Consider the following 141547-nt stretch of genomic DNA (forward strand, 5'->3'; position numbering starts at 1 on the left):
GGATAATGTCCCGTCCTTTGAGCTGACATCCCTAAATTCGGTGTTTTCATGTCTCTGAGCCCTTCTGGCTCTCTGAAGAAGCTACACCCCTGCACATCTGCTGAGCCCCTCAGTCAGCGTCATGCACTGTGTTACAAGTACCACCTACACCAGTTGCTGCAGGTGGTTCTTAAATTTCAAAGCCTGCCTGACAGGAGTTCTTAACAACTGCCCTTCAGTTTCCAGCTCAAACTCATTTTCATCTCCTAGTTCATTCGGAGGCTCAGCCCACTGGAGGTTTTTTCTGGGGGCGATGTGCATTCAAAAGCCTGAAAAAATGTGAATTCTTTTGAAAGCAGCAACACCCCTCATCCCCCTTAGAAGTAAGTACATATAGATTCAAAGCCGTACGCTTTTAAAACCCTCTTTAGTCCCATTCTTCCCTTCCAAGTTGCCCTTGATTTTGCCTCTTTGTTGCTGATTCCTCCCGTCCCTGATTTATATGTCAGCGCCGAGTGCATCTGATCAAAACACGGCGAAGTTGCTGGTTCAGCACTCGCAGCAGGGGATGGAGAAATGGGCTGTGTCTAATCCCACTTTGTGCTCCTGCCACGGCCCCATGACGCTGCCACTTGGCGAACGGGAGCTGCAGCGGAATTTGGGCGACAATGGCAGGTGCTCAGGGCACGTCCAGGACAGCACCGATGCGAAACGAGCTCCTCACCCAGCCCGCTCAGACGTTAAAATGAAAAGCACATCGGTTTCAAGCAGCATCCTGCATTAAAGGGTGTGCAAGGTACTGCAGGCGGCAGGAAAAGCGAGCAGGCTCCAGAGCAACGTCTGGGGGTGTGACTGTGCTAAATTATATCTACATTCACTTCTGCTTAGAATGGAGTAGCTCTAAGAAGCTGAACTAGGTAGGGTGGTGTTTTTTTTTTTTTTTTAAACTTCAGCCCAAGAAAATTTTGTGGGAGGAGTCACTTTGGAAAGGTGGGAAAGCCTTTACCCTCAGGTTGCCTCAGTAAGAAGCTCCCGCTGTGATACTTGAAAGCCCAATAGACATGTCTGAATTTATAATACACTCTTGAAGTATTCATTCATAATCCTGTAGGGATTTTCAAAGCCACAAAGAGGATGTATTTCTTTTAACTGGCTACAGGGAAAATATTAGTTCCTGCTGTAATAAACAAACAGTCTATTTTGGTGCAAGAGGAGAAATTTGAAGAGTCAGAGCAATGAAAGGGGAACAGTTCTGGCATTCTTGGAAGTTCCTGTTTTTCTAAAATAGATGATACACCGTGAACTATTTCCCCCTCTTTCTTTACTCCTTGAAACTTCCTGATGCTCCACCAGTGTGAATCAACCGGCATTCCTACCAGGTAAATAGCCACATGACTGCGCAATTAAAGGCAATACCAAGATATAAACAAGAGAAATGGAATGGAAGGACTACTTTTCCTTTGTATGATTTGTTTCCCGGTGTCCAGGCACATCGCGAAGGACGATTTGCGGCATTGCACCTGCAGCCACTTCTGTTTGCCTCCAGAGCTTTGTGCTTGTGCAGAGCAGTGAGTGTGGGCAGCGGACACAGAGCAGGGCCAGAACGGTGAGCAGAGGCCGGGAGCAGCAGAGCCCCTGCACAGTGGGATTCTGCCGCCATCAGCTTAAAACCGAGCTTATCTTACTGGGAAAAAAGGGAATAAAAAAGTACCCATTTCTAACCAGTCTTTCAATCCCTCACCCCTGTCAGCACAGAACTCCTGCAGACTTTTCCCCCTCCTGCAGCATGCTGGGACAAGCCCTTAATGTACACGGCGGCTGTTGGAATTCCAGCAGTATCCACGCTTTGTGCCTCCCGTGCACACGAAGCGAATCCCACAAACAAGCACAGAGCCTTGCTGGCAGCTGAGCTGGCTGCACACACCTTTACCCCAGCTCACACTGAAACAAGGGGTTTATCCCGCTCCGCCGTTGTTGTTGTGAATGATGAGATTTGCTTTTGGAAATAGGGAAGGAGACAAATTTCAATTTGTTCCTCAACTTCTCATCTGCGTCTTTTCTGCACCATTTCATAGACTTCTTGCTCTGTGCTTCAGATGAGGCACAATGGCTGCTTAAACTCAGCAGCCAGGGGAGGGACTGAGAAAGAACAGTTCACCTGAGGGCGGCCAAAGGGAGCCTAAAGCAGGCACAGAGTGAACTCTCCCGTTTTGGTGAGGAGAGCCCAAAAAGCTCCACTCAGACAGCAGCCTGTTCCTGCTGAGAGCACCGGTGAATCCTCTGGTGAGTGATGTGATCAGGACCAAGCTGAACCTGTTACGTCCCCACATTTCCTGTAGCACAAGTTGGTTTTGCTGGAAGTCTGTTAATCCGTTGTGGAGTCGATCCAGTTTTGTTCAGCTTGTGAAATCAGAGCCTGAGGTGGAACAGATGCAGATCTTCCTATGTGCCCACATCAGAGATCCTTCCCAAGATACCCATCGAGGAGAAGACACTGGAGAGAGAATTACCCCGCCTGAATAACTGCTGGGTTTAACTACTCTGAATTACAAAAGGTTTCCCTGCTAGAGGGAACTCAAGTTTCCCTGGATGACCGTTCTTTAATTATCCACCAGTACAGGGCCAGCATTCTCATTGTGGTGTTGTAATTTTACATTCTGTCAGGGCCTGATGAATTAGCGTGCACTGCTGCCAGTGTGAGGGCACACAAAGATGTTGTAGTCACCAAAATAAATGTGACATTAGAAAAGCTTGGGGCGGCACAGGGGAAATTGGTGGATTGAGCTGAGCCGAGCACTGAAACTCCTTATCAACAGAGGGCAAGGTTTGTTAAATTGCCAGTAAATAACAAAGCACCCAGAGAGCAGGTGGAGGCTGCAGTGCAGACTGCAAGGTAAGCACTTCAAATCCACCACGGCAAATTCCCTCTGCCATCCCAACTCCCACCGCCCCGGCTGACTCACCGCGTTTAGGAGCTGAGCACCAGCAGGGTCTTATCTGGGGAAGTCACTCTCGGCTCAGCTGGGAGCAGCACAGTGGCAGCGGCACTCTCCTCTGTAAACACGTTAATTGGAGTCCCTTTCCCTGCTCTGCATGTGCAGAGCTGCCACTGCTAATGGGAGCTGTGCAGGACTGTCAGAACATCCCTTCCCGGGGTCACTGCAGGCTCAGCCGCCTCTCATTAGTCGCACACTCACCAGCAGCTTTTTCTCCTGGAAAAGAATGTTTTCACTCCTACAGTAATGCAGGGATTGAGATGAAGCCTGGTCCGGCAGGTCCAGGTTCAGAATGTTCAAAATGTCGTTGCTGGCTGTTACAAAAGACAGCAAGGACCAGGCACTGGGCTCTTGAGAGATTCCCACATTTGCAGCATTGGACTTTATGAATTAGGATGGTCAAGGAGGAAAATAGGACTTTGGTTAGAAGACAGCAGAGGTCAGTACGTATTTTTTATATCGCAGAAATCAGTGCTTTTGCAATGATGTTATAAACAGATGTACTTAGACTTCATTCTGATTTGACAGGATTTTGGATGAATAGCAGGTTGAAAGGGGTCGTGAAAACACAGATACAGGAAATCTACAGCAGATACACTGGTATTTTTTCTGCTGCAGGTTTTGCTTCCAAGCCCCACTGAAAGAGAAGCTGGTGATTATTTAGAGTCCCAGACAAATCTGCATATGCCAACCTGGCTTTATTTTGGGAAATACAAAGACATTCACAGCTGTGAATTTCACCTTGGCCTGTTTTTCTAGTCTGTACAAACTGGCACTTTTCCTGAAGACCCAAACACTGAAACTGTTTCTTGTCTGCTGAAAGTCAGAAAGTTGGCAGTGAGCTGTCCTTGTTGGTGAGCAACTTCAATTGTCAGGCATATTTTATGTAATCATTTTCCATCTTAGTGAACTTAAGTCCACATTGCAATCCTCTAATATGAATCCTGTTATTTAATCTTCATTAGGGAGTCCTTTTTTCTCTCTCCTTTAAACCACCGTGGATTAAAATAATGACTTTTGTTTAATACGTGATCAGAGGCTCGCCTGGCCTGTCTCTGCAAGCGATCTGACAACGCCCAGGTCAGTGTTTTCCCCAGCGAGAAAGCTCCTGGTGCAGCTCCCCTGGGAAGCTGAGCAGAGCCTGTGCCTCAGCACTAATCTCAGAACGAGATTAGTTGTGCCATTTGTCACTTACAACTTCCGTGGTGCTGGAATGGTGCAGGAAATTACTGCCGGCGGAAAATGAGCACAGCAGAAAGGATGGACACTTCAAAAGACGAAGATTTTCTCTGTCGCAGCTGCCATGAGCTGATCAGACCTCGCTGAGAAAGGGGGCAAATATCACTTGGGGAAGTTGGGGCCAGACTACAAAGTTAAGGGAAGCAAACTGCAATTTGAAAGGGGAAAAAAGAAGTCTATAGATGCACAGATGTGGCAGGCACAGGTGTGGATGGAAGCTGCAGATCTGCTTCCAGGAATGCAACGCAGCCTGTGGATCCAAGGGCTGGCACCATGGGCAGGGCTGGCGCTGCAACCCATTATTAAAGGTGATCAGCATCAGCCCTGATGTGATCCGTGCCGAGAAATCTGACCGTGTTTACTTTGAAACGCTCCAGAGACTTTGTTCTTTGGAGCGAGGACTTGAAATGTGGCAAGAGGGTGTTCTGCATCTCCCTGAGGGGCAGCAGGGCTGGCCCCTGCTCCTGCTCCTTCCCTGCAGTGGTGCTGTGCATGCCCAAGTGAGCAAACGGGATGTGGGGAGTCACCTCAAGTGATAAATCCAGCCAAAGGGGGAATGCTGGGGGTGGCTGACACTTCATGCCGACACTGGTTTAAATTCCTTGTGCTGGAATCCCTCCTGAATGCGGGGACGAATCGAGGGTGACTGGGAGGGAGGGATGGTGCCGAGTCTGATGTGATTGAGATGAATCTGTGCTATGGGAGGCTTTTAGCTATTTCTGTACACCGGAGTAAACGACAATCTCCCAGGGAAATTGCAGTTTGGACTCACTGCTCCTGTCCCTTCCTGATTTCCAGGTGTTCACTGGCAGATTAGTGTTGGAGGTGGGCTGCAGGCTGGCTCTTGTCTCCGTGTGATGTTGTATCACAGCGTGGCAGTCTGAGGCTATTCGGAAGCAGTTTTGCACGTTAGGGTGTCCAGAGCACATCCCTGGCTGCTGTGAGCTCAGTGATAAGTGTGAGGAGCCCTGAGATAAGTGTGCTGTGCTAAGCAGGAAGAGCCCCCAAGCTCCGAGATAAAGTCACTGCCAGCAGATCTGAGCCAGGACTTTCCGTGGGCTTCGCTCACCCGCGCACAACGAGATTCCACAGGACGGCAATGTTCGGTGGGATAAAAACAGGAGCACAAGTGCTGACTGCTGCTGAGTTTTGGCTCCTGGTCTCCTCTCTGTCCTGCCCCTAATGAACGTTTAATTGGCTAAAGCTCTGATTATCCCCACAGTGAGCTGGCAAGCCCAGATAACTGTCTCGATTCCTAGATGATATAAATAGGCACAGTTCCAGTGAGGTGAAGGGAGAAACGCTGATTTACCCAGCTGAAAGCTTGGCCTCTTGCTTTCAGTGTTTTTATTTTTATTCTTTTTCCATGTGGAGCTCTATTCCCAACTGCATGCAGATGCTTCCTAACCCTCGGCTTTAGGATGGCAGCCTGCATCCACCTGATGTGTCTGCTTCCATCCTGCAGCATTTGAGAAGACAAAAGGAAAGAGGATTTCCCCTAGTTAGATATTTTCTAATAATCTTGTGACAGCGGGAAATCCCCATAGCTACAAGTTTGATCTCTATGTCTCCGTGTATAAACTTCCAGGGAATAGATGAGAGAGCAGCAAATGCTATTCAAAAATAAATACTGTAATTCCTGGGGATTGACTTCCAGCAGAACCAGTTGTGTGTTGGAAGCAGCTTTTTCGGAAAGCACTTACACACCCAGGGAATCTCAGGCTTCCTGCCAAACACACAATCTTCTGCAAAAGATCTTCTCAGGGATACCAATTTATATCCAAAAGTCTCTGCTTGCATTGACTAATATTGGAAATTGCTGCCGTGGCTGCAAATACATGCGGGTGCCTGTGAGCAGAATTGGATTCTCTTTTGATTTTTTGGCTCCAGATTTTTTCAGTTGAAAAAAAAAAAATAAACCAAACCAGAAAAACCCCACCATATCAAAAGAACAGAAAGCAATGTTTGTTACTGCTCCGTCCCCTTGCACAGGTGTGTGTGAGAACATCCCTGCCCGAGCAGTGACCTCACACACATCCAGGGATGCACTGAGTTGTTCTCAGCCCTTATCAGCTTTAGGAATGCCGCTTTCTCCGAACTGCACCCTGTCACTTCCTGGGCTAATCCTCTGCTGAGCTGCCTTAAGTTAACACCTCTTTATTCCAGAAATTGGCTTTTTTAGATTTATACTGCACTAATTGGCTTTTTCACCCTCCGAACCTTTTCTGCTTCCTCCTGCACTCCCCCAGCCCCTTTCACCACCTAATCCCCTCTTTCCACACTTCCACCCATTCTCTTTTCCCTTCTTTTTATTTCCTCCCCAAATGAGCTCCAACTTTTTTGCTACAACCCCTGAGGCTCTGGTGCTAAAAATCTCTGACTTATGTTTCGGTGTTAAAAATTTCTGACTTTCCCTGACTTTCGTTACCTGACACTTGTAAAGTGGGCTCTGATCCTACAAACGTGTATGGACGCACCAGGCTTAGATTGGAGGCAGTGGGACTGGTGCCTGCTTTGCCAGTTTTTATGGTTTTAGCAAGAGTTGCACGATGTTTATATTTCTGTTTCTGAAAAATCCCAGTTTAAGGAGCCCATGGTAGAAAGGTTCTGCTTCAGACAGGGGAAAAAAAAAAAGAAATTAGGAGAAGAAATAATTTCTAGTCCTCCTTGCTGGAGAAGCAGCTAGGAAGTGTAAACCATATAAATCTGAGAGTCAGAGGGAAAAATAAAAATAACTCAATTGTCTATGTGTTTCAAATCTCTTCCCTGTAATCTCATAATCTTATTGAAGCGGATCCAAATTTGGAATACCTGCAGTTGGCAATGCTGAGCATGCAGCTAAACACGTTTGCAAGTATTTGCACTGACTTATTGAGTTATCACTGGCGTTTTCTAAACAGAAGCCAAACACATCAGCAAGATGGATTGCCTATACAGTAAGAGAACAATGCTGCACCCAGCGCAGACAAAAGACCCAGGGAAAGGAAAACAGAGCACCAAAGCTGTGCTGTTCCAAAGGGATATTTTAGGAACATCTGGTCTCTACTGCAAGAAGCACTTCTCCAAAAACGGGGAAAAAAATCAAACAAAAAAAGTAAAATCTTTACATGTATTCAAAAGCAAAACTTTAACGAACAGGCTTTGATCTGCAAATGTAATTAGCATTAGAATTAGAGATGGAATGGAGATTTGTCTAAAAGCATTAATTCAAATCCCACGCCTGATATTTTCTTATCACTGCTGTAATTCTACCAGTGCCTGTGGCAGATTCAGAAATCAGAAGAAAGGGACAAGGGCAGTAGGTCTCCCACTAGCAGAAAAAAAAAAGGGGGGGGGGGCGGTGGGAGTGAGGAAAAGGGGTGCGAGATGGAATTAATCTGTAATATCCCCAACCCAAGTCTATTTCCAAAGTATGAATTATTTATCTCCCAATCTCCAAACGCCAATAGATCTGTGTGCACCAGTGCTTTGATCTCCCGCTGCTCCCCAGCACTGCAGCGCCTAAAACCAGGGGCGCGGGGCACCAGGGCTGTGGGGCACCAGGGGTGTGGGGCACCAGGAGTGTGGGACACCAGGGCTGTGGGGCACCAGGGCTGCGGGGCACCAGGGGAGTGGGGCACCAGGGGTGTGGGGCACCAGGGGAGTGGGGCACCAGGGCTGTGGGGCACCAGGGCTGTGGGGCACCAGGGCTGTGGGGCACCAGGGGTGTGGGGCACCAGGGGAGTGGGGCACCAGGGGTGTGGGGCACCAGGGCTGTGGGGCACCAGGGCTGTGGGGCACCAGGGCTGTGGGACACCAGGGGAGTGGGGCACCAGGGCTGTGGGGCACCAGGGGTGTGGGGCACCAGGGCTGTGGGGCACCAGGGGTGTGGGCACCAGGGCTGTGAGACACCAGGGGTGTGGGGCACCAGGGCTGTGGGGCACCAGGGCTGTGGGGCACCAGGGGTGTGGGACACCAGGGGTGTGGGGCACCAGGGCTGTGGGGCACCAGGGCTGTGGGGCACCAGGGCTGTGGGGCACCAGGGGTGTGGGGCACCAGGGGTGTGGGCACCAGGGCTGTGGGGCACCAGGGCTGTGGGGCACCAGGGGTGTGGGCACCAGGGGTGTGGGCACCAGGGCTGTGGGGCACCAGGGCTGTGGGGCACCAGGGGTGTGGGCACCAGGGCTGTGGGGCACCAGGGCTGCGGGGCACCAGGGCTGTGAGACACCAGGGGTGTGGGGCACCAGGGGTGTGGGGCACCAGGGGTGTGGGCACCAGGGCTGTGGGGCACCAGGGCTGTGGGGCACCAGGGCTGTGGGACACCAGGGGTGTGGGCACCAGGGCTGTGGGACACCAGGGCTGTGGGGCACCAGGGGTGTGGGCACCAGGGCTGTGGGGCACCAGGGCTGTGGGGCACCAGGGCTGTGGGACACCAGGGGTGTGGGCACCAGGGCTGTGGGGCACCAGGGGTGTGGGGCACCAGGGCTGTGGGGCACCAGGGGTGTGGGGCACCAGGGGTGTGGGACACCAGGGCTGTGGGGCACCAGGGGAGTGGGGCACCAGGGCTGTGGGGCACCAGGGGTGTGGGCACCAGGGGTGTGGGACACCAGGGGTGTGGGCACCAGGGGTGTGGGGCACCAGGGGAGTGGGGCACCAGGGGTGTGGGGCACCAGGGCTGTGGGACACCAGGGGTGTGGGACACCAGGGGAGTGGGGCACCAGGGGTGTGGGACACCAGGGCTGTGGGGCACCAGGGGTGTGGGACACCAGGGGAGTGGGGCACCAGGGCTGTGGGGCACCAGGGGTGTGGGACACCAGGGGTGTGGGACACCAGGGGAGTGGGGCACCAGGGGAGTGGGGCACCAGGGCTGTGGGACACCAGGGGTGTGGGACACCAGGGCTGTGGGGCACCAGGGGTGTGGGGCACCAGGGGTGTGGGCACCAGGGGTGTGGGACACCAGGGCTGTGGGGCACCAGGGCTGTGGGGCACCAGGGGTGTGGGGCACCAGGGGAGTGGGGCACCAGGGGTGTGGGGCACCAGGGCTGTGGGGCACCAGGGCTGTGGGGCACCAGGGGTGTGGGCACCAGGGCTGTGGGGCACCAGGGGTGTGGGACACCAGGGCTGTGGGACACCAGGGCTGTGGGGCACCAGGGCTGTGGGGCACCAGGGCTGTGGGGCACCAGGGGTGTGGGACACCAGGAGTGTGGGACACCAGGGCTGTGGGGCACCAGGGGCTGCAGGTGGGCTCCGTCCCAGCAGCACCCCAAACACCCGAGCGGCTGCTCGGGCAACCTGTGGCGTGGCCTTTCCTTGGGGCCGCCCTGCTGTCCCCGTGCTGCTGCTGCTGCGGGGTGTCCCTGCCAGCCCAGGTCCCACCTGACGGGCCCTGCTGGCCCCCAGGTGACAGCTCAGGGACGCAGCTCTGGCCTGGCTGCTGGGGGGCCGGAGGGTGCAAGGCTCCCTGCCCTCCGTGGGGTGCGGTGCTCTGTGCGCGGAGGGCTCCTCGGCCTTGGGAGGGATCTCTGGGGTGGGGATTTACCGTGCAGGGATCTCCTCCGCCTTGGGAGGGAGCCGGGGGTGGCTTTGGTGGCTCTGGGCTCCCTGTCACCCACAGGAGCCGGGGGTGGCTTTGGTGGCCCTGGGCTCCCCGTCACCCACAGGAGCGGGGGGTGGCTTTGGTGGCCCTGGGCTCCATGTCACCCCCAGGAGCCGGGGGTGGCTTTGGTGGCCCTGGGCTCCATGTCACCCCCAGGAGCCGGGGGTGGCTTTGGTGGCCCTGGGCTCCATGTCACCCCCAGGAGCCGGGGGTGGCTTTGGTGGCCCTGGGCTCCCTGTCACCCCCAGGAGCCGGGGGTGGCTTTGGTGGCCCTGGGCTCCCTGTCACCCCCAGGAGCCGGGGGTGGCTTTGGTGGCCCTGGGCTCCCTGTCACCCACAGGAGCCGGGGGTGGCTTTGGTGGCCCTGGGCTCCCTGTCACCCACAGGAGCCGGGGGTGGCTTTGGTGGCTCTGGGCTCCCTGTCACCCACAGGAGCCGGGGGTGGCTTTGGTGGCCCTGGGCTCCCTGTCACCCCCAGGAGCGGGGGGTGGCTTTGGTGGCCCTGGGCTCCATGTCACCCCCAGGAGCCGGGGGTGGCTTTGGTGGCCCTGGGCTCCATGTCACCCACAGGAGCCGGGGGTGGCTTTGGTGGCCCTGGGCTCCCTGTCACCCCCAGGAGCCGGGGGTGGCTTTGGTGGCCCTGGGCTCCCTGTCACCCACAGGAGCCGGGGGTGGCTTTGGTGGCCCTGGGCTCCCTGTCACCCCCAGGAGCCGGGGGTGGCTTTGGTGGCTCTGGGCTCCCTGTCACCCCCAGGAGCCGGGGGTGGCTTTGGTGGCTCTGGGCTCCCTGTCACCCACAGGAGCCGGGGGTGGCTTTGGTGGCTCTGGGCTCCCTGTCACCCCCAGGAGCCGGGGGTGGCTTTGGTGGCTCTGGGCTCCCTGTCACCCACAGGAGCCGGGGGTGGCTTTGGTGGCCCTGGGCTCCATGTCACCCCCAGGAGCCGGGGGTGGCTTTGGTGGCCCTGGGCTCCCTGTCACCCCCAGGAGCCGGGGGTGGCTTTGGTGGCCCTGGGCTCCCTGTCACCCCCAGGAGCCGGGGGTGGCTTTGGTGGCCCTGGGCTCCATGTCACCCCCAGGAGCCGGGGGTGGCTTTGGTGGCCCTGGGCTCCCTGTCACCCACAGGAGCCGGGGGTGGCTTTGGTGGCCCTGGGCTCCATGTCACCCCCAGGAGCCGGGGGTGGCTTTGGTGGCCCTGGGCTCCCTGTCACCCCCAGGAGCCGGGGGTGGCTTTGGTGGCCCTGGGCTCCATGTCACCCCCAGGAGCCGGGGGTGGCTTTGGTGGCCCTGGGCTCCCTGTCACCCACAGCCATCTCTCAATAAGCTGCTCTCCCAGTGCTCACCTCGAGGCTGCAGAACCTTTCCCACCCGTGCCATCCATGAAGTATCAGAGGTTGTATTCACTCTGAAGGAGGTGGCCAGGCTGCTGCTCCCAGACGGGCAGGGCGCACAGTCAGACACCTCTCACAGCCCTTTCCGGCCAGTTCTTTCTGTAAACTGTGCTCTCTTTGAAACTGGAAGAGGACACGTGGTGATTATGCACTTACCAGAGCGATTTGACCAAGCATTTATAGTTTTCAAGTCAATATTTTAATTGCTATTACCGTTATTAACATTGCAGTGTTGCGTGATCTTGTTACAGGTTTTACCTTCTTTCTTTCATTCCCTAAGAGGGAAAATAACTTTAGCAGGAACAAAGGCTGAGAGGCTGAGGAGAAGGCAGCCATAAGAGCCTTATCAAAGCCCCAACAGAGTGGGAATAATTATTCACACTCTGTTGGGGGTTCTGGAAAGACCATCTGAGGAAAGGGATCACTCAGTCTTTTCAACATGTGAAATTAAAGAAAACCACTAGAAATTCAGTGCAGGCTCGGGAGGGGGAGGTGAAGCAGGGGCAGCTGAGAGGGAGATGTGGCGGCTCCTTGCACTCGGTTCTCACCGTCACTGAGCGCTGGCCGAGCCGGGCAGTGCCAGCACGGCAGCTCTGCCACAAAGCTCTGGCAGGAGCCTCAGTGAGAGGAAAACAGCAGAGCTGGGCACCCGACTGTGCTGAGATCCACTTTTACCTGTTCGCTGCCTCCCACTGCTGCGCCAGTTGTTTACTCTGCATGTGCAAAAGACCTCTAAACTTCACCTGATCAACCTATTTGTTTCATTTCAAACACCTTGCTGTTGTCTCCCACGCTGGCTTTCATTCTGGCAAGAGGCACGTCTTAAATATTCACAGTACGGCCTCACATCGCTGCTGAAAACTTTCATTTTTTACCATTTGGCTGCTGCTTTTTGAAGATTATAACCTGCCATAATGGTTGATATTGTTTCATTATTTAGCTGGGCTCTCCCATCTGTCTGTACCCATTTCTTATTTCAAGTGGACGCTCCCTGAGACCAAGTCCCTCATTTTCTTACGTTTTGCATAAACCCCTCCCTCTGTGGAATCCTGACAACAAATCTTCACGGGTTTGTCACCCACAGACTGTCACAGACACAGATCGCCGTGTTCCCTGTGTCCCCAGGAATCAGGGGACTGATTTTATCTCCGAGGCAGAGTGGTGTGAAACCACTTACCAGGGTCACACACGAGGTTTGAGCAGAGAAGGAATTTGCATACAGCTCTTACGAACCCAGAGCTAATAAACTGACCACAATGTCAACTTTTATTAAAAGAATAATTATATACACATACGTATTATTAAAACTATTCCATATCTGTATTAAAACTATTCCACATCTGTAATTAGGGTTGACATTTAAAATGATGCCAAGAATTGAATCAGCTGCAGTCGCTCATAAAGCAGGGTTGCCTAACTGACTGCAGACAGCCTTTGGCACCCCACAGCCCTGCTCAAACGACTGGGCAGCGTTTCTGCTCCTGAGTGACCTCTCTGAAGTTCACCTCAGGGTACAGGAACAAAATGCCCCACTGGGCCGGGCCTGTGGAGTGTGTGAGCGCTCCCACAGCTGCCACGCTCGGAGCCCTGTGCCTGTGCCAGCCTCCCCTCTGCCAGGGCCCTGACAGGAGACAGGGGGTGGCAGTGCCAGAGGGGGCTTGGAGAGGGGATGGCTGTGTCAGGGTGGGCATGGAGAGGCTGGGTTTGTGTTCTGAGTGGGCTTGGAGAGGGGATGGCTGTGTCAGGGTGGGCATGGAGAGGCTGGGTTTGTGTTCTGAGTGGGCTTGGAGAGGGGATGGCAGTGCTGGAGTGGGCATGGAGAGGCTGTGTTTGTGTTCTGAGTGGGCTTGGAGAGGGGATGGCAGTGCCAGAGGGGGCATGGAGAGACTGGGTTTGTGATCTGAGCAGGCACAGAGAGGCTGGGTTTGTGATCTGGGTGGGCATGGAAGGGTGATGGCAATGCCAGAATGGGCACGGAGAGGCTGGGTTTGTGATCTGGGTGGGCATGGAAAGGTGATGGCAATGCCAGAATGGGCACGGAGAGGCTGGGTTTGTGATCTGAGCAGGCACAGAGAGGCTGGGTTTGTGATCTGGGTGGGCATGGAAGGGTGATGGCAATGCCAGAATGGGCACGGAGAGGCTGGGTTTGTGATCTGGGTGGGCAAAGGCCGGGTTTGTGACCTGAACGGACGTAGACAGGCTGTGTTTGTGATCTGAGCAGGCACAGAGAGGCTGGGCCTGTCATCTGCTGAAGGACAGTGCCTGTACCAGCTGGGCTGAGCACCCCACAGCAGCCGTGCCAGCAGCTCACACTCTGCTGGCTCAGCACATTGCCTCCCTCACTGCTATGTTTAGGAATTATTAATGAGGGGCTTGTAAGGCTTGCTTTATTCTAATGCACAAGTCACCACTGGCACGATTCAATTCTCCTTTTGGAGTGAAAACCTGTAATTGGTTCCTGTTTGCTTGGCAGGAGGTTTTACAGGAGCTTTGCAGCGGGATTTGGGTTAGAGATGAGGCTGGTTCCTGCCCAGGTGGCACCTCACCTGCAGCTGCAGCCACACCAAAGGCTGCTCCTGCTCAAACACCTTCTGGCTGGAGTGGCCTTTGAATAGGTAAAATAAAAGGTGAAGTCTCTGTCCTTTGGGTCTCCAGTATGAGCTTCTTGAATGTGTTCAGCCAAAGACACTGCACAGTGCTCTGGCCTGGAGTTTAGAGACAGTTCTTGAGAAGCAAGTTTAAAAAGCGCAGACTGAGCCCAGGGATAAAGCACTGACCAGGTCTGTGAGTCACTGCTTCACCTCTGGCCAGCTCCTGGGGATAAGGGGGCCTTGTTACTCCTCAGGAACAGCAGGCCTTCACCTCCCCAGCCTGCCCTGGGAGCCTGCACAGAGCTGAACCTCTTTTTCCAAATGCTTGGCACCTTTATTTACAAGCTAAAACCCTTTTCCATCTCCTTGTGGGAAGGAGTATGGTTTGCATCCAGCAGACCCCTTCCTGCAGCACTGAGGCGCTGCCTGCTGCCCTTTGATCAGAGCGGGGATTTGGTGCCACGCTGGGCACCCCTGGGCAGGAGCAAGGCAGGGCTGCAGCCTGGGAGGGTGACGGGCACAGCCCTGGGAGGGTGACAGGGGCACAGCCCTGGGAGGGTGACAGGGGCACACACCTGGGAGGGTGACAGGGGCACAGCCCTGGGAGGGTGACGGGCACAGCCCTGGGAGGGTGACAGGGGCACAGCCCTGGGAGGGTGACAGGGGCACACACCTGGGAGGGGTGACAGGGGCACAGCCCTGGGAGGGTGACAGGGGCACACACCTGGGAGGGTGACAGGGGCACAGCCCTGGGAGGGTGACGGGCACAGCCCTGGGAGGGGTGACAGGGGCACACACCTGGGAGGGGTGACAGGGGCACACACCTGGGAGGGTGACAGGGGCACACACCTGGGAGGGGTGACAGGGGCACAGCCCTGGGAGGGTGACAGGGGCACACACCTGGGAGGGGTGACAGGGGCACAGCCCTGGGAGGGGTGACAGGAGCACACACCTGGGAGGGTGACAGGGGCACACACCTGGGAGGGGTGACAGGGGCACAGCCCTGGGAGGGGTGACAGGAGCACACACCTGGGAGGGGTGACAGGGGCACAGCCCTGGGAGGGTGACAGGGGCACACACCTGGGAGGGGTGACAGGGGCACAGCCCTGGGAGGGGTGACAGGAGCACACACCTGGGAGGGGTGACAGGGGCACAGCCCTGGGAGGGGTGACAGGAGCACACACCTGGGAGGGGTGACAGGGGCACACACCTGGGAGGGGTGACAGGGGCACAGCCCTGGGAGGGTGACAGGGGCACAGCCCTGGGAGGGTGACAGGGGCACACACCTGGGAGGGGTGACAGGGGCACACACCTGGGAGGGTGACAGGGGCACACACCTGGGAGGGGTGACAGGGGCACAGCCCTGGGAGGGTGACGGGCACAGCCCTGGGAGGGTGACAGGGGCACAGCCCTGGGAGGGGTGACACACCCCGCTGATCTCAGGGGGTTCTGCAGGAGGCTTTAGCAGCCGAGGCAGGTTCTTATGTCGAGATTCCTTTCATATGCTGTGGGGAGGGAAGTTTCCAGTCTGAATTCATAAAAAAGAAGCCAGAGCAGAGGCTAAAACCAGTCCTGCACTGGCCAAAACCCGGTGAAAGAGGCGATGCAATGACGCTCCCCACCTGCCCACGTTTTGCAACCCTAGGAACAAACAGAATCTGACCTCCCCACTGCTCTGTGCCTCACGTTCCATAACATTTCTCTGTCTCCCTCCGTGCATTTTGCCGGTGGCTGTGCTGTGCTGTGCTTGCCAAGGCAGTGACAAATGGCAGGAGACAAAAGCAGAGGTTTGGGAGGCGTTTGTGGAGGTGGAGGCTGCAGGCAGAGGAGAGCCCAGCGTGCCTCGCTGGCTGAATGTCAGCTGCCTCTGCCATTGGGTGGACTAAATCTTGTTGGGTTTGTCTTGGGAAAATTGCACATCCCCAGCACAAAATTTTACCCGCAGGGCTAGCTGAGCTGTGTTAGAAATGTGCTGTATACCAAGGGAAAAGTATTCTCTGGTGTCAAAAAAATTGTTGGTGTTGCTTTGATTATTTTCTTTAAAAAACACTTTCAAAGTCAAAAAGAGGATTTTTTTTTTTTATCTTAAAGGGATAAAAAGCAGCAGGGAGTTGCTTTCCTTAGTCTATATGCCCTTTAAAATCCAGCACAGAATACCCCATTAATTTATTTTCTCCTTTCCCAGCATCCCGTTTAGAGAGATGCCCGTCACGCTGCGGATGCGCAGCCGCCTCGTTATTGAGCCCCAAGCCCTGCCGGAGGAACTAGGGGCATTTTCCGCCCCCAGCAGCAGCTCGGGGTGGGGCTGGAGGAGCAGGCGCGGAGAGGCGGGCTGTGTGTGTGTGTGTGTGTCGGTGCCGCGCCCCGCGCGGGGATGCTCCGCCGCCCCGTGGCACGGCCGTCGGCGGCGGCTCACGGCGCTGAGTGTCGCCGCGCCAGCGCCGGCCCGCGGCCCGAGCCCGGGCTGCAGCGCTCCCTTCTGCGCTCGGCCCCGCCGCCCTCGCTTCAAAGGCTCCTTCCTGCTCGGGGGGAAGACGCCTGATCGAGGGAACGGCCGGAGCCGCGCAATTATTTCGCAGAAACTCCGCGTTGTGCTCCGGCTGGGGACGGGAGAACTGGCCAAAGTCTGAGTCGCTTTCAAGGTTCAGATCTAAATCCCCAGGTTTAGAAATATGAAAGTCAAAGCCACAATGGTCCAAACACACAGAGCCTATTCTTTGCGCCTTGAAACGGGGAAAATTAAAGACCTGCTCTCAGTTTGACTACTCACCTTTCCATTTTCTGAGGCACCCAACAAAGTTCCCTCCGCTAATGAATACGGGTTTTGATTGTTGGATTACACAGATTATTTTCTGTCATCTTCGAGTCCTTTAAACAATTGCTGCCTTTGAAATCCCTTATGCAAGAAGCATCTGACCTTACAACACTCCTATTCCTCTTTTGTGTTTAACATCACAGCCCTCTCTGTGGTTAGACACAATGCGGGGAGAGCTGCAGGTCAGGGCTGTGAGGTGAGAGCTGAAAACGCAGGGCGCCCAGCTATTGAAGCTGACACAAAATACACAGAAGAAAAGAGGCTGCATGGAAAAGGCTTTAAAAGTAAACATTATTTTTTTTTATATCACATTTTGTTACAGTCCCCAAAACCGAGGAGCAGATGGTTGTACACAGGAGAGGATTCAAATCAAGGGACGACAGAAAATTAAATGGAATGTAAACCTGAGTGCGGAAACAGTCTCAAATTAAAACTTGCTTGAAGTGTGGTCAAGGATATCCATATGGGGTGGAATTTATTTTGGAGCACCATTCCTGCCCCCCACTCCCCCCAGTCTCTCCCTCTCTCTTTTCTCTGTTCCCTGCCATGTTCTCCTGCTTGTGCACCGACACCAGTCTCCCATGAATTTTCCAGAAGCGTTTCAGATTTCCACAATAATCTTCCCTTTTAACACAATACTGGAGCTCACAAATAGGGTTACCTGGCTTGGGGGGTCTGTAGGCAGAGATGGGCAACAATCAGGGAAACTGAGGCACTGCTGGTGAACACCAAGAGGTGTCGAGTCCCTGTTAGGAGCTGAGCAGAGTTTTCAGTTCCCTGGAAAGCCACGGACAGGGTTTAAACACAAGGAAACTCTCACATATAATGGTGGATCTCTTTGTGAAGGTTTATTGCGAGATTTGTTGTGCAGCACAGTTCCTAGCCTGGGATTTGAATGCAGAAAATGCTGTGGGCACAACAGGCTTGAAACAATAAACTCGACCTAACTTTGTCTAACTCAGCATTTCGAGATTTTATTGGCAGAGAGTCGCAGAAAGGAACGAGAAATCATAATTCAGCAAATTCCTTCCATCACGGCTCGACTTTCCGTCCTCGCAGTCAATTATTCACCTCGGCTGGGTGAGGAGATTGAAGGCCAGATCCCAGCACCCTCGCTGCTCCTGGGGAGCAGTGTGGAGCACCCTGTGCAACGCCGCAAACACGTTATTGAGGGTGGTACAGCTCTGTGTGAGAGGGGGATTGGTGTCTGTGCCCAGTGCCGGCACAGAACATCCTCAGAGCCCTTTGGTCACAGAGCTGCCCGTGGGAGCGGGGAAACCTGACCTCAGTTTCCCAGCCAGGCCCTGGGCAGGGAACGGTTCCTGCAGTCTGTGCCCGTGTCCGGGCTCTGCGCAGGCACACGCAGATCCGGCATCGCACAGGGATGTCCCTGTGCCCCACAGCTCTGTCCGCAGGCTCTGCTGGTGCAGTGTGCCCTGTCCTGGCAGCAGTCTGGGGGACCTCTCCCGAGCTTTACTGATGAGCACACCCCCCTTAAACCACAAAAGGGGTTTGCATCGAGAGTCCCCAGATCAAAGCTGTCTGCGAAATGCAAAAATGGGACCCTCCCCTGTCAATACAAAGGCTGAAATGAAATTTCAGTATCATCAGCCAGGTGCAAGTCTCCTAGTAAGTAAATAAATAAACCTCATGCAACTACAATTGTTAACCTAAAAGGGTTTGACTCCACAAGCCTTTCATGGCCTGGATACCAGTTTGAACTGATAATTCTCTGCATGGAAAATTTCAGGGATGATATGTTTTTTCCCTGCTAACAAGGCCTGAAAAAATAGCATGGAGCTGATATCGTGTCACTGTACCTGGATCTGCAGAATTCAACAGGTGACACCTAAGGTGATAAAATTCCCTCCGAATATTTTGGAATTCAGAAGTGTCAGGCAACTCACAGAAAACAGCCCATATGCTGTGTAGGCACCGATGTTTCATCTCTCACTTCTCTCAGCCATCCTGAGCTGAGAGTTATCATTTCAGCTTACTGGAAAGCACTTGATGCAGCCAGTTCCTTTTAAAACACATCTCGTTGGAAGTTGTTAGAAAATTCAATAAAGAGACTTTGATCACGATCCATTCATTGACTTTCTTGGACTAACTTTTATATGGGATTTAAAGTGGATTTGAAGCTTCTGTTTCAAAAGCAAAGCATATTTTCCAAATTCCTGCAGTGCCTCATGGCATCAGCTTTGCTTTTGAAATAGAGAATGAGGATGCAGAGATATTAAAGCTAAGCTCAGGGAAACATGATTTTCACCCCCTCTAGAAAAACAGGAACATCCTCACTCTGCCTTTGAATACATAATTAGTGCTAATTGCAGACACATGTCAGAAACGAATGCAGCAGGACAGAGGGCAGAATGCAGAGTGTAGAGTTCTCCTGTCAGTGCCAGGGACAGGCAGATGGAGAGCTGCAATTCTTGCCCTTCCTGGACCCTCCTGCCGCGGGCAAGGCCTCCACACACAGCCCTCATCAACAGCTCCCAGTAAAGCTCTGTTGGCTCAAATCTTCTCTCCCCCAGTTCTGTGGCCCGGAACATGAGCTCTGTACAGATCCTCAATCCGCTGTATATGCACAGGCAGGCTTTTTGGACAGGTAGCAGAATTTCCACTGGATTGTCCAATTCGTATTCTTAATAAAAAAGGGTGTCCTTCCTCGAAAAACACGATCGCTCCTTCAAACATTTATCATAAAACCTGAAGCCCTGTGAGCGTCGCAAAAAATAAAACCAACTATTTTTTGAGCAGGAGAGGCCAGCACAGAGATCTCGAGGTGTTCTCTGGGGTCACCCCCCCCGTCCTGTGTCTGACTCCCCCACTCAGGAGGAGAGGAAAATTACATAACGCAGAATTCCCATCCCTCTTTTCACATTTGCTGCTAAGCAATTCCCTGGATCCAAATCAAAGTCTGCAGATGCTCTGGGGGTAGAATCTCTGCTGAGGGAGCAGCAGAGCCTGGAAGGAATTGCATTATGGAGAGCACTGCTGGTGGCTCCGTGGGCTTGCCTGAACGCGGATCAGCTGCTGCTAATTCAGTCAAACGCTGCAGACTTCTGCGCTCGCATCCTTCGAGTCACTGCTTCTTCCGGTCTGTTGTGCTCCTATCGCTTATTGAAAAATTCCTGAGTCTCACTCAGTCTCCCTCGGTGTGACAGGAGGGAGAAGAAGTGGAAGGAGACCAAACTCCAGGGCGGGGCTGTGGCCTGAAGGGCAGGGGGCAGCAGGGGTGGCCCCCCCTTGCACCCCAGGCTGATTCCTGAGCTGCATTAAAGCTGTGCCCAGGCTCTCCTCCGCTGAATCTGGGGAATCAGCTGCACCCCACTGTGCCAACTGCAGGGCTGAAACTCATTTCAAGCTTGGGAAATTTTCTGTAGGTCTTCCTCACTATTGTGATTGCATTTTTACGTTCGGGTTCTACCCAGTTCATGGTTGAAAACGGAACGCAGCCCTAAATTCTGGCTGGCGTGGAGCAAGCCTCGTGCCAGTGCTTGCACTCGTGGCCTGGATGCCTCTCAGGGTTCCTTCCAAAGCCCAACAAGAACGTGTGCAACAGAAATCCAAATATTTCTTCCCGTTACTGTGTGCCTTGCCCCAGCTCTGCCTTCAGTGTTTGGTCTGATGAATTCAGTTCTTCTCTCTGGCCATTTAAAACATCTCCCACCATACTAACCGTTATGCCACGCTGCCAGAAGAAAAGGTGGGGACGAGCTGTGGGTGGAAATGCCTGTCCCCTTGCAGGGCTGGGGTTTGCTGTCAGGAGCGGCCCTGGGCAGGGCTCAGGGGTCAGGGCTGCTCCGGGGGCTCTGCCCACCCTGCAGCTCCAGGGGTGCCGGGCTCTGCCGGCACGGAGGGGACTGCGGCCCATATTGCAATGCCCCAGAGCCTGCAGAGCTTTCCTCTCTGTTTTATAACTGTTTGTGCTACCCTGCTGAAAAAATTAACGAAACAAAACAAAAAGCTGGTAAAAGAGACAATTACATGGCTTAGGTTGAGATGCTTCATAATTTATTGCAGATCTATGAGAGAACACTTGTAGAACCCATTTAATTCATTTAATGGTAATGCAAACATTGATATAAATTAAAACTCCAGAACACTTTCTCACATCTTTTCTCTCCCCATGAGAGGTGAATGAAAATGATTTATTACCCATAGATTATAATTGCTTAAAATAGGTTATGATGTAAGAAAAAAAATCTAATCCCTTCTACCAGGCAGGAGCAAAATTCTACAGACACAGAAATTACATCTAACACCAGTGTGTTAAGGAAGAAACATTCTTCTTCTCCCTTTGGGGAAACTCTAAGAACATCTTTTTAGAACTGTCAAAATTCACAAGCTGTAATAAATTATTCTTTTTCATTACCCATTTATTAAGCAGGCTGTTTGGTATAATAGCAGGAAAATTCTGTCTAATTTTTACAGCATTACACTACTGTGATTTCTCATTTGAAACAGACGAGTTATCAAGAGCAGTGATGTGTTTTATCCCGTACACTGGGACCATCTTCCCTCTGAATTCTGATGAAGACAACTTGTGAAGTGTGTCAGGCTCTGCCTGTCAGGGCTCCCTGCCAGGGAGGGGCTGCCACTGCCACCTGCCACAGCTCGGGGGACGTCAGGGGCAAAATCCAGTGTGAGCTCAAACTGAAAGTCTGGACAAAAGCAGATCGCCAAAAGTGTAGGGGTGCTGTAAGTGTTGGCTGCAAGATGCTGCAGGGATCTCATTAACTGCACTGCCAATGTGAAACTCTGAAACTTGATGCTGGATAAATGGATAAAATGCTGGTTATGGGGATGAGAAATCTGGAACAGGGTTCTGGCTCTCTCAATGATTTTGAGGGAGTGATTTATTGAATACGGTCATTTAATATATCATGAGCATATATATAAATATATATATATCATTATATGACTATGATTTGTATTTTATAGATGTCTACATATATGTGTGTTTGTATATGTATGTATATGTGTGTGTGTGTATGTGTATATATATATATATATATAAAATGGTAAAGGTGTACTCAGGGTAAATCCGCCTCAGCCCTGGTGGTGAAACACCAATGGCTTTGCCTTCCTAAAATGAAAGTTGAAACACATCTTCTTTTTCTTCTCCTGGTTTGCTGAAGCTGCGGTGGAAATGCAGGCTCTGCCCCAGGTTTATTGTGTGTGGAGGGATCTGAGGTTATAAACCACGCTGGAGGTGGTGGTTATAATGGCTTCATTTAGAGCTTTATGATGATGAGGAGGAGGATGATGCTCAGTTGTCATGAGCACAGGGAACACATGGCTGCAAGCACATTCTTAGGAGCAATTTGTGAGCCCTACTGTCCCCCTCCAGCCCCCCAAGGGATCCTGCGATGAGAAAAAGAGAAAATAAAAGCTCCCTGTCCCCTACACCCTGAATGGCAAGGCAGGGATGCTGCCCTGTTGGCTCTGGTTGGAAACAACGGTGGAAAATAAATATATAAAAAAGCAGTGGTTCTAAACCCCACATTGTATCTTCACAGCCAGCAGCGACAGAAAGCTGCTTTCTTCAGCTAGGAAGTGGATTACATTTTTATAACTAATCCTCAGCTCTTAGAATGAAAAGATTTGCTAAGCCCCCCCTCGCTACTTTTTCTTTTAGGGCTGTGCACTCCAAAAGCTTCCTTCCACCTTCTTCCTCCTGCTTCCCAAAAGTCAGGGCATGGCTATTTTTTTTTTTTTTTTTTTAATTTACAGTAGGTAACTTTGTTTGTGCCTTGCATTGTTAAACAGGATTCACAGACAGGGGGAAAAAAAAACCCAACACCCAAACAACTCAGTGCTGCACTGATCCATAAAATCATTACAGGCAACATTGCAGCTTCAACAAGTGCCAGAAATCCCCCCCCCCCCCCGAATATAAAAATAAAGCAGAAACAAAAATAACAAGGCTATTAATCTTTCATTAAGTTAAAGGGATGAAAAGGAATCGCTTAAAGTATCATTCTTTACTTGCACCACAAGATTGGATGCCCCCTGCTAACTTCAAAGGATCTAAAAGAAGCTGGTTAATATTGTTGGCACAGAACCAGATTGTGGTTTATTTTAGTTTTTCTGATTTTCTTTTTCAACAAAAGAAAACATTAAGGGTTGGACACTGATTGCTGAGGAGCAGCTATTGAGAGAGGGGGCCTTTTGTGCTGCTACCAGTAATATGTCACTTTTCAGACACGTAAAAGCTGCTCAAACCTCGTGTGAGCCTCTGCACAAGGGCTGGAGTCTGTAACTGTGCTCCTGTTTGCTCTGTGCTTGCAGCCCAGCCACGGATCACCTTTCCCCGTGTGCCACAGCGCCCGGAGCAGCCGCAGCTCTGGTGAAACACGGACCTGACGCATCCCCAGAGAGGTAACAGATCCCCCGTAAACCACAAATCCCTCACCGGCCCTGCTGCCCCTCGGTTCCCGGTCCTGCCCAGCCCGAGGCTTGTGTGCAGGGCAGACCAAGCTCAGTTCTGCCCGGTGGCACCGTCCTGGGGTTCCCTCTCCGTGCGCGGGTTTGTGCTCAGCCGGGCCGGGCTGTGAGCCGCGGGCACCGCGACGGTAACCAGCGACAGTAACCAGGGACAGGGCAGGGAAGTGTCTGGGATGGGCTGGCGGTGGTGGTGGTGATGATGGTGATGATGGTGATGGTGATGATGGTGATGGTGATGATGGTGATGATGGTGATGATGGTGATGGTGATGATGGTGATGGTGATGATGATGTGCAAGATCTTGGTGCGCCCGGCCCGGCTCTGCCCAGCCCCGCTCGGGGTGTGAGTGCGGCACAGGCACAACCCACGGGGGGATCTCCTCCGTGCCCGGGAAAGGGCTCCGGGTCCCTCACACGGACAGCTCCAGCCCCGGCCCTCCAGCCCAGCGGGAGGAGATGCAGGCGGGACCACACAAAGCGGGCAGGGACTCCTGCGGGTCTGAGCTCCGTGGTTCCTCGGGCTGGAGCACCTCAATTCCCCGCATTTCAGCTCCGAAATTCCTGGGGCTGGAGCACCTCAGTCCCTCAGGCCTCAGCGTGACCGGTTTTAGGCAGAGTAGCTGAAGGTCCGAGGAACCTCCCCTGATGCACAGGACTGCCCGGGGCAGCGCAGCCTGCCCGAACCTGCCCGGGCTGGGACAGCAGCCCTGCAGACAGAACTGCACATGGTCCCTGCTGCAGGGGCTGCAGGGGCTGCAGGGGCTGCAGGGGATTCATGGATCCCCTTGCTGCAGGGGCTGCAGGGTTCCCTTGCTGCAGGGGCTGCAGGGTTCCCTTGCTGCAGGAGCTGCAGTGTGCTGATCCTGCACAGGCCGAGCCCTCCCAGCCCTGGCCCTTGCCAGCAGTGCCCCTGGTGCTGCCTGCAGCCTCCAGCCCTGCAGGGCCCGCCCGCTGCTGTCCCTGGCCTGCCCATGAGAAAGGACCAGCTGGGAATTTTACTGGGGAGATATTCAGCATCTGAAAGGAGCAGGTATTTAAAAAATGCAGACTGTACAAACACGGGGCAATTGGAAGGATCTGTTTCATTTGATCCGCTGTCGTTTTGTCCCCTAAGGCAGCACTTCTGCATCTGCCCTTTCCAATCCATATTACCAAATAAAACATTCGTCCCTGGGAAGGTTTTTTTATTCTTACATCAGGCATAACGGCTGCAAATAAATTTGGCTGCATTCCCCAGAGTGCATTTCGCCCAACATCTCCCTGTCATGCTTCTATCCATTATCTCTCCCAACTGTTCCCTCTGGGCCAGACTCCACATTCATCACACAATTTCCATGTAATCCACCAGTGTTTGCGTAAGGTGTAGATACATTCTTGCAGACGCCAAACATGACAGATGTCTTCAATTCCTCCCTTAAAACCCTTCTCAGCAGAAGTCTCTTCTAGCATTGCTGCGATGGAGAACGTCCCCCTGACTTGGAATAAGCCATGTATTTTATTTGTCTCAGCTAGTCCACGCATTTCTGGGGCAGAAAGGGCATGAGCAGTCTCATTTGGGGTGCATTTCAAGAGGAAGCACACGTTTCCTGACAAAACAGCACATGGGACCAGTGCACTGTGGCAAGGCAGTGAATGCCCAAAGCCTCCTCTTAGAGCCACCTTTGAGCGCTGGTAGCTCTGCCAAAGTGTGTGTGTTTGTCCCGGAATGTGTGACCTCAGCTGACTGCCTCGGTCATCTCTGCGACCCAGAGGAAGGATCAAAACAATCCTGGCACAGCAAGCGGCAATAATTGTGTTACTGGTCCTCCAGAGGCTGAGAGAGGGAGCTCTGTGCTTGGAGTAAGTGCTGCAGGAAGGTCCACGAGGGGAGGAACAATCCTGGCTCAAAGGCACCCAGTGGTGTCCGTGGAGTGGGAGGAGCACAGGGAGGCCCTGAACCCCTGAGGGAGGCCTGGTTTCCCTGGAAAAACCTGCAATCACGGAATTAACAGCTCTGCCATGATGTACGAACAGCAGGAAGACAATGCTGCTTCTCCAGCATCCCAACTCCTGGCATCTTCTTGTTTTTAAGTGCCTGAGTTCAACCTGAATCATTTTCTTCTAATGTGTTCCTCTGCGTGGGTAATAAATAATGGCAACAAATGCAAACAATCCAAAATGCAATTATTTCGTTTGAGCAGCTGTGTGAGCTGCATCTGTCTCCTACAGAACAAAAGGAATTCCTCCCCTGAAAAATGAACTTGCTCCATCTCTCAAACTTCCCAGTGGAGTTCCCAGTGGAACAGGGCAGGGAGCAAATTCTCCGGCAGTGTCTGTGCCAGACCCTGAGCAGGGCTGCAGGAACAGGGACGTCCCCTGGGTTCCTTCCTGGGCGCGGGGTTTGTCCAATGCCATCAGCAGGGAATTCATCGTGATTTTTGTCAGCAAACCTGCCTGGCAGAGGGGCAGCTGGAGCACCCAGCCCCGGGATCCGCCCTTGGCCAGGAGGGTTTCAGCATCCTCTGGCTCTGGCTGCATCTCCGTGACTCTCACTCAATTCATGCTTCACTTTGGGGAGTGTTTATCTTGAAAGGAAAGGCTTTCGGCTGGGCAAAGCAAAAAGACTTTTCAGGAGGGGAATGGCTGGTTCAGCTTGAGACAGCTGCCCATTAAATGTCCTATTAATGATAAGATCCCAAAAGGGCTGCTCAGGGCTGAGCAATCTCGCTTTCCTTTCTTCCACTATCTCTGCTGAAGTTTCTTTTCCGCTTACAGAGAAGGGGAACAGTTTTCTTTTACTTTCTTTTTTCTTTTTTCCATTTTTTTTATCACCAACTTCAACCGCAGGGTCAGCTTTGATTTGGGTGAGTCAGAAACATATTTATCTCTGAAATTCTCCTTCTGCGCCTGGGAACGAAGTGTTTCTCCTCATCTCAGGAGAAAGAGATGTGTTTTAAACAACAGCAGCGCCAAGAAAAGAAAACAAAAGGTAATAGCATTTGTTTGGCCTGCTACAGAGCAGGTCTGATTTATATGTTGCTGGTACGTATATGATTTTAAGAGATTCCTTCAGTTTCTCCTTGGCAATGTTTATGGTTTGTTTACAGAAAGAGATCTGTGCTGCAGACTTTGTTCTGCGCTCTGCTCCGCTCAGTTGTGACCCAGCCCTCACCCCGTTTCAGACGGGTTTTATTTTCGCAGGCATTCCACGGCCGCAGGAAGCACTCAGGCCCTAATCCGCACCGCTTGTCGGGCAGCGGAAGGAAAAGGCCGGCTTGGGGAGCAAGCCTCCCGGCGAGCCGTGGCTTCAGGGGGAGCTCAGCAGGCCGGGAGCGCTGCGGGCAGCCCCGGAACGCCGCCCGGGGCGGCTCTGCCGTCCGCGCCGCGGGGAAGAGCCCGAGCAGCGGCGCTCCCCATCGCCAGCGGCGGAGCCGCGCGTCGGCCCCGGCTCCTGCCGCGGCCCTGCGGGAACGGAGCCCGGGGAGCCCCGGGGAGCCCGGAGCCGGGGGGGCCCGGAGCCCGGGGAGCCCGGAGAGCCCGGAGCCCGGGGAGCCCAGAGCCCGGGGAGCCCGGAGCCCGGAGAGCCCAGAGCCAGGGGAGCCCGGGGAGCCCAGAGCCCGGGGAGCCCAGAGCCCGGGGAGCCCGGAGCCAGGGGAGCCCAGAGCCCGGGGAGCCCGGAGCCCGGGGAGCCCGGAGCCCGGGGAGCCCGGGGAGCCCAGAGCCCGGGGAGCCCAGAGCCCGGGGAGCCCGGAGCCCGGGGAGCCCGGGGAGCCCAGAGCCCGGGGAGCCCAGAGCCCGGGGAGCCCGGAGCCAGGGGAGCCCAGAGCCCGGGGAGCCCGGAGCCCGGGGAGCCCGGAGCCAGGGGAGCCCGGGGAGCCCGGAGCCAGGGGAGCCCGGGGAGCCCGGAGCCCGGGGGAGCCCGGAGCCAGGGGAGCCTGGAGCCCGGGGAGCCCGGGGAGCCCCGGGGAGCCCGGAGCCGGGGGGGCCCGGAGCCAGGGGAGCCTGGAGCCCGGGGGAGCCCGGAGCCAGGGGAGCCCGGAGCCAGGGGAGCCCGGAGCCAGGGGAGCCCGGAGCCCGGGGGAGCCCGGAGCCCGGGGAGCCCGGAGCCCGGGGAGCCCGGAGCCCGGGGAGCCCGGAGCCGGGGGAGCCCCGGGGAGCCCGGAGCCAGGGGAGCCCGGAGCCAGGGGAGCCCGGAGCCGGGGGAGCCCCGGGGAGCCCGGAGCCCGGGGAGCCCGGAGCCGGGGGAGCCCAGAGCCCGGGGAGCCCCGGGGAGCCCGGAGCCGGGGGAGCCCGGAGCCAGGGGAGCCCGGAGCCCGGGGAGCCCGGAGCCGGGGGAGCCCGGAGCCAGGGGAGCCCCGGGGAGCCCAGAGCCCGGGGGAGCCCGGAGCCCGGGGACGGCTGCCCTGAGAGCCCGGCACCGAGCCCGCGGCGTCCGGGCCGGTCAGCGCCTGCCGCTGGCCCCTGGCACCGGTGCGGCTGGCCCCTGTGACCATTGCCGGTGTCCCCTGTCACCAGCGCCGGTGTCCCCTGTCACCGGTGCCACTGCCCCCTGTGACCAGTGCCGCTGTCCCCTGGCACCGGTGCCGGTGTCCCCTGTGACCAGTGCCGCTGTCCCCGGGGAGCAGCGGGGCCATGGGCAGGGCAGGGGCAGGTCCTGGCAGGGGTTGAGTGATGCCACAGGTCCTGGCAGAGTTGTGTCAGTTCCACAGGTCCTGGCAGTGCTTTGGAGCGTCCTTGTCTCCCGTGCCCGTGGAAACTGGGCGCTGCCAGGACAGGCAACCCCGTGTGGGATCTCCTGTGGCAGCCTGGGGAGAGACTCACAACACTCCGGATCTCAGAGCCAGCAGCATCGGCCTCATCTTCCCTTAGCGGCCACAGCACCAGCTCTGTTGTACCCGCTGTAACTGTGTTTGCAGGAATCACTGTAATGACTTTCTTTTTCTGTAATAGGTTTGCTCTTCTTTCTTTGTCCGTTTGGGGGCTGCCCAGTCCTCACTGAACGTCCCTCCGGAGCAGGAATATCCCACTGCTGGAGGGTCTGTCCCTCAGCCCAGCTCTGTTTCCAGTTAGAGGCATAGTCAGAATTCCACACTCCACCAGGAGCAGCCCGGATCTGTCTGCGGAGGGCAGGGAAAGGAATTCTGCAGTTCCCAACCCAGGGTTCCCTGCCCGGGGCAGAGATCTCTGCCCAGAACACGGCACTTGGAGCCTGAGTTATGCCCTGGAGTAGAAAGCTTTATCACAGACAGGAACACACCAGCACTGCTCTGACAAAGTTTACCATGGACAAGAACACACCAGCACTGCTCTGACAGAGTTTATCACACACGGGAACGCACCAGCACTGCTCTGACAGAGTTTATCACACACGGGAACGCACCAACACTGCTCTGACAAAGTTTACCATGGACAAGAACACACCAGCACTGCTCTGACAGAGTTTATCACACACGGGAACACACCAGCACTGCTCTGACAGAGTTTATCACACACGGGAACACACCAGCACTGCTCTGACAGAGTTTATCACACACGGGAACACACCAGCACTGCTCTGACAGAGTTTATCACACACGGGAACACACCAGCACTGCACTCACTGGCACAGGATCAGCACCCTCTGCCCAGGAAATCTGTGCAAGGAAATCTGACATAGGCCTGAGCTTTGTGAAATGTTTGAAGAGGTAAAATTCATCAGAGTTTCCACCCTGGTGTATCCAGACTCTCTAGACTAGACCAGCACTGCTCTGGTCTGCTCTAGACTCTCAGTATTTCCTTCCCACCAGTCCATTTTCCAGGTGCACGCCCTTTTCAGATGCCCTTGCACGTCCTATTCCCAGCACTGACCTCTGCTGTCGGTGCTGGACTTGGGCATTATTTTTACTAAAATGAGATCTCTTTAATCAGCTTTCACAACATTGTGAACTGAAACTGCTCTTATTTAAAAGTTTAACTTTACTTTCATCAATTTATAATCAGAGTTCCTCTGGTATGTTTGATTCCTGACAAACAAGGATAAAAGTCTTGTGCCCCCATTGCTAATGAGATGATAAAACAGCAGGGATCAAGTTTTTAATTACTACAGGCTATGCACTGGAGAGGTACCAGTGATATTTTCTATTGCATGTCTAAGTTGTAACTTCAGGCTTATGACAGTCATGCTGTGTTCCTCTGCCTTTGATGATCACTCATCTTTGTCTCCTGAGAACACACAAAAATTTCTGAGCCGGGCTCCTGGGGGTTTGCAATAATTGCTGTAACCTGGCACAGGTTCCGGGGCAGCACCAGCCAGGGTCCCGTGTCTGAGCCAAGGAGAGCTCACGCTAAACACCGGCAACTTCTCTCACAATCTGGATGCTCCATCTAGTTGTTCCTTTAATAATTATGCTTTTAATTAAGTGGGAGAGTAATTTAATATTGTTCCCTTTTTTTTTTCCCCTTTAGAAGCACAATCCGTTACCTTCTCATCCATAAAGCGTCAGGGCCACAGGCACACAGCACTGCACGTTTCCAGCACTAGGGGACCGGGGCTTGGACAGTCGGCAATACAAGCACGTGTTTGGGAATCATCATCATTGCCACCCGTGTTTAGAAGGTGGTTGAGTCAGTTTTGTTTCCTTGAATAAAATTAATACTGATGCAGGAGATTCAAATGCATTTCTAGGTGACAAAGAGCTTCATTATTAGACAGAGAGAGCCGAGGCTGATAATGCTGCAGACCTGTCCCTGCCCTGCCCAGCCTGCGCTGACCATCAGCCTGGGGCCGTGGTTTGGTCATTCCAGGCTCCTCCTGCCCACAGAGTAAAGCACCCCCCACCCCAGCCGGGGTTTCCATTTAGGGGGAGGGTTAACGCTCACCCCAAAACCTTTCAAGGGAAGAACACCAGAAGTGTCTTTGCTGTCCTGGCAGTAATTGTGTCAAAGCCGAGACAAAACCACCGGTGGGTCTCCTGGGCTGTCCCTCAGAAATGGAGCTGTTCTCCGTTGGGCTGTTTGCCAAAAGCCCACCCAAATCGTTCAGTACTGAAGGGAGAGCTCGAGGCTTCTCAGGCCATTTTCGGGGTGTTGTGGCAGCTCATGAAGGAGTTTGTGAAATCTGAACTTGAGCCCACCAGGTTTTTCAAATCAAGCAAAGGCTGTTTCCACTCAGGCCACGTGTCCCCAAAACTTCCCCTGAACCCACCACTGCTTTTCTTCTGCCACGGCTGCACAGCTCTGCCGCTGCTCCCTGGCATCCTACAGACATAATTTCCTTTAAACCCCTTTATGCTGAGAGAGCACTCTGTGAAAACTTATTTCATCCCTGTTTGGTGTTGCCTTTTCTGTTTAATCTCTGCTTGATGTGAGAGACAGGTATGTCTCAGCCTTTCATCCAACTAAAACGGAGCTGCCATTCCTTTCCTCGGTTCCTCCAGTTCGTACTTCCTCTCTGCAGCTACATCCTAACCCAGGAGAGAGTTCTCCCTCTGGGAAGGAGTGAGGACCACAGAAGCTGTGACATCTCCAGTGGAGTCAGCAAGGGGGAAAGGATGAGCCTGGACTCAAGAGCAGGAGGTCCTGAAATACAAAAAATAACAAACTACTTTTTCTCTGCCTAAACGAAGGTTTTGCAGTGGCATCACTTGTGTAAGGGTGAAACACCAAAGGACGTGCAGAGGCATGGTAAAATACCCAGTGTAAGCAACCCTTAACGAAAGCATTCATTTGTGTGAGAACTGGGAGCTGTGATGTGCCCGGGACTCCCCAGGGGCCGCGTGTCAGACAAAGGCTGCAGGAATCAAGAGCCCAGTGACCCACTTCTCTCTGGCCCCAGCATAAAACCCCACTGCTGTGGTCGCCCCATCCAGCCTGGCTGGAAATAATCATTCCTAAGGAAAGCACGGGGGTGGCACTCACTTCGAGAAGTGCTTCACAAACCTGAAACTCCTATCAACTAACCCACCATGATTAATGCACTTGGCTGTAGAAATCAATTATGTTTTAAAAGCAAATCATGACGGAGACTTCATCCTTGTTTTCTTTTACAACTGATGCGACAGATCAAAAATGCCAGTGCCACAAACCCTGCACTGACTGGAGCCCAAACAGAGCTGGACTGCACTGAATTATTTTACCAATGATTTATTTTACAAATCTGGGACATCCAAGTACCAGACTATTGCTGTGTGGAGGCAATCAATGGCCCTTCAGAACTCACCGCTCGTATCAACTCCAACCACTGCAGAAACAGAGTCGAGAGACATTTAATCTGCTGCATAATAGGACTGGAAATGAAGCTGACCATGAAATGTGTATAATCTAAACTGCAGAAATCCCTCCACTCTAATGATCTCTTCCCTAAAAAGGAAAAATGTAAAGAGTTTAAAAAGATTTAGCAAAATCTGTGCATAGATTGAATAAATCATCATGGGTGTCAATGAAAAATGGTGTACAGCTCCTATAACATCAAGGACTGGTTTTAATTATGGCTCCAGTGTAACCACTGTTTTCTTAATTTTAATAAACGTTGTCCCATTTCAGGGTTAACTTGTGAGGAAGCTGAAGGAGCCGAAAGAATTCTCAGTTCAAAGAATTGCAAAGACATCTGCCGGGTACAGCAAGAACAGCAGATTGTTTTGAAGTCCTCGGGATTTTGGCCCAGATGCTGCTGCACTTTGTGACTCAGTGACTCCTGCCATGGGAGTTACGGCAGGTGAGACTTGGCCTTTTTTCCAGAAGTGTAAAAAGGAAATGTTGCAACGGGCTGCAAGGGCAAAGCTGGAGCGAATTCCTGTCTGTAGGTGAGAAATTTGCATAACCAAAATGATCAGTGTAATTCTTAATAGGGAGGCCCATCAGTGACTCCAGCCCTTGCAGGTTCCTGTGCTCAGCTGTGGCTCGTGTTGTTGTATTTACATTCAGTGTGTGCCACTGTGAGAGCACTGCCGGAGCAGCAGCAAGGCAAGGTGTGCACTGAAATGTGCTGGAAAGCTCCAAGAACCACATGGAAGGCTCCTGAATCAAAAAGAAAACCAAAAAAAACCCCATTGACTTTGCACTTATCATCACAATTTCAAAGCATTTTATTGTTTTATTATTATTGAGGAGGGCTAGAACCTAGGGAAGCAAGGACAGGGCAGAGAACCGGGGTGGAGAAGTGCCAGGAGCCCGTGTTGGGCACTCGCCCAGTGTCCCCTTTGCCTGGCTTACCCGAAGGTCGTCTACCTGCTCTTCATGTTGAGGATTTTTTATCTGGGCCCATTCTCAGGCTGCTGGTGATCAATGAGCTCTCAGGTGGGACATCAGAAGCCAGAGTTTGTGACCCACACACGATCTGTGGGCAGCAGCTGGGTTTGTGTACACACATGAAGTGTTGGAGCAGAGATCAGGAGTCATCACCCAGCCTGGAGAATGGGCCTTGAATGCAGCAGCAGGAAGTTCCCTTTGCTTTTGTACTAAGACTCTGCTCCTATTAAATTCTAGTAAGAATTCCAAAGCGAAATATTCATGTTCACAGGGAAATGAATGCAGTTCTGGAGGCTACGCTCACCTCAAGCCTCACGGTTCCTGCGTGCTACAGACAGAAACATTTGCATTTGGCATCTCATTTTCCTTCAGCAAATTTCTTTCCTGTGACGCTTTCATTAGGGGAGCTGTAGTGTGCATCAAGAACATTATTTTGCTTATACAGAAGGAAAACTGGATAATAGGTGCTTTTCATGTCTCCTGCTGCTGGGGAGCCACAATATTTAAGGCATAAATGGGCAAATGTCAAAGCAGGTCTCCCGCTGCGCCTGACTCCCGCTCATAATTAGGTGCTGTTTTATTGTTCTGTGGCTGAGTCGTGAGCCCAGCTGTCAGCTGACATAACTGCTGATGGAAGGACCACATTCCTCACAACCAGCCAACTCCCCTCACAGAGCCCCGGGCGCGTTTCCGGCCCTCAGGTCTGCAGCATCAGCTCCCAGGCCGTAGCTGTGCACGGCCAAAGGACATCCCAGCCTGTGTGGCTGCACTCTGCAATGCAGGATTTGACTGCAAAAACTGGTATTTGTAGGAAATAAGGAGGATCAGAGCTTCCAGCCAGCCATGAGTGGGCCTTGCCTTCTCCTCCCCCATCCATGGAAGCACAAAGAAGCCCCATGGAAAGGGGCCCTCTGTGCTTCCCAGCCACCACAGGAGACATTTGCAGCAGAAACCCGCTAAAACAAAACAAAACAAAACAAAACAGAAAAAAAAAAAAAAAAAAAAAAAAAAAAAAAAAAAAAAAAAAAAAAAAAGAAGTAGCAGCTTGCCAAAAAGCAAGAAAAAAAAAAGGGGAAAGTCATCTGCAAAGGTTGGTGGGAGCATGTGCAGGCTTTGGTTTGCGTTTGCCAAAGGAAAAACACAACAGCCATTTATTTATTTACACCTGTGGTGGGAAGGTTCCACCATCCTGGTTCCACCATTGTCAGAAAAAAGGGTGAGAAACCAGAGTTTCTGACAGGAAATCTGTCCGCCACGGCATTCCGTTGGGCATAGAAACTATATCAAAAATTGTAACTGAAGAGAAAGGCAATCACTAAATCAGTAAATCCTAGGGCTTTACCAACAGCCATCTATTCACCCTGGCGAAGATGCTAATTCATTTCGGTGGCTATAGGAATAAGAAAAAATCACACTGGAAAAAAAAAAAAAGGGAAAAAAGAGGAAACAACATGAGACATTTTTCTGCTTCCTAAACACCAACCAATCAATCAGCCGAGTTTTTGCCAGATGAGAAAGTTCCAGTGGCGGCTATTTGTGAGACACTTAATGCACAGAGACTTTTTGTAAAAATTATTTTTGCCCAGGAGACAAATGTGTAACCACATGATTTTTCCCCCTGCTATGTTAAAAATGCATTTATATTTTTTCAAGCACACCCCGATTAAAGAGGGCACATCTGTTTTAAGTCCTTCTTTATGAAAATTACTGAGCTTCCTCTGAAAGCTTATCTTTTAATTTCAAAATTCTTTGTAGCAATAACTTAGATAATAACCAACCATATTTCTGTCTTCTTTAGAGGAGAAAAAAAAAAGAGAGAGAGAGAGAGAGAGAAAGAAAGCAGCATTTTGAGCTTTGAACTCCCCCTCCCTCCCCTGGCTGGGTCTCCTTTGAAAAGGCCCCCCTCATTTGCGTTTAAAATGGATGTTCCGTACCGCTTGATTAGTGTTCGTGTGGGTACCAGCCGCTCGGAGCGCCGGGCGCAGCTTGAGCCCTGCGGATTATTCATCAACTTCCCCGGCAGGGGGGACCGGCCCCTGCCCGCCCGGGCCCGGAGTGCGGGGCTCGGCTCTTCGGCTGCGCCTTTTGCTCCTTTCGCTGTTCCTCCTCTCTTTTTTTAATTTAATTTTTTTGAATTTATTTTTTATTTTATTTTCCGCACGGCTCCTCCCCCACGGAGGGGTCACTGCAGTGTCGGCTGCTCCAGCCCCGTGCCCCGGGGGCAGGGACCGCAGGACAGGGTTTGCCCCGTGTCCGCCGCTGCCGGCCGCAGTCCGGGGCAAGGACCATTGAATCTTCATTGATCACCGCAGCCGGGGCCGGGGAGGCGCTCGGCTCTGCCGCCGGGGCCGAACATCTCCGTGCCCCCCTCCCCTCGGTCCGGCCGGTCACTTGTTCGTCCTTTATTCACACCTGGGGGCGTCAGGCCGGGGCTGTAGTACCGGGATTTCTCCGGCATCCGGTAACGCTCAGCGACATTTCAACAGCCAGGATTTCAGTGGCATTTAACAACATTTCCATAACCGGGGTTTCAGTAACGTTTCTATAACGTTTCTCACGGTTGCCGTCGGCACTGGGAACGCCAGGGCTAAGCCAGGCTTTCGCAGAGCTGTTAGGCGGCGTCAGCCGCCTGTGCCTGTGCGCGATGTCCCGCTGTTGTCGCCCGTGGTCCCCACCGCGCTGAGGCCCCAGGAGCCGTGCCCGGGGGTTGTCTTCGCGCAGAGCAGAAACGAGCAGCAGCAATGGCGAGTGCCCCGAGTGCAGCCCAGCCCTGTGTCCTCTGAGCTCACAGAGGACGAGCTCCCTGCACACCTGGGGGGGCTGTCCCTGCACACCTGGGCTGTCCCTGCACACCTGGGGGGGCTGTCCCTGCACACCTGAGCTGTCCCTGCACACCTGGGGGGTCTGTCCCTGCACACCTGGGGGGTCTGTCCCTGCACACCTGAGCTGTCCCTGCACACCTGGGGGGTCTGTCCCTGCACACCTGGGCGGTCCCTGCACACCTGGGGGGGTCTGTCCCTGCACACCTGGGCGGTCCCTGCACACCTGGGGGGGTCTGTCCCTGCACACCTGGGCTGTCCCTGCACACCTGGGCGGTCCCTGCACACCTGCAATAGTCAATGTATCTGTGTCAGCCCCACCTCAGCCCGTGTCAGGGCAGCCACGCACACCCATTTCTCCAGCTTCAGGGAGAAATACGCTGCAATGTCCAGTGTACCTGTCTGCACACCCACAGCGGGGACGTGCCGGGGGAGCAGCACGGCTCGGAATCCAGGCCAGAACAGATTTTAAAGGAAATGCAGTTTCGCACGGTGAGATTACTGTTACCGACACCGGGATCCTCTCCACCACAACCGCTGCCCTTTCCCACAGCAGCCCACGTGAAAACCCACTCAGCGGGCTCGTTTGCAACATGGGCCACCAGAAGTTAAACAAAACAGGATTTGTTAAGCCAGTGTCCACAATTATTCCAAGGGAAGCGAGTGAAAAGGCGACAGACGTTCTGCATGTAGGCAAATACGAACTTAAACACAACGTAAAACGTGTGAGAATGATTTAAAATTAATCGTTGGAGGTTTAAAATTGCAAAGCGCCATTTGGGCTTTAAAGAACGTTCAAAATAAGGAAAATAACTCAGGTATTTATTGTTTTGCTTCCATTTCCATTGATGCTATAAATAGCTGACAAGAAATGATGACAAATAAGCCGTTGTAACCCTTTGGGAGTTTATGAGGTCATTTGTGAGAGGTCTGAATCGAGTCATTTGTTGCCCTCAGGTGTTTGAGAGTCTCTTTACCCTTGGGAAAGGAATTTAACAAAGGAGTGTATTTCAAAGCGGCGCTCTGTGTTTTCCACCCTTTTTCTGAAGTGTTTTCAAACACACTCCAAGCTAAAAACGCTCAGAAGTGAGAAAAGGAGGTGTACCTCAGCTGACCCCTGCGGCAGCTGACAATCCGGGGGGGCGGCAGATAGGGTCACACTTTACATGCCTCGATCCCAGATACATTTTCGCTACGGGAGGCCCCGATTTATTTCCACCCCACCCACTGGGTGCGAACTTTGAAATGCACAATACAGAAGTGTGGGACTAATGCCCTACTTGCATTTTTTTTATTTGGCTGAAATGTGACATGTCTTATTTCTTGGCTGCTTCCAAAACCACTGGGCAGGTCCTTTGTTACAAAGAGACATTGCATCTGCATTAATTTATAAAACTCCTCAGTCAGATAGAGCACGGGCATTTGTTCAGGCTAAAATGAGGCAGGCAACAGCAACACGGCCAGCAAAACGAACCTGCCAAAACAGAGGAAAAAACCAGCTGCAGGTCTGATTGCCCAGGGAGCAGCCAGGTAACCTCTGCTCCAAAAGCAACGGCCCAGCCAGTGCCCTCGTGGCATGAAGGGTGGAAAGGAAGGGCAGGAGGAAGGAAAAATGGAATTCCATCTGTGTCTGTATTTTTTTTTCAGTGAAGTTCTGTTCATGGGTCCCTCAGAGCAAAGAGTTTCACATCACCCACCTTGTGATGTCCAACACAACCTGATGTTAAACATCTCCTGCAGTTCAGGAGGTGCAGCCAGACAGGAGTCCGAGGGCAGTGGGCATTTCTGACCCGCATTTTGGGAGCTGAGCCTGTCTGTGCGTACATAACTCACAGCAAATCTGTGTTCTCCCTGCGGGGGGGAGGGACCTGTGCACTCCCAGAGCTGGTTACTGGGGTTCCCAGATCGTCCCAGAGATGGTCCTGCAGACCCGGCTGCTCTGCAACTCCTCTGTCACAGAAAACCCCAGTTCCGGCAGGTCAGAGCTGCAATAGGAGCTAACCCAGCATCACACACTTGGGCTCTCAGTGGAACACAGCTGTGGGCTCCCTGCACGGTGAATGAGACCCGGGAGGGCTCCCAGACTGGCCAGGCTGACATCCCGCAGGACTGGAGCCCCTCTGCCCCCATCCCACTCCAGGATGGACCCAGGCTGGCACTGCCAGGGAGGCTCTGCAGGGCAGCAGCAGCTCCTGAGCCTGCACAGCTCAGCCCAGGGGCTGCACCAGGCTCCAGCCCTGTTCCCACCACTCCCAAAAATGGTTTCCTGCCCGTTTTCAGGCCTTCAAGAGCCCACTGTCATCCACTTGGACTCCACTTGAACCCTCTCTCAAGTGAAAGCCCTGCAGCTCTTGTCTTCAAACAGTGGTGCCCATCCTTTTTGATCATCCCAGTCATGCAGATTTTCAAAGGCAGAGCTGATGCTCACGGCCCCTCTCCTCTCCTGCTTTCTGATTTCTTGGCTGGGCTCACTGTGCATTCAGTTCACAAGTCACTCATGCAAATAAGGCACTGCACACTCCAAAGATGTCCAGGATGAGGAACAGCTGAGATCAGACTCCCCGTTGGAATAATTCCTGTAGCCCACGGATCTTTTGCTTAGGCTAAATCTGAGAGCACACTAAAACTTGCCTGTCAGTAGGCAAATATTTTAACTGTGACTACAGCTGATTGTGGCTGCCACTGATTCCTGGCTCCTCTGCTCCTCATGGCTCTTTCCATACCCTGTCCATGTTGTCCTGGATGTGCCCCAGACCACGTGCATCCAGCCTGGAGAGACTTACTGACCCCTCAGCAGCCTCTGCTGCAAAGAGCCCGAGGAGTTTTGTCAAGACAGTTTTTGTGCTGGAAGAGTACAGAAGAGTAACTTGGAGTGCCTGAGGAAATCTGTAATCAAAAAGTTCAGTGCATTTGAAATTAAGCACCTGCAAGAACGGAGAGCATCTGAGCAGGAGATTCCAGCAGCAGCCCGGTACTCAGGTCAGGGCAATACAGGACGACAAATGTGACTTCAGGTCTTGGCGGACAAATAGAGGAGGAAGAAATGAGAGACTTTTAAATGTCTTTGACACACTGCAGAGAAGTCTCAGAAAGCTACGAACCCTCGAAGGAAGTCTACAGCTGCTGGTCAGGGAGCTTCCATCAGCCTGGAATCCCACAGGACTGAGGGGGTCGGCAGGGAATCCAGCGTTCACCCTGTTTTGGTATCACTGCAGCAGGGAATTCACCAGGACCTGAACTAAAAGCTGCTGCCTTTGCAGGGGCAGACTGCACAGTGACAGCACACACAGCTCCGCTTGTGCAGGGGGCCGGAGCAGCAGCCCTGCCCTGCTCCCCCCAGGCTCTGCTCTGGGCAGCACAAGGTCGCAGCTGCTGCAGGGGCCACCCCAAATTCCAGGTTCTCTGGGGGACAGCCCTCTGTCTGCCTCGGGCACTGAACTGTCTCTGGATCACTCAGGTGAAAGGAGCAGCAGGACATGAGTTGTGCCACGGTGGAAGGACAGGTTCAAATGCAGATTCCTTTGGAAAAGGCCAGGGAGCACCAAGTGCTGGGATTTTATTTTCCTCCTAAATACAAAGGCAGTTGCCTTGGTGCAATAAACTCTGGAAAGAGAGCAGAGGGTGTGTGGTTTGGTGGGTGCAGGTAACCAGGTGCTCAGAGCGTGCAGAAACGTGTCCGACTCTGAGCTGAGCTCTTCCCCTGCTCAGCCCTGCACCCCGCAGTGGGGAGCCAGGAGAAGAGGCTTCAGACAGCTCGGTGCTGCCCTGAGGAGCTCACTGTGCCCCTGTAACTCAGGGCACCCCTCCCGGAGCCCTGCTCTGGGTTGTCAGGGTGTGTGCTGGGCAGACACCCCAGCGCTCGGCCCCTGGTTCAGCTGCAGTTCTGGGAATACGGGAGCTGTGAATTCCCCCGCTCAGGCAGGCCGTGCGTGTGGGCGCAGGCTGTGCCTGCCCCTGCTGCCCGTGTGTGACACCGGCCCGGGCACAGCCCCAGTGCCACCGGGCCACTCATTGCCATGCGCGGCGCTGACTGAGGCTCCCGTGAAAACATTTCAAAAATGATTTTGCAGCTTAAGAAAACATACTTCAGCAATTACCATTTCCTTTACCATGAAACCGAATTCACTGTACATTACAGCTTTAAAGCTGAGATCTAAGGTTCAGATCAACTCTTTAATCCTGACTGTGGCTTCGGGTACTTCCTGATATTTATGAGAAATGCTCCAGGCCTGCAGCTGGGCTTTGAACAAAAAAATAATGAACTTCGTTGACTGTGAACAAAGTTCTACACTATTTTAAAGAAAGTTAAGCTGTGACATTTTTTTAATCCAACACTAAATCACATAACCCAAATTCTCTGCATAATTCAGGAATGTTCGCAGCAATAAAAAGACAATTAGATCAAACTGGGTCGCTAAATGAACTGAAATCAATCTATCTGAACTTGAGAATTCTTGTTAGCCTCTCTCCTGAAATACTGCCATTTTACTGTCCAATATCTAAACCAAAACACTGTTCTGCTCTAAAATACTCCATACACTAACTCTCCAGCTCCTCTTGCTAGGTAAAAATACAGGTAATAAAGGATATCTTACAGAACACACACCTTACAGGATTTAATATTATTTATTGAATGTGGTTCACAAATCTAATTACAGCATTAACTTCTGGAGCCCTTGTTCCTGTCTGTAAAATGTGATCTCTCCATTTAATACAGCTGTTATTGAGAACTTATCCCAAATCATTTCTCGCTCACTTCACACAGGATCTGCACACAAACTAAATGTCAGCTGGGCCTGATCTGAATTTTGAATGGGCAGGAATTAACAGAAGATATCAATTTGATGGAGAATGGGCAATTTCAGCAGGGGGATGATGGGGTGTAAATGAGAGGCTGTTTTCAGCAGTAGAGGGCACAGTGTGAGAGAACAGGGCTGGCAGTGAGGACGGCCGGGAGCAAGGGGCACACAACCCCAGACCAGGCTGCCTCTGGCTGCACAGAACGTTTCAGTGTCTGGGGAACGGGAAACTCCTACAGCTGCTCCAGGAGCACACCAGGGCACTCTAAGAGAAGAGACAACAAAGAATAAGGGCTCAGACAAAAGGAGTAAGAACCAGAAGGAAAAATCAGAAATTAGGGATGAAAACTGTGGACTAGGGAACAGCGGGGAAGTACAAAGTTGGCACATTTATTTTCCCTCTTCTTGAGAGAAAGTACTTCCATGACATTCGTTATGCAGTTGTATATGAACTCCTTAGTGACAATTTTATCTTCTCTTCTGTCACATGCCCTTTGCTTTCTGTTTTGGGGCGTGGACACTGCCCTGCCTGTCCCCTCCTCCAGGCAGGGCAGGAATCAGGCTGCCCCGTGCAGGCACAGCAGTTGCTCTGTCCCAAGCTCCATTACCAAATGTGACCCTCAAAACTTGCACTGGGAAAAGGCAGAGCTGTCAGCTCAGGAGACAGTGCTTCAGACACCACACAGTCTTCAAAACTTTGCCTCTCTCACTTTACCAAAAAACTAATTAAGGATGTAAAAACACTGTGGTCCAGACTCGCAACTAGTTAATACCTACCACAGAAACATGAATTCCAGTGCTTAATTTTGAGAATCTCCCGTCTGAAATTCTCTAACAAATATTTCATGAGATTCAGGAACAACATGTTGGGCTTCTGAGAACCCAGCCACGCATGCAAGTTACTGAGTTCTGTTCTGGAGGATTCCTTGTTTCCTCTTGCCTCAGCACAGCAAATAATGGGTTTCATCCTTCTGTCTCGAGACAATGCTTTTCTGGGGTTAGAACGAAAGGAGCTGGAGATACCTGGCCACGGTGTTACAAGAAGTAGATGAAGGAAAGAGCTCAACCCTCATTGTGAGGCCTTGTAATAGAGTTGAACGCTGCACTGAGGGTAGGGCAGTGTTTTCCTCACTGTGTGCAGCGGAGTCCCTTATTTATTTACCGTGCAGGATCCCCAAGTGCTGCTCCCCACACAAGTTAACAGCTGTCTGCTGGTACAGTTCCTGCCTCCTACCTCCTCAGGCATCTTTTTCCTGTTTATACTTGTACATCAAATGGGCCTTTGGAAAAATCCCTGGTCTGCTTTTGTTCTGTTTTCTTTGTTCTGTTTCCATGCGGTCTTTTCCCCTTTGGAGATGACATGGATGGGAAATGGCTCATTGTAGCAACAGGAGACAGAAGGCAAAAACAATTGCATCACGGGTAAAGCAAACATCAAAGTGGAGTCCACGCCAAAGAGCTGGGGAAAAAAAAAATCTCACGTGATATTTGGATGTGTTGAAGTCCAGTTTGGGAGGGTTTGTGGGAACACAAAAAATAAAGAGTTACCAGTTTCCAGACCCTCTGTGAGGCAGCCTGGGCTCAGGACACGATGGACCTGCTGCCTTTTCCACATCCCCTCTGACTATGAAAATCCTGGATTGAATTGTTTAAAAAGAGCAGGTCTGAGAGACTGTGAACCAAACTGGAACCCATCTTTCACTAAGTACTAATTAACTGTCTGACAGCCCACGTATAAAAATGAGAGTGCTTATTGTTGATGTTTATTTTCACTTTAATAAGGAATTGCTGTAGGTAGCCAGCCTGATTAAATACTTTTAACAACTCCCTTCTACAGATAATTAAGTTCTGCAGTGAAATGTAAGGAATTTGGCATTAAGAAACCCATTAAGCAGGCAGATATTTTAAATGAATAAACAAACATAACTCTTTCCAACACACACACTCTGCTTTCTCATGATTTACATAACGCAAATGACTTTGACAACATCTTTATATTCTGTTTATCTTAAAACACTGCTGAGCCAAAAAAAATCTGCATATTGTGTTTCTGCAGCCTTAAACCTCTGACCTACTGGAGAGTTCTGCAGGCTACAGAGCAATAAAAGTTACCACTGTGGGTGAAGAGCCCATGGCAAGGAGTAATCACTGCTCTTAAAAGCACTGAACATGCCAGATCTAAGTGTGTGCATTGAGTTTGTTAAATATTTATCCAGATTTATATGGGAATAATGGAAATCACATGCCAGAAGTACTTCAGCTGTCTTTAAGCAGCAACATCCACACTTTTGTAGTTTGAAAGTTCTTTTTTTTTTAACTTCTGGAAGAGAATCTGGCTTCCCAGGTGGGTTGGTGTGCTGACATAGAAGCACAAGACAACTGCCTCTGAGGACAATATAAATGAAACAAAAAGAGATAATCCTATTATTTAAATATTAACAGTGTCACCCACTTCTACCTGGAATAGCAGAGCACAAGGAACCTTGGTCACTGCAGGAACCTCAAAACTTGTCAATGACCTCAAGGTCAGAGAAGCCTTTCCCAAAGGTAAGTATTTATTAGGTAATGTTCTCTCTCATCCCTTGAAGTCAGTGTCTCCGAACACATTTAACCTTTAGGCAAAGGCACGCTTGTAACAGGAACGGTGCAGTGAGCCCAGGTGCCACCTGCACATCCTGTTTTTCATGGAAAAGCTTGCTGGACAGTTAATTCCCTCTTCAGAGCACTTCCTCCGAGCCATAAGGTTTGCTGCTTCTGTTGTGGAGTCCAAAATACAAGTTACAATTCTCTGTAAGAGCCATGGCAATCGGGCCAGCCTCAGTACTCAGGAAAAGGAGCTTTTCCCTCTGTTCAGTTGCTGGTCTGCCGGAGAACGTCCCTCTGTGAAGGACAGTCACTCCTGGGGTCTGTTGATGCTCCACCCGGTTGTGTCACATCACTCCTGGTGGCACTGCCAGCAGTGTCTGCACTTCCAGGCCAGAGAGGGAGAAGTCATGCTTTTTTTTATTTATCATTTGATAAAGCCGTTTAACAAAGTCAAAGTAAAAACGCGTTTTAATAGATCTTTTTATGGTAAGGGCTGTGTTTCATTGTTTTACAGTTCTGTGTCAGTTTGATTGGTCAGTAAAGAAGCCACAATTTCTAAAGACTGGTATGTATTTTATTGCTGGGACACACAGAGCATTAAACACGTGTGTGTTATGTGCATCAATTGGAAGCCCTTTAAATGTATCAGTGGGTTTTCATGTACTGTATCTGGTCGATTTGAAATTCCCCAAAACATATTAACTTGGTAAATGTAGATCGTGTCGACAGACAGAACCTCAGGGCTGACAACAAGGTCAGGGGGAGCTGCTGGGGTGTCTGAATTGCAGGGTCAGTCTTTGCTCAAAGATGTGCCCAAGTTCAGCCCTGGTGCGAGCGGCCCTCCGCTGCAGCAGCGCCAAGTTCTATTTCTGGTTTGACTGCTCCACCTCCCGGCGAACCGGAATTCACTTTTCAGGCAACACGTTGGAAGAGGAGGAATCACTTTTAGCGGGAACAGTCCCATGTTCCCCCGTGTGACACCCGGCGCCCAGCCCGCGGCGGGGCACCCCCGGGCCTCACCCGGGGCAACGCCGGAGAGCAGGGGGGAAACCCGGCCACCACGGCCGGAGACCCGGGGACAGACCCGGCCACCACGGCCGGAGACCCGGGGACAGACCCGGCCACCACGGCCGGAGACCCGGGGACAGACCCGGCCACCACGGCCGGAGACCCGGGGACAGAGCCGGCCACCACGGCCGGAGACCCGGGGAGAGAGCCGGCCACCACGGCCGGAGACCCGGGGACAGAGCCGGCCACCACGGCCGGAGACCCGGGGAGAGAGCCGGCCACCACGGCCGGAGACCCGGGGACAGAGCCGGCCACCACGGCCGGAGACCCGGGGACAGACCCGGCCACCACGGCCGGAGACCCGGGGACAGAGCCGGCCACCACGGCCGGAGACCCGGGGGGAAACCCCCGCCATCCCCGAAGGGTCCCCAGGTGATGCTCCCGCCGTCCCCGGGGTATCCCGGTACAGCCCCTCAGGGCCCCGGTACAGCCCCTCAGGGCCCCGGTACAGCCCCCTCATGGTCCGGTACAGCCCCCTCAGGGCCCCGGTACAGCCCCTCAGGGCCCCGGTACAGCCCCTCAGGGCCCCGGTACAGCCCCCTCATGGTCCGGTACAGCCCCCTCAGGGCCCCGGTACAGCCCCTCAGGGCCCCGGTACAGCCCCTCAGGGCCCCGGTACAGCCCCCTCATGGTCCGGTACAGCCCCCTCAGGGCCCCGGTACAGCCCCTCATGGTCCGTTTCAGCCCCTCAGGGCCCCGGTACAGCCCCTCATGGTCCGTTTCAGCCCCTCAGGGCCCCGGTACAGCCCCTCAGGGTCCGGTACAGCCCCCTCAGGGTCCCGGTACAGCCCCTCAGGGTCCGGTACAGCCCCTCACGGTCCGGTACAGCCCCTCACGGTCCGTTTCAGCCCCTCACGGTCCCGGTACAGCCCCTCAGGGTCCCGGTACAGCCCCTCAGGGTCCGGTACAGCCCCTCACGGTCCCGGTACAGCCCCTCAGGGTCCGGTACAGCCCCTCAGGGTCCGGTACAGCCCCTCACGGTCCCGGTACAGCCCCTCAGGGTCCGGTACAGCCCCTCAGGGTCCCGATACAGCCCCTCAGGGTCCCGATACAGCCCCTCACGGTCCGTTTCAGCCCCTCACGGTCCCGGTACAGCCCCCATTCCAGCCCCTCACGGTCCGCTACAGCTCCCGCCGCCGCCGCGGGCGCGGCCGCACGAGGCGGGGCCGTGAGGGCGGGGCAGGCACCGCCCCTCGGCTCCCTTCGGCCCCCTCCGGCAGCGCTCGGCCGCGCTCGGCCGCGCTCGGCAGCCAATGGGCGCAGCGCACGCCTTCCCGCCTGGGCCCGCGGTCGCGTGCGGTGCGGTGGGCGCTGAGGGTGCGGCGGCGCCGGGGAGGGCGGCGTGCGGTCTGCGGGCGGGTAGGACCGGTGTCTCTGTGCGGCCCCAGGGCAGGCTGAGGTAGGGCCGAGGGCCGGTGCGGGTGCGCAGGAAACGGGCGGCTCTGGTTGGGATTTCGGCCCCACAGACTGCTCGGGGCGGGCAGGGGAGCTGGGCCCGGGCCCGCGGGGCCGGCTGTGCGTGGTGAGGACGGGCAGCGCTGGGCCGGACGGGGCAGGCCGCAGCGCCGGCAGGTGCTCTGGAGGAGTGTGCCCTGCTCCTGGTGTAAGGTAACAAATGGGGCTGAACCCAGTCTCCAGTGAAACTTGAAAGTAGCGTCAGAAGGCCCTGGGTGACGCTTGGCTGAGGCCGCAGATCCTGCCGTGCTCCCCGATCTGATTGACTCAACAGCTTCACAGTTATGGCGGACAGTGCCAGTCCCTGCAAACCTGGCCGGAAGGGCTGCCCTTTGCCGGGCTGCCCTTTGCCGGGCTGCCCTTTGCCGGGATCCCCTTTGCCGGGATCCCCTTTGCCGGGATCCCCTTTGCCGGGCTGCCCTTTGCCGGGCTGCCCTTTGCCGGGATCCCCTTTGCCGGGCTGCCCTTTGCCGGGCTGCCCTTTGCCGGGCTGCCCTTTGCCGGGCTGCCCTTTGCCGGGCTCCCCTTTGCCGGGCTGCCCTTTGCCGGGCTCCCCTTTGCCGGGCTCCCCTTTGCCGGGCTCCCCTTTGCCGGGCTCCCCTTTGCCGGGCTCCCCTTTGCCGGGCTCCCCTTTGCCGGGCTCCCCTTTGCCGGGCTCCCCTTCGCCGGGATCCCCTTTGCCGGGATCCCCTTCCCCGGTCCCCTGGTGGCTCTGCCGGTGTGGGGATCCCCGAGTGGGGAACTCCGCAGGGATGGGTGTGCTTTACTGAGCCAGCTGAAATTAAAGCAGGGCAAGTGCAATAGTGTTGCTCATAATATTTATTGGGAAGGAGAAAATAGAACCCTAATGCTGTAGGTTGCTCGTTTTAGAAGATGACGGGAAGAGCTAGAGCCAGAGGAAGACTTCCCAGGCAGGCACCTGCTCTTCCTGCTGTAGGAGATGCACCTGTAAGTTGGTTTTCTTCTTAATGAGTGCAACCGGGATTTGAGATGTCACACCTAACCTGTTTTGATATCGGGCAGATATGTTATGTGTGTATACATATATTCTGTTGGGTGTACAGTTAATATAGCTCTGCTTTGTTGAGGACATTTTATTAAGTTTATGAAACTCTGTAATGTGTAATTGTGAAATCTGAAACTCTGAATTGCGGGATTGCTTGTGGCTTAAGATTGCCATTCTTCCAGCCATAACACTTTTTAATATTATTTCTTCACTAGAATTGCACTGAACTAAGTTTTAGACACTGAAATTATAAAAGATGTTTTTATAGAATAACTAGTCAATTACTTGAGGTATCAGAGGGACTGTAGAAAATGAGAAGTCCATAAATTTTAGTTAGAGCCTGGAAAGAGAAGATTTGCATTAGCTATTAGTTAAATGAATAATAACTTTAAAAATGTCCTCAGTGCAATAATTTTGAGTTTCAAGTGTAGAATAATAACTCTACTACTTAGTATGGGAAAAAAAGGATTTAAGTGCAGGTAACTCTTGCAGTGGAGTGTTTGAATGTCCTCTGCCTGGTGACTGCTCTGTTGAACTGGCTGTTTGTTCCCACCCATGGCAGGTTCCTCAGGGTGTGCCTGGGCAGCTGCGTGGCTGGCTGCAGCCCCAGCAGCTGCAGCATCCTCAGCATCCCCAGCAGCTGCAGCATCCTCATCCTCAGCAGCCCCAGCAGCTGCAGCATCCTCATCCTCAGCATCCCCAGCCGCTGCAGCATCCTCATCCTCAGCAGCCCCAGCAGCTGCAGCATCCTCATCCTCAGCATCCCCAGCCGCTGCAGCATCCTCATCCTCAGCAGCCCCAGCAGCTGCAGCATCCTCATCCTCAGCAGCCCCAGCAGCTGCAGCATCCTCATCCTCAGCAGCCCCAGCAGCTGCAGCATCCTCATCCTCAGCATCCCCAGCAGCTGCAGCATCCTCATCCTCAGCAGCCCCAGCAGCTGCAGCAGCTCCACGTGCCCCCAGCACAGGCAGAAGAGCTCGGGGCCCACGGGCGCATGCAGGGCTGTGAGGGCGTCCTGCAGGAGAGGAGGCCAGAAGGTCAGCAAGGCTGGGAGCTTCGGTGCCCACTACAGCACCTGTTTGCAAAAGAATACAATTCGTGTAGTTCTCTTTTTCCTTTCCAAAATGAGATTTATTGCTAAGACTTGAAAGATGTTTGCTACATGGCAAAAGCTGAAACGTAACCTTTTGTCTCTTAAATTTGTTTTAACGCCTTTCAAGATTTAATTGCATTATGTATTTTTATTTGTTAATGTATGGTAGTATATACATTATTCATTACTTGATTGTGATTCTCCCTTGAATTTTAAACCCTAGGATTGCAGGTTTCCTCTGGGCTCCAGGATCTGACTTTAAGAGACAGGGGTGGACATCGCAGAGATTTCCATGACCTCGGGGTGAATACTCGGCAAGCCATGTTGCATGTTCAAAAATCCAAAACTGGTATGGCATATAAGCAATTTGAAATGAAAGATAGCTTCCTTTATCCTAAAGAGCCAAGTAGAATGTATTTAGGAAAAGATACTCTTTCTCTTTTCCTGTTTTTTTTTTTTCCTGTTTTTTTTTCCTGTTTTTTTTTTTTTTCCTGATTTTCTTTTTTCCTGTTTTTTTTTTCCTGTTTTTTTTTCTTGGTTTTTTTTCCTGTTTTTTTTTTCTTGGTTTTTTTTCCTGTTTTTTTTCTTTTATTCCCCCCTCTTTTTTTCCCCCCTCTTTTTCTTTCCCCCTCTTTTTGTTTTTTTGAAAAGATACTAATACTTCAGAGTGTATTACAAAAAGATGAGAAGTTGTTGGTGGTACCTGCAGAGGAGAAGGAGAGTTGTCCTGGCAGCTGAGGCTTTACAGAAAGCTCCAGAGGGCGGCTGGGGTCTGGTTCCAGTGAGCCGTAGCTCACAGGGCACAGCACGGCTGCCCGACCTCTGCTCGCTGTCTGACCGCCTGGTTTTGAGCAGGCTCAGGCCGCTGAGTGAGCGGGGCGGTAGCAGTCGGTCAGCGCTGCCCTCCCTGCAGGGTTCTCGGGGAAGATGATCAAGCTGACCACGAACCATTTCCGGCTGACGTCGCGGCCGCACTGGGTGCTGTACCAGTACCACGTGGGCTACAGCCCCGACGTGGAGGCGCGGCGCCTGCGCTCCGCCCTGCTCTTCCAGCACGAGGACACCATCGGCAAGACGCACGCCTTCGACGGCGCCGTGCTCTTCCTGCCCAAGAAACTCGACAGCAAGGTACGCTGGGCCACGGACCCTTTATCTGTTATCCTCGCTTGTGTTTGGGTCTTGGTTTTCACCAGCTAGGGTGGAGTTAGGGAGTTGATACGGAGAATAAGGTAGGATGGGAGAGGGCCGTTTTATCTGTTATCGTCACTTGTGTTTGGGTCTTAGTTTTCACTAGTTAGGGAATTGATACGGAGAATAAGGTAGGATGGGAGAACACCATTTTATCTGTTATTGTCACTCGTATTTTAGTCTTGTTTTTCATCAGCTAGGGTGGAGTTAGGGAATTGATACGGAGAATAAGGTATGATCTGAGAATGCCATTTTATTTGTTATCATCACTTGTGTTTTAGTCTTGTTTGTTACTAGCTAGGGTGGAGTTAGGGAATTGATGTCCTCATTTCTCTTTCTCAGGTCACTGAGCTGTTCAGCAGGACTCGAAATGGGGAGGATGTGATGATAACAATCACGCTCACTAATGAGTTGCCACCTACTTCACCTACTTGTCTGCAGTTTTACAACATCATCTTTAGAAGGTTTGCTGTACAAGTTATGTCTTCATAAGAAGTCATTCTAAAAATATCTGACTTCAGTTTTTCCATTCCGAGGAATAGGCTACAACAAATAAGTGTTATAATTGTAAATTTTTGAGCCTTTCTGGCTACTGTGTGGGGCCCCTACTGCTGTGGGGCCAAGCACATCTGGGGATGCTGTAATGTGCAGCTGTGTGTGTTTCTGGGCCACGTTAGTGTGGAAGGAGTTGATGCTGTTGTAGGCAGTTGCAGCACTCTACCCTCCTCTGTGTGCGTGGGTTTGCCTCTTGAAGCCAGTAACAGAGCAGGACACGGAACTGGCCATTTCCTTCTTTGTGGCCGTAGCCTTTCCTCTTAACCCTGGTGCCTGGACTGTGTGGTTCCCCTGAGGCACAGCCTGTTTGGGCTGCTGCCTTCAGCAGGTTGTGAGGGGTGGGGATGGATGTGAGCTGCTCACCTGATTGTTGTTAATAAGAGTCCACGACCTTTATAAATTGGGTTTAACAAGAAGTTCATTTTTTACGTAGTCAGGTGAACAATGAGTTTGCACATAGGGATTGAACCATGCGTGGTGTGATGATGATAATAATAGTAATAACACTGAACTACATCTATTCTTCAATTTTTAGGCTTTTGAAGATGCTGAATTTGCAGCAGATTGGACGTAATTATTACAACCCCAGTGATCCAGTCAGCATCCCTAATCACAGGTCAGGCTTTTGGGGGGGGCTGGGGCAGGGGTTTTTGGCTGGGTTTTTTGGGGCAGGGGTGTCCCTGTTCCCTGCAGGATCCCTGCAGGGTCCCTGGAGCTCCTGGCTGTCCCTGGACTAGGTGGTGGCTGTTACCTGGGGCCCATCATGTGTCTGTGGTGCACTCCCTGCCATTGACGTAACCTGTACAGCCTGGCTGATGGAGGGAAGTGGGCAGTGTCCTGCTGGATAAACTGCTGGTCTTTTTATTTTAGAGGTGTCCTGAATACCTACACACTTTGTCTGTGAGATGCTTAACAGCATGAAATAGATTCCTGACTAAAGATAGCTGCCTGTAAAATATTTTTGATTTTGTTGACCTTCAAGAGCTCATTTATATTTGGATAACGGTTTCTTTGGGCCATCACTGCTCTCTGGTGTCTGTGGAAGTGGGCAGGAATGAGGGGTGAGATAAAGATGCTGTAAAGCACCTTTGTTTAAGGTTTTGTGTGTTGTGTCTTGGCAGGCTGATGGTGTGGCTGGGCTTCACCAGCTCCATCCTGCAATACGAGGAGAGCATCATGCTGTGTGCAGACGTGAGCCACAAGGTTCTCCGTGGGGAGACAGTGCTGGACACTATGCACAGCCTCTACTCCCAAGTTGGACAGGAAAGGTTTAGAGACACCTGTGCTAAAGAGCTGATCGGTTTAATTGTTCTCACAAAGTAAGTCTTTCTGGACTCTTGTTGTCTTGGAGAGCTCTCGATGCTCTGTGTCCTGAAGTGTGCAATAAAGCATCACAAAGCCTGAAAGTGCTGTCACTGTCACGCTAGCAAACTGATCAAGGTGACAGCATTTGCAAAAGCAGGAGGTACACCCTGGTTTTCTTTTGGTTTTGTTACGGTTCAACTTTTGGTAAAATTGAGGGCCTATTATAATTGAAAACTTGAAGCTATTACTTTTGAAAGGAGCAAAATTCCAACTTGCATGAGTACTGAGATTAACATTGTCATCGCACAGTTGTATTTCTTTCCTGTTTGGGTTAAGATTTAAACAAAAAGTGATGAAATGTTTATGTAGGTACAATAACAGAACATACAGAATTGATGACATCGACTGGGATAACAGCCCAAAGGGCACCTTTAGAAAATCAGATGGTTCTGAGATGAGCTTTGTGGAATACTACAAGAAGGTATGAAAACTTCACTGTGTGTTTTGTGCTTTAACTTGGAACGTTCAGTCATTGTTACAGGTTTACTTAGGATGCATGGATTTGTAATTCAGAGTATTTTAACAGAATTTTGTTTGAAGGACACTGTATAGTCTGAGATCTGCAGGGTTTGGTGGCAGTAATCCACCCCAGGGAGTGGTTGGTCCGGCAGAAACCCTGGAGGGCTGCGGGGATGAGACTTGTTTTAAGAACAGTTCTTGTTTTTTCAAGTGAGCACTATTATTTAGAAATAATAGCAATTGTTATGAGTGAATTAATATGCAGTCTATATTTCTGATACAGCAATACAGCATAGAAATTAGTGATTGGATGCAGCCTGTCCTGATCAGTCAGATGAAGAGGAGGAGAGGGAACATCCAAGGACCTGTGGCTCTGATTCCAGAGCTGTGCTCCCTAACAGGTACTGTAGTATTTTTCCATATCAAAGCATCTGTCAAACCACAATGCCTGCTGAAAGAGGTATTCTGACAGCAGCTTTCTGCAAGGCTCAGAACTGTTTTGTTTGTATAAATGTGAGTTCGGGAACACATTTTGTAGCTAAAAGATTGGATGTTTAAATGAGACTGGAAAGTGTAAGGGGGTTTGTTGTAGCACAGTGTTTAGCTATGGTGTTCAACATCAGCACTCTGATAACTTGTAGAGAGTTCTGGTGGTAGAACTTCTGTTGAAAAAGAACAATTTAACAGAAATTGATGATAATTTTGTAAGATACATGAATACATGTTTTGCTCCGAGATCCTCACTTTGCACTAGCAGTACCTGTCCATCTCAGCACTGTTTTGTTCTGATTTGAAAATGGAACTGAAGAGCTGCAGTGCCTTGTGTGGTTCCCTCTCAAGTGCAAAAATCCAGGAATTTTTTTCTGTGCCAGTGGAGATGTATGTACAGGAGGCAGCTGAAAACTTTGGCTACCACTGCTCCCAGTGTCTGCAGGGCACGCATCAGTAATGTGCACGAGCTGCAGGTTTTTTTTCCCAGCCCTTGGTGTTCAGTGTGACTCAGGAGGGGCTTTGCTCTTGGCAGGACTGACGGACAAGATGCGCAGTGACTTCAATATGATGAAGGACTTGGCCATCCACACCCGGCTGCCGCCCGAGCAGAGGCAGAGAGAGCTGGGGAGGCTGCTCACCTACATCCAAAAGTAGGCCACCTTCCTGTCCTCCTCCCTTTGTCTCATCAAAGATCTGTATTCTGGCAGCAAAACTTCTGAAATCTTACTAGTTTTTGTAAAAAAGTCAGCAGGAACAAATTTCTTACGTTTTTAATTCAAATCTTGTTTTTAAACAGAGATGACAATGTTCAGAAGGAACTCCGAAACTGGGGCTTAAGCTTTGATTATAAATCAGTGTCCTTTACAGGAAGAGTTGTTCAAGGAGAAAAGATCCTTCAATCAGGAAGCGTGGTAAATAATAAATCAACTTCTCAAATCTTCTGGGTGTCCCACTGATGAAACAAGTTCTTAAGGAAGGAAATGCTGCATTTTGGTTTGTAGGTAAAAGATAAAGAGTGAAAACATACACAAATCTTTGTCCAAGCAGGAGACTTGGCAATTTCTTAAACTGTTCCCAAGTTGTATTTTAGAAACCCTTGAAGGCACTCCACTACCATAGTGTCGTCCTTGCAGAGCAGTGCTTCTGGTAAGATACACAGACTAGGAGACTAGAGATGTTTCTAATCAGTTTCCATCTGTTATGAAGGTGTGGGAACTGGCAGTGGTCACAACAGGGAGTTTTAGGTTCCAGGCAGTGCCTTGAGGCCTGTGGGAAAGCCAAGGACAGAACTCTCTCAGTCAGGGAAATCTCGAGGAGGAACAACCCAAACCCAAAACAATCCCTACAAACGATCCCTGTAGATCTCCTCCTCCTGACACCTGGTGCTTTCCCACCTTGTTCACTGGTAGAGATGTTTACAGAAAGGTGCTGCCCTAAAGGACCAGCCCTACTCATTGTACCCAAACACTGCATGAAACAATCTGTCTCTCAATAAACTTTGCTCTGAGCCCTCTGAAGAAATCAGAGTTCCATGTGTCGTTACGTGAATTGTAAGGATAGGAAGGTACCGATGCGTTCAGGTGAAAAGGCAGGAGTTATTTCAGTGGCTGGAACATGGCAGCGTGTGTTCAGCCCCAGGTGGGATGGGCAGTGTGGGTGCTGCAGGTTGGTGAGGTCAGGGCTCACTGTAACACCTGGGCTGTTTCCCCGCAGTTCAATTACAACCCGCAGTTTGCCGATTGGACCAAGGAGACGCGGGGCGTGCCGCTGATCCGCGCCGTGCCCATGGACAGCTGGCTGCTCATCTTCACCCGCCGCAACCACAACGTGGCCAACGCGCTGCTGCAGGGCCTCTTCAAGGTCACCCCCTCCATGGGCATCCGCATGAACAAGCCAAACATGTGAGCGTCTGCACGGGGCTCACGGGGCAGGCCTGGCCGCCTGCGGCTGCTCCGTGAGGACGGGGTGTGGTGTGGCGCACAGCCCCCCTCTGGGAGGCTTTTGGTACAGCAAAGGTGCTTTCAATATGCAGGTTGTTCCATTTTCTCTTGCACGCTGTTCAGTTTTCTCTTGCGCATTGTTCCGTTTTCTCTTGACTTTTCTGACTCCCACTTTTATTTCTCAGAGCTTTTCGCACACCAAAATTTGTCGTTATAGGACACTAAAGAAAGATGAGAGACTCCAAATATTTCAGAAGGCAAAGAGCATAGAGAAAAAAGCTTTCTTGTCTAATTTTTACTGCCTTTTGTAAGGTGTTCCCATCCAGACTTACCATGGTTGGTGAACAGGAACGACACCTCTCTGGTCCCGTGGGTTAAACCAGAGAAGAAACAGCAAAACACCACCTGGAGAAAGATTGTTCTGAGAAAGGAGAGTTGTTTGCCAGGATTGTTTTGAGAAGAAGCTTTCTTGAGAAATTTTTCCTTGGGAAAAAGTCAGCAGCTGCCAGCAGGCTGAAATCTCTCAGACCCAGAGATATCAGGCTCACAAAAACTAAGGGGTATTAGACAGTGACTGAGCAAACCCTTCTCTAAGGAGTATTTTCTGCTGACCTAGGGGGTATTCTGGTTCTGATATGTTCTCCTCACAAATATCCTCCCTTGAGTACGTGTACTTGCCTTTAGTTTTGAATTTCATTGTGTTTGGAAGCCTGAGTTTGGAGGTGATTCCTTTTAATCTTCAGATGTGTGAAAGTTGTATGTTTGTTAATAGCTGTAACTGTGACATTTCCTTCACTGTTGAGGCGTAGTGAGCTTTTATGCTTTTGCTGAAATTTCAATAGCTGTTAGTTGTTTTGGGTTTTTTTTCTGTAAGCATTTTCTCTCTCTCTTTTCAGGATTGAAGTAGATGATAGAACAGAAGCTTATTTAAGGGTTCTACAACAAAGGATTACCCCTGAGACAAACATAGTATGTATTTGAATCCATAATTTCAAACTCTGATTACCTCTGTAATTGCTGTTTAGTGGGATTTGCTCTCAGAAATACAACTCTGGGCCCCTGAGAATCCCCTGCGTAGCTGCTCATCCTCCTGTGCAAACCCAACAGTGACCATGGGTATCCTGGGCAAGACCTTTGGTTCTCAAGTACAGACACTGACACTTCGCAGTTCTTTCTTTCACTGTGAACATTTGACTATTTCTTTGAGCATAACAAGTTTTTCCTGAAGAGCTCTTTAAGCGCTGTGTCACGCTGAGAATGCAGCTTCTTACAAAGGTTCTTTTTCCTTCGAAGGTAGTCTGTATTTTGTCTAGTTCCCGAAAGGATAAATATGATGCCATCAAGAAGTACTTGTGTACAGACTGTCCCATCCCCAGCCAGTGTGTGCTGGCTCGCACTCTGAGCAAGCCGCAGAGTATCATGACAGTAGCAACCAAAATTGCCTTGCAAATGAACTGTAAAATGGGAGGAGAACTCTGGAGTGTTGAGATCCCCGTGAGTATTTCCTTATGAATGGTAACTCCTCTTTACTGGGCTCTGTTTTAAAAGCAAGGCCCAAACGGCTCCGTGCTGTGTGTGATTGCTTTGCAGCTGAAGCAGGTGATGATTGTGGGCATTGATTGTTACCATGACACTGTGGCAGGGAAGCAGTCCATTGCAGGCTTTGTCGCCAGCCTGAACCAAGGAATGACTCGGTAAGGTCAGACTGCTGAAGGTAAAAAACCCCAAAACAGTTAAAAAACAGCCTTTGCTTTGACTGAAGAGCAGCTGCACTGTGTTGGTCTCTCAGGAAAATTCCAAATTGGTTTGCTGTAATGGCTAGTAAGAAATATATTGTGAATTTTTTCCACTGCATCCCTTGAGGGAGTGGCCTTGTCCTTTTCCCACATTGCTTGAGAGAGGGGTCAAGTGGTGGAGACAGGGCTGGGATGAGTAGAGGGCATCAGGGTGGTGGCAAGTTCTTTTCCCTTTTCACTTGTGTGAAAGGCTTTTCTTGGTTGAGAGGAATGTTAAGTCATGCTACAGCGCTTTTACCACGGGGAATATTCTCATGGAACCCCAACTCCTCCTTGGCTGCCTGGACACACAACACCCATAAAGACTAAGTGGTCATGGGCATTTAAAAAGTAACTGCACTGCAGTGAGCCTGGGAAATGCTTTGGAAGTCTCTTTCATTTTGTTCTTCACAGGTGGTTCTCCCGCTGCATTGTTCAAAGTCGTGGGCAAGAGCTTGTGGATGGAATCAAAGTCTGCCTGCAAAGTAAGGGAGGGAAAGGGAAGGAGTTCTGCTCTTGTGGAGCCAGATCTAAGAACTGACAATTCAGCTTCCTCAAAACCCTCCATCCCTGCTGCCCTGAGGGGAGGTGTCACCAACCTGCACTTGGATAAGAGCAGATTAAACATCCCATTATGAATATTGCTGAAAACGAATAGCATTCTGTGTGAATCCCTCACTGATCCCACATTCCCTCGCAATAATTGAAGACTACTTAGCAGTGCACTTCCAGGAACGCTTTAAGGGAGTCTGATTTCAGGGAGGGCAGCTCCAGCAGAGCAGGTGTGTCCCTGGGTCCTTTCTGTTTGTGCACAGGCAAACCAGAGCTCTTCCTGCAGGTATATTTGTGTAGCATGATGCTGACCCATTTCATGTGACTGAAGGGCTGAGGACCTTAGTTTTCCAGCTTCCTGCTGTTTTTTAGGAATAAAAATCCATTTTTGTTTTGGAATGAATTGTCATTACAGCTAATGGCTTTTACTCTTTTTTTGAAGCTGCTCTAAGGAACTGGTCCAAGTGGAATAAGTGTTTGCCCTCTCGTATTTTCGTGTATCGTGATGGTGTTGGAGATGGACAACTCAACGCTCTGGTTAATTATGAAGTGCCTCAATTTCTGGATTGCTTGAAGAGTATTGGTACTGGCTACAGGTAAATCCGTTTCTACCAACCCTCTTCTTTACACTGCCAGGGAAATAAACACTGGGGTACAAAACGAGGCTATGGATGAAGACTGTGCTGTCTTTCCATCCTTACTGATTTTCACCTGAGCTCACATGCCTGCTTTTCTGATGATTATTTACACGATTTCAGATATTTCACTTGTAACATAATAGGAAAGTTATGACTGCTATACACGTGTGCACGTCCGCTCTTTGGACACACTTGGTGGATGTGATCATTTACTTTTGTCCCACTGGTTGATCACAGCCTGACTGTTACGTGTCTGGTAAAGCTGTTTTTTTTCCCCACTTCTTAAAGGAAGTTGTCCAGTCACTTATATTTTCAGCATTCTGCTTTGAAACTTATCAACTGCAGTGACTTAATCTGCTCTGAAAAATAAAAATATTTCCTTACACCGCAGGCAGGCAGAGCAATTGAAGTGCTCAGTTCTTCTGTTCAGCTTTTGTTAATGGCTTTACCAAAAATACTGTTAAGATACAGTATAGGAAACAATGGGGTAGAGAGTAGAAATCCAATCCTTATTTAGAAGATCCCTTTTTGGTTCATTTTCTATTTCTCCATGAAGTTAAAGGAAAGTTGGATTGGTGAAAACTAATGAGGGTTGTACCTCAACTAAAAATTCAAATGAATTTAAGTGAACAATGTCGTATTTAATCTGAATCAATAAAGACTTAGATGTAAAATTAATGCTGTGGAACTCCAGCAGACCTGCTCCTGAGATAGTCTTAGTGCAGTTTTCCAGGAGAGTTTTGTTTTTTGCCTTTTCCTGCCTTTCAGCCCCAAGCTGACTGTGATAGTGGTGAAGAAACGAGTGGGTGCCAGGTTCTTCGCCGAGATCGGAGGAGGGCTCAGAAACCCGCCCCCGGGGACGGTTGTGGATACTGTGGTGACCAGGCCTGAGTGGTGAGTTCCTGCAGGGGTGAAACACCTCCCGCTCTGCCCAGCAGCTGCTCACAGAGGAATTACACCCAGTATTACATGCACTGTAAGAGCAAGTGTGAACACACCTCCCACGCTTGTGTGGCTCAGGGGCTGGAGGGAATGAGCAGTGTAAGCTGTGTGGTTATCAAGAGGAAAATACATGTGCAGGGTCGTTGTCTGGAGGAAAACGGGATAGAACAGATAGTTAAGGTTGTTATCTCAAGACTTGGTTCATATAAGAAGATTATTCATGTTCCTCCAGGTCTGCTGGCCTTTCGGACACAGGACACTTCTGTGGCCAAAGCCTGGGCATCCTTCTGGGGTTTACTCAATAAGCATAAAAAAATCAAAGAAAACAAGGCAAACACACGGGGCTCTGCATTTTCCTGAGACAAAGAGCCCTTTCTGTGGCACACCCGTGGACTTTGCTTTCCCCTGCAGGTATGATTTCTTCGTGGTGAGCCAGACAGTGAGGAATGGCTGTGTTGCACCCACCCACTACAACGTGGTGTATGACACCAGCCAGCTGAAACCCGACCACGTGCAGCGCCTGACCTACAAACTGTGCCACATGTACTACAACTGGTCGGTGAGTGCTCCTGGGGACAGCAGGCCTCCTCCAACCCCCCTGCAGCTCCAAAAAGCCTGCAGGGGTGCCCTGGCACCTACAGCAGTCTGGGGACTGCATGCTTTGTAGTTACCTGGCCTCTCTGGAGCTTACAGCAGTCTTTGTGCTCCCTAGCAGATGCTCGTTGTGAGTGTTGTTCCCAGTTTGTCAGAAGCAAAACAAGTAATTTCTTACCTGCAGAAGTAGCCGCTCCTTTCTGTGGAGGTGGAGCTGTGTTGCTGCATTTCCCCTGAGGCCCCTGTGGCACACCCAGCTCAGCTGGTGCCTGAGGCGTGCCTCGGCTTTGTCACTTAGCAGGCAGAGACAGCAGCTTCTGCAGGGCCAGCACGGACTGTAAATCTGTAGCAGGGCACTGGAGTTGGGAAGTTTGGGGTGTTTTTTTTTATCTTGTGTTGGGTGGATGTAAAGTTATTTTCACAAATCAGCATAAACAACAGGGAATACAGATTTTACAAATATGCAGGCTTTGAAGGTGCAGGGGTCTTTGTTACAGTGACTGCATGTTTATTTAAATTACTTGAAAATAATTGCCTTTTTTTCTTTTTTCCCCTCTCTGCAGGGTATTATCAGAGTGCCTGCTCCTTGCCAATATGCCCATAAATTGGCTTTCCTGGTGGGTCAGAGTATTCACAGAGAACCAAACCTGATGCTTTCAGAAAGACTCTACTACCTTTGAAGCTGAGTTACCAGCCAAACACAGAGTGTAGTTCCTCTCTAGGGTATGTGGAATTGTCTGGGCTTTTGGTTTAGTTTTGGTTTTTCATTAGAGAAGTGCACAGGATCTGTGCAGTTGTGGAAATTATTTTATTTTCATTGTACCAAGGAAAAGCTTGAGATGGCTGATTTGCTTTTTGAACAGGTATCTGATTGCTAGAATAATTACACAAATTTCTGTGATTTTTGATACTTATTTACTAAAGTTTTTCTGTGATTCTTCCCAGCAGTTTATTGTTCTCATTTACATTTTGAGAAGTCTTACACAGAATTACTTCTTGCATGAGAGATCCAGAGTTTTGCAGGCCAGAATCCAAACTCCTCCAGCTAGCTCATTACCCTTCTGATTTTCAAAATGCTTCAATATTGTTGACTCCTTGTTTTTGTTGGCGGTTGAAATGAGGGCCAGATTTGTCTCCTGAATTGTTTCTTAACTTAGGAGGAGCTGAGCAGACTTTTGCTTACCGAGGCTTTGCTTGAAGGCTGTGCAGTGATGCAGAACCTCTCTGGCAGGGTTTTTACCAGTTGTCATTGTCAGGGATGTGCAGAGCAACCTCTGTCCTGGGGATGTGCTTTGCTTTGTCACTTCACAGTCACTGCCCTGCTGGGGGAGGAGCTGGGCTGCTCCTGTCCTCCCACAGGCTTCTGCATGAGAATCCCCATTTCCACCAGGGAGTACCAGAGCACTGACAGGTTTGCGGTTTTGGTTTTGTAGTTCTGAGCAGTGGGACAGCCCTGGTTTGTTCGTGTCTGAGGTTTTCATTGGTCGCTGTTCTGCAGCCCAGTGTGTGAAACTAACAGCAGGTGTGGGGATGGAGGTCGATCTCAGATTTCTGCTGCAGCAGAGTCAAACCACTGCACGTGGAGAAATTCCGATTAGTGCTGGTTTTCTTAACCACCCTGCTGTGAACCTTGTTGCTTTTCTTTGTGAGATTTAAATAAAGTTGTTGCTGTAATTAATCCCTGCTCGTTTGAGCCTGTTTGTATTTTGTAATTTGCCACTGGGCTTTGGGCACAGATGGGACAATTGCTGGAGTGGCTTTGCAACCCCTTTTTACCTCTGGGAAGCTCCTGCAGTCTTGCAGAGAGAGGAGATTTTTTTAAGCCCTTTCTTAGTTCTGCAGTAAACTTGAGCAGCCATGGACAGCTCTGAAAAAAGACTGGCACAAGAAGCCAGCAGCTGACACTGTGGATTTATGAAACGTACTGCACTCTACAAAATATCAAATAATTTATTTATATAAAATATAATACACAACGATTGTACACATGCACACACCCACACAGTACTTTACCACAAATGTAGGCCAGTTATTTTCTTTAATTAAATGTATAATCTAGCACACAGTATTTTACAGTAATTTACATTGTTATCTGAAGACACAATGGGGAAGCTTTGATCATTCATTTATAAACCTTCCGTAAATTACAAAAAGAAAGGCAGTCTGAAAAGTATGTATAAACAGTAAAAACAATTTACAAATGGACAAGAATTACAAAATAGTACCAGCCAATGACTGCCATCGGGGCGTGGGGTTGTTTTTGTGACATGCCAATCCTGCAGGAGCGGTGTGACCGGAGCCTGGCGCAGCCTCCTTAGGGCTGTGCCGCAGTCTGTCCTTCCCCTTCAGCCCTCCAGCCTGACAATGCCTCTTGGCCTAGGACTGAGCCTCCACAGCAAAAAACTGGGGCAGTAAAGAAAGGGGTTTGGTGTGGAGTTGTTTTTTTCCCAGTAGCTCAGAACAGTGAACCCCAAAACTGGAGGTTGGGTGGTTGGACGTGGGTGAGGCTCTGCGTGACTTACACTGCCTGATCCCAGGGGGCAATGACAAATCAGGACAAGGGTTTGGGTTTTACTGGGGGGAGCAAAAACTGAAAAACAAGCGTTTAGCACAGCACTTCCACACTCCCAGGAGCTCATCAGACATGGGATGGGGGCAAGGAACAGAGGATTGACCTGGAATCACGTGGTGGAGGGAGGATGGAGACAGCTGAACCCACAGTACATACAAAGTATACGCTGCATATTTATTAGACAGTACAAATCATTGTGCATTAATAAGGCAAAACATCAAGGCTGATTCAACTAGGAGTTTCAAGACCATTTTTGTGACTGGTAATGATTGGATAAAGTGGGGTGGTCTCTCTGAATTAGCAATCAGTGAAGAGAGTTTTCTCCCCCACTGGTGGTTAAGGGAGACTAAAGGCTGAGATTTTTCCAATGGAGTTGCAGGTGTTGAGCTGACTTCAAACAAAACCATGTTCTTCTGGTCTTAATCCCACAACTTTTTTTTTTTTTTTTTTTTACTTTTTAAAAAAGGTTTTTCCAACAACAAATTCACTCTCCCCCTTTTTTTTCTCTTGCTGTTTTGATTAAGCAATAATTCACACGACTCTATTGATGTCAGAGTTAAAAATGCAAAGGTCTGGTAAAGTACTGCATAGTCATGAAAGCCCTAGTTTTGACTTTAATTTAAAAAAAAAAAAAAAGAGAAGTACACAGACTGGAAGCTTTACAAGTTGTCCAGGAGCACATGACTCATTTCACTGCACCAAGCTTTTTCAGCAGTTTCTTGCCTTTGGAAAGCAGCCCCTTTTTCTTTTTCGAGGCCATTTCCCTGCCTCTCCCGGGACTCCCAGAGCCCATCACCGGTGACGGAGGGGACCCGGGATGGAGATGAGCTGTGGGGGATGGTGCTCTCCGGGGTGTACCTGTATTCTCGGGAGGAACCTAGTAGGTACATTGTTATCATTGATTTATTCCGTCTCTCAAAGCCAGCAGCAGCAAGAAACTTGGCAACATCACTTGTCCCCATTACCCGCCTCAACAAAAAGGGCTGGTTTTCTCTCCTTCTCTCTGGCTTAAAATACTGCCTGGGCTTATGGAAAATGCATCAATTTAGAGGAAAGAAAAAAAAAACGGAAATAGAAAACCCACCAATCGAGCCCAGTTTTGGTTATACCTTTTTAAAGGAAAAGTTGGGTACGCTTGCTTTGCCAGAACTCTGGCCATAAAAGCCACAAAACTGGCTTTGGTTTTTCATTTCAGTACTCTGAGAGTACTAAAATGGAGAGGGATACTTTTAGCTATAGATTTAAGAAAAACCAAGGTGTTAATTACTACAGGTTAGCAATCTAGAGAAGCCAAACTCTTTCCAGAAGAAATTGCTTAAAATGCTACATGATCACTTACTTTTTAATGTCCTTTAAATGCCTTTTCTTTAAAATTGGCTAGCAAACTTTATGTACAGATTAGAGAAGATGGCACACTGGCTTAAAAAAAAAAAAAAAAAAAAAAAAAAGGGAAAAAGAAAAAGCTAAAATGAACCTTAATTGCAATCAAAGAAAGCTTAAAGGCCCTGAGTGCTCCATGTGTACGCTGCAGCTATGAGGTCGTTAGATGACAGCATTCCTAAATATTTTGAACAGCTTTTTTTTTTTTTTTCCCAGTCATCAAAAGCACTTGGATGAAAATGCTGAAAATTACGGATACTCAGCCTATCCTAACTAGAGTGCCCAGCTGGCAGAATGGTAGCTATCAGTTCAGATGATATTTTCACAGTAGAGTCCATGCTGGAGGGAGGCCTGCTAGCTGGCAGTTCAAGTTAAACAGCAGCAATTTACTGGCTTGTTGTGCAACAGTGAGATAAGCAAAGGGGCTTCAAGCCTACTTTGATTTTAAATCAAGGTCTAATTCTAATGAAAAAAACAAACAAAAAAACAAACCAAAAACCAAAAACCAAAACAACTTGGTAAAGCACCCCAACGTACACCTGAAGATACCAGATATGGAGTCTAATGCATTCATCCAGTGAGCTGCATGTTTCAGGTCGAGACTTTATTGCATTGGTAAACCAAACAGTTGCTAATATTGCAAACGTACACTCGCTGGGAAAATCCAGGAAATTGTACCGCAGGAGGGGATTTATTAATTTTTTTTTTCAGAAGTGTTGAATAGTTGGTCTTAGGCAAACTGGGGTATAATTGATTGTGGAAAACACATTTTAAGGCAGACAATTTAATTAAGTAGCTGTATTTGAGTGTAGTGAGTTTCAGAACCAACTATCCCCGTGTAAACTACTGTCCGTGCCAGCGTCACTGCTGTCTCTGCAAGGGCTGCAGCTGCTTGTGCTTTTCTCTTGACACAGGAGCTTGGAATTTTTACATCCCAGCTTGGCTAGCAATGCAATATGCAGCTTTGTTTGTAGGGTAGTTAGACATCAAACTCTCCTCTCTATGTAAACATAAACATTGAGCTCGGGAAGAAATATGTTCCAAACGCTGACCTTCGTAAAGGGAGCTGGGATTGATTTCAGAGGGTTCCTGTTTGAAAGGATTTGTCTCCCAAGAAAGGAGTTGGCATGACTAGGTACAGGAAAGGCAGACAGCCTGTTCTTCTGTGGCCAAGGGGTTTGGAGACATATTTCTTTTCTTTTCCCCCACAATTAAGTTTCAAGACTTGCATTAGATAGCCAGGTAGCTTTAATTGAAATCTCTATTGGTATCTTCAGTTGCTCACTTACGTGAAGGCTACATTGCCTTATTAAGGTGTGAAATGAACACTCTTCTTCTGTTTCCAAGCAGATGAGCAAAGAAATAAAAATATATATAAAATATATAATATAGAAAAGTATTGCAGTGATGAAACAAAACCAAAAATGAGATACTCTAAACATGATTAATTCTTTCATAAAAGAGAAGTCTCTGAGCAATTAATTGTCACCAGTTGGAACAGGAAGTTGGAAGGATTAAGAGACGACCACTGTCAGTCCATCAGCTGCAGTTACAGTTTGTATCTAGAGGAACACTGGTACCAGCCTTTCCTGCACAAGAACTATTTGGGTAAGAACAATTTAGAGGCTTTGGGAAATAACTGTCACCAGGAAGGAGCTGCTTAAACTCAGATTATAATGGCTGGCGCTGCAATGACTGCACTCAACCAGTCAATTTAGTTTCTCCATTTACAAATGTAACGAGCTGGTGAAGGCTAAAGTCATTTTTCCTCATGTTTTACTTTATGCATCAAAAGATAATCTTAAATGGGCAAATGAATTTAAAAGTAACGTTAAAAGTAACGTCTAAGTTACACATGAGACAGAATGGAATGGAGGATGGAGGTTTAAGTGTTTCTCAGTGGGTTGCTTACCCTTTTTGCCTTGGATCTCATGGGTGTGTCATGGACGTAGCGCGAGGGTGCGTCGGAGAGAAAGACTTCAACATCATCAGGCACTTCTTCAAGGAAGTTGGAAGGAACCAGCCCCTTCTGTCCATTGAGTTCACCCTGAGAGCAGGGGAAGCGTCAGTGAATTATTCCGTTTAACCACATGCAGGCTCCCAGGCAGGCAGGGAAATAGTTTTGCCAGTTTCAAAGCCGGGGAGGGAGAGGAGATTCCCGTCTAAGGCGCCGGGACACGCTGAGAGCCCCCACATTTCCACAGCCCCTCCCCAGCTGGTGTCTGACTGGTGCTGCTGAAGCTGGGAGCGGTTTGGGGTGACCCAGCAGACCCGACTTACGTAGTAAAATCCGTCTTCATCGATCTCACCAAAGACAGTGATGATGTCCCCAGTGCAGAAGGTCAGCTCGGCCTGCAGGGAACACAGGGACAGGCGCCTGTCAGCCACAGACCAACCTCCCCTTTACTCATGGCAAATCCACCAAGATTTCTCCCCACTCCTTCATGTTAGGACACTGGTGAAACCAAACTCATCTTTGAGAGCCAAACCTCTTTTTTTTCTTTCTTTTTTTTTGTCCCTCTGGGTTTTTTTCCTCATCTTGCTAAAGCTGGCGCCTCTGGCCGTGTGTGTGGACACCCACAGGGCTCCCTGTGACCGTTCAGGCCTCGCACAGCCTGGCCAAGCCTTGGAGCTTTGATCTGCACGGCTTCAAAGGGCTCCTGAATCAGTGCTGGTGGGGAGGGGACAGCTCAGGGCTGGGACACGGCCCAGGCCCTGCGCACCACCCAGCCCAACCCCTGCAGCACAACGTCCCTGCACGGGAACTGGCCTGGATTCTCCTGGATAAAACCTCCACTCTCATCCGCACACAGGGCACTGGGCTCTTCCTAACTGTCTGGGGCTTAAATGTAATTAGGGCGGGGCTTTTACAACTAACTTTAATTTCCTGTGGTCATGGGAGAGGGAACAAACAAAACCTTTGCAGTACATCAGCACCATTTATTTGATTTGTTGGCCAAACTACTTTGAAACACCGTAATTTAGGAAAAGATTTGGTTCAATAAGAAACAGAAAACAACCCTGGCCGTGTTCTAAAGCACCAGGTCCCACACATTTCAAAATTCACTTTCTCCTTTAGAAAACTCCGGAGTGTTCTACAGCTCACCAGCTAAAAGCAAAACCAAACCCCATTTCAAAGGGTAACTTTAGAGGGTAACGGGTTCAGCTCAGGCCCTACCTCCACATCCACGTTGGGGGAGCTCTCCCTGGGGTCGTAGTCGTAGAGGGCCACCATCCTCCTGGTGGTCAGCGGCTGCTGCCGGGGGCGCCGGCCGCGCTCTGCGGGCAGGACAGGGCTCAGCCCCAGAGGGGTCCAAAGGGTTCCCCAAAGTGCTCCCAAAGCGTTCCCAAAGTTATTCCCAAAGTGTTTCCAAAATATTTCCAAAGTTATACCCAAACTTATCCCCAAAGTATTCCCAAAATGTTCCCAAAATATTCCCAAAGTGTTCCCAAAATTATTCCCAAAGTTATCTCCAAAGTGTCCCCAAAATATTCCCAAAGTGTTCCCAAAGTCATTCCCAGGGTCGCTCCTGCTCCCTGCCCTGCTCCCAGCAGAGCTCCAGCCCAGCTCCACAAGGGCCCAGTGGCCAGAGCCACAAATGGGGATGTGCAGCCACACAGGGCTCATAAGTATCAATTAACAGTTATTAAATAATAATTAGCGCTGGTCTGCCCCTCTTTATTCCAAGGCACGGAGTCCCCAGCTCGCTGTGCACAGCCGACTCCACAGCTCGGGGATCCTGTTCTGCGCACAGAAATATTTCAGGAGACAAAAACCACTTTCTTTTTTAAAAAAAGAAAAATCAGAAAACAAAGTAACCACTGGAGTGGTGAAGCTACAGGCCCCCGTTTGCAGCAGATGATATATTAACATTAAATATTAGCTGTATAAAATTGTATAAATATTAGTTTATAAAGCTGTATAAATATTAGTTGTATAAAGCTGAATAAATATTAGTTGCATAGCGTTTTATGAATACTAGCTGTATAAAACTGTATAAATATTAGCTGTATAAAGTCATCCAGACACTGGCACAGAAGGGATCCCCCGGGGCAGTAAATGACTGCAAAATGTAGATGCATCTGCACAAAAACAAGGGGCGAAGTGGGTGTCCAAGGGTCGGAGGTGAAATGTCTGTATTTCCTCTTACCAATTTTCTCGATTGGAGTGTTCAAAGGAAGGAAACCTTGTTTCAGCAGCTGATCCATCATCTCCTCATCATCTGCTTGGATCTCAGAGACCATGTTACACGGGATAAGGCCAACCCTTGCGCAGGTTTCCCCACGGTAAAACCCATCGGCATCTTTGTCCCCGTAAACCTGACATTCGGAGAATGATAATACTGGTCAAAAAGGTTCCAGCACTTAGGAATTTCAGTGCAGGCTGAGGGCTCCTAAAGCACGGATGACAACTGCAGGTTAGATGTGGAATTATATTAGTTTTGGACTGCTCTGACTTAGGTTATAAAGCTGGAATTGTTATATTTATTTAGATATATCAGCAGAATTATTTATTTGTATCTGCATTTATGTATTTATTCAGATATATAAGCAGAATTTGGACTTTGTGTGTGTGTGTGTGCATTAGCTAGGAGTGCTCAGCATTTAGGAAACGCAGCAGCTCTGGTTTGGTCCAACACCAGCACTTGTGGGGCTGAAATCCTCTCTGAAGCAGCTCCTCCTGCAAGGTTTGTGCGATGGACATGGGGAGCTTCAGAGTCACCAATTTGGGCTCAGCCTAAATCTTTAATTAAGACCGGCCCTAACTATCAACAGCAACTTCCAGACTTCTGCCGTTCTGTGGTTATTTTTAAGCCATTAGCACTCGATATTAATTAGCAGGTCCAGGGAGATTTACAACCTGAACCTCTGCAGGAAAACCCCCACTGGATTCAATCAGACAGGCGGGAATTCTGCAGAGCACAACGGAGTTTGTAAAAGCGTCTTTTGCCCCCTTTGCTCCCCGGCCTCACCTTGATGATCTGTCCCTCCTTGAACGGCAGCTCCTCCTCCGCGGCGTCGGGGTTGGGGGACATGGTCAGCGGGTCGTAGTCAAAAAGTGCAACAAAGATTCGAGTGGCAAGGTCTTCTGTGCCAGGATCAGTTTCAGACTCCTCATAAATGTCTGGGGAAAGATGGTCATGGCCACCGTAGCCATCTGTGGGAGCAGATTCAGAAAAGAACAATTCAGTCATGCAAGTCGGCCTCATCATCCAGCTAGCCCGGTTAATATCTGCAACACATCTGGCATTTCAGTGAAAAAAAAACAACCCAAACCTCACTGCATGTCCTATAAAGCTTGGCGGGGTTTTTAGTTTTGTTGTTTTGGGCTGTTTTTTTGATTAGCAAGTTGCTATTTTTAGAAAAAAAGCTCATTAAACCTGCTCTGGAAGTTGGGCTGATTTCCTGTGCCAGCCTGACGTTGCACAGCTCACGCAGGAAAGCCATTTCTGTTGGGTTTGCGAGAGTTTGCCATAAATTAATGACAAAAGCAGGCAGGAGCAAGGCAAGAGAGGAGAGGATGAGGCTGAGGAGGGGCAGGATGCGGGATGGATGGATGGATGGATGGATGGATGGCCACACTGACTTCACTGACCACACAGGAACCTGCCAGCGGATTTCTTCTGAGGTCAAATCCAGCCGCACCCGAGCTCCAGGCAGCTGCAGCAGCCTGCAGCAGGCACTGGGCTGCAGGGAAGGCTCCCGGCAGGGCCAGGGGCTGGGGGTCACACCCTGGGGAGCCCCAGCACACTCCTGTCCTCAGCTCGCCCCCGGCCCCACACCACCGGCTGCCGTTGGGGTTTTCCCGGGATTTCCTTCCCAACCCCGAGGCTGCAAAGAACAGAAATGCACCGATCTGTCCGACTAACCCATGGAAGGGACCAACAGGGGCCGAGACCTTTGTGGCACTGCGCTGCCGTGGGAGGACCTTCGCCCCGCGTGCTCCACCCTGTCCGGCCGTCCTGCGGAGGCTGGGTTACCTAAAAGCTAGAAAACAACAACACAGAGAACAGCTCTGTCAGTTCCACGCACGGCTACGTCGTGGTCACACGGCGGGACATCGATCAGCTCAATCACATTTGGAAGCACAAGCTCTAAAGGCAACTAAACTTAGTTTTTAACTGAAAGGTTAGCTGAAAAGTGAGTACTGCTGCCTGGCAAACCTGCAAAAGGAAAAAAAAAAAAATAATAATGGTTCCTTGATTTATGGCAGAGTTTTGTAACCAGCAGTCACGCACCAGAACAAAAAAAAAAAAAAAATAAAATAAAATAAAATAAAATAAAAGAATAATTTCTGAAATATTCTTTTGCCTTTGTCGTTGCTGTTAAGGTGGCATTTGTGTGTCCTGAAGAGCGGCGTGGGCAGCCTGAGCTGTGCAGGTGGGGCTGCCCTGCCAGGCGCCCCTGGCTGTGTGTGCTGATCCCGGTGGGAAAGCAGGACAGTCCCTGTGGCCCTGGGCACGGGCTCTGGAGTGGCCCTGGCTGTGTGGGCACAACCCTCCTGGGCAGCAGGACAGTCCTCGTGGCCCTGGCTGTGTGTGCAGATCCCTCCTGGGCAGCAGGACAGCCCCTGTGGCCCTGGCTGTGTGTGCAGATCCCTCCTGGGCAGCAGGACAGTCCTCGTGGCCCTGGCTGTGTGTGCACATCCCTCCTGGGCAGCAGGACAGTCCTCGTGGCCCTGGCTGTGTGTGCAGATCCCTCCTGGGCAGCAGGACAGTCCTCGTGGCCCTGGCTGTGTGTGCACATCCCTCCTGGGCAGCAGGACAGTCCTCGTGGCCCTGGCTGTGTGTGCACATCCCTCCTGGGCAGCAGGACAGTCCTCGTGGCCCTGGCTGTGTGTGCACATCCCTCCTGGGCAGCAGGACAGTCCTCGTGGCCCTGGCTGTGTGTGCACATCCCTCCTGGGCAGCAGGACAGTCCTCGTGGCCCTGGCTGTGTGGGCACAACCCTCCTGGGCAGCAGGACAGTCCCTGTGGCCCTGGGCACGGGCTCTGGAGTGGCCCTGGCTGGCAGGGGCCATGCAGGATGCCGCAGGGATGCAGCAGGGATGCAGCAGAGGTGCAGACACTCCAGGCAGGCACAGCTGGCTCCGCTCCCTGCACTCACGGCCAGCTGGGCACTGCAGCTGCACCCGGGAGCTCCCCAGAGCTTGTCACAGAGTCACTGAGAGCAGCACAGCCCGGCCACCGCTCCTGCTGCTGGGAGGAACCCGCGGGATCATCTCCGCTGGGCTGGGAGCTGGGGAGCAGCAGCTGAGCCCTGCTCCGCTGTGGAGGCGCCAGGACGGAGTTTGAGCTCCGGGACGCTGCAGACAGAGGGTAAAGAACCGGCTCTGGTCTCTGGGGATGGATTCCTCACCCCTGGGGGCTCCTCTGGACATCAGCGGGCAGAAATCAGAGGCCGGGTGGCGCAGAGCATCCGTGGAGGAGGAGGGACGGGGCTGGCCTCCCTCGGGAGGCAGCTCTGTGCCTGCATTCTCGGCAGAGATGCAGTCTGCAACTTCAAAGGCAAGAAGAGATGGTCTGAAAGGGGCAGCAAAGGAGTGAGCGCAGAGGTAGGGCAGAAAATGAAAATGATGGAGCTGTGACTCCAGAAATCTGGGTCACTGTCACACTGGGGGGGAGTCTTGGCTCTTGTCTTGAGATGTTCCATGGCAAAGAGCATATCCTGAAAATTCTGGGAATGAGATGAACAAAAACGACACGATGAAATGAATTTCTTGACAATAATAAAAAAAAAAAAATTAAAAAAAAAAGATGAAACATTTCTCCAGCTAAAAATGGAGCTTTTTTTTTTTTTTTTAAAGCAACATTCAGATGGGCAAAATAAAGAGAAGCAATCTTTTGGAAAAATTGTAGTTCAGCTAACCCTTAATTAAAATTTAGATTCAGTTGTCCTTTAATAGAAGCAGCCATTATTATAATTTGTTCTGGAGGGAAATCATTGCAAAGCAAATTAATCTGATTTCAGCATGACACAAAAGAGGACCATAAACGAAAATGCAGAGTCATAAACAAAAATGAATGGGGAAGGGAAAAAAAAAAAAAAAAGAAGAAGCGGGGGGGAAATGCAGCAGATGGGTCCAAAGGATGGACTTTAAAAATCAATTTGGGAAAAAAATGGAAAAAGAGTAATAATAATAGAGAACAAAATAGAAGGAGAATGAAGAAAACAGACTGATTTGGCAAGCAGATGTCAGGAGAAGATACTTCACACACCGGAGGGTCTTCAGCGGCTCTGCGGGGCGGCTTTGCCCTGGGGCCGGCGGGCTCGGGGCCGCTCCTGCCGCCCCGCTGCGCCCGGGGCCCCCGCGGACCTTCGGCCTTCCTCCCGGGGCTGCGCCTGCCCGGGCCGCCCCCGGGCTCCCCCGAGGAGGGGACATCCCCGAAATCCTCCTCGATGCTGCTCTGCCGGGTCAGCGCTCTCCTGCGGGCGGGCGGCGGCCGCCTGCGGCACGGGCAGGGCTGCGGGAGTGCCCGGGGCTCCTCTTCCTCACCGCCCCGCGGGGGTCTGGCCCCGAACCGGGGCTCCTCTTCCTCACCGCCCCGCGGGGGTCTGGCCCCGAACCGGGGCTCCTCTTCCTCACCGCCCCGCGGGGGTCTGGCCCCGAACCGGGGCTCCTCTTCATCGCTGCCCCACCGGGGTCTGACCCTGTGCCGGGGCTCCTCTTCCTCACCGCCCCAGCGCTGTCTGGCCCCAAACCGGGGCTCCTCTTCCTCACCGCCCCAGGGGTGTCTGACTCTGTGCCGGGGCTCCTCTTCCTCGCTGCCCCACCGGGGTCTGACCCTGTGCCGGGGCTCCTCTTCCTCACCGCCCCAGGGGTGTCTGACCCCGAACTGCGGCTCCTCTTCCTCGCTGCCCCACCGGGGTCTGACCCTGTGCCGGGGCTCCTCTTCCTCACCGCTCCAGCTGTGTCTGACCCCGAACTGCGGCTCCTCTTCCTCGCTGCCCCACGGGGCTCTGGAGCTGTGCCGGGGCTCCTCTTCCTCGCTGCCCCACGGGGCTCTGGAACCGCTCCGGGGCTCCTCGTCCGCACCGCCCCAGCCGTGTCTGACCCCGAACTGCGGCTCCTCTTCCTCGCCGCTCCACCTGCGCCTGACCCCGTGCCGGGGCTCCTCTTCCTCGCTGCCCCACGGGGCTCTGGGGCGGCTCCAGGACTCCTCTTCCTCGCTGCCCCAGCCGTGCGTGGGGCCGAGGCGGGACTCCTCGTCGTCGCTGCCGCAGTCCAGGCCGCTGTCGGGGCTGCGGGACAGCGGCTGGCGGCCCCTCCACGCCCGCTCCTCGGGGCCGGGGCGCTCCGTGCCCGGGGCCGCGCCCCGCCCGCCCGGGCGCCGCCGCCGCTCGGCCCGGCAGCCTCCAGCTATCCCGGGGCTCTTCCTACGGGCCGTTCCTAAACCCTGCTTGTACAGCGCTTCGGGGTGCTCCCCGTCCTCTTCAGCCACTTCGGGAATGCTGAAAAGCCTTTTACTGTGCTGGGTCTGCTGGGGAAAGCCAGGCTGCTCCCAAAAAGGGGCTTCAGTGGTCTTATTCTTACTGTACTCCTTAAAATTGTGTGTTGTTAAAAAAAAAAAAAAAGAAAAAAAAACAGACGGGGGGGGGCAAAGAGCGTGTGGCAAAAATAAAATGGGAGGGAAAAGGGAGAAAAGAAAAATAAAGACAGAATTAGTTTTAGAGCAATGGCAAACGTAAGGCGTGCGGCTTCAATACTGAAAAGGATGTCATGCTTTGAATGAGGCTCTGTGAAAAATAAAGACATGATTAAGAAGTTGCTGGGTGCCAGATCCAAAATGAGAGGTCGGTACAAAGGACTGGGTGATGCCCTTCACAAGAATAAACTCGTGCATCTGAACCAGAGCAATGAAAGCCACACACAGGTTCCAGCACTAAAACCCCCTCCCTGGCCCCTGCCAAACTGCCACCTGATTTTCTTTGTGACCAGAACCCACATCTGGGAATGACGGCTCTGCCCTAGCAAGCTTTCTTGCTTTGCATCTCCTAAAGCTCCTTATATAAGAGGTCAATAAATATCTCCAGTCTCCTGCTGGAGCCGAGCAATTCCACCGCCAGCATTAAAGGAGTTGTGGATTCCTTCCTACAAGTCTAAAAATCCTGCACCATTTTTAAAGCTTGGCCTCCAGGGAAAGCCCCCTGGGACTCAGGCTGCTCTCTGAGGTCACTGCACTGCCATCCAATCTCTCATCATGATCTTGTACCTGCTTCATAAAACCAGGGTCTGAAAGTCAGCCCGTGAGCAGAAGTTAAAGTCTCTGTTTATGCCAGAAGCAGGTAAAAACTCCCCCAGTCTGGGTAAAAGAAGCGTTCTGGACATGCCAGATGCATTTGGCAGTTTTCCTGTTCCATTTCCACAAAACACAGCTTGGTGTGACAAAGAATCCGGAGAGTCTGGGCTGGGCAGAGGGAAGGGAGCAGAGTGCAGGAGGCTCTGCCTGCCAGGATTTATTGATCCTGCAGCCCAGGGATCATCTCCCCTTGTGCCTAATGCCCAGATCAGGGGCACCTCTGGGCTCAACAGCACCCAGAAATAACGACAGATCATCCTGAGATGTCAGCAGCGTCCCCCTGAGCACTCCGAACCCAGCTGTGCTCCGGGCATTGGCCCCTCCCGGGCAGAGGGAACTTTCCGAGTTACTTTAGACCCTTTCACCTCTTTTCCTTTGGTTTTAAAATGTGTGTAACACCCGTGAAACTCGAGACAAAGTGCCGCAGAAGTGGGAAAAAGATCAATAAGCATGAACTATCACAGTTTTGATAGACTACTTCATCAAGAGAAGCCCTCAAACCTTAGCAGGTCAAAAATGATTTCCTAACGCCAGTTTAGGTTCTGGAACTTTCTCAATATCAGCACTGATAATACCGATTTAAATCCAAGAAGTAAATTCACCTTCTGATGCACAAAGAACAGGAACAGTCTGGGGATTATTCTTTTTGCCAGGGGAAGGAGATAGAAGCAGCATGCAGAAGGATTTCGCTTTTCAACCTTTATGTTGGTACAGAAACACTGATAATTTCTTCCTTTGAAGAAGTACCTGGCTCATTGCAGACACTATCAGAAGAAAAGGACTGAATTTACAGCACGTGAAAACAGAAAATAGTATTGATTTTAGTTAAACAACAATCTACTGGAAAAAAAATAAATCTGTGGGTTTGAGCTTTCTAAGGAACCGCAGTTTGTGTAATTCCTACACACATAAAGAAGCAAATTCAATTTCCATGTACAAACATAATATGGCAAACATATATTCAGTCTGGGGTGTGTTGGTGCTCTGCATGTGCTTTGGCTGTTTTACTGAAGTTGTCTTTCATGATGAATATTCCTGGATTAAAGCAATATTCCTGGAACATATTTCCTGCTCTCTCTGGTGACCCCCTGACATTCAGAGCACAGGGCGTTGTGGTAAAGCACTGATCAAACAAAGCTGAAACGATTCCCTTTCTTGCAGGAACGCTTTAAGCCTGTGGAAGGGATGGGACTGGCACTGGACACACGGACACGTCACTCACACAGGAAAAACTCAAGTTGTTTTACAAGTTTTTACAAATCTCCTTGCTCAGAAACAACTCATTTTTGGGGTAGCACATGCGGTGTATCCACACAGAGACAGGGGGAAGGTCCCCAGACACGGAACAGAAATTGCAACTGCAGCAATCACACACAGGAAAACAGTCAGTTAATTAAAGTTTATCGATCGAATAATGAAAAAAGAAGGTAATAAACGCTCTAAAGCAGCCCAGGTCTATTTCTGAGGCCAGGGTGGGTGCTGCTGCCCTGCAGGGACTCTCAGTGCCTGCAGGAAGGCTCTGGGGGCAGCCCAGGGCAGCTGTGCCCGTCTGTGGAGTCCCTCATGCCATTAAAGGAATTTCCAGCTGCCCTTCCCCGGAAAAGTGAAGATTAGAGATACCCCAGGTGTAAAAAAGGCTTCTCCCCCGTGGCTCCTTGCAGACACTGTCCAATCCTCTCCCTGGGTTTCGCAAGTCCGTCACCCACCCACGGCATCCCCTCGCCCTGTTTCCCCATCGGCTCCGGGGCCAGGTGTCCTGTCCCTCTCTTCCCTGCCCTGCCCCTTGCGCCACCCACAAACCTGAGAGCCTGTAGAACTGAGAGAAACCGCACGTTCCCCCTCCCTGGCTCCGGATTCACCTCCAGCACACGGGACAAACGCCCGCTGGGGATCGATTGGGGCCGGGAGCCCTCTGCCTCTGCCGAGCCGCCCGGTGACGCGTGCGGTTGTGTGCGCTCCAGTTGCCGCCTGGGCAGCTCTCAGGCAGTTTCTCTGCCGGAGAGGCTGACTGGGGTGCAGGAGGGCCGTGGCTGCACCCGAAAAAGACACCCCGTTACACCCGTCCCTCACCTTGAGCGCGCCGTGCGAGGTGAGGCTGAGGCGCCGCCGGCCGCCCTCCTCCAGCTGCATCTCCGAGTACAGCTCCTCCTCATCCTCCTCCAGGATGTCCGACAGGTCCGAGCCGCGGCTGCTCTCCGTCTGGTACTCCTCCCCGTGGCAGTAGTGAGCCTGGCCAAGGGAGGAGAGACCTTTAGTGCAGCTAAAGCTGATAATCCCGGATAACCCGAGCGCTTCCTGGGCTGGCCTGGGGCACCGGGACACCAGGGAGGGACAGCGCCAGGCCCGGGCTCCGCTCCAGGGCAGGTGTAGGAACGGTAAAAATCCAGCCTGGCATTTCTTCTAAGTGCAGCTAACGAGTAATGTGTGAGTTCCCACGTGAAGCTGGTTTGAGAAGTTCCCTGAACACAACAATCCATTCTGAGGGTGACAGATAAACACACCTGTAATAACAGGGGATTTGTGCCCTGAGAATCAGTAAAGAAAGTATGTGAACTATCTGAGAATAGATGGATTTGATGGACAAGTAAAATACCTGTCACTAACCAACAGAATAATTAACAGGAAAGCCATGAAGCAATTAGAAGTTGCCCTCGAGGTTTGTAAAAACTGTATAAAAGAGAGCATGGCCATAATAAAGAGCCTTCTGAACTTAAATGTGACACTCTCTGTGCTGTGACCATCCCGACAACAGGGAGACACCGTGGGGAAATTTTGTTTTGCCCATTTATGACCATAATTCAAGAAATCCAATCTCAGTCCCAGGTGATACAAAAGAGGATATCGCCATTCACAGCACCAGGTCTAGTTTCAGTCTTGCTTAAATTCCCCTGATTAAAGAGGTCCTTTGTGCATCAGTGGGCTTGCTGACCAAACTGTAAAAGCCTTAGGACAGTTCACGGATCATCTGTCCTTCGCAGCTGTTCGTTACATCACATTATAATTCGGAAGTGATCAGCATTTCATTCTTGCAGGGGTACCACCATTGCAGACCCTCAACACAGGAGCTCAGGTCTTTCACCAAAGTTTTTTTAATTACACCAAGACCCAAGAAAACATCTCTTTTCTAGAATTTACATCTCTCTTGAAAAGAATGTCATAAATCATTCCGTATTTGTTTTCAGTGGGATCAGACCAAAAGCTGTGCAGTTGAGCTAAATCCTTCTGGCAAGCCCTGTTCCACTCCTTGGAGCCAGCCCTGTTCCCTGTTTGTTTCCTGTCCCTGGGGAGTGGGGTCACAGGCCGTGCCTTTATGGCACACAGGGAGCCACAGCAGTCACACCTCACGCAGAAAAGGCCCAGAACCCAAACGGGACAGTCCAGGCACATTTCCCACATTTCCCATCTCCATCTGTCCGGTCTGCAGAGCCTGGAGGGGCGGGTGCTCAGGAGATCCCAGTGCCCAGCGCCAGGAGCATTCCCAGGAGCCAGGCTCAGCCCCGTGTCCCCAGAGGTGACCTGGGCAGGGCTCCTGGAGAAACCCCTGGCTGAACACCTGGCACAACACCAGAGCCAGGCTCAGCCCCGTGTCCCCCCAGCCCCAGAGGTGACCTGGGCAGGGCCCCTGGACAAACCCCTGGCTGAACACCTGGCACAACACCAGAGCCAGGCCACTCACCTGCTTCCCGAGCTCTGAGCCCTTCAGGAAGTCATCGACGGAGGCTCCCCTTCGCTTGACCTTGGGGGAGTCGTAGCCATCCTCCTCCTCGTCGGAGTAGGGCGCAGCGCTGCTCCTGTCGCTGAAGACGCTCCTCCTCTCCATCTGACGGGGCAACAGAGGCACGGGCAGTCAGCTCGGGCCCCCCGCACCCCCGGCGGCTGTGCCAGCTCGTTTAAATCACTGGCACAAACGGCAAAGGTGAACGCTCCAGCGCACAGCACTGATGTACTCACGGTGTAAAGCACGCTCGGCTTCCCCTGGCTGGGACCTCTGAGGAGTTTTTCAGGGAGTTTTTGCCTGTTTTACTGCCCTCACTCCTCAACAGTTCCCTGGTTCTGTGCCAGCTCTCCTCCCTGCACCACTCAGCAGAATCCTCCGTGCTCTGCGGTCAGAGCTGCCAGCAGTGACACTCCTTTCCCCTGGCAGAGGGAGGGGGTGACAAAGCCACGGCAGCAGTTCTGACCTCAATACAAAAAAAGCCCCAGAATGAGGCTGTGGGCTCTTGCTCTGCTCCGAGGAGCTTCCTGGCCTCAGGAATTCCTGCTGGCTCTGGTGACAATGCTCCTCAGCCACCAACAGGCTGGCCCGGGGCAGGGGCAGGCACACAGCTCCTTCTGCAGCACTTACCACGAGTGAAGAATTTACACCGCAGGGGACTAAACATGACAAACATCCCTGGCAGAATTTGATGTAATTTAGAATTAATTCCTCTATAAACTTCCGTCCAGATTCCTGAATAAAACATTTCAGGCATCACTTAAACTCCTGTAACCAAACGTGGTTCAGAGCACGTGTTCTGTCGGCAATTTTCCAAACCAGGAAAAGTATTTCTGTTCTCTTTCCCTGTACCTTAGGGAACTTAAATCAGCTTTCACCTCACAGGGCCAAAGAAACAAATCGCCTTTCCTCCCTGTTACATTCCAGTCTTCATTTAAAACCAAAAGGAAGATACGTACAGATGCACACATGTCTATTTATCAGACCTCACTAATCCAGAATTATTCAGGTTCTCAAAAGCTGGCTCAATTTACCCACTGTATCAAAAGCATCCCAAAACAGGAACAGTGAAGAATTTGGGGCAGTTAAGACACGTGTGAACTGTCAGAATTAACGGAGTTATTTTGGAGATACAATGGGAGACTGAAAACTGGACATAACTGATGATTGCCAGATGAAGGACCAAGAAAATACCTGAGATAAGCGACACCAAAGCTTGCAAGAAGTAACAGACAGTTGTGAGCAGCTTGCGATGAGAAAGTAACTGCCCAGGGCACTGGGAGTATTGAAATATTGCAGATTTGTGTGGAAAACCCCCAGCACGCTGTCAGGATGGATCCACATCAGCTGCACTGACCCCAGAGCCCCAAATGTGGGATTTACATTAACTGGCAGAGACGTGAGCCAGTGCAGCAGCCCTGGCCCAGGGTGGTGCCCACACCAGGGGTGTCCCTGGGCAGTGACTCTGCCGGCAGCTCCAGGAGGAGCTGGGGTGAAGGGCAGCTGCAAACTCGTGTGAAAACGCAGCAGTGAGAAGGGCAAATGTGTAAAATTCCCTGTGGATCCATGACAGGGGACACAGCTGGGCTTTAGGAGCCCAGAATTCCAGCACGCCGCTTCTCAAGCTCTGGATGCTCGGGGTTCAGGGATGACTGCCTGCTCCTTAGAGCACACGACGGAAAACCTCTGATGGGAAGTGGCACAGGGAACAAGCCAGCCCAGGAAAGCCTTAGGAAGAAGTTTGCCTTTACCCTGTTGCTCTCGGCCACCCTCTGTGCAGCTTCTCTTGCCATGGCTTTAGCGACGGTGTTGGGGACGGGAGTGCCTTGGGGCTGGGGCAGGATCCTGTTGGGGGACGGAGACCTCCTCCCCTGGAGAGGGCCGTGGAAGGTGGGTGGCTCCAGCATGTGTCCGTGCGCGGGGGACGCCGAACGAGTCTGCTCCCACGACTCATCCCTTTTCACGTGTGGGCCTAAGTGTTCTTCTTTGGTTTCTGGGGCTCCGGCACTTGCTAATGGCTTAGATTTGGGGGCAGTTCTGGGGTGAGGGGTTGGAGGCACCAGGAGGTCGGGTGGGATGGCGGCAGCAGCAGAGTCCACGGAGTCGCCCTGCGCCGAGAGCGTGCGGACCATCACTTCCCTGGCGTCCAGGGCGCGCAGCCTCAGCAGCTCCAGCGCGGTGCTCTCTGCTGCTGGGAACATCACCTCTGCCACCTGGGGACACAGACGGCCCACCGTGAGCTGGAGACACCTGCTGCCCTCCCCTCAGCCCCACCTCCCCAGGTACAGCCCGAGGGATCTCCTCACAGGGAGCGGCTGCCAGCACAGGGTGGGCTGTGAGCGCCAGGGCTCCTCCACACCCTCACCCCAGCTGTCACCTGTCACCCCCCCGTCACCCTCTGGCCAGAAGGGCTCCTGCAGAGGGAGCCAGGAATGCCCAGACACCAGGACAGGCCCCTGCAGGGCTGTCCCAGCTTTCCTGCCAGCTGAAATCCCCCAGCAGGCAGTGAGTGTGGCAGGGAATTCACCTGCTGCCCTTTGGCCGTGACACCGTAACCTGTGACACTGGCAGGAGGTGACCCTGGCACAGGAGCTGATCCTGGCACAGGAGGGAGGTGACCCTGGCACAGGAGGTGACCCTGGCACAGGAGGGAGGTGACCCTGGCACAGGAGGTGAGCCTGGCACAGGAGGGAGGTGATCCTGGCACAGGAGGTGACCCTGGCACAGGAGGTGAGCCTGGCACAGGAGGGAGGTGACCCTGGCACAGGAGGGAGGTGACCCTGGCACAGGAGGTGACCCTGGCACAGGAGGTGACCCTGGCACAGGAGCTGACCCTGGCACAGGAGGGAGGTGACCCTGGCACAGGAGGTGACCCTGGCACAGGAGGTGAGCCTGGCACAGGAGGGAGGTGACCCTGGCACAGGAGGGAGGTGACCCTGGCACAGGAGGTGACCCTGGCACAGGAGGTGACCCTGGCACAGGAGCTGACCCTGGCACAGGAGGGAGGTGACCCTGGCACAGGAGGGAGGTGACCCTGGCACAGGAGGTGACCCTGGCACAGGAGGGAGCTGACCCTGGCACAGGAGGGAGCTGACCCTGGCACAGGAGGTGACCCTGGCACAGGAGGGAGGTGACCCTGGCACAGGAGGGAGGTGACCCTGGCACAGGAGGTGACCCTGGCACAGGAGGTGACCCTGGCACAGGAGGGAGGTGACCCTGGCACAGGAGCTGACCCTGGCACAGGAGGGAGGTGACCCTGGCACAGGAGCTGACCCTGGCACAGGAGGGAGGTGACCCTGGCACAGGAGCACACTCACCCGCTGCCCTTTGGCATAGACACCGTAGCCTGTGACGCTGGCACCGTGTGACGTCCCCGTGGCCGACAGAGCCGGCGGCTTCCAGCACACCTGGACGGTCCCCGGCGTGGGCCCTGCCCGCACAGCCACGTCCTGAGGTGGGGCTGGAGGACCTGGAGAGAGCGGCCGGTCACTGCTGAGCTCGGAGCACGGTGAGCCGAGGCGCAGTGTAGGCCGCAGGCTGACCGCTGGTTAAAGGACAAGGGTCTCACGGGCTTTTGTCTGCGCTGAACCCAAACCACCCGGGAACCTCCTGAGGCGTTTACAGAACGTTACTGTACCAGCACACCAAATACCTCCTTAATTAAAGGCGCCACCCTGCTATAAATAGCTCCACTTGGGCCAGAAAGCCGAAGTAAAAATAGCGCAGACGTTATTTGTTCATTAATTTTTCAGGCATCCTGCTGTGTTGCTTTAACCGTCAAACCCCGGGCAGAGCCTGCTGCTAAAACGTGTCGGAATGAGGGCTCAGCTGCGGCACCTCTGCAAACAGAACACTGACCCCGGTGCTGGGAGACTGCCCCTCCCAGTGAACCCAACTCAACCGACTCCTGCTCATCGACCAGCAAGGCACAGACCCTCTGACGGTGCGGGATGCGCGGCAAACACCGCACAAGGCCACCGGCAAACGGCCAGTGCAGTTCACTGGTGTGCTGCCACCCAATCTCCTCCTCTGGGGACACGGAAATAAAACCATGGTCGTGTTCAGGACAGCGCAGGCACAACAGGAAGTTTTTGCTGACACCATCCCTGCATCTATAACGAATTTTTACCTTGCAAGCTGAGAGTGCGCAATTTGACCTAATGCTATTCTTGGTTCAGGATTGAATTCCAGCTTTCCTGATCACCCTATTTCATTGACAGCCAGCATTCCCAATCCAGCACAGCTGCTCAGCTCATGAGAGAGAATGCATCTGTTCTAACCCAGCATCTTGCCAGTGACAATGACATTAATCTGCTCCTGCAGGAGAAGTCACCTTCCCTTCGTTCTCCCAGAACTAAACAATCCCCAGGGTGTCTGTCCCGACCTTCACAGGCTGTGGCAGAGAAAGGTTTAATAAACTGCAACGCCCGAGGCTCAGCGTGGTTTCTATTTCCTCCCATCATTGAATGGGAAATTGTTCCTGATGATTTTCAATGATCTGGGTCATCAACATAAATGTTTTTTGTTTTTGTTTTTTTTTGGAATTCTGCTACACTTTGCTCCTCATGGTTTTTTAAACATAAATTAGCTCCAAACCCCGCAGCAGCCCCACTGGTCTTGATCCTGTACTTGTTTCTATTTTTAGATCTGAGTGCCCAAGAGAGAAACACTTGTGTTTTCATTGAAGAAATTCCATTGCTTTGGTGAATCGAGATGAGTTCAGTTGCATGACACACCGTGATGGTGACTCCCATCACTGGCTCCGAATTCATCCTTTTCCTTTGTTGCAGTGACTCTGAAATCAGGCACCAGCCCCTGACCACTTCAGCAGCGGCTGTTTTGTTTTCTCTGCACAGCAGTGAAAAGTTGGCTGGATTCTGTAGAAGTGCTCCCAGTGAAAGGCAGCAGCGGGGAAGGTTCTGGGATCTCTGGCTCGAAAAGCTGAGGCTTCCCTGCCCTTCAGCTGCCCAGCAGAGAGCGGCTCTGCAGCGCTCGGCAGACTTCACAGCTAGAGGGAGATACAGCACGGCGAGTGCTCTGCCTGGAAAAACCCTCACCCGAAAGGCCCTTCTAAATAGCAGAGTTGAAATGAGTTCAAGCCAGCATCGAGGCACTGCCTCCCGAGTCCCCCAGTCCCCCCCAGGGGTGAAATGCCGTCCTTCCCATCTCATCCCACAACAGCACTGCCTCCCGAGTCCCCCAGGACCCCCCAGGGGTGAAATGCCCTCCTTCCCACCTCATCCCACAGCAGCACTGACACCCCAGTCCCCCAGTCCCCCCAGGGGTGAAATGCCCTCCTTCCCACCTCATCCCACAGCAGCACTGACACCCCAGTCCCCCAGGGCCCCCCAGGTCTGCAATGCCCTTTTCCCCAGCCCATCCCACAGCAGCACTGACACCCCAGTCCCCCAGTCCCCCCAGGGGTGACATGTCCTCCTTCCAGCCCATCCCACAGCAGCACTGCCTCCTGTGCCACGCAGGGACTCCAGACTACAGAGGAACGTGTGAGCTGGGGACATTTCCCTGGAACGAGGACGCTCCAGCTGGGGACATCGCACTGAGACAGGGCTGCCATCAGAACAGGAGGCCCGGCAGCTCCACTGCCCCTGCCCAGCAGCACTGCTGCCCTCCCTGTCTCCTCTCACAAACCCCCCCAGGCCAAGGAGGAGAGCAGAACAATTCCTGCCCCTGTGCTGGAGCCAAAGCCCAGCAGGAGAGAGCAAAGCCCAGCTCAGAGCACGCTGCTGACCCTTCCCTTGCCAGGGGCCACTTGTGCCCGAGTGTCCCTTCAGGGGCACCCAGGGACCTGACAGACCGGGTATTCCAGGGCTCTCCTACCTGCCCATGGTTAGGTGAATCTATAAGTGTAGGTGAATCTATAAGGTTTTTTCAGGTGCTGCCACACGCCCCCAAAATGACAAGATTATCCTCCAAATTCAGCGTTACTTCTGCTCTAGTTTTCAACACTACTTCAGTGTCCCTGGATAATGGCAAATGTCTGACAACACTTACCAACACCCCCAAAGTAAAAGCCAGGTGGGAAAAAAACCTCAGACTTTCCAGAACACGACCAATCTGCTGACTTCACAAATTCAAATTGTACAGTGAAGTCGATTACAGCTTCACAACCGAAATGCACTTACATCCCCTAAAGTGCTGTGAAGGTTAAAGTATTTTATCTAGTATTTTCACAGAAATTCAGCTGCAGAGTTTTGGGGTAGGGAGGGAAATATCAAACCTGCTGGCAACGTAGAAAATTCCACAAAGGCTTCCTTTTTCTCTCGCTGTTCCAAGGGAAGCTGCCAGGGCATCTGGTGGGGCTTTGCCACGACCTTCACCTTGTAGGCCATATTGGGCTTCAAATTAAAAAAATGGTACTTGTAGCTAGCAGCCTTGACGATGTCAAACTCCTCCTCGTTCAGGAAGATGACATGACTGTAATTACTGTTCGTGGGGAGCCAGGAGAGCTCAGCAGAGATCTGGGTGATGTTGTCCACGCGGAGGTTGGAGGGGGCCACGATGACGTCCTTGCCCACCAGCAAGGTGCACTGCAGCTCGTCGGAGTTGCCCTTGCTGGTGATGCTCTGGATGGAAATCCTGTAGGTGCAGGCGGAGATGTTGAGCTTCTCTATGAGGGCTTTCGTCCTGCCGCCCAGGGCCACGTTCATCCTGACCTCCTTGTCCACCAGCACGTTGTAGCTGCTGACGGTGCCCCAGCCGGGCGGCACCACCGGGGGCTCCCAGCCCACAATGACACTTTTGGCGAGTTGTTTGATGAGGGTGATTTTCCTGGGGTAAGGCACAATGTCTTCTCCGATCTCGTCGATGTTCACGTCCAGGGTCCCCGCGCCGTTGCTGATGACGCCGGGCCCCGTGTGGCTCGGGGGGCTGATCTCCAGCAGGTCCCCCTCCAAGGGGGGCCCCGAGCGGTTGAGGAAGTTCTGGTCCTGCTCGCTGCTCAGGGTGCCCGACAGCCGCGCCTCGTTGTCTTGGACAAAATCCACAAAGTTGGAAGGGACCAGTCCTCTCTGTCCGTCCAGGAGTTCTCCTGGGAAGAAAGAGCAGTGCCATTAAAACCCCTAAATTAGGAGCAGTGCCATAAAAACCCCTGGAGGAGAAGGGGCAGTGCCATGAAAACCCCTGGAGAAGGAGCAGTGCCATGAAAACCCCTGGAGGAGAAGGAGCAGTGCCATGAAAACCCCTGGAGAAGGAGCAGTGCCATGAAAACCCCTGGAGGAGAAGGAGCAGTGCCATGAAAACCCCTGGAGGAGAAGGGGCAGTGCCGTGAAAACCCCTGGAGGAGAAGGGGCAGTGCCATGAAAACCCCTGGAGAAGAAAGAGCAGTGCCATGAAAATCCCTGGAGGAGAAGGAGCAGTGCCATGAAAACCCCTGGAGGAGAAGGGGCAGTGCCATGAAAATCCCTGGAGGAGAAGGAGCAGTGCCATGAAAATCCCTGGAGGAGAAGGAGCAGTGCCATGAAAACCCCTGGAGGAGAAGGAGCAGTGCCATGAAAACCCCTGGAGGAGAAGGAGCAGTGCCGTGAAAACCCCTGGAGGAGAAGGAGCAGTGCCATGAAAACCCCTGGAGGAGAAGGGGCAGTGCCATGAAAACCCCTGGAGGAGAAGGAGCAGTGCCATGAAAATCCCTGGAGGAGAAGGAGCAGTGCCATGAAAACCCCTGGAGGAGAAGGAGCAGTGCCATGAAAACCCCTGGAGGAGAAGGAGCAGTGCCATGAAAACCCCTGGAGGAGAAGGGGCAGTGCCATGAAAACCCCTGGAGGAGAAGGAGCAGTGCCATGAAAACCCCTGGAGGAGAAGGGGCAGTGCCATGAAAACCCCTGGAGGAGAAGGGGCAGTGCCATGAAAACCCCTGGAGGAGAACACCTCTCCCGTAGCAGTGCCTTGAGAGTGGACAAAGGTAAGGGGCGAGGGACGAGTGAAAATGCACAAACAACAGCCGCAGGTTTTGGGGAACACAAAGCCTTATTAAGGGAAATACCAGAACTGCCAGTAAGCTTTTTTTGTCAACTTAAATCTTGCCAGTCGGAAAAGCTGACACTTTAAAATATCTTATAATTAGCTCTGCCTGCAAGGAGCGGCTTTGCTGATGCAGAAACTCTTTTAATTAACACCACGGTGATAAAGCTAATTTTAGCAACTGGTTTAGGAGCAGACGAAGGAGAGAATTTGGAGCGTGTTTGACAGACGAAGTGCTTTCAACCTGCATGAATTAGCATGAATTCACGGATTAAACAAGAGATACCTTCATAGAAGCCATCCTCGTCCATGTCTCCGTAGACATACAGGTACTTTCCTGCCGTGAGAGGGAGCTCCGCCTCCGGGTTTTCATTTGGTCCATCGAAGGGGTTGTAGCTGCGGGGGAAAAGGGAGAGCGCTGCTCAGGAGAGGGGCCGCAGCTCCTCGGAGGGAAATTTCCCCTGGCTGGGTCCTTGTTTCCCTTCTGAGACACGTTCTGAGCGGGCTCGGGGCACTTTGTGCCTGGGAGATCCCCCTAAACCCTCGTCCTGTCCTGCAGGATTTACTCAGACACATTCTGGGTGGGCTCAGGTCAGTTTGTGCCTGTGAGGTTCCCCTCTACCCCTAAACCCTCGTCCTGTCCTGCAGGATTTACTCTGACACATTCTGGGTGGGCTCAGGTCAGTTTGTGCCTGTGAGGTTCCCCTCCACCCCTAAACCCTCGTCCTGTCCTGCAGGATTTACTCTGACACTCCTCACTTAGGGCTCTTGAAAAGCGCTGGCTGAAAGTCTCTTTGCTTTTTAGAGTGGATTAAAGCAATCTCAGTTGTGGGGGCTTTTCCAAGTCGCTGTATTCAATTTTATGTTCTTTCACACAAGTTCATCAAACTTCTACAGAGGCAGGGTAAAGGAAGACAAAGACTGTGAGCTACATCTGAGAGAAGCTACTGGGAGACAACAAGTACTGACTAAGTCCTTAAATCTAGATCCATCCTGAAAGAAACTGTTAGCCACTGAAATTTTTATGACAGTACTTCAAGCCTGAAATTTTAATGTGCAAAGCACCGATGGACTTCAACTCTTCTCCTGCTTGAAAAAGTAACTGATAAGAGCAGGCTGAGAGGTCCTGTCTAGAGCAGGAGGCACCCCTTTAATGTGATTTAGACACTGCAGGACAGGAGTGCAGGGGTGGGAGAGCCAGGCCGTGCTCAGCTCCCCCTGACACTTCAGGACACGCACAGGGCACAGCTCTGCAGCCAGAGCAGACAGGAATTCCACAACAGGAATTCCACGATAGTTCAGTGCATGAATGGAGCGGAGCCAAAGCTGATGGTGAATCTTACAGCTGTGAATTCCATCTGTAATGGGATGGGTGCCTTACCTATAGCGGGCAATGCAAAGGTGGACTTTCCCAGAATATCTCTGCTTTGAGGTATTGGAATTCTGATCATTATCCATCTGTAGAGGGGGAGAGAAAAAAAATAATGTGATTACAGAAAAAGAAGAATGAACAGTTTTCCTGACAGGTGATATAAATCAGTGAACACATAATATCAAGGAAGAAAAATTAAATTCTAACACGGAACACAACTGTTTTATTTTACTTAGAAGGGCAGATTGCAGTGACTGAGTACTTAAAATAAATGCTGAGTTTAGAACTGGTGCAGGTGTCAACCTCTGAACACCTGGAGACCACGAGTATCACACAAAATATTGCTAACCCAGTCCAATCCAACCCAGTCCAATCCAACCCAGTCCAATCCAACCCAACCCAGACCCGTCCAATCCAAACCAACCCAAACGAACCCACAGCATCTGCTGAATTCCACCCTTTCCACTAACTGAAGGAAATAACATTTTCTCCTGAATTTAACATCTCGTTTAATTCAATCCTGCAAAGCCACACGTTTGCTCTATAACAAATCTGGTCTGCAAAACCTGGAGATTTAATTGTGGTGTTGAATCAACACAGGCTCTGCCTGTTCCAGCTCTCCACGAGGTCTCTCACTGGTAAAGCAGTAATTCAGCTCTGCTTTGAGCTGGTAGAGGTTCTAGAGTGAGGGGTGAACTTCCCTCCACTTATTGTGCTGTTTGCTGTGAGCCATTTCAGGAAAAATGACCAACTTTTTGCCTGAGCTTGGGAGAATTAAGGCAGAAATGCTGGGTTAACAGTGGGATCCAATAAAATAAACTGTCCGAAAACTGGGCAAAATTGTACAATCTGGACAGGGTGAACACTGGCCTGCAGCTTCCAGGTCTAAGCTGGTCCCTGCCAGAAGCACACCAGGAAAATTCTGAGTGAAGTCCCTTTTATTCTGAATTACCTCCTGAGGGGCGGTTGAGCCCAGCAGCCACTGCCCTGGCAGCCCCAGCACCAGGAACTCCCGGCCGGCTCCCAGGGATTCCCCCTGGGCAGCCCTGGGGGATGCAGGAAAACCTGCCAGGATTGTCCCCGACACCTTTCCAGGGGCACCTGATCGAGCACACAGCCAGGAGTGGTTACTCTAGAATATTCAGAGCGCTTATTCTAGAAGGTTTCTTAATGGGAACCACCAGGGCAGTGGCAAATACATATTTTTTGCAGAGCACCACCGATCTATTTATACATTTATTTACTTCAGACTTCCCAGCATTATGTTCCATTTTTCAGATTTTACTCACACGCCCTCCCCTGGGTCCGGGTATCTCTAAAAAGGAACGGAGCTTAATTTCTGTGAGCTTGCATAATGTAAGAGTGTATCACATAATTACACTCTAGAAGGCACAAAACGTTCAGTTCTGCAAAAGAGGGCTTGACATTCTCAGTGAGAGATAACTCAAAAATAATAGAAAAGGGGAATTAAATTTGACGTGTGCCTCTTTTGTGCCTGGCTGTTAGTTCTGCTTCCCTAAGTCTCCTCGCTAAGCTGCTTTTTCTGTGGCCTCTTCAAAAAGCAGTGAATGTTTCCACTTTTCAGTAATGCTGCTACACAAATGTACACAAATGTTTCCTGTGGATAATCCTCAGATATGCCCATGGAATTCCCACTCGACAAGAATCCAATGTTTTGTTGAATATCCTCAGGCCTGTGATCCATTTAGAAACATTTTGATTCCATCGACTTTCGTGTTTCCAGTATCAATGAATATAGCATAGGTAGAAAATATGCACAGAGTTGCAGCTTATTTATTCCTGTAAAAATTAGCAAAGGGATTTCCTGAGATGAGGGCTAAAATCCGAGGATCATTTCCTCATGGCTATCTGCCCATCCTAACCAGGGTATTTAATAGAAGATAACACCCTTCTGCAGAGTTTCAAACATTTGTTCTGTGCAGTTTTTATATTTAAATTTTGTCCTAAATATGAAAAATCAACCTGATGTGGCACCTTTGAAAAGCCCTTGTGAGCTTCCCATTGGATTTCCACTGGAATTCCACTGGAAAGCAGAAAAGCTTCCTGAGAAAGGAGGACCAGAACCCTTCAGAAGTGTGACTGAATACAGAATGTAGCGCTGAATGGCTTTAGTGACAACATCCCGCAATTTCACCTCCACTTTCCCGGCTCAGAATCCTTTAGGGGAAGCTGGAGGGGCTGTGAGCAGGTGGCAGCTGCGGGGGGAGATTCACACACCATAGAACCAGGCAGAGAACCAGTCCTGCAGAGCGAGCCCTTTTCCTGTCACCCTTCCCTGGGCACTGCAGGAATTCCTGTTCCTTCTGCCCAGGCTGTGCCAAACCTCACCTTTGGGGGATGGAGCGAAGCACTGCTAAACCCTAAGCCTAAACCTAAGCCTAAGCCTAAACCCAAGCCTAAGCCAAACCTGCCTGACCCAGCCCCACAGCAGCACTGGAATTCTCTGTGTGCATCACTGAGATCTTCAGAGGAGCTCCAGCTCCTCACACGCCTGATTTCTGCTCTGTGTAACTGGGACATCCCCTGCAGCTCCTTTGAAAACATCACTTAAATTCCCCCTGATCACGTTCCCAAGCTGCCTCAGGAAATGAGAACGTTCATGTCTTGACTTCGTAAAAGCAGGTGGATCAGCCTGCATCAGCCTGCTGGAGCAGAGAAGCCTCAGCCCTGAATCATTTTTCAGGAAAAAAATCCAAAAAGACTCACGTCTGAATCAAATCTGCATCTTGGGGTCCCAGACCTTGACTTGGACAGGAATGTAGGTTTGACAGACAGCTGTTCTGGTTTGTCTCCAGATATCTGAAGGGGTCGGATGAACTCTGAAATCACACAGCGACTCCCAGAAGGGCTTTCATGACCTGGCAGCCAAGAGAGCACACAGCAGAGTCAGGAGGGGGGCAGGAGCACTGCCAGCGCACAGCAGAAGGGGATTCTCCTCTCCTGCTACCAACCCCTCAGGAGGGAGCCTGAGGTGGGCAGAGCGCAGAGCACCAGCTCACTGCCCGCTCCCAGGCTGCTGGTAAATCGCCGGAGTCAACAACAGTAACAAGACACAAGGCAGGAAGTGAAGGCATTTAAATCCAAAGAACTCACAGGTAAAGTTTCCCCCAGTGAAAAGAGCCCCACCTTTGTTCCCAGCCCCTCGCTGTGTGTGGGGAAGGGATGTGACACACTGTGTGACACAGCCAGCACCCACAGCTGCTGACGGAACCTTTATTCCTTTGGGGGCTCTGGCACATACTGGAAACCGGAACCAAGTCATCCATTTCCCTTCGGAACAAAGAGACCGAAGTGCTGATGATCTAGTTGGCAGGGTGCTCATTTTGCAATGAAGCTGTTTGACTTTTGGCAGGCAGGAGGTGCCGGGGGCACCTGCTCCATATTTCCCAGGAGTTCCTCGCTGACACCAGCACTAAACCACACTAATGATCCCAGGGCCGTCCCTCCAGTTTCTAAAACGTGGAAACCAAGGCTGTGCAAAAGGAAAAATCTCCAAAAATCCTTTTGGAAGATTGTTACTGCGCTTTTTGAAAGCAGTTTGGAAGAAAAGACAGGTTATACTGCACACTGAATCACCTCCCAAGGGGCTGAACACTGTTACCTCCCCCGACCCAGGTGAAAACCAGAGGTGAGACAAGTGAAAAGAACAACGTCATCGAGGCTGCAAGAGAGACTGATAAATCTGAGTAAAACCACTTGCACATTTTTCCTTTTACTGTTGGTTTATTCCCCAAAGCTCTGGAACTGTAAGCTGAGCTAGATTTTCCCTGCAGCAGCAGCAGCTACAGCAGAGCACAGTGAGCTGCTGGCACATCCAGATGTGCAGAGTGCATTCTGCCTCTCATTAACATAACGAGCCTGGGCTCTCATTTTTCAGCCCCTGAATGTGTGTGGGTTCAGCGTTTCCTCTCCTGTTCTGCCAGAATGGACAGAAATGCTTTCTACTGAATTTCAAGGTTCCCAATCCACGTCACCAGGAATTATCAGAGGAACCCCTTTGTTCACCCCGCAGAGGAGAATAAGCCCCAAGAACACCATCAGAGGTTTTTTCTGGTGCGCTCATTAGCCCAAAATGATTAATTTTCCCTGCATCGCTGTAATTTACAGCAGGCCAGCACAAGCACATTGACAGCAGGGAAATAACACAAGTCACCACACAAAAGATTAATTACAGCCAGCCCCACTTAGAGCAGTCCCCAGGCTGGAAAAGGGCACACTTTTTATTCTTGGAACCTGTCTCACATCGATGACAGAAAAGTCCTCCCTGTTCAGGAGCCTGAGCCAATTCAGCTCCTTCTGTTTGCTGTTAATGTGCTTGCCAGGCTATAAATAATCGGGCCAACTGTGATTATTCATTCAAAGGAAGCCTCGGGTTGGTCTCGGACCTCCTGCACTCTCCAGGCTTTGTTTTGAAATTGCTGCCACCGGGTACAAAATGTGGAGGAAGGTTCTAGGGCAGTGCAGCCCTTGCTTTGCATCCATGCGGGATAATAACCAGCACAGGAACACTCACGATCGGGAACTCCAGGAACATCAAGGTGCTGCAAGATATGGATCTGTCAGGTTTGGGAAATAAGGCACACGAAATTCACCCCGAGTCCTTAACACACAGCAGAGGAAGGTGTGTGGTGGCTGTGGCTGCAGCAAGGGCCTGGGCACACAGATAATTCCATGTCTGCTCCACCATCATTATTGAGAAAGGGTTCAGTAATTAGTGCTGATGATATTAACACCACAGACACCCCCCTGCCCAGCAGAGGCACTGAACATCCGACAGCAAGAGCATGAACTGGGAAGAGCAGGTTTTTGTGTCAGAAATACGCCCCATCAAACAACTGCAGCAGTGAGCTCCTGTGTGCTCTGCAGAGGAGCCTTTTGAAAAGGTTATCAGGCAAATATTCCACGTCAATTCACTGCTGGATTGAAAAATAAACGCAGGCATCACCAAGTTATGCTTTTGCAAAGCAAAAAAATCCAAACCAAAGCTGGGATTCAGAGTGCAGGAAGAGCATTCCTCCTGCGCATCTGCCGGTGATCTCCTGATCATTCCTGCAGAGGATCTGCTGGAATCACCTGCTCCTGCTCTGCCCCTGCAGGCTCTGAGCACAGGAGCACAGACAAAAAAGCTGCGGCCAAAAACTGGCCTGAGTTTGCCTCCAAAAAAAAGAACCCCATTAAACCTGCATCTCTCCTTCATCCAAGGCAATTACACTGAGGGCCCTGGGCTGGAGCAGCAAGAACGAGAAGGAATCGGAGCTGCACACTGTTTTTTTTAAAGCTTGTTAACTGGGAACCTACAAAAAAGAAAACAAACAAACCCCAGTAAAACACCTCTGCTTTTGTATTTTCCCTCTGGAGAAAAAATACAGAGTTAAAAATAAAATATACAAGAGGTCAGCTCATACGAACACACAGCAGCATCTAGAAATGTCTTTTTTTTTTCCTTTAAATACTAGAGAAGAACCTTATAAAGCCACAGGGGTTTTGGCCATGAAGCCTTTTTAAATCAGTCTAGGCTTAAAATGGCCTTTATTTTCCTATGACTGGCAAATATTTGCTAAGGAAGTCTGAAGAACACCTTATCAAGGAAAAAGGAAGAGCACCAGATCCAATTTAAGCGTTTCAGGAGAATTAAATCCATTCATGCTTGCACTACAATTAGACCCTCCATTTTATTTATTGCAATTGCTGATTCCATATGGACTACCTAAATTATCTAGAGAGACCATTTGAACGAGCCTCTTAACTGATGAATAATAAATCTTAAGGCTTCTGTATCTGATTGTGACATTATTGAACGTTTAAAGTGAACTTTTTCTGCTCTAATCCATCCTGGCTCGGTTTATTTCATTTCCTGATCCATTCAAACATCACCAATTAAGGCAAAGCAGCTGGTCATAAACTGATCTCATTTCCATCATTTGCTTTGCCTTGAGAGCTGTCCCTGCGTTCCCTCTCGTGTTCTTTTCCTCCTCACACACAATAAAAATAATTCCACTTGTGGTCTGAAGAACCTGCTGTGCTCTGCCATCACTGCGAGAAGGGGCCGATTTCGATAACGAGAATTCCTGCCCACCTGCTCAGACACGATTTACTGCCGTCAGCGCATTCACCCTGGGGATCAGGGTTGTCCTGATGTTCAGACACCAGAGCTGCACGCCCTGAGCCCCCAGTCCTGTACAGACCAACAGGGTTTGAGGAAAGGTTTGGAGAGGGAGGCCCTGAAATGCCTTGGGCACGGACCTGGCCGTGCTTGCTGTGGTTTCGCTCAGGGCTTACCTGGCACGTTTCAGCTTGGCACGTTTTAAAGCTTTTAAAAAGGTTTTTCCATCAGCATAGGTATAAAGTAGCTTGGAGAGTCTGAGTGCCTAAAAGATGTTTAGCTGATTTTCATTTCCCATTAAGTCAAGCCCAGTGATACAGGCTGGACCTTCCCTTCTGCCCGAAGGACAGCTCAATACCTAATTACCTCTCCTTTTAAATTAATTGTTGCTTTGAAAATCCTGCCCTTAGAGACATGAGGAGCTATCGCTGCTGGCATTGAGGAAATTTCTACTGAATTCTGCTGTCTCTCGGGAAATGCCTTCGGAATTCTCCATTTAGTGCCTTTAATTCCCACTCAGGGAAGACGTGGGGCCGCAGCAGAGCCCGAGCAGGGCCAGGCACACAGAGGGCTCCAGGTGTGCTCAGGCAGCCCAGGCACACACAGCCAGAGCCACTGAGCTGAAATGACACAGGGATGTCACCTCAGCTGCCCCGGAGCGTCACACGGAGCTCAGCGCCCTCACTGACAGAAACTGCTCGTCTGCAGCAGCAGGGAAATCATTCCTGATCTCCAGTCCTGCGCCTCACAGCTTCTCCACAGGGAAACAAGTCAGGACCATTTAACTCTGCCAGCTCCTTCTCATGCCGATTTCCAAACTACTCTGGGGGAATTTGTCAGTAATGGGAACGACCTGTCAGCTGTTTCTGTGCAGGGCAGCTGAAGCGATTCCAGCCTGGGTGATGCTGATCACACTCCTCACATGGGAGAGCACACAATTGAATGTGTCATTCACATGGAATAACACACAATGAAAGGAGTGATTGACATGGAATTACACACAATTTAATGTGTGATTGACAGGGAATAATACAGCCTAAGGTGTGATTGACATGGAATAACACACAATCCAACAGACGTTACAGATAAAACCAGAACAAGCTCAGTGGGGAAGTGTCCCCAGACAGAACCAGGAGTGGGTTCTCTGTTCTGTGCGTGCAGGAAATGCTGGGCACACCACACACATCACAGACACAAACCAGACCAAGCTCAGTGAGGATGCTGAGATGTCCTGTGTGCGCAGGACCCTCTGTGTACACCACACACATCACAGACACAAACCAGACCAAGCTCAGTGAGGATGCTCTGAGATGTCCTGTGTGCGCAGGACCCTCTGTGTACACCACACACATCACAGACACAAACCAGACCAAGCTCAGTGAGGATGCTCTGAGTGCATGCAGGGAACTCCGAGCACACCCAGCGCAGCAGCAGAGGCTTACCTTTGCCTATGGAAGTGGCAATCCCGTTCATGAGCTGTGCCAGGGACTTTGCAGGGGCGCTGGGGGGGCCCAGGGGGTGGCTCAGCAGGTCGATCTTGCCCGCCTGCTGCCGGAAGCGCTCCAGCTCCCGTGACAGCAGGTTAAACTGCTCGCTCTGCGTCCGGCATTTCTCCTCCAGCTCCCGCACCTTGGCCTGCAGGACACACAGCGGGACAGACACACTGACACCACCCGCCCGGACACCTCCTCTGGGCAGCCAGGGGCCAGGAGAGCACAGGGACTGGGGAGAGGTCACAGCCTCCCTGGGGGCAGCCAGGGGCCAGGAGAGCACAGGGACTGGGGACAAATCACAGCCACCCTGGGGGCTGCCAGGGGCCAGGAGAGCACAGGGACTGGGGACAAATCACAGCCACCCTGGGGGCTGCCAGGGGCCAGGAGAGCACAGGGACTGGGGAGAGGTCACAGCCACCCTGGGGGCTGCCAGGGGCCAGGAGAGCACAGGGACTGGGGAGAGGTCACAGCCTCCCTGGGGGCTGCCAGGGGCCAGGAGAGCACAGGGACTGGGGACAAATCACAGCCTCCCTGGGGGCTGCCAGGGGCCAGGAGAGCACAGGGACTGGGGACAACTCACAGCCTCCCTGGGGGCAGCCAGGGGCCAGGAGAGCACAGGGATTGGGGAGAGGTCACAGCCTCCCTGGGGGCTGCCAGGGGCCAGGAGAGCACAGGGACTGGGGACAACTCACAGCCACCCTGGGGGCAGCCAGGGGCCAGGAGAGCACAGGGACTGGGGAGAAGTCACAGCCTCCCTGGGGGCTGCCAGGGGCCAGGAGAGCACAGGGACTGGGGAGAGGTCACAGCCTCCCTGGGGGCAGCCAGGGGCCAGGAGAGCACAGGGATTGGGGAGAGGTCACAGCCTCCCTGGGGGCTGCCAGGGGCCAGGAGAGCACAGGGACTGGGGACAAATCACAGCCTCCCTGGGGGCTGCCAGGGGCCAGGAGAGCACAGGGACTGGGGAGAAGTCACAGCCTCCCTGGGGGCTGCCAGGGGCCAGGAGAGCACAGGGACTGGGGAGAGGTCACAGCCTCCCTCCACACTCCCACCCACACCCTGAACACAACCCATGGGCAGCCCTGCAGCCCTGAGGGGCTTTCTCCTTCCATCACCGCCTTCCAAAGGGGAAATCCCTCATCTTCTATCCGGGCAGTGCCAAAGAAACCACTGCCAAGAACACCTGCGAGGAGATCCTACAGTTTTGTGACTCCTTTGCCCATGTGAATGCCAGTTCTGCGTGCTTTCCCAGCTTCCTCTGAAAACCAGGTGGTTTGCCCATCCTCTGCTACTCAGCTGAAGCCTCCTAAACTGCTGCATTAACATCTGTGGATTAAAAGCCAACAAGAGCCAGAAAAGCCCCGGTGGCTGCTGCAGAATTCGGGCCCAGCCCGTGGCTGAGCTGCCCTTAAAACAAAACAACGCTGGCACAGGAAAGCCAAAGCACGCCAGGGGCTCCAGGCACCAGCCAGGAGAGGCTCTGGGAGAGGCACCAAAACACAGCAGTTCTGCTTGAATTCTGAGGCATCAGGTTTTGAAAATGGAAGCCAAAAGATAAGCTTGTGCTGTGGCCTGGGAATCTGCCTGCACAGAATAACTGATGAATTCTGGTGTGAGAAGGTGAGGGGGGATGTCAGACACATTCCCGGGCTGGAAGCAGTGACAAAGGGCACGGGCAGCTCAGGGGGTTCTGCAGGTTTGACTCCAAACAGCTTGAAACCCCCTTTCTCCAAACCGGCACATTCCCTGGGCCAGCTACAGCAAGGATATACTCTAATTATTAATACTAAATTAAGGATATATTAATGGATCCCAGTTTGGCTTTCTGGTGAACAAACATCACCTTCCCTCATTAAAAACCCCTCCTGTGCTCAGCTAAGCAGCTGTACTAACCAAGGAAGTCTGGAGAGCAATTAAATTCGTTCAACTGAACCAGGAGTTTTGGGTTTTTTTAAAGAAAAAACCATTCTCAGTAGCGTAAGAAAAGCCGTACATTTTATACATCAAGAAAAGAACACGTATTCCATGCCACCTATAAAAAGCTCCTAGCTAAAGGAAAATACTTACAGTGCCCAGAAGAACCCAAAAATCCAAATGTTCTGCTATACAAGGTGGCACTGTTTGTTCCTTTTCTTGTAACAAATGCTTCTTTTAAGTTAGAGTGAATTTTAAAGACATAATTTCTTTGCATTCATAACACACAAATTAATTTTTTTTCTGCAAAGGGAGTCTCAGGGTATCCATCTGATTGGTTATGAAAGGAAGAACAGTAAGAATCAGACATTGTGGGAGTTTTTCACAAACATGAAATGCTTGGGGGGGTTTTGTTTTTCATTTTTCTTTTTTTTTTTTTTGCTGTGGTTTCGAGCAAATGAAATGTCAGACTTTGCTACTTGTAAATTTGCTGCATGAGAACGGCATCCATGCGCAGTTTCTAAAGGACATTAAGCAAAGAAAGAAGAAAACTGGGTTGGGTTGTTTGGTCCCCACTTTCCCATGGAAAGCTAAAGGATGAGCTGTTCAACTCTCTAAGAATATTACTGACCTTTCCCCGAGCAGCCATGGAAACTCTAGCACAAAATAAAAACCAAAAGCATCACAATCCAGACCTCAACAAGAAGCTAAAGCTGCCTTACAAGTATTTTTGAGAAAGTATTAATATTAGTTATGAACTTAAAAATTGTTTGCATTGCAGTAAATGCCTTCTTTGCCTTTTCTTCCGAGCACGCAGAGATTTCAGGTTCTCTCACGGCAGTAGGCAGCCTGGAAGAGAAATGCCTTTACTGCTTATTTTTAGTGGGGTTGTGAGTTAGAAGCGAGCACGAAGCTGGCACTTTACAGAGATAATTGACCATGAGAGCCATGGCTGGGGCACCAGGAGGGGTCCCCGTGCTCATCCCTGCTCCTGACTCCAGGCGTGTCCCAGCCTTGCTGTCCGCCAGCCAGAGCCACCTGACTGAGGGAAATGTGCACGTGTCCCTGTCCCCGCAGGGAGGAGGTGCTCACGGGTTTAGAACTGGGATTTCTACCCTGTGCCTTGGTTCTTCCATGAACCTGTGCTCACAGCTCAGAGCTGGGAATCGGGACCCTGTGCTCACAGGTTCAGAATTGGGAATTGTTACCCTGTGCCCTGTTCCTGCCACTGAACCTGTGCTCACAGCTCAGAATTTTGGATCTTTACCCTGTGCTCACACCTCAGAATTGGGAATTGTTACCCTGTGCTCACACCTCAGAATTGTACATTTTACCCTGTGCTCACAGCTCAGAGCTGGGAATCGGGACCCTGTGCTCACAGGTTTAGAATTGGGATTGTTACCCTGTGCCCTGTTCCTGCCACTGAACCTGTGCTCACAGGCTCCAAGCTGTGAACTGTTATCCTGTGCTGTGGTTCCTGCCATTGAACCTGTGCTCACAGCTCAGAACTGGGATTTTTTCCTGTGCTCACAGCTCAGAACTGGGATTGTTACCCTGTGCCCTGTTTTACCCCGCCACTGAAGCTGAGCTCACAGCTCAGAGCTGTGAATTGCCACCCCGTGCCTTGTTCCTGCCACTGAACCGGTGCTCAGAGTTGGGTTTTTTCCTGTGCTCACAGCTCAGAACTGGGACTGTTACCCTGTGCCCCGTCCCTGTGTGAGCAGGGTGGCACAGAGGTGTCCCAGCTGTCCCTGGAGCTGCCCGCAGCAGGTTTGGGGCTGAGCCATCCCTGCCCGGAGCAGACTGAGTGTCTGGCACTTGGCACTGCCGGGCTCCTCGGCAGCCCCAGCACTGCTGCTGAAAGCCAGAAAGGGAAAGCGCAGCAGGCTCCAGCCCTGACAGACAGACAGACAGACAGACACTGGCACACAGGACAGGGAGCAGGATGAGCAGCTTTCCACGGGGACAGGTGCGAATTCAGAGCAGCAGCCAGCACGTTCTGTGTGCAGGTGCCACCTCCCGGTTTAACTGCTCACGGAGCACCGAGGGCTTCCACTCCATGTGATCAGCCCCGGGGGAAAATACCCCACGGAGCAGGCAAAGGCACCACCTGAATTCAGACAGAACCCACACAGTCAGGAGTCACAGCCTGGAGGAAACCACCAAACCATTCCTACTGGGCATGCTCGTGAGGAACCGACTTTGGAAACCAGGATCCCAGGATCTCTCATTAATCCATGCCGAGATTAATTTCTTGCAGAGAAGCACCCTGATTGTGATGATTTGGTGTTAGGCCGAGAAATGAACGAATAAATGCAAAGCATGCTTGCATAACAATGGTTCTAGCACACATCCCATGCAAGGGGAGGCAGGGATTGTTCCCATTGCCAAGGGAGGAGTGCAGGGCTCAGGACAGGGAAAGGAGAATTTATGCCCTAAAATACCTGCATGCTGTCCAAGGTGTTCTGCATGAAGTGCAAAGCAATAAATCCCAAACAAGACACAGTAAACAAAGAGATGCAAAATAAACCGAGAAATCAAAACAGTTCTGAATACTTTCCCTTTTTTTTTTTCACATTTCAAAGCAGAGTCTATCAGAACAGTTACACGTGTAAAAACATGCATCAACACGACAAACCGGGCTGCAGAAACCAACACTGCTGCTGGTCTGGAACCGCAAAAGGCACACTCCATAAAAGGCTAAAAAATAAATGTGCTGGTGGCAATAAAAAGCAAAAGCTTTGGAAACCCTGCTGGGGTTATGCAAATCACAGGTTGCAGACAAATCAGCCAAATAAGAATTGTGCTCAGCTTGGGGGGGGTAAAGAATCCCTTTTCTCTCTTGTTTCTGTTTGCCTACTTTCCACCAGGCATTCAATAAGAACTTCAGCTTAGTGTCTGGAAGCTAAAACAAACTTAATATATAGGATGATTATGAAAGCCTGTGTAAAAAAATCTGTGGGAATATTAACTTTTATAGATAATAATAAATGCTTTATTTTATTTTATTTTTTTAGAGTTGATCAATGCACCAGAAAAAAAAAAAAAAACCCAAACCTTTCACCAAAGTATGGCCAGCAAGTACATACAGAAATACTGTGGGAAGGTAAAAGGGCTGGAAATGACCTTTAGAAAAAAGCAAATTTCTAAATGAAATATTGACAGTGCACCTGCTATTATCAACCCAGATTTTTGCACGTTCTTTAGGATATGTTCATTAACACTTCAAACCATTTAATGCCTTTTCCTCAGGCAGAAAAAAGAAGTGTTCTCTTTCCAGCACACCCTTTGAAGGTTTTTTTGAAGCATCTCAATTCTTTCATTAGGCTTACAATTTCTGGCTCTTTAACATGTTGCTTTACGTTTATTAGACAGTATTTAATTAGGAACCCTAGGTAACTGATTGGTATTTGCTGCTGTATTTCCAGCCTAATAAATCAAAATTCTCATCATTAATCACTCCCTTTAATAGCATTTCACAAAAAAAAAAGAATGGTGCCAAAAGAGAAACGTACATCACTTCCAACAGCTCAGCCTAATGCACTCCCGACTGAATTATAAATCTTAAAGGATGCAATTATAAGAAGAGAGAAAAAAAAAACAACCTAAAAACACAAAACCCTATTTGCCTACATATTCCCTGAAATGCTCACAAGTGATGACGCTGTAAATTCCCCTGCTCAGGAGGGACCTGAACAAGCCCAGGGAACCCAGAGGATCTTTCTTACCTCTAGCAACTGAACTGCTCCTTCATGTTCCTTCTTAGCTTCAACCTGAGCCTTGTTTGTGTGCAAAAGGGGAAAAAAAAAAGAGGGAAAAGGGGGAAGAGGGAGAGTGAATTAGTCATGCCACACACAATATGCTCTGAGCACACAGAGCAGCACATTTATCCCCAAACCAGAGCTCCCAGCCAGCAGGGGAGGCTGTGCCAGCTCTGCTCCGCTCTCCCAGCCCCAGAAATAAAATAAACGTTTATTTTGGGAGCCTGGAGCTCAGCGAGGCTCCGGAGCAGCGCTGGACCAACACAGGCACGCCCAGCACACGGCAGCACCGGCTGGGAGCTCTCTGGAGCCTCTAAATTAAATAAATTCACACTGAGAGGGAGTTTGCTGCCGAGCATTGCAGGGGTCCCTGGTGCTGACCCCTCCCAGGGCAGCTGGGAGAAAGCAACGCAACAACGGAGCTCATTCTTTCAATGGAGCAGCAGCATTTATCAGCAAAGGAAATAACAGGATTTATCACCAAAGTGAGAGAAACAAAGCTCACGAAACAAGGCAGCCACAAGACAGGCTCTTTGAAAAGGGGAGACCAAAATTTCAGGTCCAATCCGCTGATTCAAAGACAAAAAGAGGGAATAAATAGGGACAGAAAAGTGTGTTTTATGTTTCTCAGAAACTCAGGTATCAAATTTTGGTGGGGGAAAGTCTAAACCTTAAAACCAAGTAAATAGCACTCGGTGACTTTGGGTTGTCCCCATTTTATTTCCATTTAAGTTTTCGCTGTCTCCTTTACTGAGGCTGGCCCAGGATAAGCCCAAGTTCTGCTAACCAGGTGCCGTCCTGCACTTTCCTCCCCACAAACCTCCCGTTTAGTGGGGACAACACCCACAGACTGATTCCACGTGCCAGACATCCCAGCACGGACACGGAGCCAGCCCTGCTCAACTTCACTTCCCCCAGGGCTGCCCTAATCCTTCAGTGGGAGCTGGGTCAGGCCACAGAGTCACCCCCGAAAACGGGGACCCAAACCCAGGGACACACAAACAGGGACACAAACCCAGGGACACAAAAACAGGGACACAAAACCACAGACCAAAACCACAAACCCAAACCCAGGGACACCAAACCAGGAACCCAAATCCACAGACCAAACCCCCAGACCAAACCCATGGACCCCCAGACCCAAAGACCCCCAGACCCAAACCCACAGACCCCCAAACCCACAGACCCCCAGACCCAAAGACCCCCAGACCCAAACCCACAGACCCCCAAACCCCCAGACCTAAACCCACAGACCCCCAGACACACAGACCCCCAGACACACAGACCCAAACCCCCAGACCCAAACCCACAGACCCCCAGACCCAAACCCACAGACCCAAACCCAAAGCCAACCCCCAGACCCCAGTGCCCCCTGTGCCCTGCAGGGTGCCAGCCCCTGGCCCTGCAGCCCACCCCAGCGCTGTACCCTGTGGTAACTCTGGCTGCAGGCAGGGGATGAGGAACCGTCTCCAGGAGCAGCTGAGGGAAAGCCTTGAGCCATCCATCAGCGCGGGTTTAATAAAACCCCCCAGAGCCCGAGCTGGGGATTAATGATGACAGGACCTGCAGCCGTGGCTATCTCTCCTCAACATCAACCTGCTTGTGTTCGGGTTTTCTTAAAGAGAAACACACCTGAGTCCCCCCCAGCGCAAAGCCCTGGTGGGCAGCACTGTGCTCTTCCCTCTGGGCTGAAAACTCCGCTCGCTCTGTACACGCACGAAAGGGAGAATGAACTTCTATTTATGTTCCAAAGGGGACACGGGGCTGGGGCGGTGGCCGGCTCTGCTCTGGAGGGCACATTTTACAGTGTGAAATCCCATCCTGCCACTGCCCAGCCTTTCTGCTTCCCTTTGGGAACACTTCTTCAAGTAAAGACGACTCCAGTTTAAAAAAGGGGAGAAAAGAATTCAGCACACGTGTGCTGGGTCCATTGGGAGGCCAGCTCTGGATGAAACGTGGGCCAGCAGCTCCTGTTTAAAGCTGGCAGTGATGTGTTATAGTTCCTCAGGTAACAGATTTATTTAAAATAAATCTGTTAAAATAAAACAATCTGTTAAAAAATATATCTGTTAAAATCAAATAAAATTTGTCTCCTGAGCTTGTTGCACTGGGTGAACCTGGGCTGTGCTTGATGTGCAGCTGAGCACAGGGACTGCAGAGAGGAGCACACAGATCTCTCTCCCGCTGCCAGTCCAAAGGAGAATTTATTAGAAGAATGGAACAAAAATTAGCAAGAAGTGCTGTATCTTCCCTTGATTTCTTTCCTTTGCCAGGAAATTTAAGGCCAGAATTTATGAGGCAGCTCTAATAATAACAGCTGAATATAACTCGGAATGGCATTTCACAGTGTGCCTAAGTACACTTATTGAGGAAGGCTAAAAGAAAATTAACTGGAAGATTTCATTTGGTCAACTGCAGCGTTCTATTTCAAGCAACTATATTAGATGCATCCTTTATTCTGCTGAGAAGGTCCCTCCGTGCCAATTCCCCACCAAACGATCATTAGCAGCATTATTTCTGCGTTTTAATCTAGTCCAGCAACTGGAAAAACCAACATTAGCACGGAGACAATTGCAGCCTTAAGTGACTTTGGCAGGACTGAAACTCAGCATCACAGTTTTTGTGTTATAATGAATACTGAGAAATTGCAGTGAGGAAAATGAAAAAGAAAGAGTCTTAAAGTGGTTTGTGATTTGGAGAACGACCTTGGAAATGAGGTGTTTTAGCAAGTGTTCAGTTTCTGGGGTGGGCTGATGCTGGCTGGACACCAAACCCCTGCCGGGCTAACCTGACACATTCCTGAAGGGAAAGATCAGCTGGGATGGGTCAGGACCCTGACAAGAGTTTATCTAATTTATTGGAGAAAGGCGGCAAGAATTGCATGTCTGGAAGAGGACACCAAGGAAACCCCGTGATTTCAGTGGCGCTGGGAAAGGTAACAGCGCCCTGGAAATGGCAGAGGCCTCCTATTCTGATGGTCAAGAAATTCAGACAGGGTTCCTCCGCGACATTTGAGAAATGCGCAAGGATTACCCAGCCAAACACGGAGGGCAGCGGTGGGAATGCAAAGGGAATCCTTGTGCCCCTCTGGTCCCTGCTGGGAAACAGGAAACCTCACACACAGGGCTCGGGCCGCTGAGCGTTCACTGCAGGAACACGGATAAATCCCTCAGCACGGCCAGCACCCTCCTGCTACAGGGCAGAGCAGGGCCACGGACCAGACAGGGCAGGGACCAGCCTGGGAATCCCTGGACACCAGGGGAGCCATCCCTCCACGTTCCCTTTGTCCCTGCAGCTCGTCCCCACCTGCCTGCTGGCCCTGTCCCCACGTGTCCCCTGCAGGAGCTCCGTGTCCTGCAGCAGCTCCATCGCCTGCCTGTCCCTGTCCTGACCCAGTCCCTGTCTTGTCCCATCCCTGTCCCACCCCAGTCCCGGGTACCTTCTGCAGCAGCTCGATCTCCTGCTGTTTGGCGTTGAGGACAGCCAAGGCTTGCTCATGCTCCAGCTCCAGCTGTTGCCGCCGTTCCGCAGCCTCTCGCATGTGCTGGGACAGGGGAAAAGGAGAAGGGATGGGTTCTGTGCCAGGGCAGGGATGGGTTCTGTGCCGGGGCAGGGATGGGTTCTGTGCCAGGGCAGGGATGGGTTCTGTGCCAGGGCAGGGATGGGTTCTGTGCCAGGGCAGGGATGGGTTCTGTGCCGGGGCAGGGATGGGTTCTGTGCCGGGGCAGGGATGGGTTCTGTGCTCTGCCAGGGCAGGGATGGGTTCTGTGCCAGGGCAGGGATGGGTTCTGTGCCGGGGCAGGGATGGGTTCTGTGCCAGGGCAGGGATGGGTTCTGTGTCGGGGCAGGGATGGGTTCTGTGCCAGGGCAGGGATGGGTTCTGTGCCGGGGCAGGGATGGGTTCTGTGCTCTGCCAGGGCAGGGATGGGTTCTGTGCCAGGGCAGGGATGGGTTCTGTGCTCTGCCAGGGCAGGGATGGGTTCTGTGCCAGGGCAGGGATGGGTTCTGTGCCAGGGCAGGGATGGGTTCTGTGCTCTGCCAGGGCAGGGATGGGTTCTGTGCCAGGGCAGGGATGGGTTCTGTGCTCTGCCAGGGCAGGGATGGGTTCTGTGCCGGGACAGGGATGGGTTCTGTGCCGGGGCAGGGATGGGTTCTGTGCCAGGGCAGGGATGGGTTCTGTGCTCTGCCAGGGCAGGGATGGGTTCTGTGCCAGGGCAGGGATGGGTTCTGTGCCAGGGCAGGGATGGGATCTGTGCCAGGGCAGGGATGGGTTCTGTGCCAGGGCAGGGATGGGTTCTGTGCTGGGGCAGGGATGGGTTCTGTGCTCTGCCAGGGCAGGGATGGGTTCTGTGCCAGGGCAGGGATGGGTTCTGTGCTCTGCCGGGGCAGGGATGGGTTCTGTGCCAGGGCAGGGATGGGTTCTGTGCCAGGGCAGGGATGGGTTCTGTGCTCTGCCAGGGCAGGGATGGGTTCTGTGCCAGGGCAGGGATGGGTTCTGTGCCAGGGCAGGGATGGGTTCTGTGCCGGGGCAGGGATGGGTTCTGTGCCGGGGCAGGGATGGGTTCTGTGCCAGGGCAGGGATGGGTTCTGTGCCAGGGCAGGGATGGGTTCTGTGCTCTGCCAGGGCAGGGATGGGTTCTGTGCCGGGGCAGGGATGGGTTCTGTGCTCTGCCAGGGCAGGGATGGGTTCTGTGCCAGGGCAGGGATGGGTTCTGTGCTCTGCCGGGGCAGGGATGGGTTCTGTGCCAGGGCAGGGATGGGTTCTGTGCCAGGGCAGGGATGGGTTCTGTGCTCTGCCAGGGCAGGGATGGGTTCTGTGACGGGACAGGGATGGGTTCTGTGCCGGGGCAGGGATGGGTTCTGTGCTCTGCCGGGGCAGGGATGGGGTTTTTGTTCTGTCTGGGGGCTGTGGGGTCCCTGGCAGGGCAGGGGTGAAATGAGACTTTTTTCCCCCTGATAATTTAAACCACGAGGAAGGATTAGTTGGTGAAATGGGTGGTGTTATTCCAGGCGAGATGGGAATCTGAGCTGTTCTTCTCAGTCCTTATAAAATACTGAGAGCAGACATTCCCCATGAACTTCTGTACAGTGTGCAGTGCAGAAATGTCTACAGGCAAGCAGCAAGTCCTCACAAAACTCCCAGAAAACAAGCCACAGCTGAGGATGAAACACTTACACCGTAAGAAGTCTTGTTGTTGTTGTTGTTTATAATCAAACAAAAAAAGAATAAATCCCAAGCAGAGGCTAAGTGGAGAAATTTCTGCCTCTTTTGCAAACGTCCAGGCTGAGAGCTGTCAGCCTCCCTGGCTGTCCCCCTGGGCTCTGGGCACTGCGTAGCAGGCAATAACAGCTCTTTACAGCTCAGAAATATGCCTGATAAAACTCTCTCTTGCAGACAATAAGAGATATTTTGGGCTGCTCTCGTCAATTTTTTGTTTTCCCAAGTGCTGATTTCTAATGGGTTTGTGTGCAATAACCCGGTGCTGCAGATAAGGCTTTGTGCCTCTGCTCTCAGACTGTGCTGGGAATAGGATGTCATTTGGAAAATAAAAATCTTTAATACCAGGCTCACCAGGGAGGAGATCGGAATCTAGAAAGAGATCTTTCTTAACTCCCGTTTATTAAGAGGGTGTTTGAAAGTTACAGGGATGCTGGGGGAGTAATATCCACCTGTAATGAAAAAGATTTCTATCTGCAGAGGGTGTCTGGGCACCGTGCAGCTTCCCAGGAGCTGTGTGCTCTTCCCAGGAGCCTCGCCCATACTGCTCTGAGTCACTGGCATCAAACACACCCCGGGCGTTGTCTGTGAGCTCTGAGCTGTGAGGGTTTTGTCCCTTTTGTCCCACCTGTGCTAGTCCTGTCGTGTCTCCTGTTCTGAGACAGTGGGCAGCGCCCAGCACAGGTGAGCTGCTGCCTTTGGGTCAGCATTTGTCAAACAGATCCCAGCAGCACGTCCCAGGTGAGGGCACTCAGGGAATTGCCAGGGTGATGTTTTCCAGCCTTTAGTTTTTCAGCACAAAGCTCCCCAAGAAGGAGCTGGATGGAACGGGTCCTGTCGCCTGTGCGCCCCGAAGTAAAACATCTGGGCAGTTTGTCCTTGTTCTCGTGCTCTCTCTCTCATTTTGGCTGAAATAAGTGCCCAGTGCAAGGTGCACCGCTGCTGAGGAGTCAGGGAAAGGTCTCTGGACGTGTCTGTGCTGTGTGAGGTCCCTGCCAGCCCCTGGTGCTCCCACCCCACACCTCTGATCAGACCTGAGAGGGGCACCAGGAGTGGTGGAGGAGCAATGCAAGGGCTGGGCCGAGGGAATTCTGATGGAATTCAGGGTTCACACTCACCTTTAGGACCTGCTCTAAGTTCTCCAGCTTGGCTTGGAGCTGGTGTTTTCCCCTTGCAGCCAAATCTCGTTCTTTGGTCACTCCGAGGAGGGTTTCCCGAAGGTGGTCATAGTCTGATTTTACCTGGGAGGGATAAAATGGGGTTTATTGCCCAAACTGCAAGGGACGGAGGCAAAACTGACACAAATGCTTCTGCATGTTAAAAATGGGGAGAGGAAAAGGTTCAGAGGAAAGAGGAAAAAAAGCACAGAACCTCGAAGGGAATGCTCATTGAGGAAACTCTGCGTGTCTCATACACACAGAACACTTCTCTCAGCAGGGACCAGAGTCTGGCACCAAACTGGAGTCATGCATAAGTCATGTCAGTTTAAACAAACACACTCTACCATGCACAAAATGAATGACAACCAAAACATTGCCAAATTCCCTGGGTCTCAGGGGCCTCAGAGATGGGTGTGCTGCATAAAGAGGCAGAGATCTGACATACATACACACGTATATAATAAAACTCAAATTTACATTTCTCCTGGACTCTTTTGAGTGTAAACTGACTTCAGAATAAACTCAAATACACATGATCAGCCTCTGTTAACACCTGAAATCAGTGTACCTGCAATCCAAAAACAAGCGTTCTTCAGCAATGAACTCCTTGTCCTCCCTGAAAACATTTCTGTACAGAAGGTATTTAAAGGATCAGATGCTCATAAAATAAGATTTGTTTTATGATTTAAGTCACTTGGTCCTATGTTAACCAGTTCAGCAGGATCAAGCCTTTTTGTTCAGGATTCTGTGACTCATCAGTGACAGTGACTTCTTCATAAACAGACATGGAAAACAAGAAAATGCATTGAATTACTTTAGCCTGTCATGGAAAAGTTCTTTCCTTAATTCAGATCAGCTGAAAATTTGATTTCTTAGCCCTGATGGCTTTATGAGTTTGAGCTCAGTATTGATGCATAACAGGATTATTACAGCTTGCACCATATCAGAAACTGCACCTTTCACATTAGGGAAAAATCCAGCAGGAATAAACACCTGGGTAAAAAAACCCCAATACTATTTCCACATAATGTGAATTATTTTCTGCGTGATGTTTAAGGTTTCCTGCATCATTTTCTGCAGTGTTTGCAGAAGGTGAGGAAGCAATTGCATTTCTGGTGAGCAGAGCTCCAAGCAGCATCTGCTCTCCTCGGTGGCTGCAGCACAGCCTGGGCTGGCAGGGAAAGGAAAAATAAATCCCAGGGCTCAGGATTCAGCCCTGGGCAGGAGTGACAGATTCCTTCCCCTCACCCTCCCCAATTCATTACTGGTTTGTTTTGGTTTATTTTGTGGTTTGTTTGGGGTTTTTGGGGGGTTTTTTTCCTTTCTTTCTGTTTTTTTTTTTTTTTTTTTGTGTGTGTGTGTGTGTGTGTGTGTTTTTGTTTGTTTGTTTTTGGTTTTGGGGTTTGGTTTTTTTTGCTTTTTGTTTTGTTTTGTGGTTTTTGTTTTGTTTTTTAATGCAAGAGCAAATGGCACGGAGCAATCCCGGGCACGGATCTCTCTGCTGGCCATTTCCTGATGCAATGTTTTGAGAGCTGATTCAGCCTTTTTTATTTGCCTGCTGGCTCCGGTTTGTTAACTTGCAAACGTTGCCATGGACCAAACAACGTAAATGGCCGCAGCCAGCCCTCGCATTCAGCTCTGCACAAGGGCTCTTTGGAGTGCAGTGGACTAGAAAAAAAGAGAGGAAAAGGGAACAAACCATGTTTTCCACAAGAACTGATGCAATTATTGTCAAACTCAGGATTTTTTTTTTCTTTTTTTTCTGTGCACAGATTTTTCTTTTTCCTTCCTCTCAGTTCTTTCTAACCAAGGAAACTTATTAAACAGTGGATTTTCAGAATCCTTTAACTCCTGCGTCCTTCACGTTGTTCTGATCAGTCGGTGTGTGTTGTTGAGGGGTAATGGGGTGGAGAAAGGAACGGGTGAGGTACCGGGAACAATGGGGCAATCCTGCTCCTGTCCGGGATTCTCAGTTCATTTCCTCTGCGTTAATGAAGTACAGTATTTTGAACAAGTCTCAAAGAGAGGTTATTTTTGTCAGACTTTAGATTTCCCTGTCTCCAAAACAATTCACACCAACTGCCCACCTCTGGAAGAAGTTTTTCTAAAACTCCCCAGTCGTCATATTCTGGCTATTTTCGGGAGCAAGGGAGCAGAGTTCGCTCCTGCTCTGAGCTTCTCCTGCCGGCAGGGGCGGGGCCCTCAGGACAAACCAGGCTGCTGGTGGGATTTGGGGAAGAGATGGATCAGAGACAGGCACAACTGCAGGTGTTTTACACATCCCAGGGTTTCGCTTTGGGACCCCGATGTGCCAAAGCTCAGGGACACACCAGTGACTCTGATCGTTTCCCTGCTCCTCTTCTGCCAGATCAGCTTTAGAGCAAGGTTTGGATTTTGAGGACTGGAAAGAACAGAACCAAATCCACCGAACCCCTTGCGATAACTCCTGTTGTTTCTCCCAGAAACACCGACACCCTTCCATGTTTCTGCAGGACACTCACCAGGACCCCTCCTCTGGTGACAGGGAGTGCTGTGATACACACATTTATATAACCCAGATGGCACCACAGAGCTTGATGGGACTATCATCCCCTTCTGCTCTTTTGGACAACATTTGCTCTGAAATGTGACTTTCATGCTCCCTCCAAGCAGGCTGCTGGAGAACATATGGGATACACATGAACTTGAATTACTCACGGAGCATATCAAAACATCAATGTTCCCAGTGGCAAAAGCAGCTGACCTAAATAGAGAGCCTCAGAAACAGCCCTGATTTCATGGCAGGAGCAGGGAACATTTTGATCTGTGATGCCTCTCTGTTCAACTCATCAAACCAATTTATTCTGCATCCCGTGTCTTTGCACTCACTCGCTGTGCCCTGCTTTGGGTCAGTCTGAGAGGAGCCCTCGGCTTCCTGAGCATTCCACAGGGAGCAGCTCCTGAAACCATCCCAGGGCCCCTGAAAACATCCCCAGCACCTCTGAAACCATCCCAGGAACTCCTGAAACCATCCCAGCCCTAACTCTGTCAGAATCCTGCATCCAAAGCTGGGGAGTTCCACACGTTCTGAGCAATCAAATGCCATAAAACAATCTAAACTGCACCATCTGTCCTCAGCCTCTGCCTGTGGGGTAAAAAACCTCAGAAAATCTCGTAGGCAAGGAGGAAAACAAAGGGGTTGTTGGCATTCAGGGTACACAGCCAGCGAGACAGCTCTCTTCTCATGAGTTCCTGGTTGTGCTGAGGCTGTTGTTTGAGATCAGCAGGGCAAACACCCGGAATCTTTGCTCTGTGCCTCTCACAGCATTTAATAGAACAGAAGAAACAGGTCCCCACAGGATGATGAATTCTGACATTACAATAGTAACGGGGAACTTTATTTCTACCTTAGTGGCTAACGTGACAAATGGTGACCTCTGGATTTCAAACTGGTTTTAGGAGACTTCTCCAGTGTACCTCAGGACAAACACTACCTGTAATAAAGCACTGTCAGCCGTGCTGGGAGTCAGAGGATTCGCGTTTTTATTGCCAGCAGAGTACTGAGCCTTCATTGCACTAATGATGCACATTACGGTGTGGCAGCTAGGATATCCAACTGCCCAAGGGGGACTTTATCTTTATGTGCCTCGTGAGGTAAAGAGCAAAGATGATGTGTAAACACAGAGAAGAGAAACACACTGGGAAAGGGAGAAACCTGCGGCCAGATGGGGGAATAAGATGAAGCGACGCAGCGACACACATGGCTGCCTCCTCCCATCAGGAATTACAATAACTCTGCCTTTTCACACGAAACCAATCCCAGCTCGTCAGCAACGGGAGACGTCAGCTGGGCTCCGCTCAGATGGACAGGAATTTTCCAGAAAAAGAAGAGAATTCTTCAACTGAGGCTCACCAAAACCATCAAAAAAAGTCTCTTCCCAAGGCCTAATGCCAATCTACCACGCTAAAAACACACATCAGGGGCATGATGCACCTCTCTGAAGTCCAGGAATGTTCCCCTGAAAACCGCCCCTGTCCCTGGACCATTCCTGGTGATTTATTTCCAATGAGGTGTTTTCCATGCAGCCACAGAGCAGCAGAGCCCAGTGTCTGTCACACCTGGGGACAGGACAGGGCTCTGCTCTTACCTGGCCATGCCGCAGAGCTGGGGGGCACACGCTGGCATCCTGCAGGCTCCTCTCCTGCTCAGCATCCTTCAGTTCATCCTCCTGCAACACAAACACACACGGGGGGTCACAGGGGTGACCACAGACACACACTGGGGGTCACAGCAGCGACCACAAACCCAGGGGGTCACAGCAGTGACCACAAACCCAGGGGGTCACAGCAGTGACCACAAACCCAGGGGGTGACCACAAACCCAGGGGGTGACCACAAACACAGGGGTCACAGGAGTGACCACAAACCCAGGGGGTCACAGGAGTGACCACAAACACAGGGGTCACAGCCCTCCGTCTCCATTACAGCACATCCTATTAAGGGCTCAAGGAAGTGGTGGTTTTGCATTATTTGGCATTAACGAGCCATTAAGAGCGATCTGAGGTGCAGAGGCACCAGATTAATTTGCAATTACGGGCGGCCCTGCCATAAACCCCCGTGTTTGCAGTGGATGATCTGATTAGAGACGTGCAGGCAGAGGGAGATGACCTGGCTCCACAGGCCTGGGGCCTGCAAAAATAATAATGGAAATCTCCCTGGGGAGGAAACAAAGAGCTCAGACTTGGCTGCCTCTCCTCACTCAGAACTGAGAGGAGACTCAGCTCCCAGAAAACAAAGCAATCTCGGGGTCCAGAAGGCATTCTGAGGGCAGGGATGTATAAATTCCATACACATGGAATGCATTCTCATGTCCACACCTTTATATTCCCGCATTTCACCTCACTCTGAATGCAAACCTGTTTCTAATATCAGCAAACAGCCACAGCCCAACACAAACACTCAGAACCTCTGTCCTGCAGGGACAGGCAGGTCACAAACGCAGCAGTCAGGAGGTGAGGAACCTGTGCTTCAAGATCAAGGCATTAACTGCAGCCTCAGGAGTAGATTTGTATGTGTAAACTGGAGAAAAGAGCAGTAAATAAAACTCAAATACACAGTCAAAGGTCAGACCAGCAGGGTGGAAATGCTTCACCAGGTCACCCGAATCAAAATAGATGGAGCTCAGGAAAAACCAGCAGCCTCCTCGGACACTCCTGGCTGTTCTGTTTCCGCACAAGTTCCCAGATGTAGTTGTTGGAGACTACACCCCAAATCACACCACTGCACACTGTGAGCCGTGGGGAGCTGCCCAGGCAGCGCCCACAAAAGCTCCGAAACTTCCAGAGCATTTCCCGAGAGGCAGATGCCTCCTGCCAATCCCATCCCCTGCTCACAGTGCCCACCCTCCCTGCTGGTGAAACGAACCGGTTAATGAGCGTTTGCCACCTTCTGCCCCGTCCCCGGCAGCCAGAGCCCAGCGTGAACAGCGGGCCAGCGCTTCTCACCTGAGCTCCGCCACCTGCCAGCCCCAAACAGAGCCTGCGGGCGGCCAGAGGGGAGCTCAGGAGACACGGCAAACACTCGGGGCAGCCCCCAGCCCTGCTGCCACCAGCCTGGGGACCTGGGGACACCAGCCTGGGGACCTGGGGACACCAGCCTGGGGACCTGGGGACACGCTGCCACCAGCCTGGGGACCTGGGGACACCAGCCTGGGGACGTGGTGGCACCAGCCTGGGGACGTGGGGACAGCCTGGCACCAGCCTGGGGACGTGGGGACAGCCTGGCACCGGCCTGGGGACATGGGGACAGCCTGGCACCAGCCTGGGGACGTGGGGACAGCCTGGCACCAGCCTGGGGTGTGGGGACAGCCTGGCACCAGCCTGGGGACGTGGTGGCACCAGCCTGGGGACGTGGGGACAGCCTGGCACCAGCCTGGGGACGTGGGGACAGCCTGGCACCAGCCCTCCCGTCAGTGCCAGGGATTCTCCACTCCTGCCTCCCCCACTCTCAGTTCTAAAGGGAATTCTAATGGGAATTCTTCTAATTATTCTAATTATGATTATCATCATTATTATTTAAAATAATATATTATAATAGTGCTAATTGTTTAAATTATTATTAATAATAATTATTTTTAATATTCAATAATTTTAATTATTAGAATTCATAATTATTAATGCCCCTCTGTCATTGCCTCGACCCGAGGGGAAGCTGTGTGGGATTTCAAATTCGTTTTGGAACCTGGCATGACTGGGACTGTCAAACTCCTTGGCAATAAAGCAGCACCAGTCCAAAAAACAAACCTATGGGAAGCATTCCCGTGCACTCTTCCCTCATCCTTCTGGTTTTTATTGGAATAGCTTTTGACTTCTTCATACAAATTTAATGAGAGTTGTGTCCTCTCTCTGCGCGGTGCCCCCTCTCCCCGTTCTCCGTTTATTCGCTGTGTGGAACAGTTCTGACAATGAAATTGTGCCCGAGGAGCAGAACCTCGCTGGAGTCAGCTGAGGTCTGCCTTCAACCCCTGCAGATCAGCAGAGGCAGGCACAGTGCAGGAATCCATCAGGTCACCCAGCCCAGGACAGCAAAGAGGCAAATGCTGACCAAACTGAGCAGCCTGAAGTGCAAGTGCAGGGGAAACAGCCCTTGATAATTCCAAATGAGCTCCCTGCCCATCTCCAGAGGTTTCACACTGGGTTTCAGTGATTAACTGCACAGCCTGGCACCCCCTGGCTCATGATGCTCACTAAATGCTCACTAAAAAAAAAAAGAAAATGCTCACTAAAACAAAGCTCTCTGTGTTCACTAAGTTCTCAGTACTCACTGAAAACAAAAATCAAGGGCTTGAAGTAATCTAATAGCTGGGCTTGTGTGAATCCAAAACTTTTACAGGTAAGTGACTGTGGAAAACTAACTGTAAGAAAATAAACCATAGAAGCTTCTTGTAGAACAATTTGACTTTTCCCCAGAAAAGAACCTGAGAGCACTGTCCCAGACCAGCCCCAACAAGCCGCAGAACAGACCCCGAACTTTCTCTCATGGATGGAGGCAGACTCGCTCAGAGCTCACATTTCCCCTGCTGGAGCCTTTTCCCCAAGGCAAACACAAGCAGCAAACCCCACAATTCCATATTCCACCCGTGGGCTGACACCTCAGCCACGCTGCACCCACGGCACGACCACAGCATCTGCAAAATAATCTGAAATGTCCTGAGCAGGTCAGGCAGAATTCCAGGCAGCAGGGAGATTTCCTGCAGGATACATCCAGCAGGAATTATTTCCAGGGATGTTTCCTGCAGGATATACCCAGCAGGGAGATTTCTAGGGATGTTTCCTGCAGGATATACCCAGCAGGGAGATTTCCAGCAGGATATTTCCTGCAGGATATACCCAGCAGGGAGATTTCCAGGGATGTTTCCTGCAGGATATACCCAGCAGGGAGATTTCCAGCAGGATATTTCCTGCAGGATATACCCAGCAGGGAGATTTCCAGCAGGATATTTCCTGCAGGATATACCCAGCAGGGAGATTTCCAGCAGGATATTTCCTGCAGGATATACCCAGCAGGGAGATTTCCAGCAGGAAGATTTCCAGGGATATTTCCTGCAGGATATACCCAGCAGGGAGATTTCCAGGGATGTTTCCTGCAGGATATGCCCAGCAGGGATATTTCCTGCAGGATACATCCAGCAGGGAGATTTCCAGGGATATGGATGGATGCCTGAAGCATCCCCTGCATTCTCAGCTCGTTTTGAGTCAAGGAAACAACACCCGGGATGGTCTTTTGAGAAGCCGGGGAGCAAACCCGGCCAGCAAACGGGCAGCCCTCCCCAGTGCCAACCGGCAGGGCTGGGTTTTGGGTGCCCGGGGCCCTGCACAGACTTGAAGGCTCCCACACCTGCACGAACTTCACAGGAAATGAGACAATGGACAAAGAAACCGCCGTGCAAAATTAAACAGGAGAGGCGTTTAAAATAAATCGCGTTACCTCACACGTAAGCTGCATCTCTTAAAGGGCAGGAAGGAAGGCACGGATGTTGTGTGCTCACAGCGGAGCCAAAGTGAAAACCCTCCCGTGGGAGCGAGGGCTGACTGAAGAGCTGCCGGCAGCGGATGGCTCGGGTGGATTTAATGCAATCCGACACCCCTGTCTGGGGAACAGGGCTCCTCACTGCCCGCAGAAAGGCATCTGCTGCCCCGTGTGCCGGCCCGCTCAGCCGTCAATTATTTTGGTTTTTAAAACCCCCTTGTACACTATTCGCTTGTTCGCAGCTCTGTCTCCCCGAGGAGGATTGCTGGCAGTCACCTGGAAGGGCTGCGCTGGAACATTCTGGCTCCAGCCCCTGCCAGAGCTCTCTGGTCTCCGAATGCACAAACAGAGCTCAGCCGGGAGCAAAGGGGAAACCTGCAGGCTGCAGGTGCCTGAAAAGAAGAAAACCAGGAATCTTTCTGATCTTTTCTCATGTATTCTGGCCCTGTAAGTGACTCACTCCAAAGGCCAGCCTCAGCACCCCCAGTCCATTTTTCATTTCTTGCAGGAGCTGGATTTTAAAGGCAGAGCTGACTCATCCTCAGTAGTAAATTAAAGAACCTCCCCACGGCCAAGAGAGGCACAGCCTGGACAACAAATGCCCTTTAGACCCTTCCTGAGCTGATCTTTGCAATCAGCGCCTGGAAAATGCAAAAAACCCACCTGTGCTGCCTGACTGTGACCGTCAACAGCAGCACTGGGCAAAGGGAGCCTGGGCAGGAGGGAGAGATGGGTTTGGGGAGAGGGAAATGGATTTGGGAGAGGGAAATGGCTCTGGGGAGAGGAAAATGGCTCTGGGGAGAGGAAAATGGCTTTCAAGATACAGAAATATGTTTCAGGAGACAGAAATATCTTTCAGGAGAGCTGCTGCTGCTCTGCCCCTGCCAGCCCAGGCTCTGCCACCCCCCCTGCCCTCTGACACTGCACATGCACATCAGCAGGATGAAGACGAAGATGAGGATGAAGACCAAGGCAGGTGCTGCATGTCCCCTGCCTGTCCCAAAGAGGGGGCAGATCTGTGCAGCACTGGCTGCCACAGTTACCACAGAAAGCTGCACTCAGAATAAATTACATTTTCTAAGTCAAGGGAAAGCTATTGCATACCATGAAAAAGAAACAAACAAGACAGTCTTACTTTCTTTGGGTGTTTTACTATTCCCACTTGATCCTTCCTCTCAACTGCCATGGTGAAGCACATGTTAGCAAGGAGCACGGGAAAGTAGCTGGACATTTTCTGGTGTTAACACTGAAAAACGAACGAATCCCTACAGGGAGACTAACAGGCCTGAGTGTTTTCCACCACCACGCTTAAGGTAAAGGGAGAGCTGCTCAGAGACGTTTGCATTGGAAATAAAATCACTCCACAATTGGATTTCCTTCCTTTTAAAAATAGGAACTTTTCCGTGCAAATTATCCCCTGTTCTAACAAAGGAAAACAAATGCAGCTTTACCCCTCTAATCAGCAGGCTGAATTTAGCATGAGAAACGCCAAATAAAAATAGCACTTCTTGAAAAGCCCTGCTAAATAAGGGCCACAGGAGCCCAGCAGCTCCTTGGCCCTGGAAATCACCGTGTCCTGGCACCATGGCAACTGGGAGCAGATGTCACACAGGAAACACAAACAATTCCCGCTCGCTGCTGCTCTTCCCTTCAATAAAACCGCGAAGATAACAAACCCTGCACCACCAGCTCACTCCATTCTCACTCCTGCCCATTTCTCTGCAGCATCAGCTCAGCCACAGGGCAGGGGACAAACACCGGGGTCACCTGAGCTCGTGGGCGATTCCCACGAGGGTTTATATTCCCGTATTCCACCTCACTCTGAATGCAAACCTGTTTCTAATATCAGCAAACAGCCACAGCCCAACACAAACACTCAGAACCTCTGTCCTGCAGGGACAGGCAGGTCACAAACGCAGCAGTCAGGAGGTGAGGAACCTGTGCTTCAAGATCAAGGCATTAACTGCAGCCTCAGGAGTAGATTTGTATGTGTAAGCTGGAGAAAAGAGCAGTAAATAAAACTCAAATACACAGTCAAAGGTCAGACCAGCAGGGTGGAAATGCTTCACCAGGTCACCCGAATCAAAATAGATGGAGCTCAGGAGAAAATGAACCGCATTTGACTTGCTGCTGCTCAGACCAGGGCCATCACCCAGAGCTGCTCATCTCAGGCTCTGCCTTACTCTCCTCACCTGATTTTTCACTTTTCTCTCTTAATTTTCAGTTTCTTCACTTCTCCATCTAATTGTCTTCACCTTTGGCACACAGTATGAAGATGACAAGACCCTCTCAACTGTTTTCAAAGTGAAAATGGGTGAAGAGATGACTTTAGCTATATCCAGGTGCAGTGGGTTTGTGGCAGCATCCCCACACGAGTGAACAGCAGCAGCTGCAGCTCCCTGCAGTGAGGCCCCAAATGTGCGAGTTCTGCTCAAGGCATCACCTTGGGACTTCACACCTGCCCTGGCTGCAGGAAGGGCACTGTCAGACAGTTAATCAGGTGGATTTTTGGGCTAAAGCAAAATCAGCATCTCTTCAGGAGCTTTTCTTTCAATTATTTTTACACTCACTTCCCAAGACGTTTAAATCATCTGTGTGTCTGAAATACGGAGGGTCTAACTCTCCTTTAGCACAGCGCAGCCCTGCTTCCTGCAGGACAAATCACACCCAAGGGAAAGGAAAATCATCCGCTGCTGAGGGAGAGGGGAATGAGCATCGCTGCTCTTGGGGAAAGGCACAAAGGCAGCCCAGAGTGGCTTGAACATTAACTCCCCGAGCGAGCTGCTGTGAGCCTGGCACGGGCTGATATTCCCTGATGTCCCCTGAACAAGGATTTTCTTTTCATCTTACCCACTCATCTTTTGTTTCACGGCTCCAGTGGGTAGGAAATTGTTTCTTCACCTCGAGCCCAGAGGATGAGCTAAAGACCTAAATCAGTCCTGCAGGTCAAACCAAATATTACACCAAATATTTCAAGGTAATTTAAATGCAGGGCGTGGTTTTGGAGGCTCCTCGAAAACCTGGTGGTAACTCATCAGAAACTCCTCACCCACATTCTGCACTCACCTCAATTTCTCTGCTGGCAGAAGAAAGGAAAACCACCAGCTAAAGGACACCAGCAAAGTTCTGATCGGCTGTGGGGCTCGGCGGGGACGGCGGCTGCAACAGGAGCGTCCCCTGAGCAGTCACCGACCGAAACATCGGGGGTTGCAGCAAACGGGGAGGGATGGGCAGCACCGGGAGCCGGGGGTGTCCCCAGAGTCACCCTGGCCCTCCCCAATGCAGGGAGAGCAGCACTGGGAGCTGGGGGTGTCCCCAGAGTCACCCTGGCCCTCCCCAATGCAGGGAGAGCAGCACTGGGAGCTGGGGGTGTCCCAAGGGTCACCCTGGCCCTCCCCAATGCAGGGAGAGCAGCACCGGGAGCCGGGGGTGTCCCAAGGGTCACCCTGACCCTCCCCAATGCAGGGAGAGCAGCACTGGGAGCCGGGGGTGTCCCAAGGGTCACCCTGACCCTCCCCAATGCAGGGAGAGCAGCACTGGGAGCCGGGGGTGTCCCAAGGGTCACCCTGACCCTGACCCTGGGTCCATCTCTGCGCCCCGAACACAGGCAGGGGATGGATGGGCAGCACCGGGAGCTGGAGATGTCCCCAGATGTCCCCCTGTGTGTCCCCCTGACCCTCCCCAAAGCAGGGACAGCAGCACTGGGAGCCGGGGATGTCCCCAAAGGTGACCCCATAGGAGCCCCTGACCCTCCCCAAAGCAGGGACAGCAGCACCGGGAGCCGGGGATGTCCCCAGATGTCCCCCCGTGTGTCCCCCAGCCCCGGGTCCCTCTCTGCCCCCGCAGCCCAGCCGGCTGCTCCCCACCCGGGCAGCGCTGCTAAACCTGATAAACGCGACAAACGTGATAAATGCGATCGCTGTGTCCCCATCAGGGTGCAGCCCCTCAGCACAGACGCGGATTTCTCTCCCGTCCCCGCGGGAAGGCAGCGGCCGCTCCCGGCGCTGTTCTCCCTGCAATTAGTCAGCTCGCTTCTCGCTTCTCGCAATCCTCTCGCCAAAAGGTTTTTTCCTTTCGGTCACGCACCGGGAGCGCAGCGCAGCAAACAGGATCAGCGGTTGTCATGGAAACCTCGCGCCCCGGCAGGTGAAAAATTCACTCTTGTGGCACTAAAAAAGGATGAAATGTACCCAACCTAAGCGTGACATCAGCCACGGCTCGAAAAGCTTCGTGGGGTTGGGTTTTTTTTTTCAAAGATTGGCAGAATTTTTTAGCGAGAAATGCAGAGATGCAAATGTTAAAAACCCTCGTGTGAACTCTGGCGGCAGCCGTAATTATTCAGCTGTCTCCGAGTAATTTAATTAGGCAGAAACTTACATTAATAAATTGCATCGTTTTGGAAATCTCTGTGAAAAGTTTAGCCCAAAATTTAGAAGTTGTAAGTGACTTGCAAACACAAGATAATTTTTCATTTCAAGACAGACACGAGAAAAATATGCTGAATAATTTTAAGGATTAGGTGCCAGAAGCATCACTCAAAGCCGGCTCTTCATGCTCCAGAAATTCTGTTTTCAGAACAGAAAATATTACAGCCTTCAAGTAAGACTGCACAATCCATTTCTCATCTTCTGCTAAGCTGAGGTGGCACACAGAAACACTGAAGTAATTTATGAGCAAAGCAAAGTATTTGCTTTCCCTGCACGGATTTTAAGGAAAGCTGGACAGGACCTTCCAGTGGTCCTTCTGTGGTCCAGCCAAAGCTTCTTTAATTAAAATTACCTGGAAGTGAGGGCTCACCTCAGAACTCTTCACTGCCATTTAAACTGATTTTTGATTGCTGAGTTTGGATTCCTCTGCTGGCCGCAAACATCCCTGAAGAGCTGGGTGAGAAACCAGCAGAGAACTCCTTGGAAAAGTGTCTCAAATCAATCCCAGAGTGACAGAATATTCTGGGCTGGGAGGGACCCACAGATGACCTGACTGACACTGAACAGCGACGTTAAACACAAAAACCACCACACAAACACACAAACCTTTCAGAACTGCCACAACTCCTTATTTCACTGCCCCCAACCTGTGCCACATCTCTGTAGATTTTAAAGGACAATATTCAGGGCACTCTTGAGGCGAGCACACCACAAAATACTTATTTTTGATTTAAACACAAGAGTTAACCAACATATTTGCCATTTTTCTTCCCTTCTCTTTCCTGAAATCTCATTAATGCTGCCGGGCAGATATGGACGTTCCATTCTGCTTTAATGTAACCTGCGTTAAATCCGTTCTGTGCAAAACTGTGAGGTTTGCGTCTTATTTCTTCTCGGTGTTAGAGCCGGGATTAACACATGGCAGTCACAGTTTCCTGTGTGGACTCGGTGTTTATTAACTCTTATCTATTTACAGACTCATGAGCCAGGAACTCTAACTAGCAAGGTAGAAAATGAGGTTAAATGGGTGTCTCTAACTCTTTCCAAGGTTATTTAAGTGATAATTTCCCAATAACGAGGTGGCACCTCTATTATTTATATTTCTAACCCAATAATGACCACCCAAGGCCTGCAATGGGGACCTTTTTCACCCAGTTACAGAAAATCACCCAAAGCCATGGAGAAGAGGGTGAAGAAGGACCCAGAAAATGCCCCAAATCCTCCATCTTGCCCCATTTACATTACTATATAGTAAAACCCCAAATCCAAGTTTTCCACCCTGTGAGATCACACACCTCCACTCAAAGCACACACCCACAGCCCCAGTGCCATCGCACAATTTTGGAAGTCGGTTCCACGGCCTCAGGTCAAATGTGGTGCTTGCCTGAGGGACAGCACCCCTCAGCACAGAAACCCTGAAATTCTCAGCCTCCAGGGTTCCAACAGAAAACAAACAACGATGATGTTGTAAAACACGTCACAGGCAAAATTCAAACACCGCTCCCTGCCTGCAAGGGGAAAAACCAACCTGCGTCTCCCTGCAGGGTGAAACTCAGATGTTTTCCCTCTGAACGCTTCGGGGTGTGACTGCAGGAGGCAGCCCTGAATTTATCCTTTGCCACAGCAGCAGCGAGAGGGTTTGATCCTCTCCTAGACCTGCCCATCCCTCATTAGCCATCCTCTCCCCCCATCAGCGCTGTGCTGTTGTTTCCTGAGCTCGCAGCAAATTAACACCTAATTGAATTCTACAGAAAAGTTGTTGCAGGCTCTCTGCCCCACGCCTGATTTAATTGCATTTCCTTCTCCACCAGTTTACGCCACATTTACCCGTGGAAATTATTTCTAAGATTGATTTCTGGTGATAACACTTATCACAGCTCAGAGGATTATTCCTCCTGCCTATTTTGGGCCAATTCTCAAAGAAAAGATTTGATCTGGAACAACTTGTGAAGACCAAAAGTGATATTTGAACAAAAGATAATTTCTTTTCCCCTTTTCAGCACTACAGCCAGCCTGTGGCAGGAGACACAAAGCCCTCACCCATCTCCTCCTTTCACAAATAATGCCAGCAAGTGGTGGAGAATGGACGGAAGAACCAGAAATAAATCAGTATTACTCATTTGAAATAGAGGTATAATAAATCCTTTTCTTTATGGACAAACCTACATGTAAAGACATTCTTCTACAGTTTTAAACTAAGAGCAGTTTTAAACTAAGAGCAGTTTTAAATTAGAGCAGTTTTAAAGCAAGAGCAGTTGTTTTAAACTTAGAAGCAGTTTTAAATTAGGAACAATTTGAAACTAAGGGCAGTTTTAAACTAAGGGCAGTTTTACATCAGGAGCAGTTTTCCCCGGGCTCCCACCTTGTCCTCACGGGTAGATCTGTCCTGCCCGTGCAGGGCAGGGTGGGACCCCGAGTGTCCTGCAGCCACAGCTCTGCCTGCCCGGCTCCCACACAGGCTGCAGAGAAATCCAAGTGCTGAACGTTTTCTCTCTGCCAGATTGTCCACTGGCATTGTTTCTCCTCATGTGCAAAGCGTGTGCCCAAAGGTGCCCAAATGCCAAAACTTGGCTGATCCTGCTACAATGGAGTAGAGAATAATTTCTAAATTTAGGAGGTAATTGCTTTGCTGTCCACTGAAACGTACACACAAAAAAATCATTTCCTCTAGGCAAGTCCTCATTTGAAACACCAATTCAGACTCCAGTGAACACAAGCACTGAACCTTTGGGAAAATGAAGCTGTGCAATTCCATTGTTGCTGTTTTCTGTTTCCTCGCTGTTTCACAACACAATCCAAATAACAGCCAGTGCTCAGATGTCATCCCATACACGCTTACAAAGTGCTTGGCAAATAAAACCACTCCGTTCTCCCGGGTAATATTTCCTTTTGTGGAGGATTCCGACTCTCCCAGTTGTGGTTTTGTGAGAATTCTGAACAAACCCCTGACATTTCCAACTCCTCGTGCAGATGAAAGGAAGGGAAGGTTCTAGTTTCAGATGCAGTCTGCCTGGCACTGCTGCCCCGGAGCAGTTCCGTGCCAGCCTGGGCCTTGGGAGCACCAAGACTTTGATTTCAGGAATTCCAGAGCACTGAATTCCCAGCTCCTAAAACCTGAAAGAGGCTGGGGAGAACAGCCAGGCAAACAGAGCAGTTTGCTGCCAGCTGGAATTACTTTTGTGACAGCCTCACAGTGTGGGCTCCAATCCCCAGCCAGGTAATAATTGTGTCATTCCTGCTCTGGAGCAAGTTCCAGCCGTGGTCTGCGGGCTCAGCACCGCCAGGGCTCAGCCCCACACAGGTCTGGTATCCTGGGAATTACCGCAGAGCAAAACATTCAACACGTTCCACACTGAAATTGTCATCTCACAGTTCTTCAAGTTTGGGGAGAAAAAGGCAAACCAAAAACCCCAGAGACAAAACTCTGTAAATTCTTGTGAGTGTTCAAAAAGAATCGAGGGAAAACCAGGGTGAAGCTGCACAAACTGGTTATGAAAGGGAATCACAGACAAAACACAGACCAAGGGCTGTCCCACTGCTGAATTTCCCCTGGAGCCGGGTGGAATCAGCTCTGTGAGGGTTCAACCCCTCCGAGCGTGTCCAGCACCTCACAGAGAATGGCTTTAAATAATTAGTGAGGTGGCACGGTCGGGTGTGTCCTGCAATGAAGGACAGCTCATTTCCGTGGTGTTGGAACTCTGCTTTCTGCTGCAGAGCTGTGGCACTGCAGGGGACAAGTGACACTGCCCAGAGTCCAGTCCTGGAAGAGAGAGGGAAACGTCCATCCTGATCTTGGCATTTTTAACTTCATCTGCACCCTCAGAAACGAGAATCTCCACGGTCTTTAAAACCTCCTGTATCCCAAACTTCTGGAGGATGCTGATGGGTTTTCGAAGACTAAGGAACAGAAAGGTCACATTTAAAACAAAGCCCAAGCTCCCCAGTCCAGCATGCCACAAAATCTCTCACGTCTCCAAAAGCATGAGCAGAGAAACCAGAGCTGGTACACTGGTGCAACACAGCACCCACCATCTCCAGAGCTGTGAGCGCAGGTGAGTCAATGTGGCCTAAATTTCCCTGGGTTTTGATCAGGAACTCTTCAAAAGAACAGGCAGTGGAGGAGTTCTGGGGGATTTTCCTGCTGCTCTGGAAAAGCCTCATTGCACACCCTCTGACAGGCACATCCACAGAGCAGCTTCTCTCTGCAACTGGGCGAGCTCAGGGAACAGCCTGCTAAAAATAATTTGTTTTGTTCAGCAGCAGCGTTTGTGGTTATTCCTTTCTGTGGTGCTGCAGGCTGTGGGGAAGGCCAATTCCCCTTCACAGATCTCTGTGTGTGTGCTCCAACAGCTCCAGTGTGGAGTGCTGAGGGCACTGGGAGCTATTCTGCACAGGCAAACAATGCAAATAACACAAATAACGAAAGAGAGGCTTTGGTGCTGTCCTGAATGAGAATTAGCAGGTGTTTAGCCTTAAAAAAGGAGCCAGATCACAACTGGAGCTGGTCTGGTCTTCGATGTCTGGTCTTCAAGGAAATGGGAAAAAAAAAACATGGAAGAAAGATGGGAAAAGTGAATTTGGTGCTGAACTCTGGCTGGAGAAGAAGGAAACCAGGTTCTCGTTTCCTTCTGACCCCTCAGAAGCAAATCTGCAGCCAACACCTCTTGCCTCAAATCAAACGATGAAACCTCAGGTGACAAGGGAAGCACAACTCCACACCCACAGGACGTGATCAATCTGCCCAAATTAACTGCTGAAGTAAAGTCGGGTCAGAGGAGATTTATTCCATGAATGAAAAGTGCTCAGAATACATCTTCTCACTATTGTTACTTTTCTTATATTTAGGGTTTAAAAAAAAAATTCTACATTGCCTTCAGATCAAACTGTTTCCAAATTTGCAAACTCCACAACTTTTTTTATGGAGAAAAATAGGAGTAGATTCTCTTATGAATACATTTTGGTCAGTCTTCTTTATCTTTTCCTTTCCCCCAACTTCATAACCTCGGTTTGCATTTCAGACTCTGACAGGAGCAGGGCTTATTCCGACTAAACCAAATTACAGGTATTAATTAATGGCTCGTGCTTGTTTGCCAGCTCCTGCAAGCAGAAGGGGAGACAGAAATGTATTTACAGCAGAATTTAATTACCCATTTTCAAGCCACCGGCCTCCTGGCAAAAGTCTCCCGATGCAGTGCAGAATAGGACTTGGATTAAGAATTAATTTACTGTCAGGAGTGATCTGCAATTTAATGGCTTAATCAAGTTTGCCGTGAAGTTGGTCGGGAGCTCTGGCGGCAGAGCCAGGCGGGTCCCGGGGCTCGGGAGCTCCAGCCTCTCCCGGGCTGGGATCGGGCACTGGGCTTCTTCCTCCTCCTCCTCCTCCTCCTCCTCCAGCTGCATCCCCCTCGGGTCCGGTTCTCTCACCCGAGATTCAGGTGGTTCAGAGTCGTTTGCCCTCTGAAAGCCCTGAGCCAGACGCGAGAATGAAACGGAGTCTCCAAGGTCTTGTTTTTCTTGGTTTCCCGCGTTGTTTATTGTTTCTTGTCTCACAGTGTTCTCTGTGCCTGGCCGAGGTCAGTTCTGCTGCTCGGACACAGGACGACTCCCCCCGCGATGGGAGGTCGCTGCCTTTTGTACAGATCATTATGGACATCTTATTTATAATTATGTGCCAATGCCTATTACCTGTGCTAAAGGGGTCCACTCTACTCTGACCCAATCTCCTTGAACTACTTTGTGCCACCGTCACCAGAGGATCTCCATCCAAGGAGAAGAACAACTCAGGGCACCACCCTGAATCCTCCATCTCGTTCCCGTTTACCTCCATTCTAAGAACCCTAAAACTACAAAATTTTCCACCCAGTGACACACTACACTGCTGTCTGTCACGCCTTTGTGACATGTAATTCCTCTCTCAGTGTCAGAAGCTTTTTTCCCACGGACTGAAGTCAAACCTGTGTCTCTCTGGGCTCTGTGCCAGGGTCTCCAACCCCCCTGGAGAGACCCCAGATCCCCCTGGCCAGGACTCAAACCCTCTTGTACAGATCCCAAACCCTCTTGCACTGATCCCAAACCCTCTTGCACTGATCCCAAACCCTCTTGTACAGATCCCAAACCCTCTTGCACTGATCCCAAACCCTCTTGTACTGATCCCAAACCCTCTTGTACAGATCCCAAACCCTCTTGTACAGATCCCAAACCCTCTTGTACAGATCCCAAACCCTCTTGTACTGATCCCAAACCCTCTTGTACAGATCCCAAACCCTCTTGTACAGATCCCAAACCCTCTTGTACTGATCCCAAACCCTCTTGTACTGATCCCAAACCCTCTTGTACTGATCCCAAACCCTCTTGTACTGATCCCAAACCTCTCTGCCCAGGTCTGTGACCTGCCAGGGCGTCCAGAGGAATGCCCTGGACTCCAACACATCCCCAAACCCTGCACAGCAGGAACAGCAGGGAAACACAGCCCAGAGTGTGTCAGACACCCTCCCCTGCCCCAGGAATCACCGTGCCAACAGGGAAAACTGGGAGCCAAAGAAGGCAAAGGGGGGTTAGAATGGAAATGCGGTTCTTCAGCTGTGCTCAGAGCTGTCCCCACACGAGCACCTCACAGAGCTCCTTCCACAGCTGGGGATGGGAACAGACAGGAAAACTGTGACATCACAGCTGGGACAAGGTCAGCTGTGGACTGAGCCTTCGCGTTGGTAAAATCCTGAAATTTAAAAGATCCTGATTACCTTTAAAAATCAAATCAATCCACGTTTTCTACTAGAAGCCAACTGCTAGAACAGCAAGAGCCCAAGTGCTGAAACAGAGAATGTCATGCCAGAAGTGAGGGTGTAAAGACTGTTCTCTGGAGCTTTCAAAGCCAGATTTTAATGGTCTCAGAGGCTCCAGCCTTTCAAAATCATGAATAAGCTTCTCACATGGGGTATTTAGCTGGGCTGAATCACTCCAAACAAAGTCTCTGCAAATTATCACTGCTTGTCAGAATATCCTGGTGAGGACTCCGGGAGGTGCTTTGAAGACCACCACAGCAGCTCACCTGGATATTCCGCTGCTTTTCCCTGCCAGGATCAGGAGTCATCCCCATGCCTCCCATCCTGTCTCCCGGGGATATTTAAATCACATCAGGCACAACACCACCAGTACATCCAAGGGATGTTTAAATCACATCTGGCACATCTGGTGTAGGGTTTTTTTGTTTGTTTGGGGTTTTTTGGTTGTTTGGTTTTGGGTTTGTTTTTTTTTTTTCTTGATCCCATCACAACAGGAAACTGGGCGTTTTCAAACCTCAGCTTATTCTGGACGTTCATCTGAATTTTCAGACTGTCAGCTACTTAAACACAACTTAACCCTCTCACGTGGGGCTCCTCCGTGCTGGATTCCTTTCAGCAGCAGGCAGTGGTGGGCTCAGCTCTTCACTCTGTACCTCCAGAACAGGATTTTCCTCATCTTTTCCCCTGGATTCCTGCCCAGGGTGAGCTGTGGGGAGCAGCAGCAGCACAGCCCACCCCCATCCCAAGTGGGAAGCCAGACTGCAGCCCTCGAAATGCCACGACACAGAAAAAGCAGCCTCGTCCCAATTTCTTCATGTTATTTTGGTACCCTTTAGGAAAAAAAAAAAAAAAAACCAACAACACGTAACTCATTAATTATAACCTTTCAAAAGTGTTTTCCTTTCCCCCAAACTGCTAAAATTCAGCAGAGCTGCAGCCAAAGTTCTAATAGAACTATTTTTAGCTTTTGTCATGCAGGGAACATCATGAAGTAGGTCTCATCCTTCTATTAATGCAAATGTATTTAAGCAGCCAGGGCAGGAAACTTTAAAATATGCTAATGACAGTTTCCCTGGACTCTGGTGTCTGTGCACACCACAGACAGGCTCAGCGAGGGCAGCACCAGCATTTGGAGTGTCAGCAGGGACTCACAGCTCCAAAAAGTGCCAGCCAGATGCAGATTTTCATCGCCACGTTTATGAATTTCACCGATTTCCACCCTCAGCAGCCTTTTGATGCACACCGGCCTCGTTTCCCGGTGTCTGAGCCGAGTTAGCGCGGCTGCTCAAAATGGAAACGCTTCCCGTGCGCTGGTTTCCCTTTGGAAGTGGCTCCGTGCTGGTGGAAGGGGCCAGGCTGGAGCTCCCCATAATCCACAAGGAAAACACGGCCCTGGCAGGGCAGCAGCTCAGGCAGCTTCCCACAGGGCACCTCCGCTAAAATCCCCGAGAGAAGCACTGAAAACAGCCCCACGCAGCCCTCACACCGTCCCACAGCCCCAGCCCCAGCCTGGCTGCTCCTGGCCTCGGGTCTTGTGTTTGGTGCAGGGGAGCGGAGAAGGCAGAGCCTCGGTGGGGTGGGCTGCTGCTCTGGGCACCTCATCCCGCAGCACACACCTCGGGGGGGTTACACACCCCAGGAACTGGATCTAATAAATTACACACCCCCTGGGCAGCACACACCTCGGGGGGGTTACACACCCCAGGAACTGGATCTAATAAATTACACACCCCCTGAGCAGCACACACCTCGGGGGGCTTAAACACCCCAGGAACTGGATCTAATAAATTACACACCCCCCTGAGCAGCACACACCTCGGGGGGGTTACACACCCCAGGAACTGGATCTAATAAATTACACACCCCCTGGGCAGCACACACCTCGGGGGGGTTACACACCCCAGGAACTGGATCTAATAAATTACACACCCCCTGGGCAGCACACACCTCGGGGGGGTTACACACCCCAGGAACTGGATCTAATAAATTACACACCCCCTGGCCAGCACACACCTCTGGAGGGGATTAAACACCCCAGGAACTGGATCTAATAAATTACACACCCCCCTGAGCAGCACACACCTCTGGAGGGGATTAAACACCCCAGGAACTGGATCTAATAAATTACACACCCCCTGAGCAGCACACACCTCGGGGGGATTAAACACCCCAGGAACTGGATCTAATAAATTACACACCCCCTGGCCAGCACACACCTGGGGTGGGGGGGATTGAAGCCCCCCAGGAATTTGACCTCCAGTGGGAAGGGCTAAAAGTTGTTGTTATTGATAACAGCTGCAGCAATTCATTTAAAATCAAATGGGAGAGAGCAGCAGGTTAAAATTTAGCCCGGATGTACTGCTGGTATGGTATGAAAGAAATATTTGTTAATATAATATAAATACGAAATATAATAAATAAATATAAAACATCGTGTTTTGTTGGGAAATTTGAGTCCTGGCATCCCTCCCAAATGCCTCCTGGTAGGGGAGATTTGACACAACATTAAAAGATTGACTCCACTTTTTCTATTTTCCCAGAAATGTCTTTCACCAGACCTTAACATTCAGCTCACATCACTGCTATGTAATTATTCTTTTCAGAAGCAGAGATGCAAAGGAGGCATTAACAGCTGTTCAAAATATCACATTTATGCACTTTTCCCTTGTCATCTTAAATATAATTACTTCTGATGCAATCAAACTCCCATCCTTCAAATGGATAAATCCAGCACCAAATTTAGAACCTCAAGCTTCAGATATCAGGCTCTTAAAGCAGAGCTTTAAGCCTTTCCTTTCAGTCCAGTGAGGTGCAAAGGAGAACAGTGAGAATGTAAGGTTTAAAAATGGTATTTTGAAATGAGTTTTCTTTGAGTGGTTCTGTTGGTTACTGGGTGCAAAGTGCTTTGAAGATCAAAGGTGAATTTGAACTCAGCACCAGGAGATGGGCACCAACCAACTGGCCAGACCTCCCCAAAGCTCCTTCTCTAAATTCCAACTGGCAGAAAAATAAAAGATGGTTAATCTTTTTAAAAATTATTAATTCAAACAAACGGTAAAACTCACGCCATGATAACAGAAGCCAAAGTTCTCTTTGTCCCAAAGCCTTTTAGAAGTTTTTTAGCCAACGGGCTGATGCTAAAAGCTCACAAGCATCTACCTAAGCCAATCACTAAACACTACAGGTAAACCTTACAGCACACGAGTTGCTTGTTTTATAAGTTTTGCAGCTCAGAAACTTTCTGTGCTCCAAATATTTCAAGGCCTAAAATTCAACTCTATTTCAACCCTCTGCTTTTCCAGCTCCCACAGCCTGGGTCCTGCCCTCTCTGCTAAAAACTATCAGGGCAGCCAAAAAACCCACCAGGGTAACAGCAAAAAACCCACCAGGGCAGCAGCAAAAAACCCACCAGGGCAGCAGCAAAAAACCCACCAGGGTAACAGCAAAAACCCACCAGGGTAACAGCGAAAAAACCACCAGGGCAGCAGCAAAAAACCACCAGGGCAACAGCTCCCACCTGTCCCCAGCCACCAGCTCTTATCTCAATAAACTACCCCATTATCTCAATAAAACCCCTCAGGTTTTATTTGCACACAAACATCTCTGTGCTTCTCCTGGAGCCACAGGAACCTTCCCGGTGCCCAAAGTGCCCAAATGCCCTCCCTGGGCTGGGGGTGCCCAAATCCCTGGAGCTGTCCCTGCTCTGGCACCCGGGGGAGCTCAGGGCTGCCCAGGCAGGGCACAGCAGGGTCACCCCATCCCCAGCAGGGTCACAGAACCTCCTCCCGCACCCTCTCTGTGTTTCATGGATCCAAATCCCCTGCTGAAGCCCGAACCTGCCTGATCAATCACCCTCTGCGGCCCGGATCCGTGCTAAAACCCATCGCGGGGCAGAGGAGGGGATGACAGAGGATGACAAGCATGAATCAGTCCTTCCAAAGGCTCTATTTTCTCCCTGAAATGGAGTTCTAAAAATACCTTTGGATAGTGTCCCTCCACACACAGGATGGCGAGGCAGATGAATTGCATCCTATGTGCACGAGCTAAATATCAGAGGTTGCAGTCTGACAGATTGCAGAGTTAATGATAGATACTTCCACCCAAACCCCCACATCGCCAGCTATTTTTAAATGCCTTTACTTACATAATGTTTGGTGCCTTCATCAGCACAAAGCCAATTCCGGCGCCAGCATCGAGGCTGTGCTGGTGGGACACGGGAAATCACTGGGCGAAGGATGGATCCTGCTGGCCCCGGGCCTGAGCTGGGATCTTTTATTTATTTATTCATGGCCGTGGCTGCCCCGTGTCGGCTGCGCAGGGCGGTAATTCCATCCTCCCTGCAGCCTCTGTCTGAGCCACTCATTCAGGTGCGAGCTGACTGAAAAGAAACTCTTTTGACAGAGCCTTTCGCTGGGGAAAGATCTATTCTGAGCAGTCACTTCGTGCAGAGCAAGGTATCCGCCTTTGGTCTGAGAGAATTTCTTGAATTCCTGAAGAAACGCTCTGGAGCACATCCACCCCACGGACAGGTTCTGCCGCAGGGGTGGTGTCGGCGGGCACCAGAAATGCGAGTTCCCAGCTGCAGCCTGGTGCTCCAGAGCCTCGTTCTGCAGAGTTCCCACCGCTCCTGGGGAATTCCAGCCTTCCCCAGGGCGCCCTGGGTACCGAGGATAAATGAGGGAAATCTCTGGGCATCTGCAGCATCACTGATGGACAGCTCTGGTACCTGCAGGGGCTCCAGAGCTGCGGGTAAAAATCCTGGCAGGGTTATAACCTGGTGATCTATTTGATCATAATCCTCACAGAGGTTGCACTCGGGGAAGTTTCAGGCCAGGAGGAGCAGCGGGAGGAGCTGACCTCTCCCAGAGATCACACACCTGGGAGCAGAGGTCGCTGAGGAACTGGAAAATCCCGTTTTCTTTCCGGGAAAATCCCTCCCGGAGCTGCAGGGCCAGCCCGGAGCTCCTGCTCTCAGCCCGGGGGGATTTCAGCCGCGCAGCAAAGGCCACGGAGCAAACAAGACACTGATCGTGAGGGCAAACAAGTCTGCTTCTAACACCCAGTCATCTGAAAGATGCTCTCACTGCCCTGCCTTTTATGATCTCTAGCTATACATTAGAAATAACTGTACATTAGAAATAACTAACACATTAATTTCAGTGTTTTATAGCATATATTTTATTAGTAGTATATATTTTAGTAATAAATACAAATATTATACACTATATACTATATACTATATACTATATACTATATATAAAGTGTTGTATATATCATTAAAGAATATATATTATTTTATTAATAACTTTTAATAATAGTTTTAAGATAAAAACATACTTTATTATTAATAACTGTACGTTAGAAATAACTCGGCAATTGACTTTGGTCCTAAGTTGCCAGCGAGGAATGCAGGGTGATCAAAGAACCAGCCGCCGGGTTACAGAGGACAGGAAATGTCACCAATTGTCAGTTATCACTCTGCTGAAGCAGCTCTCAGATGCTGAGCTTGTAATGCAAGACACTTCAATAAATAAATCCTTCACAGAGCACGTTTCAATCTTTCCTCTTCAACGGAAAGGATTTTCCTGACCTCCCTCTGCTTTTAACACGTCTCGTTCCTCCTGCCTCTCTCCGAGTATAAATACTCAGCATTAGCGGAATAATCAGCAATATTACAAAGTTCTGCAGCTCTGCCCTGTGTGGGCGTGTGCAGACAAAGACATCTTTAATACAGACACCAACCAAGCTGATTTATCTTATTTACTGCCTAAAATTAATCTATTACAATTTATTACTGTCCTGTTAAGTGCCAGTAGGTAACAATAAGATAAGCCTGGGATTAGGAGCGCTATTTTTTTTAGGTTAATTTTTTAGGTTAAGGATAGCACAGACTCATCACCTGCCTTGTGGTAATGCAGGAGAGCACGGCAGGGATTCAGGGAAGGGATATGGCACCAGGCAGTTCCCACAGAACAGGAAAGTATTGCAAATCTCAGAGCTCCAGCAGCTCCCAGGGAGTGTTTGTACACAGCAGCTCAGGTAGAGCCTGGATTAAAAGATCTGTTTGTATTTATACTTATATTGTTTATATTTATTTTATTTTTATATTTATATTTCTAATTTCTAGTTCTAAATTATATTTATATTTATATTTATATTTATATTTATATTTATATTTATATTTATATTTATATTTATATTTATATTTATATTTATATTTATATTTATATTATCCAGTTGGAGGATCCCTCCCCTGGAATGTCCCCATCACTGAGGCTGCCCCGTGCAGGAAGTTTGGTTCGATGTTTTAGTGTTAGACCAGATATTCTCCTCAGCCCTGTTCCAGCTGAGAACACGCAGTGGCTTTGATGACATTTCTCCTACGATGTGAGAGCTCCTTGGTGCGTTAAACAATCACCAGGTTTGTGCCATTCCGTCGTATTTCAAAGCCACAAAACAAATTAATTAGCGGGATCGTGCCACCTCGTCCTTAATCTCATTAGAGAAGACTAATGGCTACAGAATCAATTATTTCACACGGATTTCTGCCTCAGCACCAGCAGCCTCCACATCACACAGGCTCACTCTGAATTCTCAATTCTGCTGTAATTCCCTCCACTGGTTTAATTACAACCCTTAATCAAGTCCCTTCTTTAATCAACTTTATGTCTATGTCCAGTCGTTTCTGGCTGCGTATAAAATAAGAAACAAAGAGCAGCTGACAAAACTGTGGGGCCAACAGCAGAGCCTTGCCAGGGTTTGGCTGGCCCCAACCTCTGCTCCAGGAACTGCAATTCCTTCCTTTGAAACACCCACAGAAAGAGATTTTTCCACAGTGAAGAAATATCCACAATAAGAAATCCGTAATTTCCTAATGAATACAAAGAAACCCACATTTTTAAGCAAAGGTTCACAAACCACAATACAGTTTTTCATTTTGCAGTTCCTGAAAATCCAGATAATTTGTCCTCACACTGACACACTCCATGGTCCAGTCTCCTGCCAGTTCAGGTTTCGGGGGTTTGCAGGTGCTGTGTCCTCCAGAACAGATAATTTCATTTCCAAAGCAATAATTGAGATTCTCCAGCTTCTCTCTCCACTGTTACCACAACCAGTTTGTATTTCTTTCCAATGCAGTACCGGATTTCTCCACTGGCCTGGACACATTTCTACTTTTACTTTTCTTGCTGATTTTTTTTCCCACAATGGTAAAAAAAGTTTGTCATTTCCTGATAAAGATTCCAAGAGGGTTTTTTTTTTCCTTCAATTCTCTCTTTCACATTCTCATGCATAACTGATAAAACCATCCAGTGACTTTTTTTTTCTTTCAGATCTACTAGAATAAATGTACCAAAAGGAAATTAGCAACAGAAATGAGAAAAGCCAACACCCTCCCTGCATGCAAATTTCTTATTTTAAATACAAAAAACGAGACCATGGGAATCCTATTTCACTGTGCAAATTACCGAAAGGTCAGAAAGCTTGATCTTTGTCACCGGTGTCCTCTGTCTGAAAGCTGAGCTGCCGTTTAAATATTTATAGGGGAGAGCTGTAATTGCAGGATGGGAGCTGTGGGAGAGCTCTGCGTGCACAGAGGAGGGAACTGAAAATATTCATGACGCGGGAGATACTCCAGCAAAGGAAAATTTGGGTGAAGAAAGGAGCACTAACCCGGAATTTCAGTGTTTTGTGGACCCAGACACATAGGGAAGTGTCCTAAAGCCTTTTATTTGTGGGGTCTGCTGTGGGACACAGACGCAGGAGAGAAATTCAGACTTCACCAGCCACTGAAAACTGACCAAAAAAGTGGTTCCAAAGGAGGAGAGGAGCACAAGCAGTACGTGGAACCACGCCTCATGTTGATGAGTATTTTTAATGAACTAGAAAACAAAGGAGGAGAGGGCAGCAGCTGCACAGATGTCAGAGTGCAGAGAGCAAACAAAGGCGCCCAGCCCCTGCTGCACCAGCGCCGGGCACGGCAGCAGAGCCCTCTCCCAGCACACTTAGGGCTCCTGCTACCAAACCTCCCCGCCTGACTCTAGTGCCTTTAGTTAAACTGAATTTACACTTCTCCCCGTAGCTGGGTACCCAGTTCATTGCAGGTTCTGTTTGAGATATTCTGTTTGGGCACCACAGGAAGGCTCAGAGATTTCCCAGCCAGTTCTTCCCGCCCCAGCCCCAGGTAACACGAATGTCCACCCTGCATCCTCCACCTGGGCTCCCTTCGAGCCCCGATGTGCTTTTCACAGCCGGGGATGTTCCCCCAAATGTGCTTTTCACAGCCGGGGATGTTCCCATTTGCGCCATTCAGGAAATTCCCCTCAGCCCAGAACTGCTCTGCAAACCAAAGCGCAGCCCGGCAAATGCTCCCACTGGTGAGATCGTATTTTGGGAGAAAAATGCCCGAAGAATCGCCTTGCAACAACCTGGATGCTTGAAAGGGAATTACAAGATAAATAAAATGTAAACTCTATCAGAAATACACACAGTGAGCTTCATAGGAATTCTTCTCAACCATCTGAGGAGAATGAGCATTTGGCTTTCCAGAAAGGATAATCATCTGCAGGGTCCCACGAATTATCCCATGGCACTGGAAGTTCTGGAAGCAAGCTGCCTCTGGAAAATGGAAGGTGGGCTCCAAAAGCAAGAATCACAACTCCTCGTTAAATCATTTTTGGAAGCGTGTGACAGAAGATGCTCATTGGCTGGACCAGGCAACATCCCAAAATACTCCACTGATGACACCTGGTGGAGTTGCACAGGGTTCTCTGCCAGCTCTGCAGGCAGCGGTCTGGGGCAGGGGGTGATGGGGGTGGAGGGCACTCTGAATTAATTGGATGGTTTTAGAATGATGTGATACCGTGTTCCCTGTATTCCCAACATCAGTGCCAGCTGTGCCAGCTGTGCACCCCAGGCCGGTTTGGACACCCGTTATCCCACTCAGCGCTGCTGTCTGGGGGCCGAGCAGCATTTAAAGGCCGTCAGGCTCCTGAGCGTTCCCATCCACCAGGAATGTCCACTCAGGGACACACGGAACCTGCAGCTGCCGAGCGCATCCCAAATCCGGGAATCTGAGACTCCCGGCAGTCCCCCCAGGCTGCGGGAAAGGCTCCAGGCTCCTGAGGGTTCCCATCCACCAGGAATGTCCACTCAGGGACACACGGAACCTGCAGCTGCCGAGCGCATCCCAAATCCGGGAATTTCAGACTCCCGGCAGTCCCCCCAGGCTGCGGGAAAGGCTCCAGGCTCCCTGGGCAGAGCCTCGTGCAGGGAGAGGAGTCCAGGGGGATGGAAGGGCACAGACAGACAGACAGACAGACAGACTGATGTCGGTGCTCCCTGGGGCTCTGGCTCAGGGGAATTGCCATCTCCACCTCCTCTGCTCTTCTCAAGGTGCTGTCCTTGAGTTCGATTTCTGAGCTGGCCACGCCATGGGCAGGACAGCGAGCGCCACAAAGAGCTGAGGAACAGCTCAGGTGGCCGCCAGCTCTTCCATGGGATCAGGAATAAATGAGCGAGGCGTGTTTATCATCAGACAAAAGCATCCTCGTGTCTCTGTTCAAACGTCCTTTGAGGCGGCAGAAAAGTCACCTGAACTTTCCCAGGAGCCGAAAACTTGAACCTGTTGATTTCAGCTAAAATAATAAAAATAAACCCGCTCCTTCCCTTTGAGCCTGAGCCCTTGGTGACAGACACAAATCTCCAGCTGGAAAAGCACACACAGACACATTCTCTGGCTGCCTGTGGAAGGTTTAATAATCTTGCTTCCCCCCTAGTCTGGCTTGCCAGTGAAGCTGCTCAGGTGGCTCCCAGCTCCTTCATGGGATCAGGAATAAATGAGATGTGTTTATCAGCAGACAAAAAACTCCTCGTGTGTCTGTTCAAACATCCTCCCAATGTCAGCCAGACTGAACAATTCCCACCAGCACCACTGAAAACGCAAAGTTTGCCTTGTGGCTAATTATACAGATCTAGCTGTGCCTGAATGGGGATCTTGATTGTGAATGGGAAGATTGTTGGTTCGATTTTTTTTAATAAATAAATTTAAAAATTAGAGCTCGCTTGTCCCTTGCAGCTCAAAGTAAGAGAGAACAATGGGCAGCCCTGGAGGCTGTCCAGGCAGGCAGCCCCAGCACTGGAACAGAAACACCCAGAGCCGCAGCACCACAATGAGAAAATGAATGCAGACAGCTGACAAGGAAAAAAAAAACCCGATAAGCAATAAAATGCTCACACCAGCCAATGGAAAACCCTGCAGAAATGCTGTTATTTATTAGATTTGATAAGTGATCTGTGTGGTAAAGTGAGCTACTTCCTTCCAAATGAAGGAGCAAAAATCAGCTGAGGACTGGGCTTTTCTTTTTTTTTTTTTTTTTTTAATTGAAATAAAATTTCAAGATAAATTTCAAGATAAATTTCTTTAATTTTTTTTTTTAACTGGAATAAAATGTTCAGCAACTCTATTCACCTATAAACTATTAAACCACTTCTCCACAGTTTTCCACACTTTTTTTTCCATCTGAGACCAGCATGGCCCTGTGCTCCCTCTCTCTGCAGGAGACACTGTGTACCACAAACCCTCAGCACACAAACCCTTCCTTCATCAATGAAAATTCACAAATCGCTGCTGGGAGCTCCCCTGAGCGGACTCCCCTCCCTGCTCACGCCCTGCCCTTCGTTCTCCTGCTCTGTGCACTCAATATCACACTGCCCTGCCCTTTCAGTCTGGACATTTCTCATTCCTGATTTTCATCATGGCTCTTGCTGTGGCTGACACCAATTCGCCAAAGCTCTGCATAGTCTCCCATATTTTTAGCTCCTGTGCCAAATTGCTCTGAATTTAATTAGTTAAACATCTATCTTGCAGGGATCTATCCTGAATTCCAAGCGAGAGTCTGCTGTCAAAGTTTCTATGACAAATCCAAAGCCACTTTGGTGCCTCCTGGGCAGGAAGCTCTGATGCAAGTGACTCATGCTGCTGTGGGAATCCAAAAACCACTTCCAGCTGCAAGTCCCAAAAAGCAGAATATCACCGAAGGTGCCAAAAAATCCCGTGGCCAGAGCAAGAAATGAGATCCTGGGGGGAAACACAAATCTGGCTATCTAGATGGAACAGTTGCTTTATTTATTACTCTTTAACACTCTGATATCAAACTTACAAGGATAAACTGAGATAAAGAGGCAGGAGACACGCCTGTGCTACTGTTTCTTTCATAAAGTGTAAGCATCAAATAATTTACTTAATTTACAGCTTAGAAACAGGTTACTGAGCACAAGGCTGGCTGATTTCTCCCTTTTGTTCCTGCTGCTGTGTCCTGGCACAGTGGGGTGAGGAATCCTCCTGCGCTGAGTGTGCACAGAACCATCCTGCACATTTCTCCATTGACTCTCATAAAAACCTGGATAAACCCCTGGCTAAGGAGAGAATCCCTAAGGAGCACCAGATATCCATTCATGTTGAATCTTCTGGGATATTTGGCAGTCAAATTCCCAACCCCTCATGTACGAACACAGACCCCCCATGCAGGTTTCATGAACGCACCAAGGATGTGCCCACGGCAGAGCTGCCACAGCCGCAGCCCCGTCCTGCAGAGCTTTTACACCTCAGTTTTAGCACCACGGAAGGACAAGGGACCGAGTCACCCTGCAGGAGCTCCACGCCAGCAGACACCACACCCATCTCTTTCCCACGGGGCTGTTGGTTTTTATTTAAGTGAATTAAGTATCAGCCTGACCAATTCTTCTCCTGTTCCACACGTGCGACCAGTGTATTTCTGACTGGAATTATCCCACAGTGATACTGCCACGGCTCTAAGGAGAATCAGGCCTTTGAGTGCTAAGTATTATCACCACAAAATGTAAATCCTTTAAAAGGGATTTGAGGTGGCTTTTTATGAGGAAATGACAGCCAGGAAAAGGCCTGACTGCCTCTGACACAAGCAACAGGACAAGAGCTGAAGACTCATCCCTGTGAAGAAATCTGAAACCCAGAGCTCATCTGAGAGCAGCGGGTTCCTCTCAACAGCCAAACCATCCCCATTCTGGCAGAGCAAAAGCAGCTTTCTGGCCAACGCAGGAGCTCCCCTCACAACGAGCATCCCGGAGCTGCCCTGCAAAGCCCGGGGCTGGAACAACCCTGGGCAAACAGCAGGGCTGCCTCTAATTCCCCGTCAGCCTCCATCAGGGCCCTGCTGATAACTATAAATGATGTCACGGCCACGTTTAGGTGGATCTGCCAAAACAGAAACGGAACCTGCAGAGACAGAGCAGGTTTTCTCTCCCAGTGCAAGGCTCTGCCACCAGCCCTGCTGGACCCGTGCCCACAGGGGCAGCCAAAAGCATTTACAAACCCCAGAGCAGCCCCGCAGCACGGCCACCTGAGCCCTGCGGGCTTCTCCCCTGCCCCCCAAGGTGCACGGACAGCCTGGGGAGCCTGGCAGCCTGGCCAGGCACTAATCAGAGCCTGGGGAGCAGGAACACGCAGGGATGTGCCCACACTGCTCCTCACTCCTCAGGGCCACCCTCAGAACAAAACCGCAACTTCCTTCAGCTCGTGGGCAAATCCTTGACCCCAAGGATCCGGGGTCGTCTCTGTGGAAAGTATAAATGGTGCATCAACATTTATTAGCATCAAACCTTGTTCAAAATGCCCTCTAGTTACTGAGATTAAAGATGTTTGTGATCAAAAATTAATCCATTTATTGCACAAAATGGAAAATATGAATCTTCACGGGATTATTTTGTTTATCACTGGGGGTATGCAAACACCTACACTGGAGCTGTCAGTGAAGAATTGGCACTTTTAGATGTAGTTTACATCCACTCTAAGAGAGTGGATATAAAATACATCCACTAAATATCAGACAAAGGGTACTAAAAATAGAAAGCTTTCTTCCTCCGTCTGATTTTTGTCAGCTTTTACTGCCTGAGCATTAGTCACTGCTCACGGTCCCTGTGCTGGTGCTGAACCTGCCCCTTCCTGGCCAGGCTGACACAAACCCACCCTGGGCTCCCCGTTGTGGGTCAGCCAGAGCCCACCTGGACCTCACACCTCTGCCCACAGCTCCATCCCAGCCGGGACTGTGCCCGGGGGAGCTCCGTGAATACAGGGAGATTACATCCCTGAGTAAAGGCAGGTTAAATCACTGAGTAACGGCAGCTTAAATCACTGTGTCACCACAGCTCCAGAACCGAGCCCAGGAAGTGAGAATCAATTTGCTTTGGCTTTCCTATGAAGTTCTGTGAAGATGAGTTAAAGGATTTTCTTTTTCTCCGTCCTCCATCTGCATCCTGTAGAAGCAAAAGGGCAGAATTGATGGCGTGCGAGGCACATCCATCCTCCCCTTTGAGCCAGCTAATGAAACTGAAATCTGTTGCGATTTCCTGCTTCCCATCGTTGAAGGAGCGTGGTTACTTTGAAGATTCCTTGGAGCTCACAGTACTTTTCCTTATGCCTAAATTCTATTCCTCCTGGATATCTTACCTCTTTATCACTGCTGTGTGCCTTGGTTTGGTGCTGCTGTGGTGTGGATTGGTTTAACGTGGTGTGGATTGGTTTGATGCTGCTGTGGTGTGGATTGGTTTAACGTGGTGTGGATTGGTTTGGTGCTGCTGTGGTGTGGATTGGTTTAACGTGGTGTGGATTGGTTTGGTGCTGCTGTGGTGTGGATTGGTTTAACGTGGTGTGGATTGGTTTGGTGCTGCTGTGGTCAGGATTGGTTTAACGTGGTGTGGATTGGTTTGGTGCTGCTGTGGTGTGGATTGGTTTAACGTGGTGTGGATTGGTTTGGTGCTGCTGTGGTCAGGATTGGTTTAACGTGGTGTGGATTGGTTTGGTGCTGCTGTGGTGTGGATTGGTTTAACGTGGTGTGGATTGGTTTGGTGCTGCTGTGGTCAGGATTGGTTTAACGTGGTGTGCCTTGGCTTTGCACAGTGATCAGGCTCCCTGCCAGCCCGAGCCCTTCGATGTTTGAACTATCTGCAGCTGAGTGATTACATTAACAAACTTCCAGAGCAGACAGCATGCTAAATTCAAGGCACTGTTCATGCAGGAAGAGAATGGATGTCTTTAAATACATTTCTCTTCTAAACTCCAGAAAAAGAAAGGCAAAGCCTGGCCTGATTTTCTCTGAAGGAACCCTTCCTTAGAAACCTCCAGCAACCTCTTGATTCTCAGCAGGATTTATAGGACCAGGAGAACTCCCTCTCAGCTGAAGAAAGACTTTTTTCTTTATTTTTAAGGCTGTAGCTGCAGATCTAAGGTTCCTCTCCATCTCCCATCACAGGTCTGCATAACTCAGATCCCAGCCACGACATCCCCAGAAATTACAGTTTGGAGACCTTGAGGTCAAAAGCATCCACCTGCACTACCCAGGCTGAGGGAATAAACCATCAGCAAGGATTTATAGTCAGAGAGGAGCAGGAGAGACCAGAAAACTCCAGGTCAAGCCCACCCAAAGTGCTCAGACTGGGCCACACCAAACCCCAAATCTGTCTGACAAACAAATTACCAAGTGAGGACGGGCAGGCAGTGAATCCTGTTGGGTAGCACAGAAATAAGAGTGTTTCCACATTTGGAGAAGAGGCAGGATGTTTGCTGGCAGCACAGCAGGAGGGGTTTAGCAAGGTGTCAGAGCCACGTTGTTTCCCCAGTGTGTGAGCCAAGCACGGGGAATGCCTCCTGCAGCAATTGGAACAAATTCTCTTTGCTTTTCTGCTGCAGGAGCAGCTCCCAGTTTCCCATTCACTACAGCCAGTTCTGTCCACACATCACAGTGCGTAACCCAGCTGCACTGGGGAAAATTCCCTGTCACTTGGTTCCTGCAAACCAGAGTGAGGAAACATCCTTCTCCACAGCACCATGGGCCCCTCAATGCTACTAAATAAATTATATTTGTTTGTTTATTTATAATTAACAATATTAATATTTTATAATAAATATTGTGTATATTACTGATATTTAAAAATCAACAGCGTGGTCTGACTGAAGGTTCTGGCAGTTTTTTCTGTAACAGACCCAATTTCAGTTGCACAAGGCACAGTGGCACCAGAGAGGGGGAACAGAGCACATCTGAAAGGGATAAACCCGGGGGAAGGAGGAGGGAGAAGCTTTTCCCTGGTGCTCCCCCGGCTGCTGCATCCCTGTGCCGTGTCCAGCTGGGGTTTGGCCTGGGAGGAGCTCAGTGCCCGGGAATTCCCTGCAGGGAGGGACGCTGGTGTCACTGTCAGGTCACACAGGTGTGCCCAGGAGTTCCCTGCAGCTCCTGGTGTCAGTGTGTCAGTGTCACACACGTGTGGAATTCCCTGCAGGGAGGGATGCTGCAGCTCCTGGTGTCACTGTCAGTGTCACACATGTGTGCCTGGGAATTCCCTGCAGGTCCTGGTGTCAGTGTCACACACGTGTGGAATTCCCTGCAGGGAGGGACGCTGGTGTCACTGTCAGGGTCACACACATGTGGAATTCCCTGCAGCTCCTGGTGTCACTGTCAGGGTCACACACGTGTGCCCAGGAGTTCCCTGCAGCTCCTGGTGTCAGTGTGTCAGTGTCACACACACGTGTGGAATTCCCTGCAGGGAGGGATGCTGCAGCTCCTGGTGTCACTGTCAGTGTCACACACGTGTGCCTGGGAATTCCCTGCAGGTCCTGGTGTCAGTGTCACACACGTGTGGAATTCCCTGCAGGGAGGGATGCTGGTGTCACTGTCAGGGTCACACACATGTGGAATTCCCTGCAGCTCCTGGTGTCACTGTCAGGTCACACACGTGTGCCCAGGAGTTCCCTGGTGTCACTGTCAGGTCACACACGTGTGCCCAGGAGTTTCCTGCAGCCCCTGGTGTCACTGTCAGGTCACACACGTGTTGTGTCACCACTGGCAGCTCTGTTCAATGAGACGTGTGTGTGTGTGTCACTGCACACAAGCTGTGCTCTCAGTGCCGCTCAATCCTCCCTGCCCAGAGCAATTCCCCCACAGAAGCCACGGAAGCACCTGAGCCCCACAGACCCCCGGGGTCAGCAGTTCAGTGGCCTCATTCGCTGCCTGATCCTCTGAGCTCTCATCACCCCGCACAGCTCCTCTTCCTCTCTTGTTCTGTTTATTTTAAGGCAAGAAAAAGCTGTGTATTTACAGGACTTGTATCGCTGTGCTATAAAAATACCAGCAGCTTGAAGCTCGGTACACTTCATTTCCTTGTGGCAGCACTTGCAGAAATTAAACATTTTTGAAAAGGGTTGCAAGCTGAGCACAAGCTTTAGGAGTTATGGCAATTTAATTATCAGTAATAATTGTCAATATCCAAGGCGGCAAAACTGCCACTGGCATGGGATCAATGCCTGCAGAGTCGCCCACCTGCCCTGCCCAAAACCCCACAAAGCCGCTTTACAGCTGCCTCTCGGCTCTGGTTCCAGTTCATCCAGGAGCCCCCAAGGATGGTGACACAGCAGCACGAGCTGTGCTCAATCTCCAGATGAACCAGGGTTACGGAAGTCACGGGGAGTGTGTGGTAAATACATTTTGTAAGGTAAACACATTTGTGCAGGAGATTTAAGACTGCTGAACACAGAGACCCCTCCAGAGGGACGTTCACAGTTCCAGGGGAGCAGGCAGCCCTCAGAACACACAAACTGACTGCAGCCACCCTGATTTATGATAATACTGATTTTTTTTAAGGATTAATACATTTGCAGACTCATTGCTATGAATAGCACATGGCCAGTTAATTTAAAATGAAACAAGAAAAAACCTCTGGTTTTAGAAGATCAATACTTGCCCCTCCTCCTTTCCTATACAACATTTAATTAAGAGAAGCAATAAAATGGACAAATGTTAGATCAGGTTCTGCAAACAATCCCCATGGATTTCCATTGACCCTGCTGAATGATCAGATAAATAAACCCGAAGCACATTGAAAATTCTGCGAAACAGACAGAATGACATCAAACCACCATTCTGACGCCCCCAGGGAAGAGTTTTCTTACTGAAAAGTGCAATTGCAGACCAAGGGCTTCCCTGGACAAAATGCAGGTTCACACAATTAGGTTTCAATACAGGATTATAAACTTGTCATCTCACATCCTTTAAATAAAATTTAAAAAACTAAAACCCAACACCCCAAATTTCATCCAGTTCTTCCTCATCTCCAATTACAACTTTCACTGCGAGACCACAGCAGCTCGCTGCCCCTGAGCCCTCCCAGCAGGGGCAGAAATCTCCTGTGCTTTATCGAGAGCACAGCCAGGGCCACAGGCAGGACTCGGCCTCCAGGGCCACATCCTGGCCAGGAAACCAAAATGAGAATTGTTCCCTTCAGGAGTTTCCTTCAGGGCCAGGCTGGTCCATCCACGGAGCGCTGAAGCTGCACTGGATAGTGGATAAAGATGTATAAATATATATAAAGATGTACGAAGATTTATAAATACATATAAACATGTATAAAGATGTATGAAGGTGTATCTAGATGTATAAAGATTTATAAATATATATAAACATGTATGAAGATGTATGAGGATGTATATAGATGTATAAAGATGTATAAATACATATAAACATGTATAAATACATATGAAGATGTATGAAGATTTATAAATATATATAAACATGTATGAAGGTGTATGAAGGTGTATAAATACATAAAAACATGTATAAAGATGTATAAACATGTATAAACATGTATAAACATGTATAAACATGTATAAACATGTAAGAAGATGTTTTAGGCCACAAGAGTGTGGGAGTGTGTGTGTGAAGTTTTACCAGGAGCCTGTTCTGGCCCGGGGGAAGGAGAA

At 50.7% G+C, this 141547-nt stretch overlaps 2 protein-coding genes across 4 annotated transcripts; one reads left to right on the plus strand and one right to left on the minus strand.

The window, feature by feature from the left end:
- Nucleotides 1–46934: 46934 nt before the first annotated feature.
- Nucleotides 46935–59232, plus strand: PIWIL1 (piwi like RNA-mediated gene silencing 1). The gene is made up of 19 exons (XM_066200187.1): nt 46935–47009; nt 47289–47414; nt 47979–48193; nt 48596–48717; nt 49344–49424; nt 49930–50127; nt 50483–50594; nt 50916–51033; nt 51657–51774; nt 51921–52035; nt 52838–53025; nt 53961–54033; nt 54358–54558; nt 54655–54758; nt 55254–55324; nt 55834–55987; nt 56798–56923; nt 57383–57530; nt 58129–59232. Exons 1-19 carry the CDS (start codon nt 46967–46969, stop codon nt 58243–58245), a joined length of 2430 nt encoding a protein of 809 aa, XP_066056284.1. The 5' UTR covers nt 46935–46966; the 3' UTR covers nt 58246–59232.
- Nucleotides 59233–60755: 1523 nt separating this feature from the next.
- Nucleotides 60756–118751, minus strand: RIMBP2 (RIMS binding protein 2). 3 transcript variants are annotated; one of them, XM_066200183.1, is made up of 23 exons: nt 118512–118750; nt 117354–117436; nt 116643–116725; nt 108677–108757; nt 104508–104630; nt 101611–101715; nt 98139–98189; nt 92449–92641; nt 87610–87761; nt 84892–84968; nt 83797–83906; nt 81772–82581; nt 78851–79002; nt 77285–77746; nt 75495–75638; nt 73889–74047; nt 67388–67505; nt 66491–66675; nt 65669–65837; nt 64696–64796; nt 63798–63869; nt 63430–63564; nt 60756–61014 (listed from the first exon to the last, which is right to left on the minus strand). In XM_066200183.1, exons 3-23 carry the CDS (start codon nt 116679–116681, stop codon nt 60823–60825), a joined length of 3630 nt encoding a protein of 1209 aa, XP_066056280.1. In that variant the 5' UTR covers nt 116682–116725; nt 117354–117436; nt 118512–118750; the 3' UTR covers nt 60756–60822. The 3 variants fall into 3 exon arrangements, with proteins under 3 accessions (XP_066056280.1, XP_066056283.1, XP_066056281.1); XM_066200186.1 differs by having other exon boundaries at nt 60925–62853; nt 118512–118751; XM_066200184.1 differs by lacking the exon at nt 60756–61014 and adding an exon at nt 62878–63117 and having other exon boundaries at nt 118512–118751.
- Between the last annotated feature and the right edge of the window lie 22796 nt (nt 118752–141547).

This window comes from Chamaea fasciata, unplaced genomic scaffold (genome assembly GCF_029207755.1).
Source record: "Chamaea fasciata isolate MVZ Bird 193981 ecotype frontalis unplaced genomic scaffold, bChaFas1.0.hap1 SCAF_18, whole genome shotgun sequence".
Taxonomy (NCBI): Eukaryota; Metazoa; Chordata; class Aves; order Passeriformes; family Sylviidae; genus Chamaea; species Chamaea fasciata.

What these genes read in the sequence shown, in the direction of transcription:
- PIWIL1 (XM_066200187.1), top strand. Translation starts at nt 46,967, where the DNA reads ATGCAGGGCTGTGAGGGCGTCCTGCAGGAGAGGAGGCCAGAAG. An exon ending in GCAGGAGAGGAGGCCAGAAG is followed by an intron (nt 47,010 to 47,288) that starts GTCAGCAAGGCT and finishes TTTAAACCCTAG; the next exon opens with GATTGCAGGTTTCCTCTGGG. An exon ending in CCAAGAAACTCGACAGCAAG is followed by an intron (nt 48,194 to 48,595) that starts GTACGCTGGGCC and finishes TCTCTTTCTCAG; the next exon opens with GTCACTGAGCTGTTCAGCAG.
- RIMBP2 (XM_066200183.1), bottom strand. Translation starts at nt 116,681, where the DNA reads ATGACAACCGCTGATCCTGTTTGCTGCGCTGCGCTCCCG. An exon ending in GGGTGGCCGAGAGCAACAGG is followed by an intron (nt 75,639 to 77,284) that starts GTAAAGGCAAAC and finishes TTGCCCCGTCAG; the next exon opens with ATGGAGAGGAGGAGCGTCTT. An exon ending in CACTCCAATCGAGAAAATTG is followed by an intron (nt 64,797 to 65,668) that starts GTAAGAGGAAAT and finishes TCCTGCCCGCAG; the next exon opens with AGCGCGGCCGGCGCCCCCGG.